The sequence below is a fragment of the Manis pentadactyla genome, chromosome 6 (assembly GCF_030020395.1).
Source record: "Manis pentadactyla isolate mManPen7 chromosome 6, mManPen7.hap1, whole genome shotgun sequence".
Lineage (NCBI taxonomy): Eukaryota > Metazoa > Chordata > Mammalia > Pholidota > Manidae > Manis > Manis pentadactyla.
The window spans coordinates 8,565,450-8,701,636 of record NC_080024.1 but is presented as its reverse complement, the minus strand read 5'-3'; the positions used below and the strand labels follow the sequence as shown (position 1 = coordinate 8,701,636).

The 136,187-nt window shown below is 44.2% G+C and overlaps 2 protein-coding genes and 2 pseudogenes across 14 annotated transcripts; 3 read left to right on the top strand and 1 right to left on the bottom strand.

The window, feature by feature from the left end:
• Positions 1–16,483: 16,483 nt before the first annotated feature.
• Positions 16,484–17,348, top strand: LOC118925496 (uncharacterized; annotated as a pseudogene).
• A 16,810-nt stretch (positions 17,349–34,158) lies between these two features.
• On the top strand, positions 34,159–35,126 carry LOC118925489 (Y-box-binding protein 1-like; annotated as a pseudogene).
• Positions 35,127–43,261: 8,135 nt separating this feature from the next.
• LOC118926162 (sp110 nuclear body protein) lies at positions 43,262–74,288 on the bottom strand. Of its 8 annotated transcripts, none has more exons than XM_057503452.1 (15): positions 74,174–74,288; positions 71,731–71,878; positions 69,535–69,703; positions 67,608–67,853; positions 67,211–67,282; positions 66,210–66,287; positions 64,242–64,309; positions 62,106–62,253; positions 60,671–60,724; positions 58,529–58,594; positions 56,819–56,965; positions 47,132–47,230; positions 46,523–46,665; positions 45,650–45,705; positions 43,264–44,337 (listed from the first exon to the last, which is right to left on the bottom strand). In XM_057503452.1, exons 2-15 carry the CDS (start codon positions 71,875–71,877, stop codon positions 44,292–44,294), a joined length of 1,539 nt encoding a protein of 512 aa, XP_057359435.1. In that variant the 5' UTR covers position 71,878; positions 74,174–74,288; the 3' UTR covers positions 43,264–44,291. The 8 variants fall into 8 exon arrangements, with proteins under 8 accessions (XP_057359434.1, XP_057359437.1, XP_057359438.1 ...); XM_057503453.1 differs by having other exon boundaries at positions 74,162–74,273; XM_057503451.1 differs by lacking the exon at positions 74,174–74,288 and having other exon boundaries at positions 43,262–44,337; positions 56,819–56,962; positions 71,731–71,895.
• Positions 74,266–127,596, top strand: SP140 (SP140 nuclear body protein). Of its 6 annotated transcripts, none has more exons than XM_036912712.2 (24): positions 74,266–74,386; positions 76,143–76,273; positions 77,523–77,670; positions 81,865–82,042; positions 83,085–83,253; positions 85,506–85,589; positions 87,318–87,467; positions 91,289–91,369; positions 92,483–92,566; positions 93,315–93,398; positions 101,434–101,520; positions 101,741–101,857; positions 102,654–102,710; positions 109,065–109,130; positions 110,924–111,004; positions 116,575–116,679; positions 118,504–118,646; positions 119,762–119,809; positions 122,301–122,342; positions 124,627–124,742; positions 125,426–125,534; positions 125,946–126,023; positions 126,234–126,377; positions 127,140–127,596. In XM_036912712.2, exons 3-24 carry the CDS (start codon positions 77,612–77,614, stop codon positions 127,245–127,247), a joined length of 2,190 nt encoding a protein of 729 aa, XP_036768607.2. In that variant the 5' UTR covers positions 74,266–74,386; positions 76,143–76,273; positions 77,523–77,611; the 3' UTR covers positions 127,248–127,596. The 6 variants fall into 6 exon arrangements, with proteins under 6 accessions (XP_036768607.2, XP_057359431.1, XP_057359429.1 ...); XM_057503448.1 differs by having other exon boundaries at positions 91,259–91,369; positions 101,744–101,857; XM_057503446.1 differs by having other exon boundaries at positions 91,259–91,369.
• The last annotated feature ends 8,591 nt before the right edge of the window (positions 127,597–136,187 follow it).

The window sequence follows — 136,187 nt, the reverse complement described above, 5'->3', positions numbered from 1 at the left end:
GGATTATACCTTACTCATCACTTGTGTAAGCCGTTTTGGAACTTTATGTAATTCAAATCTGGATCAAAATTAAAGGGAGAACTTCCAAAGGGAAGTAAAATTTGCCTAGGGAGGAGGAGGTATGGTGGGAAACAGCAGGAAGCTGATTTGCATGAAATCTACAGAGGGTGTTTCCCAGGCTATGGTGGTGGTTTTATTCCCTCTGCCTGGCACTTCTGTGGTTGGGTGGAGCTATTTTAGGGGACTGGCACTTGACAGGGATGCCAGATTTTCTGGGGCTGGGAGAGGCAGGCACATCCCTCTGCGGCTCTGCATCCCTCCAGGCTTTGTGGAGCCCCTGGAAGACCTGTGCTTGCGTGGGACTGGCAAGGGAGATCGGCTTTCCCAGCTAGGAAGAGCTGGAGAGAGATTTGTGTTGAAAGTAGCACGTTCTTCAGTATCCATATTTGAAATGAGTACAGTGAAAATAGACACTAATTTCTTTCTTTAGGGTTATTTTAATAGAGCCAATGAAAGCAAACCATGCGAGCTGACCTGAGCCAGACTTCTAATAATTGGCAGTCTTTTGAAAGGGACTTAATATCATTAGGATAAAGTGTGTGAACACGGGTAGCCACACTGATCTTTCAGCTCCTTTAAATTGCCAAGGACCTTCATGCCTAGGGCCCTGGCACTCACTACCTGTTTCTTCCAGCAGGAATTCTCTTCCTCCTCCTGAACCCATGCCCAAGATTTGCCAAATCTCAGCTGAAATGCCACCTGCACAGAGAGGTCCTGTGCTACAGACTGAATGTTTATGTCCCCAAGTCCATACATTGAAACCTATCCTCCAAATGGGAGCAGGAGGAAGGGACTCTGTGGTGATTAGTTTTTGGGGGCAGAGCCCTCATTGAATGGGATCGGTGCCCTTACAGAAGAGGCTTCAGAGATTCCCTGCCCCTTCTGCCATGTTAGGACACAGCAAGAAGATGGCCGTTGTGGACCAGGAAGCTGGCTGCCACCTGACACCAAATTTGCTGGAGACTTGACTTGGACTTCCCAGCCTCCAGAGCTGTCAGAAATAAATGTCTCTTGTTTATAAGCACCCCCAGCCTGTGGTATTTTGTGGCAGCAGCCCCAGTGGGTAACATCCTCCTCACCGTTCATTCTATGGTAGCTATCTAGTCCCTTGCTATGACTCCACCCCCTTTAAATGCTGTTTTTAGCAGTTATTTGATATACATCTTATGTATTTATTAGTGAGTTTATTATTTATCTTTCCCACTTTTCACATAAATTCTTTAAAACCTTTTCTGTGCTATCTTTGGATCCCCAAGTGCTTAAAATATTTCCTGGCACATACTGGCACTCAGTGAATATTTGTTGGAAGACAATGAAGGGGAGAAATAAAAGAAATGTTCTAGCAGTAGTTTAAATAGCTCCCAGAGTGTCATGGGAGCACAGAAGAGAGGACAGTTTCCAGCCTTATCACCTTGACACTTTACCAGGCAATTGCTTCCTGCAGCTGTTATATGGACTAGATTGACAAATGGCCCTTCTGCGCTCTGTGACGTGGTCTGAGAAAGCAACCTCCTGATGGAGCCTGAAGACACACCAGTCTTCCTGCAAAGGACACCTGTTGCCAGTTGACACCAGACCTCTTTTTTAATTTTTGCAGTGGTCTAAAACCCACCTCGGCTTTCCTGATCTCAGGCACAGGGGTATCCTTCACAGTTTCTCTGTGTGTTCATGGCCCCCAGTTTCCCTTGCCTACTGCCCCTTCCCTGCAGCTCAAAGACAGGTTAAGGATGATTGCCTCTCAGTAGTTAGGGCACGGGAATTTCTTATGCCTTCACATTGCACCTCCATCACAAGAATGCTGGCTAAATTCCTAAATCCTGGTTGCTTCTGGAACCTCCTATAGCCCAATTATGGAGCCCCATCTTAACCATCTTATCCACATTTGTCTCTAGGGTATTTGCTCTTGCTCTAGGAGACCAAGAGCCTGTTGTTTTTGATGAAATCCTGTAGGGAGCTCTGAAAAGGGACCCATAACACCCCATAACCATCAGAAGTCACTCCCCATTTTCTCCTTCCCACCTACATCCTGGCAACCACTAATCTTTTTTCTATCTTTATAGATTTGCCTATTCTGGACATTTCCTGTAAATTACTCATGGAATCAAACAATATGTGGCCTTTTGTTTCCTTCTTCTTTCACCCAGCATAATCTGTTCAAGACTCATACGTAATGTCGCTGAATCTAAATGTAGCTTCCTTTTTATGGTTGAATAATATTCCACTGTAGGGCTAGCCCCCATTTTATTTATTCATCAGTCGATGGACACTTGAGTAGTTTTCACTTTTTGGCTGTTATGCACAATGCTGCCAGGAATATGTACCTTGGAATGAAATTGCTGAGACATATGATAATTCTATGTTTAGCCTTTTGAAGAACCACCAAACCATTTTCCAAAGAAGTGACATCATTTTATGTTCCTACGAACAGGTTCTAACTTCTCCACATCATCTCTAGCCAGAGTTATTGTCTGTTGTTTTGATTCTAGCTCTCCTTGTGGGTATGAAGGGGTATTTCATTGTGGTTTTAATTTTTGTTTCCCTCATGACTTGTGATCCTGAGCGTCTTTTCATGTCTTCTCAGCCATGTGTATGACTTCTTTAGGGAAATATCTATTCAAACCCTGTGCCCTTTTAAAAACTGTGTTGTCTTTTTGTTGTTAGGTTGTAAGAGTTCAAAGAGCAGAAGTTTTAAATATTGAACAAAGTGTGCTTTCAATTTTCTGGTTTGAGCTTTTTATGTCCTGCATAAGCAAAATTTGCCTAACTTAAAGTTGCACATATTTTTTTCCGTGTTTTTTTCTAGAAGTTTTATAGTTGTTGGTTTTATATTCCGGTCTATGATCCACTCAAGTTGAATTTGTACATGATTCAATGTACAGGTCAAGGTTCATTATATATATAAGTGAAAGGGGCTGTTTTTAAAAAGTGTTTAACCACCTTGGATAATGTGAGTTATTGAGTCATAGCTACCTGGACTTAAAAAAATCAATATAAAAAAAGTTCATGATCCCCTCCCCCACCAAACTTCTACATTCCCATTCTTTGAATTAATTAAACATTAATTTTATTTCTCTTTTTTTGTGCTGGTGTGTGTGTGTGTGTGTGTGTGTCTGTGTATGTAAAATGGGCCATGCATTACTGTTTAAATTAGGATGCAGTTTTTATTCTGTAATGAAGTCCAAAGTTAACAGTGGCCACCGAAGAAGTTCACTTCTTGTTCACAGAACACTTCCCTTTCTGAAGAGCACAACCTGGAAGTTGCACACATCACAGCTGCTCCCATCGTGTTAGCCATAATTTAGTCACAAATCACACCTCACTGCAAGGGAGGTGAAGGAAAGGCACTGAGGGGGGGAGGACAACCCCCAGGCTACCTCTCAGGGGCTCAGAATCTCGGGCATCCCAGCATTGGTGTTGCTGCTCCTGCCAGATCATCCGTACTAGAGGAAGAGGCTGAACCTGGATCATCGTGAGTTCTCAGATCAGAGAATGACACAAAAAGATCAGAAGCAAGAAAGGGAAAGATCCATCCATTTAACTAAATTTACAACTTCAGAACAGTAAGAAATACCATATGCAGGTTAAAAGGCACATGGTGTAATGTGAAAATGATTTGCAACATATATTATAGGCAAATGCTTAATAATCTTGATATATTAGCAGCTCTTACAAATATGTAAGAAATAAACACGTGCTCAATTAAAAATGCATGAAGGATGTCAGTGGCATTTCAGAAAAAGACAAACACAGTAAGTAAATATATGAAGAATAAACACTATAAGCACTCTATATGTTTTTTTAAAAATGCATATTAAATAGCCATGGGATACCATTTATCATACAGAGACTTTATTTGTGTGGAAACTTTATAAGTGTTCAGTGTTCTGGGCTGAGAGGAGGGAGAGTATTTTGAGCATTCTCACGCTCTCTTAGTTGGAATGTAATGGAAACAAACTTTTGGGAGGACCATTTGGCAATATGACCCAAAAACCATGAAAAAGTACATCCTTTGACTCAGAAATGGTACATTAGAAATGTGTCCTAAGGAAACAAATGTGTTCTCCATTATTTAGGTGGCACAACACAGAATTGTTCATATAACATGGGAAAATTTGGAAACGATGTAAATGCCTCACAACAGGGGACTGGATAAGTCATTTAATGTCTGTCCATATAATGGGCTATTCTGAAGTGATTAATAGTTTTTTAAAAGTATATCTTAAAAAGGAAGGATGGTTATGATGTATTTTTTTTTTTTTGGTTACAATATATTTTTAAATAGGAAGTTATAAACAATATGTACAATATGGCCTCAATTTTATAAAAATATCTACATTAGTCATTTAGGATATATTCAGTTACAAGTAATAGAAAACTCAATTTAAACTGATTTCGACCAAAAAAATTTATTCGTTCATATTGCTAGAAACTCCAGAAGACAGATTTTGATGTTAGCTTAATTTAACAGCTCAGAAAGTTCTTTGAAAACCCCATTTCTTTTTATATCTCCTTTTGGCCTTTGAAAGCATCTGGTTTAGCTGGAAGCTGGTCTGTCTTGCGAAGGCAAGGTGGCCACCAGCAGCTTCCAGGGGTCCAAATGTTTTTTCGGCAGGAGCCCTGTGCTTCCTTCTGATTGGACAATCATGATGACGTGCCTTTCCTGGTGGCCAGAGGAATGCTTTGTATTGATTGCCTCAATTCTGGATTAGGTGCTGATCCCTAAAACAAACCCCTGGCCAGAGCATGGGATTATTATGGTCTAGTTTAGGCCAATCAGGATCTCTACTGGAGCTAGGCATGCGGTCAGTCCCAAGAAACTTCCATGATGTTCCACAGTGGCGTGCTGTGGGGTGGATGTTGAGAAGCTCATGTTAAGATCCAGTCTTCATCAGAGAAAAAAGGCTGGACGTGTGTACACCGAAGTACCTTTCTCTTCAGGTGGTGGAATTATGAGGAATTTTTATTTTCTTTTTATGCTTATCTATGTTTTTACACTTTTGACAACAAACATAACTTCAGAAAGAAATGAAGGGTATAAATATGAGCGAAAGCTGGTGTATAACACTCGCAATGTGATTAACAGCTTGAGAGATTTACAGCAGACTGTCGGCAAACAGGAAATATGACTTTTCAGGATGGTAGCAACTGTGCCTTGCAGAAGCGTCTAACTGTCTTTCTCTTACCTCTGTTATGAAACTGCAATCACTTCCACGGGCATAATCTGAGATTTTTGAAAGCTAGGCTGGCTTAAACCCAGCGGTCTCAACAGCTTGAATTTCCCCCTTATGTCATGGTGTCAAAGCTTTTTAGCTTTCCCTAGAGACATTTTCCCTTGTCACCTTTGAACACCATGAAGTGCGTTCCTTTCCAGAAGGGGTGCAAAGAGGATGAGTTTCCTTGAGGGGTCCCCTGTATGCAGAAGGGGAGGTGCAGGCCCACTTCCTCCTGGACAGGAAGTGCTAAGGATTCTTTTAGGTAATGGCTACTGCAGAGAGTCTCGAGCTTTCTCGGAAGTCCTGAAACTTTCTTACACTGTGAATCACACTGTGACCCTGGCAGCGGACCCCACGGGAGGGATCCCATGTCTGAAGGCTCAGGGTCTGGGAAAATGCGAAGTGGGGCATCTCTCTTGATTCACTTCTGTTCGATGCTGGGTAGTTCTTCCTAGGATTCGTGAAGAAACTCCAACTCCCTTCCACATACTTCCAGTCTTCTGGAAAGCAAACTCGTTTTTGCAATGGCAGAAAAGACCAATACTGGTTAGGCAAGGTAAGGGGTCCTCATGTCAGTCTGGGCGTCCCATTTGTCATTTGTATTTCTGTTTAAAACTGATTCACAGCTCTGCATTTTCAGAAACTTGATTTTATCTTGTCGCACCCTTCTGGAATTATTCCATTGTGATGATAGGCAATAAACTGGCATTTTAGTTTCATGATGAGAGCTATACTTATCAAAAGGATCAAACTTCTCCAGTTTGAGTGGTGAAGGCATCTGGTCTGACTGTGAAAATATACGTGGGAGAAGAAATGAGGCCAGAAAAGGTGGATATTGGATGGTCTTAAGGAACCATTCTATGTTTCTCTTAGTAATGTCATCCACCTCCTCACCTGAATATAGACTTCATTTGAGTAAGGACCTTGTTTGTCTTACATATTGTTTGTCTTGCATAATAATGTATAATGTATAATCCACAGAATTTAGAACAGGTGGAGGAACTTAGCCCATATGTGATAAATGAATGAGTGGGATGCTGACTAGCTGGCTGGATGAATCTTTACTCCTTTCTAGAGTCACCTTCCTATGAGAAGTTTTTCCTGACCCTTCTAGGAAGACTAGATAGGGCACAGGGCAGAGATGTGTAAGTCCCAGTGCCATGCACCCAGTGAATACACAGCTGTGTCACTCGGGTCTAGTGAGACTCACTCCAGTATTCAAAGACCCTTCCAATAGAACTATCAATTTCCTACCTTCTTTTTTACCACCAACTTGGCCACTTAAACCATCCATATCCATGGGCTCAGGTCCACACAAATTAACAGAGAATATGGAATCCTTGTATGCAGCAAAATGTACCAAAGAATCGGGCTCACACCACCTCTCTCTGATCGCTGCCAGTTTACCTAACTTGAGCATCTGCCTTGCTTTAGTCTCTCAGCCTGCCCTGATCTTAAAGGTGTGCTTGGCACTCGGTCTGTGTCTTGACTTCTTAAATTTCTGGTCTCAAAACATTGACTGTTATTTCTGGGTGACTCAGGACTGGGGGTTGCATGAGGCATTTGCTCTGTCAGAGTCATCAGAGTGGTGCACACAAACCTCCCCTGGACCTCAAGGAAATGTGACCTGGTCAGAAGGCAAGGACCCCACCACCTCCCAGGAGGCCTCCTGCACTTGTGTTGTCACCAGGATCCATCCTGTGGTGTTCTGCAGAGAATCCCTGTGATGACGGGTCATTTGTCCTCTGGTGGGAGGGCTTCTCCATGTGTCTGCTCTCAGCCATTTGGATCAAACCCCTAGGTTGGCAAGTATTTAGATCGAACCAACTGTACCCTTCACACATGTGTTTCCTTAGATTATTTCTTGACTGTTTCTCTTCTGTAGGCGTCATTTACAAGTCAGCCTCTATCAGATCCACCCTGGTTTCCTCCCCACAGTGCTGGCCTTTTTTGTGCAATCGTGGTTTTCCAGAGGACTCTTTTATTCCCTTCGTCTTCTTCAAACAAACACTAAACTTTGAGTGTCTCTGCTTTTTCCAGGAAGCTTCTCCTGCTGGCTCCATGTGTACACTGCCTGGGATACATCTCAGCATCTCAGCATTCTCCACAAGAATAAGCATTGAAACAGCCAGTTGTCCTGTAAATATGATTCAAAATTCCATGCCAGTTCTTAAATACAAACATAAATGCTCATGAAAATAACTAAGAACTTTAATAACTTGGTGTAAGTGGACCTTGCTACGGAAAACTGCAAGTCCATCCACATGGTAATAGAATTTGCTGTGACAAGTGGACTTATAGCCAGGCCAAAGGAACTTCACACATCTATAGGTTTCTGAAAACTGAGAGATATCAATTATACAATGATCAAGTAAAAGTTCAAGTTAATAATTAACCATGAGCTAAGTGAAAGTTCTCAGAGCAGGCAAAAGATAAGGCATTCCGTGGGTTTTCACTTTAATTATGAGATTTATTTAAAATCATAGTTTTCCTACCTACCACTTCAGCATTTTATTAAAAATAATAATAATAGAGAAATGTGGTATCCACATATAAATCAGGTTTAAAAATCAAATGAATATTCATATTTGAACTGACTGTGTATAGTTCATAATGCATTAACAAAACCGAAAGCTTCTGTGATGACTGCCCTTGCACTGTTCACCATGTAACTTATTCACTATGTAAGAATTTGTTCTCCATGTAAGAATTTGTTCGTTATGCATCAGAAGATTGGAGACTGACGAAAATTGGGCTTGGGGTGGATTAATGATTGTGCATTGAGTATTGACCCCCCTATACAGAGATTTGTTGTGGTTAACAACTATTTGATCAATAAATATGAGAGATGCCCTCACAATATATATATATATATATATATATATATATATATATATATATATATATATATATATATATATATATAAACACACTTCCAATTGTAAAATAAATAAGTAACCGGGATGTAATGTATAGCATAAGGAATATAGTCAAAATATTGTAACAACTTGGTATGGTGATACCTGGTACCTAGAAATATCATGTATATAAATGTTGAGTCGCTGTGTTGTACACCTGAAACTAATGTAATGTAATACTGTTGTCAACTACCCTTCAATAAAAAAAAAATAAATAAATAAAATAAAATAAAATAAAATAAAATAAAATCATAGTTTTCAAGTCTAGAGAGTCCACTTTGCATGATACGTATAATCAAGATATGTATTGTACAAAGCTATCTAATACAGATAGGAGAATTTGGCCAAGCAATGTTTATTACATGCAGATTTCAAAACTAAGGGAGGTCTTTTTCAGTGGTGAAACAAATCACAGCATATCAAAATGTTAATAAAAATAGCTGTAATTAAATTGTACCTTAGTTTGTGGAAATAGCATTAAACCTGACAGAAAGGTTACAATAACCCCCATTGCTGAGTCAGAGACAGTAAAACTAAAGAGCTTCATGGAATCTGCTGATTTCAGCTTATCCAAGACCATCCTGATAAAACATTTGGTTTATGGCTCAAGCGAGGTGTGGCTCAAGCTTCTGCCGAGAAAGAAAGGCTGTGTCTTGTTGCTCAGAATGGGGCAACTATCTTGCTGTGCAGTGAAAGAAAAGCTTTGTGGAGTAGAGTGTGAAGCAGAAGATCGCCTCCTAGCAAAACACAAAACTCACCATCTTGGCTACTGTCGTTTTATAAGCTTTAATAATGTTAAAGTCACACAAAGTAAATTAATTTTTAACTAGCTTAATAATTGCGATGATGCAATATTCAAATGGCTTCAGCCTATTTCGAAATTAAACGCTGCAAGATGAACTCACTAGGGGCAAACCAATAGACCTAAGACAAAAGACTAGATAGACAAAAAGACAAAATCCTCTCAGATTCTGGGAAATCGTACTGGCAATGAATCACACACTTAGCAATGTATAGATTGCTGTTTACTCTTGGTGGGTCACAGACATCACATCGGCTTTCGGCATCTGAAGAGACAGGGAGGAAGGGGGAAAGGCAATCCGTTTCCTGCCCGCCAGGTGACTGTCCGAAGGCTCTGGACTGGGCTCTCTCCAGGACATTAGAGATTTGGTGTGTGTTAGTTGCTGTGGCACCTCCAATTCTGATGGATGCTGGGGGCACACAGGTCGCTAGAAGTCACCAACTGATTGTGTGAATGTCCACCTGTTGAGCCTGTCACTGTGTTCCTTGGTTGGTGCCATGCCGATGCAGAAAGTTCCATTCAAGCAGAATTGAATGACTCTTGTCTCCAGTGTGCCATGATTTCATATAAATTCACTGAGTTTCTATTAAGGTTCATGCATGAACAATGTTTTTTTATTTTTATTTTTATTTTGGTATCATTAATCTACAATCACAGAAAGAACATTATGTTTACTAGGTTCCCCCCTTCACCAAGTCCCCCCCACATACCCCTTCACAGTCACTGTCCATCTGCATAGTAAGATGCTGTAAAATCACTACTTGTCTTCTCTGTGTTGCACAGCCCTCCCCATGCCCCACCCCGACACTATACATGCTAATTGTAATGCCCTCTTTCTTTTTTCCCGCCCTTATCCCTCCCCTCCTACCCATCCTCCCCAGTCCCTTTCCCTTTGGTAACTATTAGTCCATTCTTGGGTTCTGTGATTCTGCTGCTGTTTTGTTCCTTCAGTTTTCCTTTGTTCTTATACTCCACATATGAGTGAAATCATTTGGTGCTTGGCTTATTTCCCTGAGCATAATACCCTCTAGCTCCATCCATGTTGTTGCGAATGGTAGGATCTGTTTTTTTCTTATGGCTGCGTAATATTCCATTGTGTATATGTACCACATCTTCTTTATCCATTCATCTACTGATAGACATTTAGGTTGCTTCCATATCTTGGCTTGAACAATGGTTTTTGAACATATGACACTATCATAATAGGTACTGGACAATCTTTTTCTGAAATTCCAGAATGATCCCTCTGCCCGTTTCTAGTTGCAGATATATATGACAGTGAAGTATGTCATTTGACTGTGTCTTTGTTCACACAGATATCACTGTTACTGTAATAAGTCAGATAATACACTTGTCATTATCTAAATCATACAGTGAACAGAGCTTCATCGCCATTCTTAGGAGCTACCTTCTTTCCAATGTTTCCTTCTTGAATGTTTATGTTCCAGGTTTGGGGATTTGTTTCTCCCTGTCCTTGTCCATGGACAGCCTCGTATTTCAAAATCTCACGGTGTTCAGTAAAGATGCATATAAAAACCTTTTTTTTAAAGATGCGTTTTAAAAATTAAGTAGTTTAGAAAAGGCCAAGCTTCTATTAAAGCAAGGTGGTGGGCCCCCTAGAATAATGAATCCTATGCATACTTTTGTAGATTAAAATTTTGGTCAGAAAAATTGGGGGAAGGAAGCTGGAGAATTTCCCTTTCCATGTAGAAGAGACAAGTTAAAATGCAAAAGGTAACTGCCTGGGCGAGCACTCAGTAGAAAAATGTGTAATCTGTCTTCGGAAGTCACTGGATATACCTACAAAGGCTTTGTGATTTCACCCTGTTCTTTCTAGATGGTTGACAATCACAGCTGGTATTTAGTAAGTGCCCAGTCCTGATGTCCAGTGGCTCGCTCTCGGTAAACACTGGTGCAGCCCAGTAAACACTGGTTCCCTCCCTTCCTTCCTGCCGCTTGGAGGAGAATAGCAAGGGAGAGGGCCAAGCTTCACAGACGGGAGCGAGTTTTACATCCCAAAGGAGTAACGCTACAATCAGAGCGAAGGGGAAGACACATGTAAGGAGAAGGGGCCTGCTTATTGTTGGAGAAGAGGAGGTCAGATCACTTGGAGAACGTTTTAAGAGCCTTTCTGGATGTAGCCGCCTCTCACTGGCCTTCTGCCAGCAGACACTGAAGGCCTGAAAGCATTTCTCAAGTTTGCAGTCAGCTGAGTTCTTCCCGTTGGCGGTAAATCAGATACCGACTTCGGCAGACACGGCCCTACTGACTCGGGTGTCCACGAAGGAGAGGCCCTCCTCCCTCTCAGTGACTGAGATCTTTTCTTTTCCAGAAATGCCCTGGTGTAGGTTCTGGGGGGGAGCCTAACCTACAGGAAGCCATTCTCAATCACCTGGAAATGAGGTGGCGGCTGGCCGCTGCTTTTCCCGGCTGTATCTGTCCTCTCAGGCCGCCGTAACAAGATACTGCATACTGGGTGGCTTAAACAATAGACAATTTCCCACAGTCCTAGAGGTGGCAAGTCCAAGATCAAGGTTGTTTCCTCTGACGCCTGCCTCCCCGGCTTATATGCAGTCCTCTTCTGCCTGCCCCTTCACTTGGCCTTTTGTCTGTGGACACGTATCTCTGAGCTCTCTCTGCCCTCATCTCCCCTTATTACAAGGACACAGGGCAGCCGTCAGATTATTAGGCCTGATTTTAATTTAATTATCTCTTTAAAGATTCTGTCTGCAAATAGTCTCACTGTTACATTCTGAGCCGTTTTTATACACAGGCTGGCCATATCTGTTTGTGTGTTCAGTCTCTCACCGAGGGTAGCATCTCGTCCTCGGGGGCTTGTCCCCAGCTGGACTCACAGGACAAGATCTGCCACCCGGGAGCTTCACTGATCTTGCCACCCCCAGTCCCCACCCTTCCCACACAGCTGCCTCCTGCTGGATTTTTGCAGGGAATGGAGGTGGCTGGTTCTGATTTCGTCACGACAGCTGTGGATATGATGTAATATTTTGCTGAAGTCTTACCTCCAAGGCTTTGTTGCAAAGCTGAAGCCAAAGTAACATTTTGAGCTAGAAGGAAACAGGTATTTCCATTTTAGAGTTTCAGAAAAAGATAAAGGCTCTAAGAACTGTCCTCAAGTGGAGGTAATATGTATAAATGAAGGTTTATCTTATGGATTTGGTTGCCATGAGCTCTTGACATGCAAATATGCCTCTGAGAAGGAGCACGAAGCTGGAGACTGGGAGATTCTGGCTGCCTGATCCTGAGTGAATTACTGATCTCCCAAGGTCTCATAAGTAAATTAAAGGCAACAAAATGTGCTCTCAGTGATTTTGTAGATTTGCAACCTCCTGGAGATTTCACATGTACACAAAGTATTCTGAGCCCTGGCTGTGGTAGTGTCTTTGTCTCTGTTCTCAGAGCACCTGTCTAATAGCACGATGCAAGTAAGGGTGGGCATCTGGCCATCTCCTGTTGGCTCTTAACCTGTGGTAACCTGTGGCATATGCTGCTCCTATTTTAATCAAGCAAGTCTCCTTATTGCCTACAAAATGAGTTTTAACCCTTGCAGTGGTATCAAGACCCTCCAGATGTTGTCCTGGCTGCAGCCTCTCCTTAGCAATCCCTCACTCCACTGAAAAGGACCTGCTCCTTGTCCCCCAAACATATGGGTAATCCCCCCTTAGCTCCCGCCGTGTTCTGTCACCTGGAATCGTCATCTCTCCTCTCCGCACCCCACCTCACCTTGCCCCTGTTTCACTCTAGTTTTCATCCTTGAAAGGCTAGATTCGAGTTTCCCCTTCCCTCAGGACCTTTCCCTCAGTGCCCTAGTGATTCCTGCTGTTTCTGAACAAGTCCACTCCACCCCCTGCCCCACCCCCAGACACCCAGCTTTCTCATGCATTTGGTGACAAGTACATAGGGTCTTTTTAGTCATTATTGCCTAAATACATTGTATTGTGCATCTTCCACTGGACAAGAGGCTTCTGTCTGTCAGCACCTGTGTTTTACCACCGTATAACCTCACCACTTAGGACTGTGCATTGTATGTTTCAATGTGCAGTGAAGATTGGTTGAGTATAATGACAAAATGTGCCATGTTGATTAGTGCGTTAAACATATTAGGAAACTAAAGAAACTAGTCCTTGCCTGGTTTCAACAATAGATGGTTTCCCCGAAACCATTTGAGATCTGGAGGGAGAGGGGTTTGCTGGTTTAGCCTTTGTTATTGCTGCAGCTGCAGTAATTCAGCTTTTAAAATTTTATTCTAAAGGAAGCACAGTGACAGTCACTCACGCTCCGTGCAAAGTTTCAAGGCTTAGAGTGCAGCTAGGCTAAGCGCTGCTCAGTGCTGTTGGGAGGTACTGTCAGATGAATTAGGCATGCGTGTGGGGTGGGGGCTTCACACAGGTGCAGAGCAGGAATGAGGAATGCAGCTGAGACTCTCTACAGACAAGCCTGGGATCCTGGGCAGCATGGAGGGAACAAGACTGAATAATGGGACTATGGCCCATAGGCTAGACCAGACCTGGCAACAGTTGACATTGCTGGGAGGCCCAAGTAGATGGGGAGGCCATCCCTAATGTGGAGCCTGCCAGCAACTCCCCCAAGTCTGGGGCTCAGAGGTTGGGTTTCTGGTCCCAGGAGGGCACCTGGCCAGACAAGGCGAGCCCTGTTCTAGAGAGCCAGGGCTTCTATTCTAGCCTTGTCCACAGGGGATAGGATAAGGATGTTCTGGAAGAGGGGTGGGCAATCTTGTTCTCAAGAATAAGGTAAATGCCCAGCTACTGCAGGCCCGAGTTAGGAGCTAAACCCTGAGATTGTGAGTGAGGATGATTCCAGATAAAGAGAGAAAGGATGAGGAGCCTGGTGATGCTGTAGGGCCACAAGGAGAGGAACCAAGGGCCGGGGAGCAAAGTGACCAACATCCAGGGTCAGAGGTCAAGGCGCAGAGCCCAGGTCACGTGACTCCCTCCCCACCCACCCCCTGCCCTGACCAAGGGCAGAGCACTTGTTCTGACTTAACAAGGTTTCCATGCAGCCTTCACTGGGTCCCTCAGCTTCTATGGTGGGGTCCTGAGGATTGTCACAGGGTGAGCAATGGAGGAGGAGGCATTTAATGTGGGCAAATGTGCATTTTTCTGTTTATTGTGGAGGGGTTCTTGTGTAAGATTTTGATTGAAAGTCTGCAGCTAAAAGAAAACTTGGTGATGAGTTTGACAAAGAAAATGTCCAGGGCAATCTCCGTTCCTCGCTGGAGAAAACAAATGCCTGGACTTCAACAGCATGGCAATGGCCCCCAAACCCAGCAAACAGGGAGAAGTCTCCACAGAGTGACAACACAATATGCAGAGAAAAAAATTATGCCTTCAGCAAGGGGTTTCTTTTATGTATTTAAGGTATCATGGACATACACGCTTATGAAGATTTCACATGAAAAACATTGTGGTTACTACATTCACCCATATTATCAAGTCCCCCCCATACCCCACTGAAGTCACTGTCCATCAGTGTAATAAGATGCCACAGAGTCACTACTTGTCTTCTCTGTTTCGGTAAGGGGTTTCTCAAGGAACGATGGCATTTTCAGTTCTTGGGAAGTTGGAATAGTTGAATCCCCACTGTGATATGCCCTGTGGGAAATCAGTATAGTATATTGTGCCTCTTCAGGGTTCATTTTGTATACTTTGAATTCCAGGGGCCAGAATAAAGGAACAGGAAACCCATTTAAGCTAGCTCAAATCACAGAGGGTGTGTTTTATTTTTAGAGCCCAAGGCCAGAAAATGCAGAGCATCTCAGTGGGATCGGAAATTCAGGAACCCAGGTTGTGGTCTTGGTCCTGCAAGGGCTCTTGTCCTCTTAGGGGCCTTGTGCTGTGCCTCTGCTTCTCTCCTAATTCTCTCTGTGTCTTTCCTCAGCTCGCCTATGCTCCACCATGCCTGGCAGGCCAATTGCATGACATCACACTAGGACTTAATTCTCTGTGAGAATCCCTGGGTCAGATTTTTTTAAGCCCAGTCTACAGAATGATCTCCCCGTGAGTCAGATGTCTATTCCAGGTCTAATCAACTTGGATGGGAGATGCTGTAGATCATGAAGCAAGGCAGCAAGGCTGTAGTGGGGCTCATTACCTTGGATGGGGTGTAGTGGGGGGACAACAGTTGGCATCTCTACCATAGACTTTCACAGAGACAATGATACTATGATTTGGGGGTTCTCCAGGCTGCCACCCAGTGTGTCATTCATGCCTTGCACGCTTGAGAAGACTTTATGAGGCTCCTGTGCACGCTCTACCATTTCAGTGGTCACATTCCCTCAGCAATCCTAAGATCCCAGTACCTTCCTGCTTCCTAACAACAGAAATAATATTCCTACAAATGGGGTAGTCAGATGACACTGGCCAAAGAGGAACTCAGAAAATGCATTCACTGGGACTTTCATCTGACATAAACTTCCTTGTGGTTGAGAGAGTGGGTTCTGGCATTGTACTCCCAAATTCAAGCACTGGCCCCACTATGCAATATCCATATGACCTTGAGCAGGTCACTCAGCCTCTCTAAGTCTCAGCTTCCCCGTTTGTGAAAAGTCCATAATCAAACCAGTTGGTGGAAAATGAAGCATTCCCCGTGGTGAGTGAGGAAGATGCTCTGGGAATGGTTTTCATCCCTAGGAAGTACTGGGTACCTGTCGCTATTGCTAAGATCCCTCTCATATCTATGGGCCCAAATGAATTCCCATCTCTGCATCAGTGACTTCCCACACTCCTTAAGCTCTCGCCCTCATTTCTTCCCCAGACAGTTGTATGCACTAAGCGTTAACAAGTGCTTAGTGGCTGATCAATTGACTTTTATAGTGTTGTACTTTATGCTCTGAATTGAAAAAGTTTTCACAAACGAAGATAGAAAAGAACGCGTAAGGAGTAAAACCTTGATCTGATTCTGAGCAACTTCTAAGTATTGAGAGTACATGACTCAAACCCTCCTTCTAGGTGATTTGGGCACATGCCCCTCCCCAGAGATCAAGGGAAGACCCCAGATGATTTCTCCAGTTTCTTTCTTTGATCCATGTCAATATCAAAAATTGTCAACCTCTGGGCAAGAGAGGTGAAGGGGATCAAGAAGTATAAACTTTCAGTTGTAAAATAAGTCACAGGAATGAAAAGTACAGCACAGGGAACATAGTCAATAATATTGTGATAACTTTGTGTGGTGGCAGATGGTAACTATACTTATGGTGATGAGCATTTTGTAATGTATATAAATATCAGATCACTACATTGTACACTTGAAACTAACATAATAATATGTCAACTACACTTCAATAAAAAGTATAAATATGTAAGTAAAACTGTCATCCTCTATACCAAAAAGCATGCAGGCTGTTCCTTCACAGTGTATGCAAGATTAGGGAGCTAGAAACCCGCACAAGCTTTAACACAGATTCACTCTTCCCTGTGCTCTAATCCTGCAGGAACCAAGTGGCCCCGAGGATCATGAACTTGTCTTCTGAGCGCTGCAACATATCAGATAGGCTGAGGCTTAGAAGCAGCAGCGAAGGCCTCTGTGTACACGGTCACTTTCTCCTTTGCCACATTCATCACCATCATCATTGTCACAATAGTGTCACAGAATTAGAACTGAGGAGAGAGGTCCGAGACATCCTCCTCTGCCACTGTCTGCTGTGCATCTCCTCCTGCTGCGGCCTGGGGGTGGTTTTCCAAGGGATGCAGGCCCTGCTGGCCAGCAGCCCTGGGCTGATATGCCGGGTGGTGTTTGGGGCCCAGCTGAGTGTCGGAGAAGGGATCCTCTTCACTCTGGCCTTGATGGCTGTCCGCACTTACCTGGCCATCTGCTAGCCATTGAAATCACTGTCCTTTGTGAATTCAGTTAAACCTAGGATTCTGGTTGGGGCTTGGACAATCATTATATTATACTCAAGAATGTGTGCTTATTTCTTACAGAGGGCACTAACCCCACTCAGGTTGAAGTTTTAAAATCTGAACCCCTTTGCCCTGTGATCTTGAACAGCCTTCCTGCCAGGGCCATTGGTATGGTTTTCCTTTTCTTTCTTCCATCTATCATTTTTATAAGTTAATCTCTGATATACCAGGAAGGGAAATGAGCTGGCCATTTTAATAGGTCAAATATCAAAGCAAGGAAAACAGTCCTTATTCATTTAGTGCAGGTGGTTTACATGTTATACCAGCCCTGATATTCATAGGTTTAAGAAAGATGTGTGGAGTGTTTTTCTTTGCTTTAAATCTAGTGCTTTTTGGGGTCTTTGCATTTGCCCAGTGTTTTAAGCCTCTGATCTATGGGCTCCAAAATAGAGAGCTGCAAAGCAGATTATATGATTGAGTATTCTGTCAACTGTGGTGTGGGCGCATGATGAAGAGCAGCTTGACAGTTTAAGCCAAAACTCAGACATTTGAATTAATAACTCTAGTCCTAATAGACCATCAGCTAGGGTTGAAGATTTGTCTTTTACTCAACCTAAAATTGGTGCCTTGATTTGATTTTGAGAGCAAAATGGATGACTCAAGATTATTTGTCTGTTTTACAAACTTTGCTGCTGCATACACTGAATTGGCCTCAGTGAAATCATGTTATATCTTTAATTCTAAACCCAGGTCAGCATTTTTGGCAGCATGCCCTACTCTGCTTCGATTGTTAGGCTGCTTTTGAGAATGTACTTGTTTTTAAAAACAGAAATCGTGTTTGGTTAGTGTGGAGAGAAGTCTGTGAATTATGTCTCTTATGTGAATTAGGGATAGGCTTAGCTACACATAATAGCAAAACAGCAACAAAAAAACAGTGATTTTGAAAAGTTTGAGATTGACATTTTTCTTATGTAAAATAAATCTGGAGGTACATAATCCAGGCCTATATGGCAGCTCTGAGAAAACAGGTTAATTCTCTTCTAGTCTGCCATGACTAGTATACTACCTCATGACCCAAGATGGCTGTTAGTGCTCCTGTCATCACATTTATACTTCAGCCAGTAGGAAGGAGGAAGGGGCAAAGAGAGATCCGCACCCTCCTTCTAACAACAGTTTCTAGAAGTTACACAAAACACTTTTTAAAATATATAACTGGCCAAATTTTAGTCATATGGCTATGCCTGGTTTTAAGGGGGTATGGGAATAAATTTTAGCTGGGTTCAGTATCTCAGATAAAAATGAAGGTTCTTAATACTTAGAAAGGAAGGAAGAATGGACATCAGGAGGTAATCAGGGCCCATTTTCCTCTCAACCAAATAAAGTATAAAGAAGGACAATGGATGGATTATAATCATCACAAAAATGTACTCTACCTTTCAATATTATATAGAGTTAACTGGTCAGGATTTCAGAAAACTTTGTGTTATGTTAACAGTTCTCCAAGAGAATGGGTTCAAGAAGAATGATGAACTGGTTTAAACATGGGAATTCACTCACAATATAAATCTAAGCCAGTTTGAAGCAGCAGTACAAAATATTCTTTCACTGAAGTTTACATATGATATTTCTTTAAATGAAATGCCCATTTCTGAGTCAGTCAGGATTTAGTTCTAGAAACAGGAATCATCACTCTAGGTATTTCAAACAGGAAGGATTTAATGCAGTAATTAGATTTAGAGAGTGGAAATTAGGGTTGGAGGAGTGAAAATCAGGGGCCACCAATGACTGATGTCAACACAAACCACTACGGCTGTGGTCTGGAGTCAAACAGCTGCTCCAACCACTGTCTCTGCTGACTCATACCCCTTATATCTTTGTGACTTTGCAAAAGAAAGAGCAACAGGAAAATGGCCTCTAGCTCCTTCCATCTTCCAAATCTCACGGGATTGCCTCTAACTGGTGGAAGCTAACTGTCATCCAGACCCTAAGAATAAAGGAGTGTGGGAAATGTCATTCTTAGTTTCACAGACTTGGCAATACAGGAAGTTAGCCCAAAAGGAGGATGAAATGAGAATTGAATGAGCCAATCCATGGGATCCACCATGACAACATTTAGCTTTTCTTAAATCTATTTTTTTAAGAATTAAAGTATCATTGATACACAATCTTATATTGGTTTCAAATGTGCAACACAGTGGTTCAACAGTTACCCGCATTATTAAATCCTTACCCCCTCTAGTGTAGCTACTATCTATCAACATAGTGATGTTACACAATCACTGACTATTATCTCCATGCTGTACTACTGTCCCTGTGACAAACTTTCATTGTGATTGTGAATTATTGTGCCCCCTTATCCCCCTGCCCCTGCCTCCCCACTTGGTAACCACTAATCACTTCTCAGTGTCTATGAGTCTACAGCTGTTTTGTTCCTTCTATTTTGCTTTGTTTTCATATTCCACAAATAAATGAAATCATATGGTATTTGTCTTTCTCCGCCTGGCTTATTTCACTGAGCATAATACCCTCTAGATTCACCCTTGTTGTTGCAAATGGCAAGGTTTCTTTTCTTTTTATGGATGAATAGTATTCCATTGCATATAAGTACCACATCTTCTTTATCCATTCATCTACTGATGAACACTTAGGTTGCTTCCATATCTTGATGATTGCAAATAGTGCAGCAATAAACATAAGGGTGCACATATCTTTCAAATCAGGGATTTTGTTTTCTTCAGGTAAGTTCCTAGAAGTGGAATTACTGGATCAAATGGTATATCTATTTTTAGTTTTTTGAGGGACCTCCATACTACTTTCCACAGTGGTTGTACCAATTTGCATTCCCACCAACAGTGTAGGAGGGTTCTCATTTCTCCTCATCCTCGCCAACATTTGTTGTTGTGTCTTTGGAATAGTGGCCATTCTAACTGGTGTGAGGTGTTATCTCACTGTGGTTTTAATTTGCATTTCCCTGATGATTGGCAATGTGGAACATCTTTTCATGTGCCTGTTGGCCATTTGTACTTCATCTTTGCAGAAATGTCTGTTCAGGTCCCTTGCCCATTTTTTAATTGGGTTATTTGTTTTTTGGGGATTGAGGCCTATGAGTTGACAACATTTAGCTTTATTTATAGGTAGAAGCAACAATAACAACAAGAAAACAGGTACCATGTATCGAGCAATTATGCTCTTGACACTATGAAAGCCATTTTATATGCACTATGTCAAATCTCATGACAATTTTATCATGTAGGCATTACTATTCCTGATCTACAAATGAGAAAAAGCTAAGGCTAAGAAAGGCCTTGCAGGAGGTTCAAAGGTCAGGTTCAAATATGCCTCCCCTTAAGATTTGGCATATACACAACTTGACTCAGGGTGGCCATTTCATTACTGTTGAGAGCTGGACCAATTGCTTGGGAAATTTGGACCTCAGTTCTCCACTGACTTATGGAAAAGAGCCTCTTTTCACCCATTGCTCTGATTACAATTCACACCTTAGGCCTCCCATTGTTTTCAGATTCTAGTGGCTTCCATATCATGTCTAGCTTCCATTTTGGCTTCCAGTTCTTGTCTCCTTTCTATGTGTTCAGTCTGTCTTCCTTCTTCCTCCAACTCCAACTCTAAGATTTTAAAATACCACCTTCTCTTTTCCATTATGCAAGTATCTCTCTGGGACAGGTACCAGGGCTTGTTACCTTGGTCTCCCAGCACCCAACATAATGACGTAGATGGCGGGCATTCAATGAATGGATGATGAAATGGACTCATCAGTCAGTAAGCATGCCCTGTAACAAACTCCCTCCCCCACAAAACCAAGCTGTCTCTTTGTTTTTGTTGAAATATTAAGCAATCTGAGAGCCGAGAGTGGAAGAAAAACTAAAAAAATGTACCAAGCTTAACTCAATTATAAATCCTAGATCTCACATACACAATTTAATTTGTCCTTCAAATTTTAAAACTATTTTTTGATAGCAAAAGATAACTTCTACCTATAACATTGATTGAGTGTTAGAATGGTAGTTTTCAGCTTTCAAATGTGAATTATTATTTTAAAAATTAATTTATTTGAAATTGAGACTATGCAGTGCCAAATTCGGAAGTTAAAAATGATATTTAGTGAAAAGTCTTTTTTTTTTCTCCCCATTTTCCTAGGTCCCCATTCCCTTCTAAAACAGTCAAAAACTGTCATCAACTTCTTGTATTTTCTGTAAGAGATAACCTACAAAGGGCAAATTATTGAGAATTTCCCATTTATAAGATAATTTTAATTTTGAGATCATAGTCTTGAATTGAAAAGTTGTTTTAACTGGTATTTAGAGTGGTTGTTTATGTCATGAATGACATCAGTAATAATCTTTGTCATGATGTGAAAATCCTTTGCACCCCTTAGAGAACCTTAAACTTGGGCAAGATACAGAAGGAAAGGGAACAGAGGAAGTGGTGGCCAAAGTTACTTGCAATTAGTTGAGACTTCTTGTAAAATGTTCTTTTCCTTTATAGAAATGGTGCAATGATATTGAATTTAAAGTCAGAAAGGGTATAGGTTTGGGAGAGATATTCAGAGAAGACATACTTTACAAATAGCTCTATGAAAATAATTACTCAAGAAAAAATGTGAATTATCTCAGATTTCCCAAGTTCTGATGTTATTTTCATTTATTGTAACTGCAACCATATTATTACTGCATGAAACTATTTCTAGATTTTATGTAAATATGCTATATAAACACTTATCAGCTAAGAATGAGCTTGGGTAAAGTCCCTAAAAGCAAGAACAAAAAAGTGGTTCATAATAACCATGATAAGAAAATGTTGAATGAACCCAGGCCACTGTGTAGAAGAAAATCAAGACTGTAAAAGCATTTTGTTTTCCTTTGAGAAGGTCAAAGGCTAAGGCTAGAACTGCCTACTTGACAGCCAAGCAAAGATATATATGCAATGGAGAGAACTGTATATTTCCCCCCGGGTGGGGGTGGGGAAAGGGTGGCAGAGTGTTATTACAAACCACGAGGACTGGTGGGACAGACCTGGCCTTGGAGTTGTTGGGAAAGAGCCATCCAAAAAGACTGCTTGCCAAAGGAGAGAGACCCTCTGCAGGAAGAGGCTCAAAGTTGCCATTGGCTGCAGAGGATGATATGGGATGAGACGCACCTGGCAAGGATTGACTGAGGATCCTGCGGAGCACCAAAGAAGAAGAAGAGTCATCACTGAGATTCCGCCCCACCCAGAAGATGCAAGCACTGTATCTACCCTTGGTTAGAATGGTCTCTCCTGCCCCTTATAGCTCCTCCCAAACTCCACCTCTTCTAACCCTGGAGGAGTCACAGGCAGCCTGGGAGCACACAGGTAGCTGACTAGAAACCTTAATTCCATCTGCAACTTTAATTCCCCCCTAAAATGTAGCAAAACACATCCACAGGTTCCAGGGATTAGCGCATCATTATGGGGGCAAGGGGTGTCATTGCTACTTATGGCATTTGCTCAAATGAGATTGTACTTTGGAACTGAAAATGACCAAAGGACTTTTGATTATTCAAGAGTGACTAGGCAAAATGCAAGGCAAAACTGTAATGCAATAGCACCTCACACCTATTTGGGTGGCTACTATGAAAAACATGGAAAAGAATGGGTGTTGGCGGGATGTGGAGACACTGGGGCTCATGTGCAGTCTTGGTGAGATTCTAAAATGGTGCAGCTGCAGTAGAAAACAATATGAAGATTCCTCAAAAAATTAAAATACAAATACCATATGATTCAGCAATCCCACCTCTGTATATCTATCCAAAAAAATTGAAAGCAGGGTCTAGAAGAGAGATTTGCATACCCGTGTTCATAGCAGTATCATTCACAATAGCCAAGAGCTGGAAGCAACCCAAATGTCCATCAATAGATGAATGGATAAACAAAATGTGGTATATACGCCCATTGGAATATTATTCAGCTTTTAGAAAGAAGTCCTGTCACATGCTACAACATGGGTGAACCTTAAGGACATTAGTGCTGAGTGAAATAAGCCAGTCTCAAGAAGAAAAATACTGTCTGATTCCAACTATGTGAAGAATCTAAAGTAGTCAAATTCATAGCAACAGAAAGTAGGACGGTGGTTAGTGGGAGGGGCTGGTGCTGGGAGGAGGTGGGAATGGGAGCTGTCATTTAATTGGTACAGAGTTTCAGATGAAGTTTTTTTCAGGTGAAAAACTCTGGAGATCTACTGAACACTACTGAACTGTGCACTTAAAAAAGGTTCAGATGGTACATTTTATGTTATGTGTTTTTTAATTGCAATTTTTTAAAAGCATGGTAGACAAAAACTATGGGTTCTAAGATCTAACCCAAGTTTTCAAGGGATAAGGTTGAATCCACAAACAGGGTTTGAATGGCCCCTGGGGAAAAGAATCAGGTTGTTTCCTGCTGCTATCCTACCATATCCTGCCATTTCAATGTAACGGTTACAGCTAACTATAAACAAGGCCAGTATTCATTATCCAGAATTTGTTAAAGGCAAATTTTGAAGGAAATGTTATTTCTAGCTATGGCATATATAGGTATACCCATTGCCTAAAGCTGAGTATTATGCATATGCTCTGTGTGTATAAACTTATATTTATGTCTATATGCATTATACTGTTATAGGACCATTCTTGGCCAATTGAATCTGGCATATTTCAATGACTTAAGATCAGATTGGCCTTAGTTGTAATCATTATACCTATAGTTTATGTTGCATTAAACTTTTTTTAATTCAAAAAACTCTCAATTACTTGTGCCATAGACTGAATGTTTTTGTCTCCTCAAAATTCGTATGTTGAAGCCCAGTTCCCAGTGTGATGGTATTTGGCGGGAGTCCTTTGAGAGGTGGTTAGGTCTGAAGACAGAGGTTTTTATCTTTTTAAATTATTTAAAAGAAAACAAAAGAAAAAATAATATTTCATGACACATGAAAAGTTTATGAAATTCAAATTTCTATGTCCATAAAGATTTTTTAGGACACACCCACACCCATCCACTTAAGTATTCTTTATAGCTGCTTTTGTATTATAGCAGCAGACTTGAGTAGGTGCGTGGCCTGTAAAGCCAAAATCATTTACTGTCTGGCTCATTGCAGAAAAAGTTTGGCAACCGTAGCCTTGGAGACAATACCCTGGCAAAACATGAAATTTGATGACTTTGATTTGAAATGCTATTCAGAAAAACTGGACTTTGAATATATTTAAGGCACACCCTAACCAACTAATATTCTTGGCATACATCTTTTTTATGTGCCCATAAGTGATGTAGGATTTAAAAAAACCCATCTGTCTAAATAGGCTTAAAATCTGTTTGAATAAGTACACAGTGCAAGTCCTAAGAAAGAAGAAAGCATGTGGCATAGTTTAATTTGCAGCCCTTTTCTCCTTTCCTTACAACATATAGTGTCTTGGACTCAATAAAATATGGTCACGTAAAAGATAAAATGTGAAAGAAACAATTCTCTGGAAAAGCCTTTGAAAGGCTACTTATGATTAGCAGGCTTGCTGAGTCAGTAACTCTTTCTTGCACTTAGTCCACCCTGGCAAAATAAACTTAACACGGTGGGCTGTGACTTCTCTTAGTGGCTTAGATACCTACCAAGGCCTCCATGGAGAAGTTTTAAGTCTAGGGCGTTCTCTGGACTTCATTCAACTGTAGAGGGGCCCTGGCAGCAGGAATGCCCTGGGGAGGTGCTGTTGCTAATCTTGCTGAGAAGTGCTCCTCTCCACCCCAGGAAGGGTAGCTGCTGCCAAAGAGGTCTGGGATGAGTTCAATTTGTTCTGTGTTCTCTGTTGTCAGCACTTCTGAGGATGGCAGGTGATGTGTCCTCACTTTAGAGAATTCACCATTGCTTTCCGATAAAACACGGAAACAAATGCTCTAAGATGAAACAGGCTGAGCTCTTTTTTTTTAAATCCTCACCTACTCCTGCAGTGAAATACTAGTCTGGATGAGAGGAAAGAAAGCAGGCAGTTTGTTCTAAATCATTACACTGACTTGAAGGGAGAAGGGCTCTCGCTGCACCGCATGGCCTTCTTCTGGGTGTTACACCTTTAAACAGGCCTTCTACTACAAAGGTATTTGCAGAGAAAGTCTAGCAAATACCTCTGTTACCTTCAAAATTATAAATAACAAGAATTATTAATTTAGGGACCATATAGATAAGGTGGGACCAAAATGTGGGTCTGACTTTGGCTGGGGGTAGGGGTCAGACTACTAGATCATGTCAGGTTTATTGAGGCATACCTGACATGCAAAAGCATCCACCCCTTTTCGATGGAAGTTCGATGAGTCTTCAGAAGTATATAAAGCCCCACAACATCAATATAACCAAGACACAGAACAGTTCTATCACCCCAAAAAGTTCCCTTGGGCCCCTTGGCAATCAGTCCCATTCCCCCACCCCAGCTCCCAGCAACTACCAATCTGAGTTTAGTTCCTCTAGTCTTTCCTTGACATCATAGAAAGGAAATTACACCGTTACCAGCTGTTATAGTCTGAACTGCGTTCTTCCCAAATTCATATACCTAAGCCCTCACCCCCAGTACCTTAGCTATGACTGTATTTGGAGATGAGACCTTCAACTAGATTGAGGTCAAATGAGGTCAGATGGGTGGATCCTAATCCAATATGACTAGAAAGGTGTCCTTATAAGAAGCAGAGACATCAGGAATGCGCAAGAACAGGGGAGGCCATCTGAGGCCATGGTGAGAGGCAGCTGTCAGCAAACCAGGAAGAGAGCTCTCACCAGAAACCAGCCCTGCTGACACCTCGATCTTGGACTCCAGGCTCCAAAACTGTGAGAGTAAACTTATGATTGAAACGTTTAGTCTGTGGTGTCTTGTTGTGGCAGCCTGGCAGACTAACACACCAGCATTTGAGTCTGGCTTTTTTCTATAATGATCTTGGAATTCACCCATGGTGTTGCATGTATCAGTAATTCGTTATTCTTTAATGCCAAATAGTATTCCACTGCATAGATGTACCACCATTTGTTTACTAGTTTACCTGTTGATGGACATTTGGGTTATTTCCAGTTTTTGGCCATTACAAATAAAGTTGCCATGAGCATCCATATACCTAGAAGGGGGTTGCTGGATCAAATGATAAGCTTATGTTTAATTATAAAGACTACCAAACTGTTTTCCAATGTGGCTGTACCATTTCATATTCCCATCAGCCATGCATGTGATTTCTAATTGTTCTGTGTCCTTGTCTACTCTTGATACTGTCAGTCTTTTCCTTTTTAGCCTTGTTAATAGGTATGTAATGCTATCTCTTTGGGGCTTTAATTTGCATTTTCATGATAGCCAGTGATGTTTAGCATCTTTTTATGTACTTTCTTTGCCAATTGCATATTGTCTTGGATACGGGTCTTTTCAAATGTTCTGCCCACCCCACTTTTTAAAAAATAGGGTGTTTTGTGTTCTTAATTATTGAGTTGCAAGATTTCTTTATACATTCTGTATTCAAGTCCTTCGAGAGATACATGTTTGTAAATATTCCTTTCTGGTCTTGACTTGATTGTTGTTGTTTCTTCCCCTAGTAGTATCTTTCAAAGAACAGATTTTCATTCCGATGAAGTTTAATTTATTCTCTTTTTTTCCTTTAATGCCTCATATTTTTTATGTCCTGTCTAAGAAATCTTTGTCTAACCTATTATCTTTTTATTAGTTTAATGTGACTGCCATAACAAATTACCACAAATTGAGAGGCATAAGCCAGCACAACTTTATTATTATCTCACAGTTCCATGGGTCAGAAATGTGTGTTCTTTGACCGGTTTCTCTACTTTGGGCCTCACAAGGCCAAAATCAAGGTGTCGGTGGGCTGGATTCTTACTGAGAGGCTTGAGAAGAATCCATTTCCAAGATCATGCAGGTTGTCATCAGAATCTAGTTTCTTGAAGTTATAGAGCCAAGACCCCTATTTCCCTGCTGGTGTCAGCCAGGGCTGCCCTTGGCTCCTAGAGGGCTGTCTCTCTGGTGCTTGAATACGGATCCCACCCCTAGAGCCAGTAACAGTGCTTGGACTCCTCATGGCTGGAATCTCTAACTTCCCTTCTGCGGCAGCTGGAGAAATTGCCCTGTTGTAGGGGTCGTGTGATCAGATTAGGCCCACTCGGATGCTCCCCAAACTCTAAAGTCTGTAGTCTTAAGAACATCTGTGAAGTCCTTTTGCTGTGTAACTTCACCTATTCACAGGTTCTAGGGATCAGGGAGTGGACCTCTTTGGGAAACCATCCTGCTGACCACAGTCCCAGATATTTTCTCCCATGTTTCTTCAAGAAGCTTTATTGTTTTGCATGTTGCAGTCAGGTCGGTGAATTCCCGCATAAACATGAGAGTCGCAGGAGCTGAGCTTACTAAGTTTAAAGCCTCCTGTTCCTTTCTCAGAACCTGTGGGTGAGACAGGATGAGGCATCTGTCTCTAAGCCAATGGGCACTGAGGACCCGGCCACCCCTGGGATTCCGTCTGCAGGCATAAGACCTGGCGAGTCTCTCAGTGATAAAGTGTTTTGTGAGGCACCTGGGCTTGCGCTTCGGTCCTCCCCTGGGAGATTCTTTGCAGGGGCACCCTGGCTCCCCAGCAGTTGAATCCTGCCCTGCCCTACTCCTGTCACCACAGTGCTTTCTGGAAGCTGTGGGCTGTCGGTAGCTAGGGCTGGAGGGAATCCGGGTCCTTCCCCCCTGCAGGGCTTTCTGGCCCCGTCCTGTTCGGCGCCCACCTGTTAATGCAGGCAGGCCAGCAGGGGAGGGCCAGGCCCTGGAAGCAGATGAAATATGGCAGCTGCTGGCCCTGCCAGCAAAGGTGCTCTGCTTTCCAATGTGGGGGCAGAGACTCTCCCTTTAGGCAAACCCCGGTCAGGCTCCTCTCTGCTGTCTTCACCAGACCATGTGGACAGAAGTAACACAGGCCCGTCACAGTGGTGGCACCCCACATGGGAAAGGGGGCTATTGATCTATCAGAGTGGAGCAATGCTCTGGGAAGGGAGAGGCCCAGTTACAGGCAAGATGGACACAGGCAGAAGGGAGTTTGGTGGTAAAACCACTCACCACATGGGGGTTCGGCCTGGGTGCTCAGAGTGAGACCCCACTAATGAACAGGGGTCACAGGGAAGGAACATGCTTCTGGGGAAGCTCTGGCTACCGCAGGCCAGCTGGTCAGACTAACTGGGAGAAGAGAGTCATTCCACCCACTTGTTCATTCATTCATTCATTCAGCAAGTATTCACGAAGCACCTAGGAACCTGACGGGGTACACTGGCAAACAAAACAGACAAAAAAAGTTTGCCCTTATAGAACTAATGGTGACGAGACAGACAGCAAGCACAATAAGCAGATGACTGTGTGCAAGAACATGAAGGAGCGTGCAGGGACACAGGCGGCAGGTAAAAGGGAGTAGGGGAGACGGGTTGGGGATGGGGCAGGCTTCCTCGACAAGCTACAAGGAAGAACCTTCCAGACACAGAACACCACTGGTAGAAAGGCCTGAGCAGGAGGGACTGGCCTTCCAGGATCAGCCAGGAGCAGAGGACCCAGCAAGGGAGAGGAGAGAGGAGGTGAAGCAGATAGGGTCTGAGGGGCTCAACAGGCCCAGTCTGGCTGCTGGGCTGGGAACAGGCTCTGTGGGGAGGGGGGGCAGTGGGGAGGAGGCTGGGGTAATGTACAAGTGGGGAAAGCGGACAGGCTCCTGAAGAGCCCAGGCAGCAGTGGTTTTCCAGTGGAGCTGAGGACATGCGGCCAATCCTACATTCGCACCACTTACATGCAGATGTGGCAAATCACGGGCCAGCTGTTTGGAGGGCTGTGACTCTTGTCTGGAAGGCCACTGGGGCTGGACCTTGGGATGAGTCAGGAATTTCCACCCCGGGGAGCTGTGGGAGGAGGGTGTTGGGAAGTGAGGTAGGGATGACTGCCTTGCAGAGAATGTTGCTGAGAAAAATATCCCCCTCTTTAAAAAAGGTCCCCTGAAATGCAAACTACGTCAAGGAAGAAGGAGGCAGCCAGTCTCAGTCCCACTCACCTGCCTGCCTCGGCATATGGTCTCCCCTGGGCTGGGGCTGGGGTTACTGCTCTCTTTGGGGGATCCTCCTGCTCGACCTTGGCCACAGTGCAGGATTCTGCCAGCTTGATGGGAGTTCTGCTCTTCCCCAGGAGGGAGTATGAAGCACTGGGCTTCAGCTCCACAGGCCACTGACGGGCAGCTGGTGAGGGAGGACCTGGGGCAATGCGGGTCGAGGGCAGGGAACTCTCCCTTAGCTCAGGCGATGGCACTGACTTGGCTTTACTGACCGGCCCCTGTGTGCCAGGCACTTTACATACGTGGCTGGATCAAATGGTACTACATTCCTTCTGAGAACTGAGAATGATTGATTTGGGGCACCCTCCATTATCTGTCAATGTAAGGAAATGTTATACCCTCCAGAACGGAGAGGGCAGGTGTTCTCTTAGTAGAATAAAACCCAGTCATTTCTTAGTCTCAATAAGTGACTTCAGTGAAATAGACCATGTTAAATAGTTACATACAAGAAGGTGAGGTAGAGGGACTCTGCCCATTGAATAGAACCGTGACTCTTTCCAGGGGATCAGGAGGAGGTGTCAGAAGGAAGTTAATTCTTCAGAGCAAGGTGTGTTTTGATTTTGGATAGTTTATGACAGAAGCTGCAGCCTGGAGCCAACTCCCACCATGCCCAGATACTCTGTGCCACCTCCCCTGGGTATAGCCCTGCCTAAAGGTAAAGAGGGAGGGGGGTGTTTATACTAGGGGCAACCCTCCACCCCCAGCCCCAGCACTTCCTGTTTCCCCTCCTCACCTGGGCCCTAGATGGTGGGTGGTCCCAGTGCATCTTTCAAGGTGTACCTCCTTGGGGCCCCTGGCCCTCAGCCCCAGGCACCTCCTGTCTTGGCTTCGTGCTTCCCCCTGCGGCCCCTGCCGCAAAGCATGCCTACTTGGGAGCTGTCAATATTCTGGATTCCTTGTTTTTCACAACTACCTGTAGCCCAAATATAATGGGGTGCCTGGCAGCCATATCAGGGTGACTTCACATTTAAATATAATACCAGCCCAGTATGCAAAAGCCTCAAAGCAAATATAAACATCTCAAGTTTCTCAAGACTGATTCACAGCAAAGGCTCTTAGAGATCATCTCCTCTCATACATATACACACTGGAATATCACTCAGCCATCAAAAAGAATGGGAAGCTGCCATTTGCAACAGCATGGATGACCTAGAGGGTATTATGTTAGGCGAAATAAGCCAGACAGAGAAAGACAAATACCATGTGATTTCACTTATATGTGCAATCTGAAAAACAAAACAAACAAAACCAAAACAGACTTCCGAACACAGAGAACACACTGGTGGCTGCCATGAGGGAGGGGAGTGTGGGATGGGTAAAACAGGTGAAGAGGATAAAGAGGGACAAACTTCCAGTTATAAAATAAGTCAGCCACAGGGATGAGAGTACGTGGGGAATACAGTCAATAACGTCATACTAACTTTGTATGGTGACAGGTGGTAACTACACTTATCATGGTGAACATTTAGCAATATGTATAATCGTTGAATCACTATGCTGTACACCTGAAACCAATATTATATTGTATATCAACTATACTTCAGTTAAAAAAAAAAAAAGAGTCTCTGTTTGTGCATCTGTCTGAGCCCTGCTGACAGCTGCTCAGCACTGACTTCCTCCCTCCCCTCTGCCCGGCCCTGCTGCCTTCCCTCCTAGAGCCTCCTTCCACTTGCTCTCAACACCCTTCTCTTCCTGGCTTAGGCTTTTTTTCTGCAAATGGCTTCATTCTTTCCTTATTACTGTTTCTGAAAACTAGTATCCACATACAGGGGTGCAGAGCCTGAAGACTAGAACCTTAGTGTTACCAGTGTGAATATATAAGGACACTAATCCTATTTGGATAAGGCCTTACCTTTGGACCTCCTTTCATCTTTATACTTCCTTGCAAGCCTTGTCTCTACGTACTGTCACACTGGGCATTAGACTTTCAACATATGGATTCTGGGGGGACTCGGTTCAGGACAAAACACTCCTCCATTGGCACCAAATAAGAATGAAACATCAGAAACACAGATCAGGACAACTTAGTGAGTTGCAATAACTTTCTATTTTTGTCTTGAGAAAAGAGAAGTATTGTGATAAGAAAAGTTTATATCCTTTGAAGTATACTTAATATAATTAATAATGCAATAGCATTATTAAAAAGCTAAAAGTCATTAGGTTGACTATAGATTAGCAATTTTTTAAATTTAGGTATCACTGATAAACACTCTTATGAAGGTTTCACAAGAAAAACAATGTGGTTACTACATGCACCCATATTACCCAGTCCCCCCATACCCCATTGCAGTCACTGTCCATCAGTATAGTCAGATGTCACAGAGTCACTACTTGTCTTCTTTGTGCTACACTATCTTCCCCGTGACCTCCCCCACACCATGTGAACTAATCATAATACTGCTCAATCCCCTTCTCCCTCCCTCCCCACCCACCCTTCCCCACCCCTCCCCTTTGGTAACCGCTAGTCCCTTCTTGGAGTCTGTGAGTCTGCTGCAATTTTGTTCCTTCAGTTTTGTTTCATTGTTATACTCCACAAATGAGGGAAATCATTTGGTATTTGTCTTCCTCTGCCTGACTTATTTCACTAAGGATAATACCCTCTAGCTCCATCCATGTTGCTGCAAATGAGATGATTTGTTTCTTTCTTATGGCTGAATAGTTTTCCATTGTGTATATGTACCACCTCTTCTTTATCCATCCATCTACTGATGGACATTTAGGTTGCTTCCATATCTTGGCTATTGTAAATAGTGCTGCAATTAACACAGGGGTGCATATGTCTTTTCAAATCTGAAACTTGTTTTCTTTGGGTAAATTCCTAGGAGTGGAATTCCCCGGTCAAATGGTATTTCTATTTTTAGCTTTTTGAGGAACATCCATACTGCTTTCCACAATGGTTGAACTAGTTTACATCCCCCAGCAGTGTAGGAGGGTTCCCCTTTTTCCACATCCTCACCAGCATTTGTCGTTCCTAGTCTTTTGGATGTTGGCCATCCTAACTGGTGTGAGGTGATATCTCATTGTGGTTTTAATCTTCATTTCTCTGATAATTAGTGATGTGGAGCATCTTTTCATGTGCCTATTGGCCATCTGAATTTCTTCTTTGGAGAATTGTCTGTTCATATCCTCTGCCCATTTTTTAATTGGGTTATTTGCTTTTTGGGTGTTGAGGCATGTAAGCTCTTTATACATTTTGGATGTTAACCCCTCGTCGGATATGTTGTTTACAAATATATTCTCCCATACTGTAGGATGCCTTTTTATTCTGCTGATGGTGTCCTTTGTTGTACAGAAGCTTTTTACTTGATGTAGTCCCATTTGTTCATTTTGCTTCTGTTTCCCTTGCCCGAGGAGATGCGTTCAGGAAAAAGTTGCTCATATTTATATTCAAGAGATTTTTACCTAAGTTTTTCTAAGAGTTTTATGGTTTCATAACTTACATCCAGGTCTTTGATCCATTTTGAGTTCACTTTTGTGTGTGGGGTTAGACAATAATCCAGTTTCATTCTCTTGCATGTAGCTGTCCAGTTTTGCCAACGCCAGCTGTTGAAGAGGCTGTCGTTTCCCCATTGTCTATCCATGGCTGCTTTATCATATATTATGCTTGGGTTTATATCTGGGCTCTCTAGTCTGTTCCATTGGTCTATGGGTCTGTTGTTGTGCCAGTACCAAATTGTCTTCATTACTGTGGCTTTGTAGTAGAGCTTGAAGTCAGGGAGCATAATGCCCCCAGCTTTATTCTTCCTTCTCAGGATTGCTTTGGCTATACAAGGTCTTTTGTTGTTCCATATGAATTTTAGAACTATTTGCTCTAGTTCGTTGAAGAATGCCATTAGTATTTTGACAGGTTGCATTGAATCTGTAAATTGCTTTAGGCAGGATGGCCATTTTGACAATATTAATTCTTCCTATCCATGAGCATGGGATGTATTTCCATTTACTGGTATCTTTTTTAATTTCTCTCATGAGTTCCTTGTAGTTTTCAGGTATAGGTCTTTTACTTCCTTCATTAGGTTTATTCCTAGGTATTTTATTCTTTTTGATGCAATTGTGAATGGAACTGTTTTCCTGATTTCTCTTTCTGCTAGTTCATCATTAGTATATAGGAATGCAACAGATTTCTGTGTATTAATTTTGTATCCTGCAACTTTGCTGAATTCAGATATTAGATCTCGTAGTTTTGGAATGGATTCTTTAGGGTTTTATATGTACAATATCATGTCATCTGCAAACAGGGACAGTTTAACTTCTTCCTTGCCAATCTGGATGCCTTGTATTTCTTTGTGTTGTCTGATTGCTGTGGTGAGGACCTCCAGTACTATGTTAAATAACAGTGGAGAGAGTGGGCATCCTTGTCTTGTTCCCAATCTTAGAGGAAAAGCTTTCAGCTTCTCCCTGTTAAGTATGATGTTGGTTGTGGGCTTATCATATATGGCCTTTATTATGTTGAGGTACTCGCCCTCTATACCCATTTTATTGAGAGTTTTTATCATGAATGGATGTTGAATTTTGTCGAATGCTTTTTCAGCATCTATGGAGATGATCATGTGGTTTTTGTCCTTCTTTTTGTTGATGTGGTGGATGATGTTGATGGATTTTTAGATTAGCAATTGTTTTAAGTTGATGTATTTAAGTCTCATACTAAATGATCTAAGAGGAGGAAGGCTTTCCAGAACTTTCTTCTTCTTTTTTTAAATGATAAATAAGGAGGACAGAGAATAGATAGCCAGCATATGTATTATAGATGTTCTTGAATGTGAGCCCCCAACAAATGGATCAGAAAAATTTAATGGAGCTGATAAAGAACCAGGTATGTATATTGTTTGAAAGGGCTCTGTGTGCCAGGCAAGATCAATGAAGAGAATATGGCACTGGACTCGATCCTGTCAGAACTAACTAAATATATAACTACAGAGATAAAGGGGGATCTCTGATGTGTGTCCACACACTAACAAAGAAACAGATTTTCTGGCTGAAGTCAGATTTCAGTTGTACAACAAAATGTCTGAAGAGAGTGGAACAAAACTAAATAAATTTTGAAGGTGAGAAGCTGTAATAAATACATATTGTAGAGTTCGATCGGTAGCAGGAGCAGAGAGGGGACCACGGAGAGCCCGTGCAGACCCCTGATCCCGCCTCGTTACCATCATACCCGCAGCCGCAGCAGCCAGCCTGCCACCGTCACCGCAGCCATGGGCAGCCAGGCCGAGACCCAGTAGCTGCCTGCCACCCGGCCCTTGGCACTGCCCACGCCCAGCCTGGCACCATGGTGGCGGCACGGGGATTGGTGGCCAGGGCGGCCTCACACTGGGGGCACCTGCCAGCAGGGACAGGAAGGTCATCACAAGGAAGGTTTCCGGAAAGGTGAAATGGTTCAATATAGGAAACAGATGTAGTTTCATCAACAGGACTGACAGAGGAAGATGTATTCGTGGAGCGGACTGCTGTCAGGAAGAGAGACCCTAGGAAGTACCTTCCCGGTGTCGAGACGGAGACACTGGAGTCCAGTGATGTTGAAGGAGAAAAGGGTGCAGAGGGAGCAAACGTTACAGGCCCCAGGAGTTGCAGGGCAAGGCGGTAAACACACAGCAGAGTAAACATCACAGATGCTGTCCACGTCCAGGGCACCGCACGCAGTCTCCAGCACCACGACCAGAACGGTGGGAGTGGGGAAAGAACGAGGGATGGGAGAGTGCCCCCCAAGGCCGGGCCAGCAGCACGCACAGCTGCAGGTAAGGGGTCCATCTCACGATACTACGAGAGCCCACGGGCGTCGACCCCACTATCCCAACCCTCCTGGGCAGGAGAAGTGATGGAAGGTGCTGACACGCAGGGGGCAGGAGAGCTGGGTAGAGCAGCGAGACAGAGTATGTGTCGGGGTGACAGCCCACGACTCTGCGGGGGTCCTCGCCAAAGGCAGCCTAGAGAGGACGGCAATGATACGGATGAGGAAAATTAAGGAGATGAGACCCAAGATCGGCAGCCACCCCAGCGTCGGTACCGCAGCAACTTCAGTTACCGAGGCAGATGTCCAGGAAACCCTAAACGATGTGGTAGAGAGACAAAAACAGCTGATGCACCAGCTGAGAATTAGTCGGAGGCTGAGCAGGGCCGGCTGGGCCAATGCCGCCTTTACCGTCTCGCCCATCATCCCGTTTAGTCATCGGCGAGAGGAAGTGAGTATGAAATTCCAGCAATAAGAAGTGAACAAAAGACTGGAGCTGAAGACCTTAAGTGATTGCTTTTTGCCCACTGACCAGATACCCAGAACTGTTTACATGATCTGTGCAGCATGGGGTGTTAGTATTTTTACCTAAACATGTCTCCTTTTGGTAATGACAAATGTGGTTTTTCTTTAAAAAGCCTGGTCTTTCTCAATACACCTTTAAAAGGTTTTAAATTGTTTCCTATTTGGTCAAGTTGAGATTTCTAAGAACCTTGGTTTTAATTTGTAATAAAAGTTTACAGCTTGATTTTTTTCAAAAAAGTCAACAAATGGCAAGCACCCGTTAATAAAAATCTTAAATAATAATAATAAAAAAATAGCAAAATATGTTGTTAATTTATGAAAATAGAAGATATTCTGAGCTATGCAAAGACTCAGCTATGCAGACTTTCTCTCCCGTGGGAAAGAAGTGAAAAATGAAGCCAGGAGAAGTCATGGCAAGAAAAGACCAGAAGGGGCAACTCAGCCAGTGAAAACAAAAATACATTCATATTCTTCTCACGAACAGGGATTGTCATATAACACAAAATTTTAACGTTGGCTTTTTGTTATATGACATCTGACAGAGGAAATCATTCACATAATGTAGAAATAACAAAATAATGATACATAATGAACAAAATAAAAATCATTAATAGAGTAAAAGATAAAAAACTTGATAATGAACATGCAGATCACAAAACAGTGAATAGACGGGAATTGGGAGCTGAGAGGTGTGAGAAGTGACAAACACCTTGACTTAAATATCTGACACAGTAAAGATATTCTATTTTTGGCTCTGGCATTCAAAAAATAAGTTATGAATACATTTGGAAAACTGGTAGAAAATTAGAAGAATTGAAAAACTGTTATAATTCCCTCCAGAATAGAAGGTGACAATGAAGAAAACGTAGACAAAATACCGTGGAAGTGTTCAAAAGAAAAAGAATGAAGTAATATGACAGAAATAAGGCCACTGTAAGCAACAAAAGCAGTGGCTGATGGCTTAGCAGATGATTCAAAAAGCAAAAGAACATCTGAATAGTCTAATCACCATGAAGAAGCAAAGAATTCAGTCACTATTATGTCATCAAAGAACTGTAGGCAATAATGTAATTTTATGACTTGGTTAATTTAAAACATGGTAAACGATTCCAGTTTACATAAAAAGGTAGCAAGTTTTATGTTATTTTACGAAGCTAAAATAACCCTAAATCTGACTATGACAGGATATAAAAACTTATAGCTCATCTTCTGCATCCGTGGATGTTTTATTGCCCTTGTCTAGCTTGGATTAACACATAGTCTACAGGCACACACCTGATCATCTACATTTGCTCTCTTACAACACTAAACTATGTTTTCTACCTTTATCTTGCATCTACCTACCATTTCAGCATTTTATTAAAAATAATAATAATAAAGAGAGAAATGTGGTATCCACATATAAATCAAGTATAAAAATCAAACGAATATTCATATTTGACCTGATTGTTTATAGTTCATAATGCGTGATCAAAACCGAAGGTTTCTGTGATGACTGCCCTTGCACTGTTCACCATGTAAGAACTTATTCACTATGTAAGAATTTGTTCACCATGTAAGAACTTGTTTGTTATGCTTCAGAAGATTGGAGACTGACGAGAATTAGGCTTGGGGTGGATTAATGATTGTGCATTGAGCATTGACTCCCCTATAAAGAATTTTACTGTTGTTAACAACCATTTGATCAATAAATATGAGAGATGCCCTCTCAAAAACAAACAAACAAAAAAAAAACTTATAGCTCAATCTCATTTATAAATACAGATGCAAAATTCTGAAAAATACTGTCTGGAAGGGTATATTAAATGTATAACAGAAACAAAACAAATTCTGCACAAATTTAAAATTCAGCTTAGTTTCCTTTTCTTAGTGGTATGAGTGTGGGAATCCTGAAACTATTACGGTTGTAGTTTAGAGTTGAGCAAATGAGTAACTATTCTGTGGGAGAAAAGAAACACAGATATGACTGGAGGAAGACAGGAAAGAAGCCTGTGGTGTTGGGTGGGAATTACAGGCATGGAAGTGTAATATAAACATATATATGTGTACAAAGAAACAATAAAAGATGAAAGGAGTTATGGGGTAGCATGACATGTGAGGGTCTGGATTTAAGTCAAGAGGGTAGTCAGTAACATCTCAGATTCATTGGCAATCTAGCCACAACCAGGGTCACATCATCCAGATCCTGAAGGTACCTTAATCCTTCTAGAACAGGTCAGGGAGCCTGAAAGACGTTCTCAGTAGATCCACAAAAAAATTAGCACTTCTTTGAGGCTCTTTTCAAATTCAGCCTCTATATCCAGTCCCACCTGACCAAAGTCAGAAGTCTGAAAGAGAAAAAGCAGACAAACAGATGTGTAAAGACAAAGAATCAGGACCATCAAAACACTCACATTGTTTTTAGTGCTTCGCCAGCAGTCAGGCAGAATGGGTGAGATGCTCCTGTTCGATACTAAAATATCGAGCCTCTGCCTGGTTGTCAACTTGGACCCGACAGTTGGTCTAGACTGAAGAGCTGACTTTGATCCCTGCAAAGTTGGGGCTTTGTACAAAATAGATATAGATAAAGCATTTCTTGAAAGCCCACTCTTTGAGAGAAGGATGACCCTTCCCTTGTCCGAGGCTAAGACTGTGCCAGGCACTGAAGTTTCCCTGGTCAACTCTATCTTCCTCCAGCTCCACACATGAACACCAGACTATAATTTGTGGTTTGTGAACATGCCAACTTGTGGAGCAGGGGAGGGAAGCTGGGTGGAGATGAAAATCTTCCTTAGCTACCTCCCAAGAAATATCATACAAGTGATGGTCAGACTCAGAATAAATTTACAAATGTCTTGGATTGTGAGATAGCTTGATTAGTTGTCTCTCCCTACTAACAAAGGATGAAGCCAGCACCACGTGAGGGCAATGCTGGATGTTTGAATCCATTGGGAAATTTAGGAGTAGACAAGTCCAAGCACAAGCATCCCGGAAGTTTATTTCCTTATGTTTCATTCTTTTATTTCTCTATTTCTCTATTTCTGAGGCATGAAGAACAATGTAAGCATAAACTGCCTTTCCTCCCAGACTGAATAAGAAGGCAGGATGAAATGACCTTTTCTCGGTGGATCAGCCTGCCCTGCTGGGATCCGAGGATGGATATTTTTAAGGCATTGTTTGCAAAGATTCTTCCCTATCCTGCTCGACATCCTCTTCACTTACGGAATTTGGAGGAAGTTTCCTTCCATAATCCTTGTCTTTTTGAGCTCTCTCCAGGATGAGACTGGATACAATTCTTGCAAAGTTCTGCTGCCCCAGCAATTAGGGAAAAGTGGAAAGGACAGGAAAAGGGAGCAAGAAACGCATTTTACCTTGTAAAATGTTTTATGGTTGCAAAAGATCAGGCTCATGTCCCACACGAACCATGCTGCTGTGTACACTTTCTCAGTCAATCTTTCCTTGCCCAGGCCCAGCCACATGGCTTCCTTAAAGGGCTCACCGTGATCACGAATCTAGGGGCAAGGCCACGAAAGGGGCGATGTTAGCACAGCCATCTTCACTGGAATGGATCCAACTTCAACACAATACAAGCCTTTATTTCCAGGCTAATAATGAAAACAGCATCTGACATCTGTATGCCAGGCATTGTTCTAAGCACTACCACTTTATTAACATACGATCTGCAATATGAGATAGGTACTGTAGTTACCCCCACTTTTATAGATGAGGAAACCAAGGCACAGGGAGGTTAAGTAACTTACCCAAGACTTCACAGATAAAAAATGGTAGAGCTGAGACTTGAATCTACAGTTCAAGTCTGTGTCTGTGCTGTAAACCCTATGCTATCGGTAAGAGACATTCCCACCTAAGAAAAGGTGAAACTGATACACGGGAGGTGAAGCAACTCACCCAGTGTCCCAGAACTAGTATGCGGTGGGGTGGTGTTTGAACCTGGTGGTCCACTCTCGGCAAACAGCACCCACAGTACTCAGTCTACAAACTTCTATTCCAGGTTCATTCTACTCCACATTTCTACAGTGAGTTTTATATGACAGAGATGCCCAGAGGGTGAGAATCATAACATATGACATACATTATGTGGAGTCTCTGCAAAATAGGAGCTTTGTGGATGACAGTAGGAGGAACTCACATTTGTGTAAAAGGTGGAGAATGCTTTAAAGTGAAATGCATCTTGGAGAAAGTGAAGCCAGGCCTGCACCCTGACAGACATCCATAAACAGGAGCAGCCGAACACAGCCAGCCCTCCAGCCACATTTACCAAAGGGCCATGAGGTGGGTGGACTTCTGCTCGCGCTCTTCTCGGGCACTGAGTCACCATCCTCCCGAGCAAGACCCTGCAGGCTCCCAGGCTGCCTCCCCCAACGCTGTGCTGTTGGACTTCTCCACGTGATTGGAAAGGAGAAGGCCTGGGGCTCCCACCCAACTCATCAGCTGCTCCCCAGGCCTCATCGGCCTCGCCAGGACCTCAGCTTCCTCGTGGCACTGGGGGCCTCCCGAGGCCTCCCTCATCCTGCAGAAGGTGCAGCTCCACGGGCTCCTGGGAGGTTGGGTGTAAGTGAGCACAGGGAAGGGGCCCCGGAACAGCCACTGTCCTCCTTTCCAGGACCACCGAGGGGCACAGTGAGATGGGGAGGGGAAGAAGGGGACACCTCCCGGAGTCTGCAAGACCCCCTACCCCATGGGGCCCTGGCTGGTGACCCCCCCCCGAGGGTGCAGCAGGAGGGCCCATGGGTGGAGGGCGCTGTTGAGGTGAGTGGTGGGCTCTCCTCCCACCATCCCAGCTGCTGGGAGCCCAGGGCGCCCCACCCGCTGGAGTGTGGACAGTGGGCTTCAGCCAGAGCCAGGCCTCCGTCAGCCTGCTGGGACTGGGGTGAAATGCAAGAACCAGGCCGTGTTTCCTGCCTTTCCTGAATAAGCGCAGAACACAAGTAGCTGGCGTTTCCAGTCCCCAACCCCTCCTAGGGTAGGAGTTTGGGTTGCAAAACTAGGAAAGGACATCGCCCAGGGACAGTGGCAGCGTGGGGTCCACATGGCTCAGCCGTAACTCAGAGAGCCGGAGGCCACGGCTGGTACCACGCTGACTGCCGCCCGTTAGGATGCTCTAGGTCACCCCCAGCCAGAGGCTCACGGGTCCTGCTCTGCGTCTGGACGGGAGGCCTGGAGGCAGAGCCTGGGGGGTGGGTGCACGAGGCGGACTGCGCCTCACTAACCTCTCTGTCTTTGCAGGCTCTCGGGCAAGTGTCACAGGGAAGCAGTGGTCCCCCCAACGCCCCCCCACCCCGCAGCATACCTCACATTCCTTGGAGTTTTCCTGCTAGAAGGGGAAATAGGGGCACTGCTGGGACCAGGAGACCCGCCCAACGTGGCTGCCGTGGGCACGGGGCCACCCCGTCCTCGTGTGTTCCCAGGGGGATGCTGCCACCTGGCTGACTGCAGTGTTCCGGGAGAATGCTGCTGGGGGACGGGCTGGTCGCTCAGCCGCCCAAGAGCAGGTCACTGGAATGGTCAAGGCACCACTTAAACCACAGATTGTTGGAGCTGGAAGGGCCTGGAAGGTCATTTAAGCCCTGTCTGCATAACGTGTGTGAGGATCAGGAGCATCGGCATCACTGGGGGGTGGTAAGAAACATGACCTACTGAACCGAAATGTGCATTTTACAGGAGCCAAAGGGGTGGGGGTGGGGTGGGGTGGGGATTAAGTATGGGAAATTTGAGGGAACACAGCTTTGGGCAACTCCCTCCTTTTACAGGCCTGGAGAGACGAAATGCTTTTCTCTGCAGAGTCGAAGCACCTTGGTTGCTGAGCTAGACTGGCCCGCAGGCTGCCTGGGCTCATGGCATCTGTCCGCCCTGGGCAGGCCTGTGGGCAGATGCAGAGATAAGATCCTGGCTGTGGCTGATAAACAGAAAGACAGGTTCACAAGGACAGAGCCCTGATGTGGAGATGGGTCTTTCTGTGGGCCCAAGAACCCAGATGGGTCTTTCTCGTAGCCTTAAAATGTGAACCAGTAAATTCTACAAGCGATTTATGTGAAGAACACAGTTTTCACTGCTGGACAAAGACCACAGGCAAAGGCACCCAGTTCCACTCCCAGCCCCACAAGACAGTTTGGGGCTCCCAACGCCCAACGGGGCGTTTCCTCTGCACTCGAAGTAGGATCCAGGAAGCCCCGTCTGCAGCAGCCCAGCCACCTGCCCTGGAGAGAAATCCCACCACACCCTCGGCTGTCCGTAACGCCAGCACCAGGACCTCAGGGTGGGCAGAACAGAGGGATGCTAATGTTTTGACCATTCTCAAAACTAGCCACTCAGCCAGAATAAAAATTCCTCTTGACTGGGGGATGGTGTTCGTCTCTGTCTTAACCGGAGGCTTCCTGAGCAGGCCCCTCCACTCCCTGGGCTCCAGGGCTTCATACACAGGGCTCCCCACACCCTGCAGGTCAGGGGCTCTTTCTGGCCTTCATACCGTGAGCTTGTTAGTCTGCCTTTCCTTGTCCTTGGTGTTGACACTCAGTGGCCTTCGTTGTCCCCTGTCACCTGGCCTGCCCTAGTCCAGGGTGCAGATGCCAGACCTACCCACTCCTCCTAGCTGGGACCCTGCTTGGGTCCAGAGCCCCAAGCACCCCTGTAGTATAAGTCTTGACTTTTTTTTTTCTTTTTTGTAATACAAGCTCCTGAGTAAAGCTTCAGTTGCTCCAGCATCCACTTCAAAGTCGGCTATCTTGAGCAAACACGGTGCCAGCCGCACAGCCAGATAGAGCCAGGCGGCCTCCCACACTGAGGCCCGTTTGTTTTAGAGATCCTGGCTGATTTTGATAACTGACCACTTGGGCCACTTGTTTTTTCTCTTCCAGGGCTTTAAATGCCCACTGTTATGTTTTAAATTCGCCATTAAAGAGAGAGCCGGAGAAAGCTGAGGCCTTAATCCTAGACCCCAGCTCAAGTGGACCCCCAGGCCTGTGTGTGCTAGTTAGCTAGGCTCTCTCTACCTACCACCTCACTGTAGGGCCCAGGTGTGCTGTGACATTTCCAGTTCCTGTAAGTAATAAACTTTTATTTATTTCAAAGTTTCCTGATGGTTATTGCTGAAGGGCGTCTTGCAATTATAAAAAGAACCAAAGGGCTGGTCTAACCTCAGAGTCGGGTATTGGAGGCCGGCATAAACCCCCAGCTGCTGCCCTTAGAGAGGAACAGCTTCCAATACACGTGACATGCTGGAGAAGTGGCAGAGAAAGGCCACACAGCTCTGCCACCATGTTCTACAGTAACAAGGGTCCAACTCTGTTTCTGCTGGTGGCTTCAAGGCCTACCCCTCCCTCTTGCCAAATCCGGGCCAGTTGATGAGAAAGCTCATGTGCTCCCTCCCTTGGCCCAGTGAGAAGCCCCACCCAGACAAGCCGTGCCCCAGCCAGGGAGCCCTGGCACCCCTCCTAACCATCATGAAACTGCAGGCCACTCCCTTTCTTCCCTCCAGCCATGTTCAGACCAGCCTGGGTGCCTGCTCTGCTCTCCCAGAAAGCCTGTTTGTGGGTAACAAATATTTTCATACCCTCGGTGCATGTGCAGCATCATCAGTTTCAATATCTGAACCCAGTATTTGGTGGAGGGCTGATCCCACTGCCCTTCTGGCAACCACCAGACAAGCAGGGGGTCTAGGTGACCACCACGCCCGGGGGTCTTCCCTGCTTGTTTTATGACGGCTGCGCTCCCTGCTGGCTCAGGCTGTGAGCTGTGCTGCTGCAGTTACCACCAGGGGGTGCCCTTCAGTCCCTCCAAGTTAAAGAACAGGCCGAATTGGGTGGCTAAATGGAGAAACGACAGAGATAGTCGCTCCTGCTCTACATAGGTCTCATATGATGAATTTCAACCCTTGAAGGCCATGTTTTATTTATATTAGATTCTCTTAACTATTTTAACAGAGGGGAATGTCCTTGGGCACTATTTTGTAAAGCCAGTTTTAAGTGTCAGACCTAAAATTAGTTTTCCTCATTATTTGTTGGGTCAGAGCGTGCTTGTCCACTATGGGGCAAGTCCACTGTTGGGTCAGAGCGTGCTTGTCCACCATTTTAGGGCAATGGTGCTACGACCATGGGTCACTTAGGTAAGGCAACAGTTTGATGGTTAAGGTGAGGTACACCTGTTTGTCCTCTATTTTATTGGTAACTACCCTGACAGTGTAAAGGGTACCTTGTTAATTTTTGTGGGATACAATTACTCACAAAAGTCCCTATATTCAATATTATTGTAATTACTGATGCCATCCACTTAGCAACCAGTAAGTACTCTGCTGTCATGCATTTGGCTAGTATGTTCTGTTCAGTGCCCATTTCAACAGCATCTCAGCTGCAGCTTACTTTCACCTCTGCAGGCAACAGCCCCTTGGACCTGGCTACCGCGGGGTATTATCTCAACAGCTTTGCTATCACACACAACCTCGGCAGGCAAGATCTTAACTGCATCCAACTGTCCCCAAGAGCACAAGTTTGACACCCACCAATGACATTCTTCTCATGTGACGGACGTACTCATTCAGAATATACAGTTACTCACAAAGGAGCTCATAAAAAAAGATGGGCTGTCGCTGTATACATAATACAGTGCCGTCCCAGCTCAGCAAATTTCTGGGCATTATTTGGTGGGCTGCTCCATTCCTGACAGTCAAGAGACAATTATTGACTCTCTCAATACCCACAAACCTGCCCAACATCTTTGAGGCCTGTTGAGTTCTGGAGGTAACATGTTCCTCATTTACAGATTTTTGGTCTACCCATTTATGCTGTAACTTGCAAATTGGTCCACTTTAAATGGGGACCCCTCCAAAGAAAGGCTCTAGAATCTGTCAAAAATAAACAAACAAAACATCAAAAACCAAAATGCAGAAGCTGTCCTCAGTCCCACATGATACACCAGCAGAGCAGCCTCTTCTGGCTACACACCGGCCCCTTCTGGAGGAGGAGGCTCCCGCAGTGCCGGAGCCAGTGGCTGCCTGCCAGCTGCCCATTTTGCCTTAAGTCATGGGAGAAGCACACCACGGGGCAGCCGCAAAGCACGTTTGGAGTATCAGCGTCAGGTCTCTCACACAGACAGAGCCAGACAGCAAGGGAGACGCAAAGGTGCTGCGCTGGGCAATGAAGCAGAAGGGAAGGCCTGTGTTAGTCCGTTCGTTGTCAGATTCACACACTTTATTCTCATGATCTCCGTGCGGCTCCTGACAGGTGGGACCGAAAGGTCATGTCAGGTGTGCCCCTGGCTATCGTGTACAGACATGTGGCATTACGAGTAAGAAGGAACTTTAATATTGGGGCCATTAATTAATGATTTGGACTTTAAATATCTTTTCTTATGATTATAAAATAGTAAATGGTGGTTATAAACATTTCACCTGTATGTAAATGTAGAAATGGAAGGCAAACGTAATCCTATCCCAGGATAACTGATTCTTTCAGATATTTTTTTCACTTACAGACCTACATATTCATGTAAGCAGAATTGGGCTCTTTCCATACATATTACTACCAATTTAAATGTCCTGAAGCTTCCCAGACCTCAAAACCCTTGGGTGGTTTTCCATCGACTGAAGGATGAGTCTATACCTATGAATCCATGCATTTAAAAAAAAATCATTCTGTAGATGTATCCATTTATTTTATAATACTGGCAGACATTTGTATTCTTCCCTAGTGTTTTACTATTACTGGGAACATCCCGGTATAGATCAAGGGATTTTGAATCAGCATAGAAAAGATAGTTTATACAATAACTGGCATTGGGGGACCAGTGCCTTGTAAACTTAGACTGACTCCAGCCAAGGGTCAGGCCACGTGGGAGAGGGCAAGAGGGGAGAGGCACCATTGCCTCTGCTGGAGGGTCACGTCCGATGGGAAGCTCATGAATGGGGCTCATGTCTGGAGGGCAAATCTAGGCTGAGGAGGAGCAGCGGGGGCAGCCAAAGGGTGACTGCCACTGTCACCTGGAGGTGGGAAGCTCAGTCCAAGCACGTGACTCCATTCTGGTGCTACGGATAGCAAGCACGCTGAATGGAGGAATACTTGGTGTTCAGTCAAGGATGATTTTCTTGCCATTTCATGTACGGTTCTTGTCTGATCCGCCACATTTACTTTCCAAGCTAGAGAACTCTATTTCTGACATCTTTGTTTTGTAATCACCCAAATATCCAGGTCTTTTTTTCTCAAACACATGTACAACATCAGCTTTTGTCCTAACCTTTATTTTAAAGAGTTATTTGCTTCCCCATCTCAAATTTACTATGAAAATAATGGTGGCACGGACATGCGCAGTGTGTTAAAGCAGCCGTCCTGAAGATACAATGCCTGAATGTGAAGGTGACTCAGACGGGGAAACCCGAGGACTCGGTGAGCCTTTGGACGTGGAAAGTCTGGAACATGCTGACGGAAAACGTGGTAGAAATTCACCTGCTATTTACCTTTCTCTTGAGACTTTGTCTTGGAGGACATACCAAAATTCCTTCCTGAAAGAGAGAAGGGGGTCGATGAATGATATTATTCTGGAGGCTTCTCTTTCATAAATATCTTTTGTAAGTTCCCACTTCTTAGTGAATATCTGTACCTGGACACCCTACTGGGTTGCAGACCCAAGGTGTCTAAAAGAAAAATTAGCTTCCAGCTCCAATCAGTTCTTCTTCTGAACTTGATAAAATGATTTCACCCTGTTCTTCAAACCCAAGATCTGTTCGTTTTTTTCCCAGTCATTTCCCACTCACCCCTTGGCCTTTCTGTTTCTTCTTTTCTAGATAAAATCCTTATGATTTCACCCCAGTGATAATTTTTTTGAGTGTTATTGACAGGCTTTGCATTTGGTTCTGGGATCACAAAGAACAGGACCTTTGTGTGTTGCTCACAGGGGACAACAGTGCTCGGGATAGTGCGAGAGAGAGGCTGACCACGAGTGTTCTGGAAACACATCACTGGAGGCTGCAGAGGGAGCTGGGTCTTGAGATGTTCATTTGTGGAGGATTCAGGGAAGCTGTCATCAAGGTCCGTGTGTATCTGGTTTCCTTCCGGCCCACCCTACCCAGTGCCACTGGGCTAGCTCTTTAAGTCCGTCCTGACCTCAAACCCCTTTGCTTGCATTTCAAGGTCTCTACCAACAGTACCAATTTGTGTTCGTGACTTTATCACCCACAACTTCTTCTATGAATGTTGATCTCTTTCACAATCACGCTGTGGAACCCTAATGGGAATTTCTTCACATTTTGGTTATTGACATACCAGTCATCCTTCAAGGAATTAAATCTGTCACTAATCTGTCCTTTGTCATTACTATACCTTCAGCAGTTGTTTTAGGGTCTTCCCTCTGCAATGTATACTCTGCTTCCATTTTTTTGCACTTGCCCGTTTTCCTTCAATTTCAAATTCTTTTGGAGTGAACCAAACTCCCTTCTCATTCTGAATGCACTTCTCTGAAGAGCCTATAAGACAAAGACAGCTCCTTCCAGGATCGACTTCCATCCTCGTGAATTCACCCTAAACCTCCAAACCCCTGGCCGTGGTGTTCCTGAGAGACAGTCCTGAGAGACTCCCTGGGAGGTGTAGGTGGTAGAGGGAAGTCTGGAGTTCTCCTCTCCATTGAAGGAGGTCCTACAACCTGCCTAAGTGGAAGATGGAGTGGGAGAGAATTGGCATTTTATGTGACACCTCCATGTGGCAAGTACATGGCGATCTGTATCACATGGTCCACGGGTAATTGCCCTGTGGAGTGGAGTGGCCTGGCCCCAGGTGTACCGTGCATGACATGGGAAAGTCCGCAGGTCCTTCTTTTTCTGCAGCCTAGCTTGCAGGGTCCATTCCCTGAACAATTACACACAGGGCATTTTCCTCCTCTTTAGTGATTTCTTTATCTAGAGGGTCCAAAGAGCAGAAGATCAAGGAACTCACCTTTTTTCAATTTCTTCGTATATAAAATCCCTTTTGCCTCACCACAGGTCACAGGAAGCTTAGGAGCGTGAAAATCCACGGTTTCATCTTTGGGTTGTTCTGAAAGTAGAAGAGAACAGTTCAATGTGACGTAGTCTTCATTCTATCTCCCTGGTGAATTCTCCTTTCCACAGATTCTAATAACGATGTAAGTGGCATTGGGGAGCATTCTCTGGTTAACTTCCAGGAAGTCTTCCATTCTGAGTGGCAGATTAGATATGCGTGGAGAGCGGTTTCTCATAAACAAAACCAACACCACCAACACTGTGTCAAAATATTTCAGTGAAACATAGAGGACTTCTTTAATGAATGTGTCTTAATTCACAAGCTGCTGGGTCATCAACTAATATTCCTTTATTTCATAAACCTCCTGTTTATCTCTCTGGGCTCATGGAAGCTGCCTATCCTAAATATTTATTTGTGGTCACGTAGCTGGAGGAAAGTTCTTTGTGTAGGATCTTATTCCTAATTCAAACCAAGGTGAGGGTAAGTGAGGCAGTTAGCACTGCAGGAAGAGTGCTGGTCTTCATTTTTACTGTCTTCTTTTACTGTTCTCTTGGTTTTTTCTCTATGAGTAAAAGAAAACCTTGGAGAACTCTCTAGATGAATCTGCAAATTGCATGTGGACAGACCTTGTGACTCAGAACTCCTGAGTAGAAATTTGGGGTTCTGCTTGAGGAGAAGCGGTTGTAAAAGTGTTTTAAAATTATCAGTGATTCCTGTTCCCCCACCCTCCCAAACTCTCTGTGGGTGCATTCATTAAAGTTAGACTGCAGGAGCATTTCTTGGGAGCCAGGGCAAAGGGCTGTCCATAGTTCATGTTGAATTGTAGAGGGTGTTGCCTCTGGAATGAAGTTAGGAACGTCATGAAAAGAGTCCAGCTCTCTCCCTTGCTCCAGACATTTACTGAAAAAGCCAAAGGGAAAAGTATGAAAAAGCAAGAGCATTGTTGGAAAAGGAACAGAACAGCATCAATGGTGAAGAAACCATTAGTTACCTTGAAAGGATATGAACTAGACAGAGCCAGATGAGAAACGAGAAATTCACTGAGAAGGAAGGGGATGGCTGCCCCCAACACAAGCCCAAAGGATGCCCAGCCTCAGGGGAGCAGAGGCTGTAGCAAGGCTAGGGGGGAATGAGGGAAAGGAAAGAACTTTATTTCAGCAGCCAGCCAGTGTTCTTGCAGAGTGTCTGGCTCCAACACTTGTCCCCAGACTGCTCACTAAATATGGCCCAATGGCTGAGAGCGTGGCCTTGGGAACCAGACTGGCTGGGCTTATAATCTTGGCTCTGCAATTTCCTAGCAGGCTTACATAAGTGCATATTATTGTTATCTAAGTTGAGTGAGGGATTTGCTGCTGCAGGTTCCTAACTTGATGACAAGACAGAGGTAACTCTGGATACTATTGTGAACCCTGAGGGAGGTTAACACGACAGCAGGGATCTCGTATACTTCTCTGTCTCAGGGAACTGTCTTCTCAATTCCCTATAAGCACAGGTCCAGTGAACACAGATGTCCCAAAGTTCTTGGAAGCAGATGCAGAAGCAGTGGGTGGTTTTGGGAGCTCTGGGTAGCAAGCCGGAGTGCAGAGTTGTAGGCACAAGCAGCACCCCTCTTTTCCCTGGTGCAGGCAGCCCACCCAGTCAGAGGTACCCTGTGTCCTGAGTATTTTCTAAGCTGACACCCTGCATGTAAGGGAGGAAGACGGTTTTCTCATCTGTTTCCAATAATCCTCTGTTTGGCTCAGCCTCATGTGCTGATCTCAGTGAAGAGGCCTTCGAGGATGGAACCCTGGGGGGATGCCTGCCTGGAGCCCTCCCACATCTGTTACATCACCATTAGTAAGTATGTGCAAACCACTAGGAGTCTGCCATGAAAAGCAAGCAATTAACAAAGAGAGTTCATGAAAATGAAAAGCATGATGGAGGAAATGAAAAGCCGAAGGGAAACAAGGAAGAGCAAAGCAGAAAACCTAATTAGTGATCAGGAAGATCAACCCCAGGAATTCTTGTAGACCATGAGGAAAATGCACAAGGTGAGAATCACGCATGGAAAGATGATGCCTGGGAAAGATCCCAGAGCTCTATGATCTGGACAGGAAGGGCCTGTTCCACAGGGAGATGGAGTGGCTGGAGGCCAAGCAATAGTCTAGGGAATAGTAAAAGCAGCACACACGCATTAGTGCTGCTTGTTTTACAACAACCTGTAGGCAAGTGAAGCAATGAAGACGATGCCCATTTTCTAGTTGGGGGTCTCAGGCTCAGATACGGAGAGAGGATTCCAGGTGGCCACCGAGCTGTCTGAGTTGGAGCTGGCATCAGAATCCAGACGTGCCAGCTCCCCAGTCTAGTGCTCCTTCCATACCACAGGAATGCCTCAGAAAGAGTTTACAGCAGATGATCAATAACAGCACAGAGAAACCTGTGTCAAATCCCAAGTCACAGCCAAAGTGGAATGCTAAGGAGGCAGGAGACGCTGACACCAAGGGAGGACTGTCAGCAGTTGCCTGGAATCTTGGTGTTTCCTAAAAAGTGCAAGGGGAACTTTGTTTTTTCAGTGTAAAGAGCAAAGGACCTGGAATTAGAATACCTACATTGATTTTTGTCTCACCCAAGTCTTTTATGCTCTAATTCAATCTATAAAATGGGCTGAATAAGACTTATTTGAAATTCAAATGGCAAAATGTAAAGCAAAGTGCTTTGCCAATCGCAAAGAGATGTACACACTTCCATAGTTACCAGGGCCTCTGCAGATGGTGCGGGCCGTGCACTGAGCAAGGATTCGGCCTTTATGGTGGGCTCTGATGCACACCAGACCTAGGCAGTTTGTACACTTTCTACAACAACCTTCCAGCAGAGGGCAGCAAGGGCCTCCCTTGAGGAGTCAGCTCTGACCCATGTAAGGTATTGAGGAGGGGGCACTTTTCTAATGCACACAAGTGCCCTGTGTGAGTAAATGGAGGCCCTGATACTAGTATTCATACTTGATGAAGAATGAATAACATACTGATTTGACAGTTATGTAGTCACAAACTGATTGAGGCACAGAGAAGCCGGCCACAGGCAATGAGCAAGACCAACCTACTTACTGACCGCATTTGACTTTCACGCAGTGAGCAGGATGTACGCAGACGGTTAATTACAGGTGTGACAAGTGCCACAAAGAAGCACAGGTGGCATGTCATGCAGGTGGAGACCTACCCCACCTGCTGGAAAGCCCATGTTTAGTTCAAGGTAAGGCCTGAGGATGTGAAGCAAAGCAAAGGAGGAGGATGCAGGGCATTAGGTTTGGGAAGGGAGTGTGTGAGCAGGGGACACACTGAGGAGGCCCTGGGCAGGAGAGGGTGAAGCCTTCAGTGTGCAAGTGTCCTGTGCTTTAAGGAGTCAGGCAGGTGGTAACTCTTGGGACGGTGAGTAGGGACTGGATTATGGCTGTGGGTTATGTTCTTTTCTTCGACTTGGGTGCTGGGTTCATATGGGGTTTTCCTTTGTGTTAGTTTCCCGCACTAAACACTTATGGGGCATTCTCCTTTCTGTAAGCACGTTGCACCACTGCTCCTCAATGAGCTGGCTGCCCCGAGACAGGAGCCTGGCCGCAGCAGACGTCCACACACTGCTGTCTGCACTGAGGGGGTCTCGCTGTGAAAGCGGTGCGCTCAGCATCACAGTTGATTTACCAGCTCCTTATTTTTGCAGACCTGCAACAAACAGGCTTGTAGATGGCACCAGACTGTAGACCCCACAGTAGACCTTTTACGCTTCAATAACAAGTTAATGGGGGAAAGAGGCCAATGTGTCTCGGGCCCAAAGAGGGAAGGGAGAGTGACAAGAGGTTACGTTGAAGAAGTGTAACAAAAGTAGAAGAAAAACGAACCCAAGCAGAGATGGAGGAGGGGCTAGAGGAAGAGGAGGGAGAGGAGGACGGTGGCCCCAAGAGACCCCAGAGAGCAGAGGGACAGGAGTAAGCTGGGGCTGACCTCAGAGACCAAGCCCTCACCCCTGACTAGGAAGAGAAAACTAATTCCACTGGAAATGGGAACACGTTCAGGTTTGCTTGGGTAAGAGTTTTCCCCAATACTTAGAATGAAGTACAAGTTTATGGTAGACCTTTACTTACTGGTTGGATCATTCTCTCTTAATCATTTTTGGGTCTTTATATAGTTCTGTTTTGAGGAATCCCTCTGAGAGCAGAAGCTGTAGACTGGGCAAACAGCTCTCTACGTACGCTGTCATTGGGAGTCTGCCCCACGTGGTACCGTGTTAGAGCAGAGAAGAACGAAGGTGGGGGAGACCAGAGGGGGACAGTGGGTGGGAAAGAGGAGGAGGGGAGGGAGAAGGGGGCATTCAACAGCTGGCCAGGCGGCCTGGGAGCCTGAGGGTCAAGCCCTGCCCCTGGATTACCCTTTCGGGGAATACTTTTCTGATAACTTCTTGTCAAGCTTGAACAGACATCTTTTTTCCCTTTTACTTTCTAGAATGCAAAAAAAATTAGTAGTCATTTATAACTAGAAATATAGATAGACAACAGATAGTCGTTTCTTTCTCTTTCTCCCAGTTCAGAAAGACAAGATCGATGTGCTCCTGTCCCTCTGCACTCCAGAGCTTCTTGGAGCCACTGTCCTGCTCTCCCCCCTCTTCCTCTAGCCCCTCCTCCTTCTCTGCCTGGGTTCATTTTTCTTCTGTTTTTGTAACACTTCTTCAAAGAAAGAAAGGAAAATAATATAGCAGTGACCAAGGAAAAATAGCAAGGTCATGTTAATAGGAAGGCTAAAATTATTACAGAAGCTGCATTTTTACAAATTAATATCTATTGTAACATGTAATAGACACAACAATGTGTATATCTATTTAATACAAAATCTAGAACTAAACAAAGGATGTAGCCTTATAAATATTTCAATAAATATTAAATATATACTTCTTTTTAAGAAAGAACTACAGGGCATAAAGCAGTGGTTCTCAGGGCTGGGTGACTTTACCTCCAGGGGCAACTGGCAACATTGGGAAATCTTTCTGTTTGTTTGTCATGACTGGGAAGTGGCTGTTACTGGCATCTAATGGGCAGAGGCCAGAAAACAATTAATAAGATGAAAATAAGTGCATACCTATCAATAATACCTCAAATGTAAATGAACTAAATTCACCAATCAAAAGACATAAGGTGGCAGAATGGGCAAAGAAACAAGACTCATTTATATGCTGCCTACAAGAGACTCACTTCAGACCTAAAGACATATATAGACTGAAAGTGAAGGGATGGAAAAAGATATTTCATGCAAATAAAAAGGAGAAAAAAGCAGGAGTAACAGTACTTATATTAGACAAAATAGACTTCAAAACAAAGAAAGTAACAAGAGATAAAGGACATTAAATAAGGAGAAAGGAATCAATCCAACAAGAGAATATAACAATTGTAAATATCTATGCACCCAACATAGGAGCACTTAAATATGTAACACAAATACTAACAGAGCTAAAGATAGCAATACAATCATATTAGGGGACATTAACACACCGCTTACACCCATGGACAGATCATCTGGACAGAAAATAAATAAGGAAACAGAGGTACTAAACAACACATTAGATCAGATGGACTTAACATATATACAGAACATTCCACCCAAAACCAGGTTGCTCATTTTCCTCAAGTGTACGTGGAATGTTCTCCAGAAAAGATCACATACTAGGCCACAAAAAGAGCTTAAAAAATTCAGAAAGATTGAAATTGTACCAAGCATCTTTTCAGATCACAATGGTATGAAACAAGAAATCAATTACATTATGAAAACAAAGAAACCCAAGCACATGGAGGCTAAACAACATGTCTGTAAATAATCAATGGATCAATGAACAAATCAAAGGAAATCAGTCCATGGATACAAATGAAAATAAAAATACTGCAGTTTAAAATATATGGGATTCTGCAGAAGTGGTTCTAAAAGGGAAGTACATAACAATACAGGCCTACCTTAAGAAACAAGAACAACCCCAAATAAACAGTCTAAACTCACAACTAAGGAAACCAGAAAAACAAGAACATATGAAACCCAAACTTAGCGGAAGGGGCATAATAAAGATCAAAGCAGAAATTAATAAAATGGAGAAGAATAAAACAATAGAAAAAAAATCAATGAAACTGAGCTGGTTCTTGGAGAGGGTAAACAAAACAGACAGACCTCTAACCAGAATTATCACAAAAAAAGAGAGAAGACACAAATAAACAAAATGAAAACCATAAAAGAAAAGTTACAACTGACATCACAGAAATACAAAGAATTATTAGAGAATTCAATAAAAAATTATATGCCAATAAATTGGACAACCTAGAAGAAATGGAAAAATTCCTAGAAAAGTGCAATCTTCCAAAACCAACCCATGAAGAAACAGAAAATCAGAACAGATCAATTACCAGTAAAGAAATTGAATTTGTAATAAAAAAAACTCCCAACAAAGAAAAGTCAAGAACCAGATGGCTTCCCAGGTGAATTCTGTCAAACATTTAAAGAAGAGCTAAAATCCCTTCTTAAAATATTCCAAAAAATAGGAAAGGAGGGGATATTTCCAAACTTTTCTATGAGATGAGCATCACTCTAATACCAAAACCAGACAAAGACAATACAAATAAATAAAATTACAGACCGATATCCCTGATGAACATAGATGTAAAAATCCTCAACAAAATATTAGCAGCCTGAATTCAAAAACACATCAAGAGGACTATCCATTATGACCAAGTGGGATTTATTCCAGGGATGCAAGGATGGGACAATATTTGTAAATCAATCAATGGGATACATGACATTAACTAAAGCAAAGATAAAAACCATATGATCATCTCAGTAGATGCTGAAAAAGCATTTGCCAAAATTCAACATCCACTCATGATAAAAACTCTCAACAAAATGGGTATAGAGGGAACATACCTCAACATAATAAAGGCCATATATGACAAACCCACAGCTAATATCATATTCAATGGCAAAAAGCTGAAAGCTTTTCTTCTACATCAGGAACAAGACAAGGATGCTCCCTCTCACCACTTTTACTCTTTATAGTACTGGAAGTTCTGGCCACAGCAATCAGACATGATAAAGAGATGAAAGGCATCCAAATTGGTAAGGAAGAAATAAAACTCACCATTTGCAGATGACATGATACTGTACATAGAAAGACTCCCCCAAAAAACTATTAGAACTAAAAACTGAATTCAGCAAAGTTGCAGGATACAAAAATCAATATATAGAAATCTGTTATATTCTTATATACTAATAAGGAACTAGCAGAGAAAGAAAACAGGAAAACAATTCTACTTACAACTGCATCAAAAAGAATAAAATACCTAGGAATAAACCTAACCAAGGAGGTGAAAGGCCTGTACTCTGAAAACTGTAAGACACTCATGAAATTGAAGAAGATACAAATAAGTGGAAATCTATCCCATGCTCATAGATAGGAAGAATTAATGTCCATCCTGCTCAAAACAATTTATAGATTCAATGCAATCCCTATCAAAATACCAATGACATTTTTCAATGAACTAGAACAAATAATTCTAAAATTCATATGGAACCACAAATCACCCTGAACATCCAAAGCAATCTTGAGAAAGAAGAACAAAGCTGGGGGTATTATACTCCCTCACTTCAAGCTATACTGCAAAGTATTGTACTGGCACAAGAAACAGACCCAAAGATCTGTGTAACAGAATGGAGAGCCTAGATATAAACCTATGCACATACAGTCACTAAAATATGATAAAGAAGCTATGAATATACAGTGGGGAAAAGACAGTCTCTTCAATAAATGGTGTCAGGAAAACTGGATGGCTACATGCAAGAGAATGAAACTGGATTACTGTCTAACTCCACACATAAAAGTAAACTTGAAATGGATTAAAGACCTAAACATAAGACATGAAACCATAAAACTCTTAGAAGAAAACATAGGCAAAAATCTCTTGAACATAAGCATGAGCAATTTTTTTCTTGACATGTCTCCCCAAGCAAGGGAAACAACAGTAAAAATGAGCAAGTGGGACTACATCAACCTGAAAAGTTTCTTTACAGTATGGGAGTGCCATCAACAGACAGAAAGGCAGCTTAAGTATGAGAGAATAAATTCATCAATGATTTATCTGATAAGGGGTTAATTGCTTTGGTTATTCATCCAAAATATATAAAGGTCTTACATGCCTTAACACCAAAAACAAACAAACAAACTCCAAATGACCCAATAAAAACTGGGCAGAGGACCTGAACAGACATTTTTCCAAAGAAGAAATACAGATGGCCAAGAGGCACATGAAAAGATGCTCTACGTCGCTAATCATCAGGAAAATACAACCAAAACCATAGTGCAATATCACCTCACACCAGTCAGAATGGCCATTATCCAAAAGACAAGAAATAGCAAGTGTTGGCAAGGATGTGGAGAAAAGGGAACTCTCCTACACTGTTGGTAGGAATGTAAATTTGTGCACCCACTATAGAAAGCAGTACAGAGGTACCTCAAAACTCTAAAAATAGCAATACCACTTGACCCAGTAATTCCACTTCTAGGAATTTACCTGAAGAAAACAAAATCTTTGATTTGAAAAGATATATTCCTTCCTATATTTCTTGCTGCATTATTTAGAATAGCCAATATATGGAAGCAATGAAAGTGTCCACCAATAGATGAATGGATAAAGATGTGGTACACACACACAATGGAGTATTATTCAGCTATAAAAAAGAAATCCTGCCATTTGCAATAACATAGATGGATCTAGAGGGTATTATGCTCAGTGAAATAAGCAAGGTGGAGAAAGACAAATGCCATATGATTTCACTTACATGTGGAATCTAGAAACAAAATGAAGCAAAATGAACAAAACAGCAGCAGACGCACAGATACTGAGAGGTGACTGGTGGTTACCATGAGGGAGGTGTTGGGGTGAGTGGGTGGAGTGGGTGAGGGGGATAAAGTGACACAAAATCTCAATCATAACATAAGTTGGTCACTGGGATGGAAATGCAGCATGGAGAATATAGTCAGTGGTTCTGTAACATCTATGCTGACAGATAGTAGCTGCAATAGGTGGGGTAAGGATTTAATATGTGCAATTGTTGAATCACTGTGTTGTATACATGAAACCAATATAATATTGTATATCAACTATACTTCAATAAAAAAGAAATAAAAAATAAAAATTAACTGGCAAAAATTTGATCATGAGTATGTAATTTTAAATACACAGACTCACTAAGTTGCTTCACTTCCAGAAATAAGCCATAAGAAATACTAAGAAATATTCCTGAAAATGTGCTCACTTTGAGGATTGGTGCTATTTTCCCCACTGGGTCAACCTGACTTAGGGAGGAGCCCCTAGACTCAGTGGAGCAATGGTGACTCTATTAATAGAAATGTAAACAGTGGACCCTGAGAAGTGGTCATGCGAGTCCACGTGGCACAGCTGAGATGAACTGCATTCTGGGAACACACGACCAATCACAGACCAACAGATCCCTGCTTTGTCCTCACACTCTCTTGTCTGCGCGGCTCCCTCCTTCTGCCGTTTCCAGGCCACGCCACCTAACCCTGCACCTGCTCCGCGAGAGACCCTCCCACCCCGAGCAGGAGCGCCAGCTTCTGTCACAGCCTTACCCTCCGGTCCAGACGTCTGGGCACAGTCAGTCCTTGCTTTTTGGGCCCTGGTCATGACCTTTGAGTTCCTGGCTGAGTCGTCCTTCCTCTGAGTGGCCTGATCCACCCCTTGGAGCTTCTCTCGGATTCCGTGGCCAGGAGAGGCTGCTGCCGGGCCAAACAGTGACCCGTGAATAGTTTTCACTGGGGTCCCCAGTGGACTGCCTCCTGCCCCTCTTGGTGACCTCCCTTCTCATGACGTGACCCCAACCTTTCAGATCTCTGTAGTCCTATACCTCACTTTTATCCCTTTATTTCTCTGTAATTACTCCTCCCCTTTCCTTTGTGCATCTTTCTCTCTCCCCCAAGCTCACATACCTCTGCCCTCTCTCCCCCCCACCTCCTCCTGTCGCCTGCTAACTACACGTGTGCTGGTGAGAGTGGAGGTTCCACAAGGGCGGGGGGTTTGTCTGTTTCGCTCACTGCAGAGTTCCCAGGACCCAGGGCGCGTGCCTAGCACATACCTCGCATTCAATTCATTTCTGTTGAGTGACTATTTAACAGGAAGTGTATTCTTGAGAATATAAGAATCATATATTTTTATCTTAATAAATCATCATTAATAAATCGTCCCAGGGTTCCCTAATTATTACACCAATATGTCTCTGGGGGAAGGGCAGATGCTGGCTGGAACTGAGAAGCCACCACTCAGTCGACACTTTTCTCCAGACCTTACTGAAACTCTGGAAACGCAGAGCTTGTTGGGAGCTAAAGGAGATTTCTGAGTGGAAAAAAATTACCTTCTTGTGCCAACATAAAAGCGTGGAGGCCTGAATGTCAAGCTTTCCTCAGAGTCATTGGTAGAGAAAACTCAGCATATGGCAAAAAGCACATTTCCTCCAATCTAGGGAGGCCATGAGGCTGGGAATCAGGTGGAAGGCAGCAAGCAAGGAAATCTCAGTCCCCTCCCAGGGCAAACCCCTGGGGCGAGGGGTGTTGGGAATGAGCAGAGAGAGTGGGGAATGGCCCAGGCAGCGACGCACTTTCCTGATGGACATCGGGGGCTGAGGGGAGATATCCACAGCCCTACCCCAGTGCCCATGCCTGCTTAAGGGCAGGGAGCCAGGGATCCCCACCTGGGGGCACACCTGGAGTTAAAGAGAAAGGAAGAAGAGAGGAAAGGGGAGAGGCAGGAAGGACAGGATGCCGGGGAGGAGAACTGGGTGATGAGGACCTAGAGGGATAAAGCAGAGGAGGCAGAAAAATGCAGGTGCGTACATATTACTGCCTGTAATACAAATAACCAATTTTTGTGCCTGGAGTAGAAGCAGGATAAGCAGGCATGAGTGGATTCAGGTGGTTCTGAATGCTACTGACTCCAAATCTGACTCCAGGCTGGGACCGGGAGTCTGAATCCTGCGGCCCATTTAGGTTTGCTCTGTCTGTTTTCCCAGGCTCGGACCCTGGACGGGACACCGTCCCAATTTCAGAGTCGTCTGATGTCTTTGCCCACATCCGCCCTTTCCCTTCCCGGTGCTAAGAGAGAAGCGTTTGGAGCCAACGTGGGGGCTGGGTTCTTGCTTGTGGCCAGGAGGCCTTTGACGGGCAGCCTGGGGGCGGGCTGCGCTCCAGCGGGCTCGGGGTGGGGGGGCGCCCTGCGGCTGGAGAGGAGCACCTGCTGTGCGTCCCCGAGGAGCACGGAGGGAGTGAGATTTCATTCTTCTTGCTCACCTCTCGGGAGCCTTTCTTTCTGTTTTCCTTTTGAAGTTGACCTGCTGTTTTTTTCTCTCCTCTTTTCTAAAATAGAAAAAAAGTCATCTCTTATGGATAGAAATATTGATCGACAAGCTTGAGATGTCAGTACTTTACATATAAATTATTAATGCAAAAAAAGATCTCCATTTTACTTGGATATGAAAGGACTGAATAAAGAAGTAATGGAAATATACCAAATTATTAGCATTTAAAATATGCCACTTTTTCAAATTAATAACCAGCATCTTCCAAGACTAGAAGAAAACATAGCGGGAGCCTGTTAAAAGCCAAAGATATAAATGATTGTCATAGTCAAAACTTAAGGCCAGGTATCGAAAACGTAAAAGCTGAGCAGATTTGACTGTTTAGAATTTTTAGAATTTCCTTACTTCAACATACATCCCCACAATATTGAACCAAAAACAAAGTGAAAAACTGCAAAATATGTAAAATATAGAGGGTTAATATCCTTAATAGATAAAACAACAGATGAATAGCACATTAGGAAAATGGGCAAAGAACCTGCTTAAAAAGGAAATATAAATAACAAGTTTATTTTAAAATTGTTTTTATAGCATGACTAATAACAAAAGGATGGACTGTTTGGTTTTAAGGATACCCAAACCTTTAAGAAGTTTGATCATATCTAGTGTTGATGAGGTTGTCAGAAATGAGTACCCATATATCATTAAAGGCAATGTAAACAGTCACATTTTCTGCAGAACAATTTGGTGACATATATAAAATTTTAAATATACAGACTCTAACCAAGTAAGCTCATGTTTAGAAATCAATTCTGAAGAAATTACCAGACACATGTGTAAAGGTACAAACACATGTAAACATGATTTCTATTTTTATATAAAAACTGGATATAGCCCAACTCTCAGTCATATAGATGATAGTTTAAACCAATTGTTAATCATATAATAATGTGCTATGTACCTTAGACAGGAGAATAGGTAACATTGAAAAGGAGATACATATGTTAAATACACAGTGAAAAAACTTAAAAAAATAAACTATATAGTATGAACTTCTATATATATACACAAAGATAAATGTATGCATATTTTTGAAGTATATAAATAAGTTGGGGGAAGCAGGTTAAATAGGGGTTTAGCTTCCTGATTAATAACTTCCTGTACTGTTTGCAGATTTTATTAGGGACATTAGACAGGCCAGGCCAGGATAGAGTAGGCTGCTGTCCAAATAAACTCAAATCTTGGGTTTCTTGGTGACTTAACGGTGTATTTCCTGCTCACACAGAGTCCTCTGCAGGACTTGGGGTCACCCGAGCAGCTGTCCTCTGTATGGTAGTGCTGATATCCAAGCTGCCTTGGCCTTTCAGCACTTCCCTCTTTCACACACTTCCACACATAGGTGTAGAGAGTGTGGAGAGCTTGCACAGTGGCTCTTACGGGTTTTGACTCAGAAGTGGCACCCTTGCACTAGCTCATTGGCCAGACCTGGTATCATAGTCCTGTCTCCTGCAGGGGGCTGGGAAATGCAGAGTTCCAAGTGTCTGGTCTCCCCTTTTCCTTAGTAATCAGACTCCTGAGCTAGATACTTGTCCTTCTAGAATAAAGACTACAGGTGTAGCCAGGAAACTAGTCCTGGTGATAAAATGGTAACAGAATGTCTAAATGCAGCCTTCAGGTGGTGGCCTTCAATGGAAGACGTGTGCCCCTCCTTACGTTGCCTCTTCCCTTTGGTAGGAATGCAGACTTGCTGGTTGGTCCCCAGCGGAGGGGGTGTGGAATGCTGAGGATGGTGGAGCAAAGATGAGAATGACCTTGGCGTTCTATGGTGCATGATGCCAGTCCTTGAAAACCTACCTCCATACAGGATGGAGAAATAATCTCTACTATATCAGCCACTATTTTGGGGGAAAGGGGCAGTATGCTGTCATACACACAGCAAGCTAATCCTAATAGCTACAGCATATTGCCTTTATAGTATGGAAAATAGTCTATGTTGAAAAAGCATTAACTCACTGTTTGAAAAGCACACATCTTTTTTGTCTAAAATGTCTTATGTGGCCTGGAAAGACATAACAATCAAGAGAGTAGCATCAAATCCACCCTAACAGAGACCAAATAGGTTCTTTACACTTACGCTTTTCCCCAGGAGATTGTCCCAAAGACAGCTTATTTCCATTATCCATGGGATCTAGAAAGTAATGAGGAAGAAAGTAATTTTTAAATAAACAAGCTTTATACTTTGTGACCACACTCATTTCAGACAATATTGAGTCGGCAAAGCCTTGACAATATTATTTCTGTCCCTTTGTTTCTAATGGGGAATGAAGGTTCCTGAAGAGAATTCTAGGGGACCACCATCTTATATCCAGGGGATCTTGGAAAAACCTATTGATCCTAACATGTTTCAGCGTCCTCATCTGTAAAGTTTGAAAACCTTCTCCAAAGGTTGTTGTGAAAATCAAATGAAATTATCCACAAGAAAATTGTAAATATTACTGTATAAGTCAGTGCGATGTAGGAGAAACTGTTAAAAATGATCATTCATATTTTAAGGTCGTACGGTTAACTCATTCTTTCTGACAATAATTAGATAGATACTTGTCCTTGGAGAGACACATTCATTTTGAGGGAATTCTGTAAATTTGTGACACAATCACAATATTGTCAACAGAGGGATGTTCAGACTTGTTTCTCTTCCAGGGACGGTGTTGGCCGCGTGCATGACAGTTGGGGTGCTGAGGAGGCAGTTAGTATCACCGTTTTACCAGCACATGCCCACAACAGTCCGTTGCTTGTGCTGTCAGTCACACTATTACATTTGTGTCAATGATGAGCTGTTCTTCTCCCAGTTTTCCCAGAAAGGTCAAAGGAGAAACATGGAAATTGGGATCTTAGGAAAAATTTGACCCATGATATGAATACTTTTAATAGACCACCATGAATCCATGAATACATTTTGACAGGCATACTAAGCAGTGGTGATGTGCCCCAGGGCTGAAAAAATCAGTTCTTGGGGGAAAAATCTTATTCATTTTACGTATAAAGTAGATGATAGATGATTGATTGATAGATGATAGATTGATATTTATTCCCCACCCAAAGATATCTATATCTATCTATTTAGCATCTGTCTAGTACATCAATGGATATATAATATATTTGTGATATTAAAATATCAGGGGGCATGTGATTAGGAAAAAAACACCTGAAAGGGTTCCCGAAGGCAGCAATGATGGAAAAAAATAATAACATTGAGAAACACTGGGGTAGAGTATAACAGCTCTGAATTTGGGCTCCTGATGACTGCCTGCTGAGACGCGCAGTCCCTCACCTTTGCTGTGCATGGTTTTCGGTGGTGCGCTAGACTTGTAAACACAGCCATTTCTTCACAAAACCTCCTCAGATGCAACGGATCTTTGTTCCCTCCCTGGCCTTCTTGTCACGCCTCATTGCTTTTCTCTGCGCGGCTCCCTCCTGCTGTCACCGGGCCACGCCACCTAACCCTGCACCTGCTCCGCGAGAGACCCTCCCACCCCGAGCAGGAGCGCCAGCTTCTGTCACAGCCTTACCCTCCGGTCCAGACGTCTGGGCACAGTCAGTCCGTGCCTTTTGGGCCCTGCTCGTGACCTTTGAGTCCCTGGCAGAGTCGTCCTTCCTCTGAGTGGCCTGATCCACTGCTTGGAGCTCCTCTTGGATTCCGTGGCCAGGAGAGGCTGCCGCCGGGCCAAACAGTGATCCGTGAATAGTTTTCACTGGGGTCCCCAGTGGACTGCCCCCTACCCCTCTTGGTGACCTCCCTTCTCAGACCCCCTGCCCCCACACTTTGAGGAGATCTGTACTCTTGTGCCTCATTTTTCTCCTGCTATGTCTCTGTGATTATTTATATTTTTTCCTATTTCACCTTTCTTTCTCCTGCCAGAGTCACCATCTGCTCTCATCCTCTACAACCTGCTAAAATCAAACATAAATTTGGGGGCATCCCAGAGCAGTGGGATTTATTTCCTGGATCCTGTCTGAGTCACACCTGCTGCCAGGAGGTGGCCACATAAAGTAAAAATGGCCAGGTGGTCGTTTTGGTAGAAAAGGTGTCTTATACAATACTTCTCCTGCTTTCCCAGAGCTTCCATGTAGCCCAGGAGAGATTCAATGGCCCCTAGGTGCCTCTAGGAGAGAAAGTGCATGGTGTCAAAGAATAGGGGGCCAGGTACCTGTGCTGGAGGGGAGGCTGGGAACAGGAGGATTTGCAATGCCAGGGGGTGGAGTTGGGGGTGGTTTAGGTTAGAGTTCTCTTCTCCCACGGCTTGGGATACTTTCATTTTTGCCAATGACTCTTGTATTTCTATCTCAGGACCAGATTTTTTATTATGTGCCAAATTGCCATATTGTGGAGAAACATGCTTCTATATTGTGGAAAAATAAACTTCCTTGATTTCTCAGTGCTTCTGTAAAAAGCCCTAGCCTACTGAGAAATGGAAATGTATACGGTATAAAGATAAGGAATGCTTGCGTTTGTTTGCCTGGAAACATTTTACTTTTAACATGCCGTGAGGATGAGATCTGTAGCTAATTCATTGCCGCCCCATCCGAAAAGATAATAAACTTCTCATCGCCAGAGATTGTCAAGTGGTTAGAGTTGGGGCTAGATTCTTGGGTTAGGCCCAAAGTCCCAAGAATACCAGAACACACTCTCCCTAGGCATTTACATGTCGACAGAGAAGAAGCTCAGAGCGTGGAGACATCTTTAGTAAAAGCTGGAGGCACCTGGGGTTTCTCTGCCTCTTGAAAGAGGCATTTAAATTCCAAAAGATTAGGGTGAGGACCCAGTATCTTTTCAATTTTATCTCAAAGCAGCATTTTTTTTTTCTCCTTTCAGGAGGGGAGGAAGATGGTTTTCCTTGTCTTGTGCATAAACAGAAAATCCACCATTCTTTGTCCCTTCTCTATGGGATCACCTACTGCTCAGAAAGATTGTCAGCTCTCTTCTCCTGGCCTGTGGGTCTGCACGTGGGGGGTAGACGCTGTAGTGATACTCCAGCTGTTGAGCTGGTTGTGAATATCACTAAGGAATTCTCTTTGCTGACCCAGGTGTTTTGTGTTTCTGTGGTCATCATACACATCGAGAATATGGCCGTGCAAGTGGGGTTCCATCTCGGGCCCTTCCCGGCAAAGCACACAGCCGGCAGACCTGCATAGGTGGCTAGCACAAGTCTGGTAATAGACAGGTCAAAACCCCAATTCTCAAGTTTTCCCACGAATATATTTGCATCCTCTCTTACAATGTGCACCACCATTCACCCAGCCATTCAAGGCAGAAATTGAAGAGCAAGCCTTGATTTCTCTGGCATCTCCAGCTTCCAATTTTTCAAGCTCTGTCAACTCTTCCAACGACCTGACCTTGAACTGGACTTCTCTCAGTCTAAGATATTATTAGCTTTTGTGGCATCTGTTCCCATCCCGGCTCGATTCCCCCCACCCGACCACCACCAAATGATTGCCCTGCTTCTATTTTTTCTGATTTCCAATTCATTCTTTACACGGCACCAAAATTTTTCTTGTCAAATTTAAAATCGGATCGTGCTTCTTCACTGATTAGATGTCTCCTGTGGCTCCTCCTTCCATGTGGAATAAAGGTCACCTTCTCATCCTTTGAGCTACAAGCATGAGCTGCCTCCAGCCTCCAGCCTGTCTTGTTCTCTCATCTTACCTCTTGGGAGTCTTTTCTTCTTGTATCTCTTTTTTGGAGTTGCCCAGATATTTCTTTTTCTTTTCTTTCCTAAAAAGAAAAGACAGTTACTTAAAAATTTTTTTCTTCCTTAAAAAGAAAAGATACAGTTGTCTTTTATAGCGTAGATCTGCAAACATAGATCTGCAAACCTTCTATGTCAACACTTTTTAGCTCTCACTTTTAGTCTTCAAACCGTAGTGCCATTGGTGACCTTAGGTGATGTTACTTCATGGAATAAGAATGGGGTGGCAGGGGTGGGGGCGGTGGGAGGAAGAATTCTAAAGTGACAGAGGAGGGGGAGTTGTGAACAAGTGGAGAAAATGAGTTAGGTGATGCATTTCTAGAAATTTGGTTGTGAAATGGAGGGGAGCACTACGGCGGCAGCTGCAACGAGACGAGGATCAGGAGAAAGTCCCTTTTGTGAGCTGTGGGAGGCTCAGGCGTCGGCGGAATGCAGATCCTTGCAAGGGAGCTGCTGAATTCTCTGGAGAGAGTCAGGGTCCTGGGTACAGTAAGGTGAGATGGAAAGATAGCCTTGGGGAGGAGGAGAGAACCGGAGAGGAGGGGTACAGGTGCAGTTAGAGTTTGCAGGCCCGTGGCAGGAAGTGGGGGGATGCCCATCTGATGCCTTCTATGAAGTGGAAGGAAAAGTCATCTGTTGAGCCAAAAGGAGGTGGAGAGGGGTCACAGTTTGAACAAAAAACGCTCAAGGTTTGAAAGGATCCTTGGAGGAAGTGGAATTATCATGCAATATGGAGGGACCATTTGCACAGACATGGTGAAGACGCAGTGGGTGCACCCTTCCCCACTGTGTGACTCTCCCCAGCATTGGCTGCTTTGAGACGCTGTGCAGGGGGCAGATCATAGGTCCCTTCAAGGCCTGCCAGAGAGGTCTAGGAAAACGCAGAGAGGCAAGACAGAATAATATCAGCAGTAAGTTACTGAAGCAATGGATCTTGGGCTCTAAGCTGATATGAATGGCCATAAAGAAAGGCAGACGATGGATTAGAAAGGGGGAGAACCATGGACCCCCTCATCCAAATGAGGCTGACAGACAGCTACAGAGGGAACAAACTGTAATGAAGAAATTAGGGAGGGATATTTTTGAATCAATTTTTAAAGGCTGGGCTGAGGAGGAGAGATTAGAGGTTGAACAATAGCCATAGAAGGAGCAAATTCAAGGATTAGGTGTCCAAAAAAGGAATTCTGAAATTAATAATTGGCAAGTTGAGCCAGGTTTGAATGATGAAGGGGCCTGTGAATTGCGTTTGGGAATGGGAAGCCAAGCAGTGGTGGAGGAAAAGGTCACTGGAAATGAGCCGATGAGGATTTGAGAGGTCAGGGTACTGGATGGGCCTGTTGTTATCCACATGTACCCTGGAGGTGTCCAGGATGATGGCAGGATTTAACATGACAGGAAAACTCTTCAGTCAGCCCTTAAGGTCTACAGGAAGCAGAGGAGAGATCAGTGGGCCATAGTGGTGGAGAGGGAGTGGGTGTGTGTCTTGAATGGTTAAGCCTCAGAGCAGAGGTCGGGGGAGCAAGGGGCTGGCTGGGGGCAGTGGGTAGCAAGGGGTGGATATCAAACCCTTCTGCCGCCATGAGGTGAGGTACAACAGCAAAGGCGAACATGCAGCCTTATCTTAAGAGGAAGTATCGTCCCCTTGGGGAACCGACTTTCAGTTAAAGAGGAAGGTGCAACTAACCCTGGCAGGAAGCTGCAGATAGGGGAGCCGTGATGATTTCAGAGGACGCAGTGCCAGTGGGTGCCCATTTCAATGACCCTAAATGCTTTCTGGTTTCCCTGTAATTTTCATGAAGGTCTTAAAGGAAGATGCAGGGAAAACAAACTACAATCACGCAGTGGTGCTTGTGAAAAGATACAATCGGAAAAACAGCAGCTCCAAGTTCACCCTCCTGACACATGCAGGAGAAAGGCAGTCCCTACCTTTCTTGTTGGGAGGTACACTGGGCACCTCCTGGGGCTCTGTTGGGTCATTTCGTTCAGGAGAATCATCTCTCACCGCTGGCAAAGGAAATAGAATCCATTTCAGAGCTCAGAATGGGCTGAAGAGAAGGTGTGGAGGGAGGCCAATGGGAGACTCGGGATGGTACGCAGCGCAGGGGGCACAGGGTCGGGTCTGCTGCCTGCAGGTTCCCTGGCTCTGCCTTGATTTGGTCAGCTTGTGGTTCTAAGTACCTGTGCGGCCATCACACGGAGCCAGCACGAGATGGAGCGGGAGAGCGCATAATCATTTCCTTTCAATTAGCTACTTACTAATGTAATAATGCTACTTATAATTATTTTTTAAAACCTTCCATTGTTATTGGCTTTGTGAGCATGTTGACTTTACTTGGATGGCATGTACACAGAGGAATGAGAGAAACATTTGGACCAAGTAGGGCCTTTTTCTTCTCAGTGCTGGGGAGCTCTGAATCCACAGTGCCCAGTGATATTCTAGTGATTTAAGGTGATCGAAGTCCTTTCTAATGAAGGTGGGGGGGTGGGGGGAGGTGTGTAAGTGACACAATCTAAGAAGCTAAATCAGCTCCAGCAGACTTTTAAACATTTTATCATCTTTTCTAATAATTTCATTAGCATGACTCTTAGAATCCAAACCATATAAAAATGAATGCGGTTGAAACCAAAAGGCCCCGTAATCAGAGGGTGAGCAGTAGGGTAAGGGCCATGGACGTGTGTGTGGCATGAGTTACTTGTGCATTCAGGACACTGTGCTGTGACCAGCCTGCTGGACAGCATCAAAGTGGCTATGGTGGTGTCCCTGACAAGTGGTCCTGTGCCAGGTCAGTGCATCCGGCCTGTGTCTTGCTCTTGTCATAAACACCCCTTTTCCCAGGGCTCCTGACACAAGCCTCTGGGTGGACAGGTGCGTATTCTTCTCTCAGAGCCACCTGGAGCTCAACTGAGTCAGCCCCCAGACAGATTACCTTGCACACTGGTGATGGGACTGCCAGGCATCTCTTGAGAGTCTTCTTCATTCATTTCGGATGTTAAGTTGTCTTTGGTCATTAAAGAGAGGAAGAAAAATCATTACAGGTCACAGGGATGAAGTGTCAGGGAGGAGAGGGAATGGTCAAAACACCAGGGGCTGACGGAGTATCAAGGCTCAAGGGTAAAGGGTTGGGCTGTTTTGGGGTGGCAAGTAGGTACTCTGGGCTCTAGGCCTTCCCCAGGCCCCTGACAGTGCCCAAGTTCTTCTTGGAAAGGACAATGTGTGGTAGTAGGTGCGTGGGAAGGACCAGATCAACAAACAAATGGGACCCCAGGGTTCTGGACATGGCCACAGGCCCTCCAGGCTGGTGGTGGGCAGGGTCTGTTTCTCACCTGGAACCATCTTTTCTTCCTGGGTGACTCTGGCAGGGCCAGAAGGAGGAGGTGGCTCAGCCAGGATCTCAGCGCTGTGTCCCGTGGGTGCTCCGGGCTTATTGGCCTGGAGCGGGTGGCTCACTGCAGGGTGCTGGGGTGGGGGTGGCAGCGCCAGGGTCTGGAGGCAGCTCTCTTCTGCTGGGTGGGCTGGGGCTTCCCGGAGGCTCGGCGTGGTTCTGTTCTGTCTTCCGTAGGAAGTAACAACTGGGATTGGTGAAGGAGCACACATCAACACCCTGGGGACTCAGAATTATTTGGGGAAGGGTTATTTTTATACCTGTCTTCTGAAAAGACAGGGACACGGAGGCCCTCACTCTCCCCCTGGTACATGGGACCGATGCATGGTCATCACAGTGCTGTCCCTCTGTGGCCCCTTTCTGTTTTAGGTATTTGGGCATTTAGTGAATACCTGCATCTAGCCTCTGATCTAATACCTAAGTGGTTTCATGTATAAAGCTGAGTTTGGCTTTGTACCCAGGGATTTAATTTTCTTTAGTTTTTCTTTAATTTTAGTTTCAGAATTTAGACAATCATGCACAATCCTACACTTTTAATATATACCCTGTTTTAATAAATAAATGTCACACCTCCCTGTCACAAATAAAATACAAATCCCTTCACATGGTATATTAAGAGCTTTATGTGCTGGTTCTGCTCATTTCTGCAAACTCAGCTTCTCTGCCTCCTTGCCTTGCACCCTGTGATCTGGCCACACCAAACTTCCTTCCACCCCCAACACCCAGGCCCTTGGCTTTCCACGTGCTGGTTCCCTGCTTAGCGAGGGCCGGGTTTCTCCATCTTTTATTTCAGAAGTAAAGTTGTCTCAGCCAGTGACCAGCAAAAGGAAAGTAAGGGCAGAATTCAGAGAAGGGCCTAGAATAAAACCACAGGATTGTCTGAGAACAGATGAAGAGCTGTCAACAGCAGTGACTCCGCTAGGAAATGTCACAGGGCAGCATCACCCGCTGGTTTTTGCCTCGCAGTTAGTTCTCAAAGAAGTGAACCATGTGCTTTCGCCAAAGTGTTTCCTCAAACCTAAAGTTTACTGTCTGCTTCTCTCACCTGGCTTCTTGCTCCCCAGCTCTGTCACTGCTCTTTTTTTCTACTCGGCTCTTTCTCAGTGCGCTTCGTGCTCTGCCTTCTTTCTTACACCCTGTTTCTGTCTCTGTGTCTGCAGTTCTCCTCCCTTCCTCTTCCGTTACCTATCTTCTCTCCTCCAGTTTTACATTTACACTCTGCCTTCCAGCTATCCTTGTGTGGAACAGTGATTAAAATTTCAGGCCCAGCATTAGGAGACCCAAGTAGGACTCTGAGCTCTGCTCCTAACAGACAAGCAACTTTGGGAAAGTTATACTGAGCTTTAATTTCTTTATATGTCAAGTCATTATTCCCCTAGGGGTAATAATGATTTCACAAGATTGTTTTAAAGATGGTATGAGATAACCATACGAAGTACTTGGGATAATACCTGGTAAGCAGTAAGCACTCAAAAAAACAAAAAAGAAATACTTAGTTATCAATTCCTAGCCATCTTCCTCCCTCTCTGGCTCTTCCTGTCCTTCTGCCAGAATGAGTTGCTGCAACTTCGCATTTCTGTCACCTTATGCATTCTGCAGAGACTGTCCAGTGTGCTAAATTGTTCCATTTTCCCCAAATTCACAGAACAGGTAAGACAGAAGAGTTTGTGTCCTCTAGAAATTCGTCTTCAAGAACCGGGGCCCAGGGCTGCTCTTCCTGCCGCACCCGTGAGGCAGTATGGTCCATATCTTCCCAAAGAGGGCAATTAAAGGGCATATTCCACAGGGCTGAAAACCAACCCAAACTTTCAGCATAGCAACTGCTCTCATGCTTCTATAACCCGGAAGCTATTCAAGAAGCCTCATACCGTTTCTGAAGCTCTTGAGAATCGTCATCAGGTCAGGGTATTCATGCAGGTTAATTCGGCTGAACATCATCTCCAGAAGTGAAAGGTTAAACGTATTCTCCAGTTTGGTGAGAATGTTGTACACCACTCTGGATACAGGGACCATATGTCCACAGGCTTCCAAAGATTCCTTAAAGGGAGTGAAGGCTTATTATAAATGATTGTAAAATGGCAGTGTGGTTTCTCACACACTTGTCATTTTCTAAATTGCAAGAAAGCTATTTCGTTGTTTTAAGATGGAATTTAACACAAAACGAATAGTCAACTTCTCTAATGCAGAGAAGTCACATGTTTAGTTTGGGAACATCACATATATTTGGGTGGTTAGTCCTAAGAATAAATAATTGAGCCTTCTTGAAAATAAGTCTGTTTTGTGAACTTTGTTTTAGGTACATTTGAGGGAAGAGAGAAATCATAAGGAAGGAAAGTGGAGTCGAAGGCTGCTACTGGGTAATTAATTCTCCAAGGCTCTGAACAAGACTCTTCAGCAATGGACCCAACGGTTGGTTACAAGTGGCCATTCTGTTGACGGCTTGTTAGCTTCTGCTCTCTCTTTTTCTCTCCCTTGGACTTGAGGTGGCCCAACTGGGTTCCTGCCATAGGGAAGTCCCCCAGAGAACGCCTCTGGATGAGAGGGTGGCCAAAAGGAGAAGCACAGCAGGAGTGTAAAACACTCATTGAGCGCCTGGTAGGCTAGTCCTTGGGGTCATAGCAGTGGATAAGATCAACGTGGTGTAGCCCACACTGGTTGGGGGGCACAGCCAGGTGGAGGAGATTGGCATTGTTAGAAATGGCATAAAACTAAATGTGATTGATTTCCAGAGGAATCAACATTTAAACAAAAGGGTACTGACAAGCAGCCTACGTGTCAGAACCTGTACCAGGGCGTCACTCTGGCTGGGAGGGAGAGAGAGATTAAGAAAGAACGGGCTGTGCATCACTTCAAAAAAATGCAGAAAAAGTTTTAAACCAGCCAATAAAATTAAGTCAAATGTAAAAAAAGCCTGCGATAGATTTAACTTGCTTAGGTGACGTCCGGGAGAGAATGTGAACCCTGTAGTACTCAGCCAATGAGGAACCAAGGGTGGGACTCACATGCTAAGACATAAATTACTTGTGACGACCCCAAGTGCACCTGCTCCCCAGACACTCGATCTTGCACAACGGCCATGAAAGCCTCGCCCCGCCTTCCTCTTTGACTCCGTGTCCACTTACTACGTTTGTACCAGTGAGCGCGTTTCTCACAGGCATTCAACAATGAAGTCACAAAAAATAAATTTTCAGTTACTACTGAGAGAAAGGTTAAGAAGGAAAAGCCTAGTTTTCTATGAGGGAGGATAACGAGGGGCCCTTAATTAGACGAGGAGGTGGAAACCTGCGTGGGGAGTGACATCGGGGCTGTGGTCTGAAGAGCTGGGGCCAACCGGGACGAGCCTGGGCGATCATTTACACTGCTGGCACCTCCCTGGGGCTCAGGAAACGCTCGAAAACCCCAAAATTATATGAAAGGAGTGCCACTTTTTTGTCCACACAGCCATATCTCCCAGTGCCTGCCTGGCTTCACACCAGAATGGACTGTGAGTGATAAGCTTAGGATTCAGGATCCGCCCTTAGTGGGCTGAGTGGTGGCTTCCCATCTCCCACGGATAAAAGCCATCTGAAACCTGTGAGTGTGACCTTATTTGGAAAAAGGGTCTTTGCAGATGTAATTAAGTTAAGGAGCTTGAGATGAGATCAATCACAGTGACAAGGGTCCTTACAAGGGGAGATAAAGGGAGGACAGAGAAAGGAAGAGGCGAGGCAGGGATGCAAACAGCGCCTGAAGTGATGTTTCTACAAGCCGAGCAAACACCGAGGGCTGCAGGCACCACCGGCGGGCAGGAGCGCCCGGGAGCAGATCTCCCTCAGGGCCTCGGGAAGGAGCCAGCCTTGCCCGAACCTTGATTCTGAACTGCTTTCCAGAACTGTGAGGGAATACATTTCCAGTGTTTTAAGCCACCTGGGTTGAGGCCATTTGTTGCAGCTGCCCCTCTTTCCCTGATAACGACGTTTTGGGCTGGGCCTTCCAAACTCTAGAACCCCTAGGGTGGTGTGAGACCGCAGTGACTGACCCTTTGGGTGGGTGGCTGCCGTGGGAAAGCAGCTGACGCGACCTACCCTGTACATCCTCTCCGTGATGAAGGAGTTGTCTCGGAGGGTTTCAAAGAAGGGAAATGGCTTGTATATGGCGTAGGCGATCTCCAGCTTCTGGTGTATGAAGTGCTGGAGAAGTGTCTCCTCTATGGCCCTGGTCACAGTGAACATCCTACGGAAGAGGCATGAAAAGAAAAGAGAAGCAAAGACTCAGAAATTTGGGGAGCTGCTCTTTGCATTCAATGGACATCCTGGCCCCAAAGGCATCCCTTAGCATCTGCCTCAAACTCATGGATATAGGAAGGAACGACAACACCCAGCAGCAATGAAGGCTGAAAGTCACCAACAAGAGGATGCTGAAATCCCGAAGGGGTTGCTGGTAAACATAGGCAGATATCAAAAATAGCTAGTATTTCTGGAGCGCTTCCTGTGTGCCAGGGTTTGTTACAAGGTTTTCACATGCAGTGACTTATTTGATCTTCACAAACCCTTGCAGAATGGTTACTTTGACTGCACCCATTTATATTGTCGAGGACTCTGGGACAGAGAGGTGTAAAAACATACCCTAAGTTGCACAACTTGGAAGTGGTTGAGGGGAACGTATTCTGACTTTCTGGCTCCAGGCTTACTGCCCTAAGTAGTATGGTCTACGGCAATATTGAACTGAGTTAAACTAGATTGCCCAGACTGCAGTTTTAGGCAGACATTGGCACTACTCGCTGTAAAGGGGGCCACCCAAAAATGTGTAGTAAGATGGAACCCTGATGATATTTAGAAACTTTTATAAACCACCTACAATCTTCAACACACAGATAGGCCAGACATAAGGAAAGACATAAAGGAAGGAAAAGACATATTTAATACAGACAACTTAACTGATTTATTTTATGCATCAATTTCATCTCTCTGAACAGGCATATGCCTTTTCTATACCCATGCAACATTTATAAAAATTGACCACTGATAAGCCATAAGAAAATATCACTAAGTTAAAAAAGGCAGAAATTGTACAGATGACATTCTTGACAAATTGTCAAGAATAGGGGAGTACTAACAAAACACTCAATCACACAGAGATTTTTTTTAAAACAAAACAAACACAGATCCCATTTTTCCAACTTTATTTTGTGTCAAAGAGAAAATTGAATCACAATTTAAGACTGTTTCTAATGATTTAATCTCAGTTGCAGATCGAACACCTTTGTCTCTTTCTCTCTTCATTCCCAAATCCTTTAAATTTGACAGAAAAAATAAATTGTAAGGAAACATTAATCCACAATAGTACTGGAAAACAAGAAAAGATGCCATGGAGGGGTCTACAAGCATGAAGAAATCCTGAAAGATAGACAACAGATGGCAGAAAAATTAGCATCCACAACTTGGGCAGGGGAAGGATATCACAAAGATCAGCACAGAGCCAGAGAAAGCCAGAATGGACACATGCTAAGAAGAGGAACGGGTTGCATTTAAGATGATTAATTACAGAACAGCATTCAGAACAGAACATCTACAAGGTTTCTCATTTCTTCATCTGTTTTGATTCCCAAGGATGAATGTAAGGCACAGAGAGGTGAAGTAACTAGCCCAAGATATTAAGGGGCAAAACAGAGCTTGTCTAACTAAAGCCCCATTTCTCATGAGTGTGCACTACCCTGTTGCCTATGCGAGTGTTTAGATCATCTTTATGCAAAAGGAGTCTTAAAATGAATAAGCAAAAGACAAACATCCATGTAGGAAGAAAAGCAAAAATATAAACAGGCAATTAAGTCAAATGTGCAATAAATATATAAAAAGCATGGTAACTCACTAGCAGTCAGAACTGTGCAAACAGGTTTACCTGTTAAGATGGACTAGGATAGGAAATAATAGCAGTAATAGCAGATGCTTCCGGTGGAAATGTAAACATGTCTAAACATTCTGGAGGCTAATTTAGTAGTCAGTGTCAATTGCCCTAAAATCTGTATTCCCCTGAGAAAATTCTGTTTCTCAGAATGTATTTCCAGGAAATAATCATGAATATGCTTAAAGAAAACATATAAAAAGTTCATAAGACACTAGAGAGGACATTGAATGTACTCTCCTTTTTTTCCACGAGTTTCCTAACTATCTCTAGTCACTTGCACAGTGGATGATGACTGCGCTGCCCGTTTGGGATAGAGTGCAGGAGCCCAGAGCATGCATGCAGAGGAAACTCTTTGTTCTGTTCACAACAGACTGGAATTTAGGGAGAAAGAGTTGAGCTGTGTGTCTGCTTCCCCACTATGCCCATCCCCCCTTTTAATAGTCTTCTATTAAATCCCACACACCTTCTCTACCTTTTTGTAAAACACCATTTGATGAAAAGGGAGCCTCATAGTTTAAATAGTTGAGTTCTACCTGCAGCTGCTGCCAGGATATTAACTATAAAAGCCCAATTGCCAAAATTGAAGAATAAAATCACCAAGACAGACCCCACCTGGATGCTGACCTTGCCTCTTGCTCCTGCCCCTCTCCAGGTCCAGGAACTGGGCCAGGGTCACTCTTGGAGAGCTGAGAAAAACGCGTGTGCCTGTGGGTGAAACAGGAAGTCTGTGCTTTGCCACGCAGGGAGGGCCAGGCTTCAGAGGAAAGAAAAGTGAAAGTATTTGAGCTGGTCGAGCAGGAAGCTGAAGGCAGGGTCGCAGCTCCGGATACTTGTGAGGTACCCAGGGCTTTGGGGGGCGGGGGGGGAGCTGCCTGTCGGGACCAGCCTGAGGAAGGGTGTACAGAGGGAAGGAGGCATGGGGGTCCAGCCTCAGGGAGCCCGGGAACTTGGAATCCCACCATCTGTTTGCTTTCCTATCCTTCTCTGTTTCCCCATGCCTTGTCCTCTCCTTCTGTACTTTCTGGGGGCATGAACACGTTCCCAAACTGAGTTGGGGCAATGGGGATAGTTATATAACTAGATAAATTTACCAGAAATAAACTTCCACAAACCAAAAAAAAACAAAGGGAGGTGAGGCAATTCAGAATGCCTATCATTTGTCAGTATAAAATTATTACCTAAGAGAATTGGAATAAAAGGGAACCTGAATACAACTGGAATCACGCAGAGGTAGACAGACCTCTAGGCAGGAGAGTGGCTGGGAGCCAGGCAGGGGGCTGGGGACCGAGACAGTGGAAGTCGGGTCTCAGGCAGAGCCAGGGCCCTGAAAACCCTTGAGAACAGCCACTCCAGGGCTGCCTCCTTCACACACCCTTTTAAAGATTCCTAACATACATTGGCATGGAGTGTCTGTGAGAAATCCTATAATATAGAAATCTGTTTACTTTTATTTAAATCAAATGTATTTAGTAATTATACATTTGTAAAATTATAAAGAAAGTGTATTCTCAAATGTATTTGCTTCATGGGTTCTCCAACCAGGATGTCCCTAAAGCCCTCAGAAAAAAAAGATGGGACATTCGGTTCTAGGCTCTAAGAAGCCTAGAAGTCAAGGCTAACCAGCACAAGCGAGAGCCCTTCCATGCTTCCCGTGCAGGCCCAGCCCAACATAGCCCACCCGAGCGTATAGCAGAGTGACAGGCAAGGCCCAGCAGGTGTCCACAGGAGGGATGACAGAGGCATAGACGCTGCAGCAAGTCAACAGCAACGGAGGGAGTACAGGGAACAACGTGGTGCTGACAGCGGTGCTCAGCACTCGGGGACATGCAACTCTGGGCAATAGAGGGGATACTGGTGGTAAAAGGCATCCCCACTATTTGTACAACTGACATACTTCATTCACCTGGAACTCTCCACTTAACCTGAAAAATCCTCCATGGACATCCTTGGAGTCTGGATACAACAGTCTCCTCCCTGGACCCCTGCCCAGAGGTATAAGCAAATGCAAAGAAAAGAAGAAAGCAGGAGGAGAACATAATGTCAGATCTGACAAACATCACTAACTAGAAAAATAATGTGAATAAGGATAAAAGATGCTTCTATCTAAGCGCCACACGCTCGAGGATGTGATGTACCAATTGGAACGCCTCAGCTGTTATTTCATACTCAAGCCACATATGCACTGAGGGTTTACGAAAATCATGTATCATTCTTTTTTAGCTCAACTTTATTTATTTGTTTATGGAGGTATATATTTTATTTATTTATTGAGGTATAAAATGCATCCATCTTAAGTGTACATTTTGATGTGTACTTTTAACGAATGTACATCACAACCACAATTAAGATGTTGACCATTTCCAGCACTCCAGAAAGTTCCCTCGTGCCTTTTGCAGAGAGTCTGCTCCCTGACTCCAGCATCAGGCCACCACTGATCTGCTTTCTATTGCTGCAGGTTTGTCTTGCGTGTACTGAAGTTTTACATAAACGGAAACATGCAGTGTGTACTTGTGGATGTATGGCTTCCTTTGCTTCTCATGGTGCTTTTGAAATTCATCCCTGTTGTTGGTGGTAATAATTTATTCCTCTTTAGCAGGTGTTCTGGTCACCTCTTGCTCCTCCTGTCTGATCAGCATGATGTCACCAACAAATCTATCCATGTGATGTCCTATGTGATATCCAGGTGATCCAGATCTCTTTGGACTACATTACAACAAAGGACAGGTGAGTTAATAGAACCCTGAGACAAAACTGTAAATGAATATTCTTATCTGTCATGTTTCTGATCCTCCTTTCTAATTAGAATGGAAAGAACACATTTGCTAAACCAATGGCCACACACCACACACCTGAGATCCGGGGAACACCTGCGTTAGGGATCCTATTTTCTTATCCTGGTCCTCCAGCCTTCCTATAAATTCTGTGAGCTGCCCGACAGACTTCTGAGAAATTTATTTTTGGCCTGAGTATAGCTAGTTTGTACCCCAAAAGCTCAACTGATTAAAAAGTTGGTATCAGAGAGTGAATTGTAGGCAATGAATTTTCAGAGAAACGTTATCAACGTGGGACTGGTTATTTGACCTAACTGGACCTAACAGCAGTGACCACCCCATCAGCTTTCAAAGATGGGAGTTTGGTAGACCTTGGCAAACTGGAGCAAGACAGCAGATTAACTTAGGGCCCTGCCACCATTGTGGCCAGGACTCTACGATTCACTCCCCAGTTGCTAGTGTCAGATCTTAGTACACTTAGCAAAATGGAGAAATCTTTCAAGTAGAAAGAAAGCAATGATTTACCTTCAGAGATCGCTGGCTAGACCTAAATCTGGGTGGCAGAGCAGAGCAAGGAAGTAGGCCAGAATCTTCTTACCCAGGGGTCATATGGAAGAAAAAGAGGACAACGGTACCCCTGGGGAACCAGAGGCCATCTGATGGTCATAGATGGTCTTGGTCCAGGATCTCTTATCCCAGAGAGATTGATTCTCTGGTGAATGTAGGCAAAACAAGACAATGGGAAGTTGAAGCAAAAATTCCAGCTTATTGTTATCTGAGCTAATGCGTGGTGTTGCAATTTCAGGCCTTCTTGTAAACTTGACAGGAACAACCCTAAAGTCCCAGTCTAACCACTTGTCAGCTGAGAAACACCAAAGACCTCAAGAAAAGTCTGCCATTCCCTTTTCCATTTCACAGCCACCTGGACAAGGGAAAGGGACAAACACATCACTTGCTCCCATTATACCCTGTGCTACCTTACCTGAAAACAATTTTGATCCATTTGGGTTGAATGGAATTTTCTGCCCTCTTTCCTCTGTGTGAGCAAGTGGCCGGTCTGCTGTGGATGCCTGAGCTGGCTCTGCTCCTCTTCCCTGGGGCTGACGCCCCCAGAGCCTTAGAGATCAGTGGGTGCAGGGAGCGAGGGTGTTGGTGCAACCAAGTCACACTGCTCAGCATTTCACTTTTCCTTTACACTCCAGGTGCCACACCTGTTGGCAGACATTCTCTTCAGAGCTCTGGGAAGGCACAGAGAGAGTGAGTCCAGGCAAGCCTGACCCAAGACTGGCTCATGGCCCAGCAGGGCCGGGAGGAGAAGGTGGCAGGGGTAGGCAGCGATGTCAATGCCAGGTTAGTGCCATGCCTCCTCTCCTGTCTGTCTCTTGCAAGGTCCACATCTACATTTGTGATTTCTATCTAACTCACCTCATTCTGCAGGTATGCAATAGTACAAGATTACACGTGGGTGCATAATGAGGAAATCAGATTTTAAGACTGCAGTGGATCAGCCATTGTGGAAATTTAGGCCACCCTGACTCACATCTTATTTCCTTGCAATTGCCACGAAGTTGGGCTGGCGCTCCTGCAACTTCCTGATCTTGCTGAGGCCTCGCTCCAGGGCCAGATGATGTTGCCTGCCCTCCAAACCCTCTCATTTCCACTATGCGTCCCTGATGATCCCTACCCCAAAGACAACTCTGGCTAGAAAATGTCTTGTTAGGAAAATTAGCATCCAAACCAGATGGCTGTCTGTTGTCATACTTTCTCCAGTCTCTGGGTAGTGGAGGACTAGCTTTGCTCAGAGCTCGTCTGTGGGGACTGGAGCCCTAGAGTCGGGGCCCCCTGAGTGTTTGATAGGGGAAGTGAAAGTAGACAAATGCCAAGAGGTTGGGAGTGAGCTCTTGCTTTTTCTGTTCCCACTAGAGATGGAAATTGTCTTTTAAAAATACAAAGCAAACATATCTATACATTCTTGTTAAAATTTAAAGCAGTGTTTGGAACCACCTCTAACCTGGCCTCTGGGCTGGGGTTATTTCTGACCCTGGCTGGGCCCCCAAGAAGGCATCAGCATTTCTACCAGCAATGGCAGCACAGCCAGGCGGGTCCTCAGTGCCCAGCACTGCGGCTCCAGGACGGGCAGAGCGTGCCCCCCGTAGTTGCTGCTTCGCCTGCTCCAGAGCGAGTGGAGCTCCAAGAGCGGTTCGCATCTCTCAAGGAATGTTCCCATCTTTTGTTAAATTTGTAGATGAAGAGTTGCCCACGGTATTATTCCTTCATTATCCTTTTAATGTCTCTGGGATTAATAGGGATGACATCTCCTTCATATCTGATATTAGGAAATTCCTGTCTTCGCTCTTTTTCAATTTGTTAGCTTGGCTAGAAGGTTATCAATCTTTTTTTCTTTTTAATCAGTTTTTGGTTTTATTGAGTTCCTCTAATGTTTCCTGTTTTAATTTCATTGACATCTATTCTAATTTTTATGGTTTTTCTTCTGCCTTCATCAGGCTTAAATTTCTTTTTTCTCTAGTTTTCTCAGGCAGAAGCTTATTAATTTACATGTTTCTTCTCTTCCAGTATATTCATTTAATGCTATACATTTCCCTGTAAGCATTACTTTTGCTGCACCCCATACTTTTGACAAGCTGTATTTTCATTTTCCTTTAGTTCTAAATATTAAAAAATTTCTCTTGAGATATCTTTGACACTTGACATCTGTACTTTAATCTCCAAGTATTTGGGAATTGTCCAGCTATCTGTCTGTTATTTCTACTTTAATTCAACTGTAGTCTGAGAACAGTTCTTTCATGATTTCTATCCTTTTAAATTTGTTAGGTTATGTTTTATAGCCCACCATATGGTTTATTTTGATAAATATTCCAAATGTATTTTATTGTTGTTGAGTGGAATAGTCTATAAATTTCAATTAGATCAAATTGATTGATGATATTGTTCAGGTCAACTATATTCTTGCTGGTTTTCTGCCCACTTGATCTATCGATGACTAAAAGAGGGGTAAGACATCTCCATCAACAGTAGTGGATGTGGTGATTTCTCTTTGTACTCCTACCAATTTTTGTGCCCTGTACTTTGATGCTACTCTGTTAGTACACAGTAAGGATTGCTGTGTCTTCTTGGAGAAATTGACCCCTTTATCATTATTTATGCCTCTTTAACCCTGACAATTTTTTGTTCTGAAGTCTGCTTTGTCTGAAATTAATATAGCTACTTGCAGCTTTCCTTAGACTAATGTTGGCAGGGTATATCTTTCTCCACCTTTTTAACCTATCTGTGTTTTTATATTTAAAATGACTTTCTTATAGACATCACAGAGTGACTGTTTTTTTTTCTTATACTCTGTTGATCTCTTTTAATTGATGTATTTAGACCATTCACATTTAAAGTGATTATTCATGTACTTGGATTAATATCTTCCACATTTGTAACTGTCTTCTATTCATTGCACTTGTCTTTGTTCCTACTTTTTCTTCCCTTATTTTTCTGCCTGTTTTGGTTTTAACTGAGCATTTCACAATACCGTCTTCTCTTCTGCTAGCATATAGAGCATACTTTTAATATGTTTTTAGTGGTTTCCCTAGAGGTTGCAATATATATTTACAACTGGCCATATCTGCTTTATTATTTTACTTTACTTCATTCCAATTTATTGTTTTTTCACCTCACTTAATGGTATTTTTTTTCATTTCCACTGTTAATTACAGTATACTGCTTCACGGGTGATGTGTGCATCTTATAACAGAATGTCCTCCCTCCTGCCCTTACTAACAGTGCTGTCAATCATCTCATTTATCCATATACTATAATCATGAGGTTTCTATTATTAATTTGAATAGCTGTATCTCTTAGATAAATTTAGAATAGAAAAAAAATTATTGTACCTTCATTTATTTGTTCTTTGATACTCATCTTTATGTAGATCTGAGTTTCTGACCCATATCACTTCCTTCTTCTGAAAAACTTCTTTTTGACATTTTTTGCAGGAGAAGTCTTCTGGCAATGAATTGCCTCAGGTTTTGTTTGTTAGAAAAAAATGTTTATTTCTCCATTACTTTGAAGGTTAATTTCAAAGGATCTAAAAGTCTAGATTGGAGGGTTTTTCCTTCATACTTTTAATTATTTCTTTCCACTTTCTTTACTTGTAGTTTCTGATGAGAAATGTGACATAATTTTTATCCTTGTCCCTCCATAGATAAGGTCCCCACCTGCCCTTCCCTGTCCCCTACCCCACCTGGCTTCTTTCAGCATTTTGTCTTTGTCTTTGGTTTTCTGCAGGTTGAATATGAAATGATGTAGATTATTTGGTGTTTGCTGAGGTTCCTGAATCTGTGGTTTGTTGTTGGTTATTAATTTTAGAAAAGTCTTGGCCATTATTGCTTCAAATATTTCCTCTGTTCTCTTTTCTCATTCTTTTTCTTCTGGTATTCCACTTACACGTCTATTTGAGATCATTCTGGCATTTTTGGATATTATGTTCTGTTTTGTTTTTCTGATTTTATTCTCTTTTCATTTTAATTGAATAGTTTCTATTGATATATCTGCAACTCACTGATTCTTTCCTCAGCCACGCCCAGTCTACTGCTGAGCCTATCAAAGGCATTCTTCATTGTAGTTGTAGTGTTTTTGATCTCTGGCATTTCCTTTTTCATTATTTTATTTGAGTGTCCATTCTTCTGCTTACTTAGCCTTCTGTTCTTGCACGTTCTCTGCCTTTTCCATCAGCCCTCTAACATATTTCACTGTCATATTTATTTTAAATTCCTGTCTGATAATTTGAAACCCTGTCATGTCTAAATCTGATTTAGATGACAGCTTTGTCTCTTCAGACTGTGTTTTTTCCTTATCTTTTGGCATGCCTGGTTTAACTCTGGGGGGAAAATAAGTTCCCAGCCTGGTGCAAATTACCTTTGAAGCCAAAATCAGTCAAAGGAAGAAATAAAGTGGGAGAAACCTGTTTATTGTGCACAAGCAGTGGCCCACTTCTGCTCGCCTGTGTCTCTGGTGACGCGGCTGTAAAAAGGAAACCCACCAAACCTCTCTGGTCCAGCCCCCCACTCTTATAATCACCTACTGATAAGTAGATGAACTCATTCTCTCCACCCCTTGGAAACACCTATTGATTTGGAGATGCATTAAGGCCAGGCAAGAAATTCTGGCAATATTGCAATTTTATCCACACTTGTAATTTTTTGGAAAGCCAGATGTGATGTATCAAGCACTTGGAACTGAGGTAATAAGCATTTACTTTTCTGAGTACTTTTCCTAGTGGGTTCAGGTGGGTCTTTTTCAGTAGTTTTGATTAGCACAGGGTGAACTCTTTCACTCTTATGTACAAGACTTTCTTAAGCTCAGTGTCTTCTACTGCATCCTTGATTATTCTCTAAGTAAAGAAATTCCATTAATTCTGCTCTTTCCATAAGAACACTACAGGTATTTGCTCCCCATTGACTATCTTTCATGTCTAAAATCTGGCCACTGTAAGCCTCTTGGAAATTCAGTGTCTATTTTCATATTGTGTCTATTTCTCAGGATGTTCACAGGGGACCAGAACCCAGAGGACCAGACCCCAGAGGAGCAGTTTTTCTATGAGTTCATTTTCAGCCTGTTTAAAGAAAACAAGGTGGAGATTGCAAGTGCAATAACAAAGCCATTTCCCCTCCTCATGGGCCTCCGAGACCGTGGCTTCATCCCTGAGAAGATGTATGAAGTAAGTGGGGAGGACTTTCTTAATGATAACCAGCCCCACACCATATTATGCCAAACTGTAGGATGCCCCGACCAGGCTAAAGGGCCTCCTATGAGTGGGACCTTTACCATCCTGTAAGTTAGGATGTGATAGGAGAAGCAATGTCATGAGACTACATTCCTTCTGTGGTACATGTTGGTGGAGGGGTATGGTGGTGATGTGACAGGATTGGAAATGGGGATGCCGTATAAGTAGCATCTTAGGCATATTTATACAATATAATAACAATAACTAAAATAAAAGTAAATAAGTGAGCCAGGCAGCATTTCACTACAAATCTCTCATTTTATACACTTTGAACCTCCGATTGTTGTTCAGTTTATAATTGAACCTGAGACTGGAAACTCACAGGGAAGCCGTGCCATATTGGGATAAATATAGAAGCAAATGCTTGCTGCTCTCTCTCCAAATTGTTTCTTGTTCATTACATATTTCTGGAGCCCTGGAATGCAGTAAAGGTTAGTGAAGGGACTTCCCGGGGATACTGAGGACAAGCCTTCTCTGTGTCTCTGTGAACTTTCTTTGCCTGTTGGCCAGGTTCAGCAGAGGGAGGAGAACGGTCACTTGGTCTCCTGGAGCTCTGCAGGCCAGGTCAATCCTTAGACGAGGGCAGTGGGTATGGCCCAGTCAACAAAATGGCCTGTCATTGCCAGTGAAGGCCACTCCTGAAGCATCCCGACCAGGTTCTTAAAACCCTTGCACAACGTTCAACTTTGGACATACATTTATTCTTCAGAATTGCTCTCTCAAATATATATCAGTATGAGAAATGCTCATAAAATAAGAGTCTGTTTTCATGATGGTGGATATTTAAGAAGTCATCCAAATGGATGTAAACTTCTGACATTTCACAGGAAAACAAATGGTCTGTTTATGATCTGAATCTTCTATATCCTATCAATCCATAGCTACATAATTCCCCATTCAATTTTTTTCTTTTTAAAACTTTTATCCCTGTGCCTAATTGATTTTATAACTGTACGTTCCATTTCATGTTTTTAAGCATTTTCAAGAAGCCTGTAGAAATCTGGTTCCAGTGGACAGAGTGATGTACAATGTTCTCAGTGAACTGGAGAAGACATTTGACAAGACAGTTTTGGATGTGCTGTTCAGCAAGGTTAACCTGAGTGCCTATCCTGATTTATTTGATATTTACAGAAGCTTCCAAAAGAGTAATTATAGCTTTCAATGACTTTCGGGGATACAAGTCCATTTCATTCACTGATTCATTCATTTACTGTTCATCAAAATTTGACGATTATTTTATTGAGTGACTACCATGTGACAGGCACAGAGAGAATACAATAGTGAAGAAAACACGTGACCTGTGTCCTCACGGAGTTTACACATAATGGGGGTGAGAGATGTTAGCCAGCTAAATTCACAAACGATGGCCTAGCCGGAAATGTAGGATTTGAGTGTCTACTTTTTAAAGGGGAAGGCATGAAGGATGCCCTTTGATGGGAAAGGAGGAAGCCTTCTCTGATGCTTGCAGACACGTTGAAAGATGAAAAGATTTTCTTTGCATTAGAATAGTTACCGTTCAGGGTCATCCCATGCCAACTTATTTCTCCAAACAAAGAGTGGAGAAGTCAGACATTTGCTCAGCACGTACCCACGCAATGGGGAGGGGCAGCATGCGGAAGGTTACAATGCATGACAGGAGCCCCGGGCTTGCGGAATGGTGCGGCTGAGAGAGAGAGTGTGGGAGGGAATGTTTGGAAGCTAATTCTGGAAAGGGAAGTTGGAGAGGCTTTTCTGAGGGTCTGACAGCCTTTGGCAAGGAATTTGAAGTTTATTATCTGGGAAATAAAGAAACAATAAAGGATTTTTAAGCAAAGAAAAAAAGAACGAAGTCAGTATAAAGAATGGGAGGTGCTGATTTGTAAACATCATATCTTGATTAAAATAAGAGCCATCTCATTTCCACATTATGATATATCCAAGTCAGAAAAAGGAATAAAAGAAATCAAATACCTAGTCGCAAACTGCAAGTCAGGGTTACATTCGGGACCAGGACGTCCCTAGGCCCCGGTAGGAAGGGCAGGGCAGTTACCTTTACTACCCACATTGCAGGGGCACCGGTCTTGCCCGCAGGCTGCGGGGATCTCCTTCCTGGGCCCCAACGCCCACATCACACGCGTTAGTTCCCATGGTCCCCTGTACTGGGGTGACTCACACCTGAGGCTCGTGGCCACTTGGGGTTGCCCACCTGCCTCTGAAGGGGGTCACTGCTGGACTCCCAGACCCTCCTATTCACGGGACTGCACGTCAGTGGCCCAAAGCCCAGAAGCTGGCAGGAGGGTGGCACCCAGGTGTGGAGAAGGCCCCCTGCCATCGGTGGGGTCACCCTTATGTTCTCTGGACTCTGACCCACTCGGCATTTACCCACCATGCCTTCTTCCTCCAGAGTTGCCTGGACATGAAATCAATGTGTCCTGGGGACGGCAAAGCATCTGTCATTGCAAGAGGTCCTTCCTACCTTCTCCCCTGCCCTCAGCCCTGACCCTTCAGCGGGTCTTGCCCCCGGGAGGCAGCCTCCCCTCAGCTGTCCTTCTGGGCCAGGATCTTTATTTCTTGGGTGGTATTTTTTCATGTCTCGTGAATCTTCTTTTCCCCTGTTTGCTGAATAACCTTGAAATGCAGCTTTGAAGCGGGTGCCCTGGGCTGGCTTTCTGCTCGGATTGTCACCTCCTCCGGAGTTGCTGGTGCAGCTTTGATAGGCACTTCCTGTTTGTGCCCCTGAGAAAGCGTCTTTCTTTGTCTCCTTTCTCTCTCTCCACACATCCTACCCCAGGGAAGTTCTGGCTCTTTCACTGTAATGTCTCTTGGTAACGAGATCATCTTTCCTGACCTAAGATCCCCCTCCCTCCCTCCCTCCTTCCTTCCTTCCTCCCTTCCTCCCTTCTTCCCTCCCTTTCTCTCTCTCTCTCTCTTCCTTTCCTCCTTTCAAAATCTCCATCCCTGAAAGATGTTGGGGTTTTTCCCTTTTTTTTATATAGGTCTATTTCTCTATAAACATACCTTTCTTCTGAAGAAGCCTCTCAGCTGCTTCCGTATTCCTAGTTGCATGTAAAATTTACAAAATCACATTCCACATATTTTATTTATTTATTTATTTATTTACATCTTCATTTTAAATTGGCTTTCATTGTTCGCTGATAATTTTGAAGGGGGATATCCACAATTCACAATTTTCCCACGATCTATCCTTTTTTAAACTTTGAGAAGTGCATCTCTGTGTGGAACAGCTGTAGGATTCTGGAATAACACCAGGTCACAGGCCATGTGAGACCCCCTGAGGCTCAGGGTTCCCTGAGGGCTGGAAGGTTCCCCTTGACCTACTGGAGTTAAGGAGGTGCCTGGGTGTATAATCGTGAAATGTGGCTGAGTTCTCTAATTGCCTTTTCTTTCCTCTTTTCAGTGATTCATGACAATTTCTATTACCAAGCCATTGAGGAAGGAGAGACAAAGGGGAAGCTTAACTTCCAATCAAGTCACCAACTAGGTAATTATGACTTGATAGAAACTTGTTTTCTCATCTTCTAAGAGGAAGGGAGACCAGAGATCAGGACCAGGCTCCTGACTGGACAGTGTGCCCTTGGGAAGGGGTGCAGAAGGAGTCAGGGTAGCCAGGGAAGATGAGCGTTGTATAGGTTCCCAATTAACCAACCAGATGTGGAATTCAAGATTTCCAGGTATTACTGACAACTAACAGGAAGGAGCCTGAACCCAGGAGAGATCTCACTGCGACCATGAGGCAGAACTAAGGGGGAGAACTGATGGCAGTGATCTTGAGTCAGGAGCTCAGTGGATCTGGGGAGGAGGAAGGGTCTGGCCCCATGTATCAAGTCCAAAGAGGGAGCCTTGGTGCTTAAAAGAAGGAACTATGGGAAATACTATTCATAGTAAGAGCAAAGAAAGGAAGAGAATGAGTAGTAATTGTGTGTAGAAGAGAATGTGAAAGGAGGGGAGCCATGTAGGAAAGAAAGAGGAGAAAGGAAGGGAGTAAAGGGGAGAAGAGAGTGAGTGGCAGAGAGAACCCCCAGCTCTGGGGCCGCCGGGCCTGCGGGCAGCCCTCACGCGGATCACCTTGTTGAATGCTCACCCGTAAGCCATGTACTTTTGCAACCAATAGCCACTAGCTTTTCAATCAGCCTTTCATTCATATTATTACCAATAATTAATCATTAAATTATAACTCATAAGACACTGATGCTGAAAATTACAAATTCACACTGTTACCTTAACCCAGATATCCCTTTACAAGTAGCCTCTTACTTAATCCTCGTAACAATCCTATCATAAGGGTTTTGTTCTTCCCATTTTTTCAGGAGAAGCAACTAGGCATGAGGCTAGTTGGTAACCTGTGCAAGGTCACACACGGGAATTAGCCTGTCCAGGACTCAGACCCTCTCATCCATACCAGTTAGAGCAAAGATTCTGAGGCATCCCTGCCAGGCTTTGAATCTTGACTCTACCACTCACTTAACTGGGAAAGTGACTTAATTTTTGTGTTTCAGTTTCCTCATCTATAAATCTATACCTATATCTATAGTAAGGTCATTGTGAGATTAGATGATTTAATTTATGTGGAATATATTATTATTTGTGGCACAAAGTAATTGTTATGTGTTTACCTCTGTTGTTGTACTGTGTATCTGACTCTAACAACTAGATGTTTAATCTAGTTAACATGTTTAATCTAGTTAGATCTAGATGACTTAAATTTCAAGATTTTTCTCCTCAGACACCCACTGAAGAGAAAATTATTTCCCCGACTAGAGTAGCAATGACTGAAACAGCCTTTTTCTTGAAAACAAGAAAAGGTCTCTATCCTTAAGCCAAATGTCTATAGTAAATTTATTTATTCATTAAATGTTGATTTTTTCCCTTGGAAATGACCAATATAAGAAAAACCTTAAGAATATAATTAGCCATGTATCTTTCAATTTGGATTTGTATTTTTTAAATGTATTATTACATTTATGTAAAATTTGGATCAATCTTAATGATCATACTTAATCTTTTGAATAAAGGCAAATTGCTGGAAGTATAAAATGACCACTAAAAAGTACAAAGTACATCAAAAATACATATAGAGATTCATCCACTGCTGAGGTGGTGGGAATGAGAATGGGTGGGAGGAGGATTAGTGATGGCTACTGGGAAAGAGAAAGAGGCTCGTCATGAAGGGAGGAAGGAGCAATTCCTCACCAGTCCTGCTGTGATTCAGGTGGCAGCCGGCCTCGAGCTAGAATGCCAGAGCTTCTCAGTGACGGATGGCAGACAAGTCTGAGGGACGGACATTCATCTCGTAACCCAAAAGGTGCAACAGGAAATGAAGAAATGACAAAGGAATGTGCCCAAGAATCTGAACAAGCAGGTAAGTTTGGCTGACAGGCCGACATGTGCCCAGATGGCTGACTCTGAGGGACAAGCACCCACAGGGAGGGGCAAGGGCTGTGTCCCGTGCTCATAGTTCAGAAAGGAGGCCCCAAGGAGCCGAGGAGTAGATCAGAGCCTGAGGCAAAGAGAATTTTATTTACCAAGAAAGGGTGTCTGGTTTCTATTTCAGAGGGGAGAGGGAAACAAACAGAGACAGAGAGGGTAGAACACTGCAAAGGCCTAGGTATAGAAAGAGCTGACAAAGCTAATCTAGAGAGGCAAAAGGGATAGATAGAGCTAGTAGGCCTCACTGGGAAGAAAGAGGCAGAAACGGGCACCAGGAGTGGCCAAGGAGAGAGAAGCCCTCAGAATCGAGGAGGCACAAGTACTTCCTAGGATAGAAGCAGCACTGGGAGCAGAACTAGAAGAAGAAATGCAAGATACGAAGAAAGTAGAATGAGTGGTAAAAAGACTGAAGAAGAGGCAGAGCAAACATGGGAAAAATAAACCTCCACTCCTACTTCACACCATTTATAAAAACGATTTCAAGTTGGATCACAAATCTAAAAGGTAAGGCTAAAACTATAAAGCTTCTAGAAGAAAACAGGAGTGTGTCTTTGCAAGCTTAGGGCAGGCAAAAGTTTGCTATATAGGACACAAAAGGCATGAATTATAGAAGAAAAACTTGGTAAATTAGACTTCATCAAAATTAAGAACTTCTGTTTATCCAAAGACACCCTTGAGAAAAGGAAAAAGCAAGTCATAGACTGGGAGAAAATATTTGCAATATACATATCTGACAAAAAAATTGTACCCAGAATATATAAAGAACTCCTGTGAACAAATAATATAAAGACACACCATCCATTCAAAAAATGGACAAAAGACTTGAACTGACACTCTACTGAAGAAGATACAAAATGGCCAATAAGAACATAAACAAAGTGTATAATATCACAATCATCAGGGAATATAAATTTAAAACCACAATGAGCCAGCATTAGAATTGTTAAAATTAAAAAGACTGACAACATTCAATGTAGGTGAGAATGTGAGCGATTAGAACTCTCTCATATATATTGCTGGTAGGAAAGGAAAGGGTATGACCAGTATGGAAAACTATTTGGAAGTCTCTTATAAAAGTTAAATTTAACCTATGACTCAGCCATTCTACTCCTAGGTATTTACTCATGAGAAATAAAAATGTGTGTTCACACAAAGATTTGTACAAGGATGCTTATAGTAGCTTTATTTCTAATAGCTAAAATCTGGAACCAGCCCAAATGCCCATCAACAGGGGCGTATAGAAACAGACTATGATATATTTATAGAATGGAGTATTTTCAGCAATAAAAATTGAATGAGCTACTGGTATATGTAACAACACAGATGAGCCCCCCAAACATTACATTGAACAAAAGAAGCCATTTGTAAGAGTACATGCTGTGTGGGCTTCTTTATGTGAGCATCAATACAGACAAGTATAGTACCAGAAAGGAAGGAATTATTAACAGTGATAGAAATCAAAACAGTGGCTGCTTATAGGGGGTGGAAACCGACTTGAAATCAGCACAAGAGAACTTTCTGGCCATCATGGAAATGTTCCAAATCTTGACTGTGATGTTGGTTACACAGCTTTTTCACACATAAAATATGAATGTCTCAGTGAAAAAGAGGTAAGCACGGCTCCGTTGGGCCTCAAGTAGGATTTTTGGAGCTTCAGTATCAGATTTCAGCTTGAGCACACAGAGGTCTCTTTTCTGGTCACTGAGTTATATCATTTTCTTGTCACCCTCTTCAGCGTCCAGTGAACACTCACATCTCCCAGTGAATGATGAAAAAGGGCTAAAAGATAGACTAGGATTATTGCCATGGACAGGTACTATCCTGGATGGACAAGTTAACTATCATTTAACTTACCAATTGTGTATTAAATCTTTGTTTTCTTGTCTTCATGGAGGCAAAGCCTACATTTTGTCTCCAGTCCTAGGCCTCTGCTGGCCCCTACATCTACCTGCCACTAACTGCCCACAGATGTGAGAAACAACGAGAAAAGGAATCTGAGCTCCTAATTTATAGGGTATTATTGATGGAGAATATAAATGAGAAAATGGAAAAGGTAGACAGGGGTTAATATATGACAAATTACATGGATGGATCCAGTCTTCCAAAAGGAACATAAAACCCTGCCCCTCCAGGTTGGGATGGGGGATAATTTACAATTAATTTCACAGAGGAACTTGGAAATAATATGTCCTGTTGGTTTCCCATGGGAGACCTTCATTACTAAGTTGGCCAGTTGGAGGCCCCTGATACAGCAGTCAAAGTCCAAGAGAAGAGTTTTGGTGATGATGAGAGAGAGGATGAAATCACATAGAGAGACAAACATTGAAATAGTGGCAGACAGAAGATCAAGGTAAAGTGGGAGAAACAGAGATGGAAAGGAAGGAAGTGTAAGACTCAGCACAGAAGAGAGAAACTGAAAAATCTTTCAAGGATTAGAAGTAATAGTTGAGAGAAAATAGATAGCAAGAGAAAGGTGGAGAGGAAAATAAATACTAAGAATGGGGAAATTGGGGGAGAGCTACACATATGAAGAGAAAGGGTTCAAGGAGAATGGATGGAAAGTAAACTGAGAGTGAAGAGGGGAAAAGGGGAGAGGAACAGATTGGGACATTATAGGCTTGAGGAAAGAGCACTGGATAAAAGCCTTTGGGACACGAGTTGAAAGCATTAGCTGTGAGTTCTCAGATTAAACTGTCCCTAATTATCAAAGTGGCACCCGCCAAATGTCAGATCGCCATAGACCTCTCATTGAATATTCCAGTGATTTCTGAGACTAAATCTCTACCCCAGACTATCTTCAGAGTACACTTATCCATGGACCTGCAGACCATGGGTCTGGTATTTACACTTTAATTCTTTTAAGAGCCTTAAACTTGGAACTTCCAGAATGGAAAGCAGCATCCTCATTGTTCAAGCTAGACTTAACCCCTCTTCGGCACTCCTTCTCTCAGGGACGGATCGCTATTGCTCCATGGGTTTTCGAGTTGGAAACCTACAGGTCATTTGTGAATCCTCTTGCCCTCAAATACATGCCTGATACTCATTCACCATGTCGTGTCTCCTTCAGAAGCTCGAGAAAGTTTCTCATAATGGTGTCCAAGGTTTCCCATAACAAGCCACCTGCCGGTTGCCCCAGCCTCTTCACCTGCCTCCTACACATATTACTTCAAGGCAGAATAAACTTTCTTCCCTAACAATTCTAATTATTAAATCTCCCTTTCATATCTGAGCCGTTCATATGCCTTATTCAGAACTGTCGCCATCTTACACTGCCCTCCACTTACCCTTCTCCCTCTGGTTAAATCCTATTTAAAACACTGTGTCAGGGAGGCCTTCCTGTAGAGAAAACTAGACAAGAACAACTGAGAGACAAAGGATAGGAGAGAAAGAGCAGTAACATGAACACAAGAGAAAATAGAGCAGAGAAGAAACACACCAAGAGAAAGAGAACCTCCAAGATACACCAGCAGAAAGAAGCAGAGGCAGAGGTGGGTAAAGTTTGCAGATCACACAGAAGCAGGAAGAGGTGGAAAGAGAAGAAGGTGTAAGAAAATAAAGATTTTCTCATGATGGCTGAATGATTCTCAGCCTTCCCTAAAGCTACTGAAACAAAGTTAACCTTCAGGCCAGATTGTTGTAGGGAGTGGGGACTTCCATTTTCTCAGGCCTTCTTGGTTTTCTTATTGTGTTTTTGCTGTGATTCATCCTTGTTCTTAAATTGAGGTATCCGTGGGATTTCATTCCCGTCTGCAGAAGGCAGCAAAGCCTGTGAGGAGACCAATGATGGAGAAGAGCTCCAGGAAGCTGTGAGCTCCCCACCAACATGTGGGCCAGGTAAGGAAGGGTTCACCAGCCGTGCCAGCATCAGGCAGCTGAGCACAAAGCTGGTGGACTGCAGACTCCATGGTCAAAAGATCCAGTGTGTCCTGGAATCGGTAAGTCACGTAAATGTTCCTATGTGTATATTCTAGTAGGAACATGCTGAAGAAAGGTGATGTCTTTCATACCTGTTAATAGCAAAGACTTGGGTTTATACTACCCACCCTTCAGCTTCTTTAGAGAAGAAAATCTAAGTATTATTCTGTTTGTTTATAATATTACTACTTTGTGCCTATCTTCAGAAAAGAAAACAAAAGAAGCTTGGTCCTTCAGATCAACAGCTCTTGAATCAAAACGATAATTTTTGGCAAACGTTTTGCTTTGTATTATTGTGTTTTTTTCAAAGAATTTTGGAAAACAAGATGTCATTTTGTCTCCACAAATTTGGTCCTTCAGACAAATTTTTGCTTATTCCTATTTTATAGATAAAGAAATAGAAGCACTAATGTGTATAAAGGTCTTTTACCAAGTCAAAGTAGTTAAGTGAGTGGAGGGACCAGCATCCTCAGTGACTCACTGTGGTGGTGGATGTGTGGGGCTGGCATGGGGGCGGTGCAGCCCAGGCCCTGCTCACTGTGGAGGCCCCAGGAGGAGCCGGTACCCAGGGCTCAGGACTCCGTGAAATATATCCAACAGATACATTTCATTTGCTCAGGTGAGAGCAGAGAAAAGCAGAAAGAGATGGTAGGATGGGAGCTTGCCATGGTGGATGCAAAGATCTAGAAAGAAAAACCAAGCCACAAGTAGGGAGACTGGTGAAGAGCACTGAAGAAGGGGAAGACAGAGAGGGAAGCCCAGGGTCTGAGGGTGCCCCGCGCTGTGGCAAAGAAGCAAGAATGGGTGATGACAGGGAAATGCAGAGGAGGAAGAAGGTGTCTGGGGGTGGTGACAGGAGGGAAAAGAGGCCGAACAGCGTCCTGGTGGGTCTTAGGTGAGGTCCTTGGGGCAACTGTCTCTCTTCCCCGTGGGGAAGCTCGCCTGAGCCCTGAATACCAGAATCTAGTGGGGGCACCCTGACACATGCCCACGCCACCGTGCCTGGTTGGTCATTTCTGTGTTCCTCCTCAGTTTCCCGTGCACACCAAGCTCTCCCAGGGACTGATGGAGGCAATCCTGAAAAGACACCCAGGCTGCAACCGGGTGGCAGGGGAGGTAATTATGAGTTAAATAACCCATCACCTCCTGAAGTTTGTTCGCCTCTCTGCACAAGGAGCACTTCCCTTCCTTCCTCCAAACACAAATGCTTTCACTCAGCCTCTGGCCATGTCCCTCAGGTGTGTGGGAGGCAAGGGGAAAAGGAGGGCTGTGCGCCCCGGTGGGCGTGGGGCCCTGTGCAGAGAATTAAGGGCCCAGAAAAATTAAAACATAGACTGGGGGCACCAAATGGAGTTATCTGAGTCAGCCTGATTTTATCCAAGTGTATAGGGAATTGAATTCCACCAGGTTGGGATTTGGGAAGAGAGAAAGCATTTAAAACTTGTTTCCCAGGAGTTGCGTGGGATGAATGAAATATTGTGTATGGGCCAGACAAATAAGAAGTGAGTTAAAAAAAAAAACAAATAGGAAGTAATGGGACAAAGAGGTACAGAACGTCACAGAGGAATAAAAAGACAGAAATGTGAGGGAGTGTCAGGGAGAGCAAGTCATAGTCGAAGAGGTCCGTAGCTTCACGGTCCAGATACAGACCGGAAAGGGGGAAGCGGAGAACGCGAGGGGGAAGGGGTCTATCAAGGTGCCAGAAGGGACCGCAGAGCCGGGATGGTGCCAACATCCTTTTCTCCCCAAAGAGTAGTTCTGCTGCCTTCAGCACCAGGGCTCTGAAGCGTCTGGACACTGACCACAGCCAGGGAGAGCCCTGGTCCCTGGCATGCTCTGCCATGTTCCTGTTTCTCTTCCTCAGTGTCCTGTGGACTTAAAGCTCTACAAACAGATGAAAAAGGAGAATCGGAAGAAATGCCCAAGTTACGACCTCACAATAAAAGAGGTAATTGGGATTAAATGACCTACTTTCTAATTAAAACTTAATTTTCCTGTCAACATAGAGAAGCACCTATTCCTTCATCTCCTTTTCTGTTCCCTTTCCACCCATCCATCCACCCATCCATCCATCCATCCATCCATTCATTCATCCACCCATCCATCCACACTCACCTACACACACAGACAGACATGCCCAGTTTCTGGGCACTCTCCTTGGGGGACACAGGCACTGAGGGAAGGGTGAGCTCAGACTGGTTGGGGTTTCCTGGGTACAGAACATGGGCAAAGAGAGGGAGGGTGAAAATATAGATGGAGTCATTAAATGAAGAAAGCCCAGATTGATCGCCAACCTTTCCTTAATAAACACGGAACCCAAATCTAGCCAGTTTGGAATGTGTTACCAGGGAGGGGAGAGAATTTTCAACCTACTTTCCTGGAGATTGTTCCGGGAGCAGGGGTGGGGTGCATATAATTGCAAGACAGAAAACTCGTGTGAAAGGCTCTTGAATGGACCTCACCAGGGGAAGGATCTCTGCTCACTTGTCAGTGGCAAAAGGCAAGGACTTTGATGATAGGGGAGAAGGACAAAATACACAGAAAAGCTGAAATTTTTAGATCTGAATTTTAGGTTGAAAAATTAGAAACAGAAAGTTAAGCACTAGAGAGGACAGAGAGAAGCAGGAAATTGAGCCCTGGAGAAGAAAAGAGCTGAGCTCAATAAGCAAACAAGATGCAGGATGAGAAAGGTGGAGCACATGATAATAAAAGGGAAATGCAGAGGCAAGAAATGCTAAGGAATAGAAAGGGGGGAGAGGCACAAAGGTGATAAATATAGAAGAAAACGAGGGACAGTGCGGGACAAGTCAGGAGAGAGTACGCACCGTGTACAAGGGAGAGAGAAGATGGTTGGGGCATTGTAGGAACTGAGAGAAGAGTCGCTGGACAGAAACAGCTTCTGGTACTAGGGGTAGAATAGATTAGTGAGGAGTTCCCAGAGTATGGGGCCACTTATCAGAGTGGCACCTGTAATATACCCAGAGGCAGGGGCCTACCCCAGGTGCTCTCATCTGCTCCCGTCTACAACTTAAGGATCCCGAAACACGCATGTCTGGCCCAGACTTGTCTTTTAAGCTCATTCCTCTGAGCACCTCAATACACCTGTGCAGGGATCTGAAAGACATTTCCATTTGGGCATTTGCAGGAACCTCAACACTTTGACGACTGCACATGCCATCTCTCCTGGTGTTCAGCCTCTTTTCCTGGGGTTCCCAATCTCAGTGATAAAAAAATGAGAAATGATATACAGGGGCAAACAAATACCAACACAGATCATGTGGAAGGAAGCACAAAAGAAGCTATGTAGAGAAAGAGTTATATCAAAATAATTTAAAAATTGATGCAGAGTAAAAACGACTAGATAAGGAAGAGAGGAGAGAAGTCAGGATCCTGTAACACTGAAGTAAGTGCACTAGACAGGAGCATCTTTGAGCAAAAAGAGTCTGTCTCAGTAGTGAGGTTTCAAAGTTCCCCCAGAGAAGAGACAGGAACCACCCTCTCCCAGGCAGTCTGAGTGATTCTCAGGTGACAGGGTGAGTGACAAGGGCGAGTGCTAGGCAGACCCGTCTTCCAAGGGCATCCGTATGTACCTGAAGCCATTTATCCCAGGACCATCTCCTTGTGGATGTCTTTCAAGAGCTGACACTTCCAAAATGAAAGCCAACATCTTCCATGAAACTAGAAACTCCTCCTTCTCCAGAGTTTGCGCCCTCAGTAAAGGGAACATGAATGTTCCATTTTGCTCCCATCTGACCCATCAGCATGATTGTTATCTGCCAGATGCAGATCAGATCACATTATTTTTCCACATACACCTGGTGCCTTTTGTGGCCTTAGGATGAAATCAGTTATCTTCCTGCGGCTCCCTGTGCCTGACATTCACCACGGGGCCCCAGCCTATTTCTTCTGCCTCATCTGTAATGATAGTGTAGACATTTTCAGTGATTGCAATGTGCTGATCTTTCTTTTATAGGCGGGCCTTTGGACAACTTTCCTCTGTTTGGTGACGTTGCCGTGGCCCACTCTGATCCTTATCCCATCCCCTGATCAGGTTATATTATACTGTTTCAGAGATGCCTCTCCTGACACCCGTATGAGAAAGGGAGAGAGGACACAAGTGGGGGAATCGTGGGGAAGGGCAATACAGGGGGATGTCGGGGCACAAGAGAAAAAGAGACAGCAGCAGAGACAGAAACACATCCACACAAAGAGACGCACCTGGAGACATTGGCTGTGGGCAACAAGGGCAGAGGCAGAAATAATGTGCAGAAGTAATGGGGAAGGAGAAGGAGCAGAGAGCGAATCAGGTGTGGGGGGGGGTCGGGGGGAGGGAGTTCTCAGCTTCTGGTGATGGTGACAGAGGAGCGACTCAACCCTATAGCCAGGGAAACCCGAAGGGCAGCGGGATGGTCTGGGACAGGACAGCCCATCTCGGAGATCCCGGAGCTGCCTTGGCGTCCCCGCTTGTCTCAGGGTGGGTTTTCCTGCTCTGGTCTGTGCTGGTCATACACTGGACCCTCTAAGGCATCTCACTGTATTCAGCAGAAGGCAGCAGAACCTGCTTAGATTGTGCGATAGGGGAGAGGCCGAGGAAGCCTTGCGCCCCCACCGGAAAGTGGATCAGGTAAAAGAGAAAGAGATTTTCTGGGCTGCAGGGTGTCCGGACGGACAGAGTCTACTGATGGATTTTACTCTGAGCATACTCCACAATGAAAGTGCCAGTTAATTCTCAAATACCATTCTTCATATTTACCTTGGCCCTTTGGGAAAATTATTAAGAGGTTGTATTGTTTCATTGTAGGTATTCGTATATTCAGTTGTAGACAGAATCACACATAGGGGAAGAATACAAAAATTTGGTTAACTTTAGTGGATCTCTTAGTATATTCTGTCTGCTATGTATTGTTATCTCCCCCAAATATTTATATCACCTCTTTCAGCACAGGAACATAATCTTGTTATCTTGCATTGCCTACAGGGAGTACATTTGTCAGTTAAGGTGGCACAGCATACTTTAGAGCATTATCAGTTTTTTCTTTGCTTGAAATGTTTTGAACTTTTGATCTTACTTGAACAACTTGGTTTCAAATGTCTGAGTCTCTTCGGAGATTTGGTTTTTTTCCTATTCTGTGGCAACTCTCAGTTAGGTTTAAGCTGATTCTTATGGTTAGGTTGAGTCTGGGTCTTTGTATGAGCAGTTGGTAGCACCCTGTCCCAAATGCTTCTTAATAGACATCAGACTATTATTTCTTTAGGCTATTTATCCTTGATTAAAATTATTTTAGGAGCATAACTGTAAGTAAAGTCATTATTTGTCTCAACATGACATATTTTAAAATTCTTCCAACTGGCTACACTAGAAATATTTTGGAAGAACTGAATTATACAGTTAGGGTGGTGATCACCCCAATGAAGTCAGTCTAGGAACATTGTTAATAGTTGCAAAGAGAACATTATGCAGAAGTCAGAGGTCTCAAACATTAAACTAGTAAACAGAAAAGCTGAAGATATAAGGATAAAGGATGAAAGTGCAAAGGAGAATATGATGATTGGTGTGACAATCCAGGCATCAGGAAACCCTTATTCTGATGATCTTGAGTGGAAGCAGGCTACTTTATGCAATTGTCTGCATGTTCTTAGGATCTTTGGGTGGTAAAAAGACATTAAATAACTCACTTGATATATATTTTTTATACAGATACCAGAAAAGATTTAGAAACCTATTTGTTTCCATAGCATTGAGAAGTTATGACCTACTTCAAAAGCATATTGCCCTTCTTTTTTAGCAATTTGACATGTCTTAGGGAAGACCCTATGTTCAGTTACTTGAGACAATTTTGTTTACAAGGGAATGGATTCTACAAGGGAGTCTAGAATAGGCGTTGTACAACCAGCCTGATATTTTAATTCAATTTAATTTTGTTTTATAATAGGAAAGCTATTTCAGAGAAGTTCAACACCCCCATTGTCTTCAATACCCAGTTAATTCTATGTATCTTAATTGTCTTTTAGTAATTGGTTTTGGGTAATTTTGGATACTTGTAACATTTGTTATATAACATTTGTCTTTAGCCAGTAGATCATGGCTGAGAAAATAACCTGTTGCTTTACAAAATTAGTCTTTCCTTAGAAGTTTTGTTATAAGTAGACATTTTGTTTTTCCAGCTCAGTGAGTAGATTAACAACTATCCAGATCTATAGAGTATAAGAGGAGGTGACCTATATATTGGACCAGAGAGGATGCACAAATGAACTTTATATCCCTCAGGTCTTAAAGTTAAAGACTTGGGAGGGGATGTTTGTATTCGTTTTTCATTGCTGCCTAACAACACCAATTTATTACCTTATAGTTCTTCGGGTTAGAAGTCTGGATGAGCTCAACACAGGTCACTGCTTAGGGTCTCAGAAGGTTGAAATCAAGTCAGCCAGACTGCCTTTTATCTGAGGCTCAGGGAAAACTCATCCAAGTTGTCAGAGGAGTCCAGTTCATGTGGTTGTAGGACTGAGGTCCCAGTTTTGTTGCTGATGGCTGGCCAGGGATTGTTCTCAGCTCCTAGAGGCCACTCAACATTCCTTGACATGCGGCCTCCTGCAACTGCAATCCAGCAATAGCATGTGGGGTCCTTCTCAATCTCCTTTGAATCTCTGGCATTCTCTTTTGATACCAGCTGGAGAAAACTCTCTGCCTTTAAAGGGCTCATATAATTAGATTGGGCCTACCAGGATAATTTACTTTTCTTTTTGTTAATGTTCACAAAATTCTTTCTTTCTTTTCAGTTTTATAGAGATATAATTGACAGACAACACTGTATCAATTAAAGGTGTACAGTATACTAGCTTGATACATATATTGTGGAATGATCACCACAGTAAGTTTAACATCTGCCATCTCACATAGACACACACACATAAAAAAAGAAAAAAAATGCTTTTCCCTTGTGATGAGAACTGTCAGGATTTCTCTCTAAGCAACTTTCAAATATACCATACAGCAGTGTTAACTACAGTCATCATGTTGTACATTATATCCCAGTACTTATCTATCTTATATAACTGGAAGTTTATACCTTTTGATTACCTTCACCCAATTCCCCCACCCCTACCCCTCCACCTCCCACCTCTGGTAACTACAAATCTGGTCTCTTTTTCTGAGTTTGGTCTTTTTCTTTAAGATTCCACATCTAAGTGGGACCATATGGTATTTCTTTTTCTGTGTGACTTATTTCACTTAACATAATGCTCTCAAGGTTCATCCATCTTGTCACAAATGGCAGGATTTCCTTCTTTTCTGTGTTGTTGAATCATGTTGTCATCTGTCTCCATATATTGCTTGATCTCTGTTTTTATTTGGTCATTGATCCATTGGTTATTTAGAAGCATGTTGTTAAGCCTCCATGTGTTTGTGGGTTTTTCATTTTCTTCTTGTAATTTATTTCTAGTTTCATACCTTTGTGATCTGAGAAGCTAGTTGGTACAATTTCAATCTTTTTTAATTTACTGGGGCTCTTTTCGTGGTCTAGTATATGATCTATTCTTGTCCATGTGCACTTGAGAAGAATGTGTATCCTGTTGCCTTTGGATGGAGTGTTCTGTAGATGTCCGTTAGGTCCATCTGTTCTAATACTTCGCTCAGTGCCTCTGTGTCCTTACTTATTTTCTGTCTGGTTGATCTGTCCTTTGGAGTGAGTGGTGTGTTGAAGTCTCCTAGAATGAATGCGTTGCATTCTATTTCCCCCTTTAATTCTTTTCGTATTTATTTCACATATGTAGGTGATCCTGTGGTGGGTGCATAGATATTTATAATAGTTAAATCCTCTTGTTGGACTGACCCCTTTATCATTATGTAATGTCCTTCTTTGCCTCTTGTTACCTTCTTTGTTTTGAAGTCTATTTTGTCTGATACAAGTACTGCAGCTCTTGCTTTTTTCTCCGTTAGTTGGATGAAATATCTTTTTCCATCCCTTTTCTTTCAGTCTGTGCATGTCTTTGGGTTTGAAGTGAGTCTCTTGCAGGCAGCATATAGACTGGTCTTGTTTTTTTATCCATTCAGAGACTCTGTCTTTTGATTGGTGCATTCAGACCATTTTTAGAGTGATTATCAATAGGTATACACTTATTGCCATTGCAGGCTTTAAATTCGTGGTTACCAAAGGTTCAAGGGTAATTCCCTTACTATCTAACAGTCTAATTTAACTCACTTCATGTGGTATTACAAGCACAACCTAAAGGTTCCTTTTTTTTTCTTCATTTTTCTTCCTCCTCCATTCTTTGTATGTTATGAATCATATTCTGTACTCTTTGTCTATCCCTTGGGTGACATCTATTTAGTCTTAGGTATACTTCCATCTATAGGAGTCCCTCCAAAATGCACTGTAGAGGTGGTTTGTGGGAGGTAAATTCTCTCAACTTTTTATCTGAAAATTGCTTAATCCCTCCTTCAAATTTAAATGATAACCTTCCCCGGTAGAGAATCCTTGGTTCAAGGCCCTTCTGCTTCATTGCATTACATATATCTTGCCACTCCCTTCTGGCCTGTAAGGTTTCTGCTGAGAAGTCTGATGATAGCCTGGTGGGTTTTCCTTTGTATGTAATCTTTTTTCTCTCTCTAGCTGCTTTTTAAAGTCTGTCTTTATCCTTGATCTTTGCCATTTTTATTATTATATGTCTTGATGTTGTCTTCCTCCTTGTGTTTGGAGATCTGTGCACCTCCATGACTTGAGAGACTCTCTCCTTCCCCAGATTGGGGAAGTTTTCAGCAATTACCTCCTCAATGACACTTTTTACCCCTTCTCCTCTCTCTTCTTCTTCTGGTACCCCAGGCAACCTTGTCCAGCTCTCCCCTCCCCCGCGCAGCGAGCTCCGTGCAAACCCCGCCCCTTCCGCAGCCCTCCCGCCCCTAGGAAGCCTCTCCGACCGCCTGCCCTTCGCCTGCCCCTCCTCTGACACAGAGCGTGGGTGTGGATCCTCCTCCTCCACAAACGGCCCTGAATCTGTCTCCCAGGCCCTCCGCCTGTCTGAGCTCCCCAACGTCCAGAGTAGGAAACAGAGTAGGAAACGTCTTACCGGAAACAACCACACAGTGTAGGTTTCCGGTCCGGAAGCGGAGCTCCAGGGCTCGGTGTTCAGCAGTCCCAGGCCTCCACCCCCTCCCCCGCTCCGTTTCTCTTCCTTTGGCCCGTGAGCTGGGGTGGGGGAAGGGCCTGGGTCCCGGTGGATCGAGGCTTTCGTTCGTTGCCTGCGTCGCGAGGTCGGCTCTGATCCTGAGGTCTGTGTGCAGTCCGGTGCAGCCTTCTTTCCCGTTGCTGTTTTAGGGTTAATTGTATCAATTAACTACATTTTCATACTATTTGTGGTTTTGGGAGGAGTTCTCCGTCTCACCTCTCACACCGCCATCTTGAATGTTGGGTTTTTTGTTTTTGTTTTTTTAAGAAAAGTAAGTGTTCTTTAGATAATGGTCTGAAAATAACAAGTTACTGGTTGAGACTTGGGAACTCTTTGTCTTTTTTCTGTCTTTTATAGTAGTATCAACTGCACTGTTTACTTTTGACATGTCAAAAGTTCCCCCATTGAAACCCAGCCGTTTTTAGTGAAATTTTGCCATTTATTAAGATAAGTGCAAAAGTTAAAATCATACTGGGAGTACAGAGGAAGAAGTCATTGGCCAACTGGATGAGTTTAAAACTGGTTTTAGTAGTTGCTCTTTAAAATTTTCAAAGAACAGTTGTTTCCTGAGAGGGTAAGATCGTTTTATTTAATTCTTGGGACTACAGTAGAAAAGTAAAAGTAGGGACAGCAGAATGAGGTGCAAAAGTTGAGAAAAGCATGGCTTTGTCTGATCTCAGGTGTGATTGGTGTAGGTGTATTTTTTCCCCAGAAAGCAATTCATTTTAACTCAGAATATCAGTGTGTAGCACAGGCCCCGGGGACTCTTCCCTAGTCCCTGTCTCAGGTTCATGGACAATGAATTTCTTGTTTCTCTTTAGCATCTAGAAAACTAGAAGCTCTCCAGATGAAGAAAAAACGAAAATCAGTAAAGCTTACTTCTGGCCTACTACTCTATGATGAGCAAGGTAATTATAACTTAAAAAATAATAAAAACAGAAACTGAGTTCTGATAAAGAGAAAAAGACAAGGGAAAAAAGAAGGGAGACTTAAAGAAAAAGCCAGAAATAGGGAAGATCAATGGAATATTTCAGAGGAAAAACTAGAAAAAGGGAAATCAACAAGGGCACAGAAAAGAGGGTCACCAGGGCCAAAGAAAAGTCTTCCTAAATCACTGTTTTGGTCCAGCAGCAGAGCTCTCAGCACGTGGAAATGAGAAGTGTACCTGCGTTATGTGCTCCCCAAGAGCTGTGCCAGGAAGTCCAGAACCAAGGGCTGGAAGTAGCCAAGCACATGACATGATGGGTAAGGAGGGATGTGGGGTGGGGGTGGCTTCACAGGCACCATGGACCCAGGCAGGATGGTGCTGGGTGGTCTGGCTCATCCAGTTCCTGTTCTCTGCATTTACTTGACTTGACCCTTTGGGAATAGTAGGGGAGGCAACAGATCCTTATAAAGTCGTGTTCAACAGGATGGGCTCTGTTGATTATATATGGGTGATGTAGTAGAAATACACTCTTAAAGATGGCAGTATCTTATTTACTACATGTATATTAACAAATAAAGCCTTGTATTTATAGTGATTTCCATCCTTGTCACACTCAATCTTCTGGAGAACCCAAGAAAGCCAAGTATACTTCTTCTAGTAGACAATAGTGTCATTTTGTCACAACCTTAGAAAGCTCTCAAAAGACAACCAGTCCTGCCACTGAATTGTGAGGAGGAAAGACTTCAGATCAACTATTCTTAAAGTAGCATGTAATTTGATTGATGTCCTTTAGCATGTCACTGGTTGATATAATGATTTTTCTATTAACTTTTTTATTTAATCCTCACAAAAAATCTTATAAACTTGGACAAATCTCTCTTTTGTAGACTAAAGTACAAAGGTATTTAAGAATGTTTTTCAAAATCCCATTGAGAAATAACAGGCCCATCCTGAATTCCTTCTCAATCAGTAGGTTTTTTGTTCCTGTAGAAGGAAGAGAGAAACAATAATCCAAGCATCTGCAAATTTCAGCTTTCTGCAGTATGAATCATCCTAAAATTTGTAAATTTTGTTTATTGATTTGTTTCATTACCATTACCTGTTACTTTCTAGATACTGTGGATCTTGGAAACAACTCTACTCTGGGAAAACTCAAAAAGAGGAAAAGAAGTAAGAGTGCATTACTTGCTTTTGATATTAAAAATTAGTTTTTTAATGCCAGGCTTTCATCATTATTATTATTTACAATAATAAGTGATAATAATATGATGGCCCCTCAAAGACATCCATATCCTAACCTCTGGAGCCTGTAATCTGTTATCTTACATGGCAAAAGGGATTTCACAGATCTAAGCTAGGGGCCTTAAAGGGGAGATTATCCTGGATTACCTGCATGCACCCAGTGTAATAAAAAGGGCCTAAAGAGGCAGAGAATTGTTCATGGCTGTGAGGAGAGGAGACAGTGACTTGAAAGACAGTCCCAGAGTTACCATATTCCTGGGTTTGAAGATAGAGGAAAGGAACAAGGAATATTTGTGACCTTGGGAAGCAGGAAAAGTCAAGGAAATAGATTCTACTGCACAGTCTCCAGAACTAATAAAACCCTATTGAAATATGATTTTAGCCCAGAGAAACCTCCATCAGACTTCTAACAAACATAACTATAAGACAATAAATTTGCATTGTTTCAAGCCACTGAATTTGTGGTCATTTGTTATGGCAGTCATAGAAGTGTAATACAGATTTGGGTTATTGGAAGTAGGCTGCAGCTATAACATATTCCTAAAAATGTGGAAATGGCTTTGGAATTGGGCAATGGGCAGAGGAAAATTGGGCACTGGGAAGAATTTTAAGTGGAATGATAGAAAATGTCTAGATTGCCTTGAACTGTTTGTTGGTAGAAATACAGGGCTAAAGACTCTGTTAGTGAGGACTTAGATTGAAGAACATGGTAGAGAAAACTTATATTGTCTTTAAAAAATATATAAATCATCATAGAAGGACTGTTAGAAATAGAGGCGTCAAAGATGTCACTGGTGAGAGCTCTGAAGGAAAGAAGGAATGTGGTTTTGGAGACTAGAAAAAAGGGTATCATTGTTAGATAGTGGCAGAAAGTTCAGTGAAATTCTGTCCTGCGGATATGTGGAAAGAGAACTTTCTGCCTATGTAGCTAAGGAGATGTCCAGACAAAGTGATAAAAGTGCTGATGGTTTCATTTTGCTGTTTATAGTGAAATGTGAAAGGAAAGAGATAAACTGAGGGAAGAAATGCTAAACAGAAGGGATCAGGACTGAATTTAGAAAATTCCTGGCCTATCCAGGTCACAAGAGATGCTAAAACTAGGAGATTCACTGTCAGGAAGTGTGCTCTCTAGTGACAACCAAGAGCATGGTTGTATAGGTTTTTGCTAATGCCTCAGAAGTAGTGAAAGGTCAGAGTATTCAGTCACATAAAAACTTCTTTGAAGAGATTAGGTTTGTGACTCATAGATTCCCCTCAACCATCTCAGCAAAAATAAAAAATAGATATGTGATAATATAGGAAAGATCTGTGGAGGAGCCATGTGTCTAATGGAGAAAATCCCCATGACATACCTGGGAGATCTATAAAGTCTTTGAGAATTTTCTACCAACAGAAGCAGAGACATCCTTGTCTTAATCCTTGGAACCTTGTGTTCTGTTACCTCACATGGCAGAAGAGACTTTGAGAGTGTGGTTAAATTAAGGACCTAGAGATGGGGAGGTTATCCTGGATTAGCTGGGTGGCCCCAGTCAACTCACATGGGTCCCTAAAGTTAGAGAACCTTTGCTACTGTAGAGAGAGGGGTATGTGACTGTGCAAAAATTATCAAAGAGATGCGATGCTGCCAGTTCTGAAGGCAGGGGCCAATAAGCCAAGAAATGTGGGTGGCTTTCAGAAGCAGGAAAAGATAAAGAAATGGATTGTCCCCTATAGCCTCCAGAAATGAATGAAGCCTTGTAGACACCTTGATTTTAGCCCAGTGAGACTTGTGTCAGATTTCTAATCTTCAGAACTGTAACATAATTAATTTGTGTTGTTTTAAGCCACAAAGTGTATGCTAATTTATTACAGCAGCAATAGAGGACTAATATCCTTCATAAAACAAACAAAAAAAGGAATATTTCACTTTTATATGGTTAGATTGCATCTTTTAAAACAGCAATTTATATATTTTTTAAATGCTCACATCTTTATGCTGTTGCTTTTTTATTTTAAAATATGTGTTCTTTGTAAATTTTGATGTATATCTTTCCAGATTTTCTCTATGTGTGTATTAACATATTTAGAATTATATCATAAATCTAAATAATCCTATTCATACTGTTAACTTTCCCTTATTTTAAATCGGTATGTCATGCACAAGACATCATAAACATTGAACATTTTTGACAACCTAACTGTAAAAAGTTTCATTTTGTTCCTATTTAATTTGCATTGCTTTTATTTTTGTTGTGCTTGAGCACTTTTCATTTGTTATTGGTCATTCTACGAGTGCCTGGTATATATGCCTTGCCAGTGTTGCTATCTCATTGGTTTTTCTTTTTTAATCATGTTGAACAAACATAGGAATATTAATATACAAATATATTAAATTTTGCCTGTTAATTTGGGTACAGTTGAGGTTTTTACGAGGAGAATGAACTATACATTTATTCAAATCAACGTTAATGTTCTTCAGCAAGTTTCAGTTTTTTTCTGTAGATCTTGCACATTTTTTACTTTCGTAGTCAGTTTTATTGCGATAGAATTTCATACATAGTGTTTATCACTGCTGTTAAGGCATGAGTGGATAAGTTTTAACAAATGTGTACAGTCATGAAATACCATCACGATAATCACATAGACCATTTCCATTACTCCAAAAGTCAACTTGTATCTCTTTTCCCACCCTGTGGCTCTTGACAACAGCTGATCTGTTTTTATCAGTATAGTTTTATCTTTTTTAGAATATCATATAAATGAATTCATATAATATATAGTTTTTTAAATGTCTGGACACTTTTTCATTTATCATAATGCTGTTGAGACACGTCCATGTAGGTGTGTGCTTCAGTAGTTAGTCCATTTTTATTGCTAAGAAATATTCCTTTATATGGATGTACCACAGATTGTATATCTACCATAAATTTCTGTAGCTTTAAACGATTTAATTTTTCTTAGGTAAATACTAGGGAGTTACATACTTGGTCACATGAACAAAAGTACATGTTCAACATTTTAAGGAGCTACCAAAGTATTTTTCTAAGTGGTTGTATCCTTTTACATTCCTACCAGCAATATATGGAAGTTCCCATTACTCCACATACTCACCAATTGCTAATCTATTGTTAATCATCCATTAGTACTGCTAATCTTAATTTTAGCAATTTTCGTGGGTACATACTAGTATTTCATCATAGTTTTAATTTGCATTTCCTTAATGAGCAATGGTGCTGAGCATACTTTCATGTACTTATTTACCATCCATGATCTCATTTGATGAAGTATCTATTGAAGTCTTTTGCCCAAATTTAATTTGGTTGTCTGTTTTTCAGTTGTAAAAGCTATTTATATATTCTGGATACAAGTCATATAGTTTTGTAACTTGGTTATAAGTCATATAGTTTGTCGCTTCCCTTTCATTTCTCAGCAGTGTCAAAGAGCAAAATTTATTTTGAAGTCTAACAGGTTTTTTTCTTTTATAATCAGTGATCTTTCAGTCCTATTTAGGAAATCTTTACTCAGTATCTTCTATTTTTATCAAGTTTTATTGCTTTAGTTCTTATATTTAGATCTGTGGTCCAGTTTGAGTTAATTTTTGCATATAGTGTGAGATAATTATTTGTTTGCTTATGGATATCCAATTGTTCCAGCACCATTTTTGCATTGAATTAATTAATTAGTTACTTTAACAACCTTGTTGACAGTCAGTTTCCCATGTGTGTTTGAGTGTATTTCTGGACTTTCTTCTCTCTTCTATTTATCTATATGGCTATCTTTCTGCCAAATCTATTCCATCTTGAGTACCACAGCTTTATAATAAGTGCTGAAATCTGATAGTGTGAGACCACCAATTTTGTTTTTCTTTTTCAAAATTGTTTTTGGCTATTTTAGGCCCTGAACTTTGAAGCTTCTTTCAGTTCAGCTGCTTTCAAGATGCTGCTATTGTCCAAAGTGCCTACCGAGCTCCAGCCATATGTGCATGTTCTAGGCCACCAGCAAGGAAAAGGGTGAAGAGCAAAAGATATCTTCACCAGAGAACTGTCTCTTTTGTGAGAAGTTTTCTTTGAGTTCCTTTCCTCCCACAACAATATCCTCCTTTCATCTTGCTGATCATATCTTAAATTGGTGACCACCACACTATAAGGGAGGTTATAAACTATGGTATTTTGTCTGGACACACTGACATTTCCAATAGTGCAAATATTCTGTTAATTAATTAGGAATGGAAGCTGAATATCAGCAACACAATCTGAAGAATTGACTTCATCAATTCTTCAAAGTTTGTTTAAAGTTCCTTTATATCCAATTGTATGGTCAACATTTGTAAATATTCTGTGCCACTTAAAAATTGTCTACAGTGAACTATTTGTTGGGATCTGGCTTCTTTCCATATACGTCTTCTTAATCAAGCACAACTTTGTTGTTTAAATTTTCTAAATCTTGTAAACTAGGCTGTATTGGTTCCATCAGGTGTGTGTAGAGATGGTTTCCATTCTCCCACATGATTGTGTATTTGCCGTTTCCTCCTTATTCTTGGAACATTTTACTCAGAAGTTTCCGAGACAAGTGAGGCAAAGGCATTTTCATGATATAACCAGAGTTCTGAACCCCCGAGGCCCCCTGAAGCTGTGTCCTCCAGGGCTGGTAGGGGAAAAAACAAGTGAGGCCACATCTCCAGGAATAGTCAGCACAGAATCCTCCGTTTTCAGAATTGGTCTGCATAACACCATTAATCTCTCACCACTTTTGTCCTGATCATGTTTCCTTCCTGGGAACAGCTGCCTTCAGTGACCAAAGAGCCTTACAGTGGTGTGTGGACAGGAGGGGATGGGGGCTGTAGTCAGATAGCCAGTGTGTTGGGAGTCGTTTGCCAAAAAAGACACACCATTATCAGACCGCAAATGGTTCCAGCAGCCAGACTCAGGACACCCATGAGCTTCTAGGGTCACGGGTGTGACCAGAGCCAGCTGGTCTGTAAGATGAGGTGTGGATGGTGTCGAGGCACCACACACAGACCCACAACGGGCTTGAGGCCTGATCAGGGTGCCAGGAGCCATCAGAGGCAAAGCCCCCTGTGATGCGGTTCTCCCCAATGTGGGCAAGCAAGGAAGCTTCTAGCAGGGGTCTCAGTCCTGGCACACAGCCAGAGCCCCTGCATCAGAATCATGGTGTCACAAGCCTCCATCAGCACACCCTGGGCACCTACTCAGGCATTTCCATGAGGTGCCCAGACAGGTCAGTCAGCACCACAGTTCATTTCCATAATCACGGCCCTGGACATAGGTGTCTTTACTCTGCCAGGTGTCAGACCAAGCATCTAGGCCATGTGCAGAAGCCCAGTCACCTGACTTTGGCCAGCCAGAGGAGTGGCCGGAGTCGGCTTTGAGGCTGAGCAGCCGCAGCAGTGGCCAGTGGCCATTGGCTGTCCGCTTAGCAGACAACAGCCAATGGGCACTTGGCACCAGCCCAGCAAGGTGGATAGAAAGCCGAGGGGCCAAAGGGGCAAAGTCCCCACATTCCTGAATATTCCATTTCTATTTGAAGAGCAAGGCTTCTTCAGCCCTTCCTGCCTCATAAGCCCTGGACTCTGAGGTGATGCATCTCAAAATGGACATCTCAGGTGGGAGAATCACAAGGCTTCCCTCCATAGGCTAGGTCTTCACTTTTGGCAGTAAATATCTAGTAGCTGACTGTTAGATTCACAGTAATAGTCATCTCTATTTATTCAGCACTAATGGTCTTCTTGCATTCACGTTTTCATGTCATTCACAAGGAAGCAAAAACACAACATAAAAATCCACTGTAGCTTTTTAAAGACCTCCAGGAATTTGAGTTGCTGGATTAAATACAAGTGAGAGGATTTGTGTTACAGTGCAAGTACAGAGATTATTTGATGAAAACTCTCCACATCCAAGTTGGGAATGCCTCCTGGCCCGCAGCAAAGCATATTAGCCACATTATTCAGCTGTAAAGAGTACCCCTCCTCATTGCACATTTGAATTTACACAAAAACACTCGAAAAGGGAATGTATTGATGTACAACCACAATAATTGTCATTTAGTCTAAGGCAACAGCAGGAATTTATATTCTAATTTTTTTAACTTTCAAAAGAATTCACATCTTATAGTCTGCCAAGTCCATGCCAAGTAAACTCTTAACTCTGTAATCAACCTCACCCTGCCACACTGGTAGTTAAGAATTTTGCTCTGTTCTTATGGACCAAAGTCTGAAAAAAAATACTTGAAAACTACTGACATATATGGCTTTGAATGATTAACTATATTCTCCTTTGTTTGAAGGAAAAAAGAAATGTCATTCCTGGTCAAGAAATAAAAGAAAATGGCAGAAAAACATACATGAAAAAGGTGAGCAGGCAAACTGAAAAATCACACTGGGCCATTTGAGTTTAATAAGGTGCTGCTTATCATGTCCTTGCAGGCGGGCAGGCTCCCGAGGCCCTGGTGGTCTCCTAGCTACTGTGTCAGCTGGGATACAGGCTCAGTCACTGCGGCAAAGAGGCCCCCAAATACAGTGGCTCCAACAAAATGGTTTATATCTCATGCATGTAATTATCCAGAGCTAAATGATCCAGGACTAATAGGGAGAGGCTTCCCTCCATGTGTGACTTCTTTTCCCGGTCAAGAAATTTTTATTAATTTGGTAATATGTTCCAAAGAAGGCTAAATGAAGAAAGCAGACTGTATGTGTGCGTGTGCAAGTGTGCATGTATATATATATTTTTTAAATTTATATGAACATATTTATTTAAATAGGTTTTTATATATCTATAAATCCTTACTTATACATATTTATCTACTTACATATAGCAGGAGACATATAGATATATAGAGAAATCAATGGCAGTTCATTTGTAAAAATATAAGCAGTGGTTATATTTGGCCATTGGAATATAGGTAATGCTTACACTCATTTGTTTTTTAAATGTGTGTGTATATTCAAAATATGAAACATTCAACTTTTGTAATGAAAAAGTATTTTTAAATAGTAACATACTAAAAGAGAAAAACCTAGGAGGTTCTTTTGAACAAGTTAATTGTAGCTATCTCCAGATGGAGATGTTTCATACAGTTTTTATTTTCTAGATTTCTGTATTCTAATCAGACCCCTCAAAACTTGTTTATTTTAATACTGGCTTAAACAACTTCCTCCTAGACAATGAGAGCCTAACCTCATTTTCCACATGATTGCCAGTTGATCTATATAAGATTCTATGACTGAATTAGTAGATCTATATAAGATTTTAGAGTCCAATTAAAAATGATTAATTTTCACTAATCTATGTCTTGTGTGTTTATCAGTTTACATGGCTACCTTGTTGGTGAACATGCACAATTTTGTTTGGAAAGAAAAAAGCATTTGTATCCATTTTAAGAATGGTTATCTTCATAATATCAAATATTTGGATTTGATCAGTGTAACATTTTCACTTAGGTTTCTGTATATGTAGGTAGATAAATTCTAAGCCACTTCTTTCTGTGAGAAACACACTCACTGGTCCAAATTCAATAGGCGGACACGGAGACAAAGAGAACAGCAGAGTGAGGCTTTAATGATGGTCTTGCAAGATCTGGTGTCTGGTGGGCAGGCACACCCGGGGAGTTTGGCACCAATAATTTATCTCCTAGTGCGCGAGTCCCTCCCCTGGTTCCTCATTGGCTGAGTACTACAGGGTTCGCATTCTTTCCCGGACGTCGCCTAAGCCAGTTATATCCTTCCTTTACATTTGTCTTATTCTTATTGGTAGGTTTAAAAAACTCAAACAGGTACAGCCAGGCCCTTATCAATTCCCCCACCCCCACTCCCAGCCTGAGCAGCTTCCCCCACGTGGCCCTTTGTTAATACCTTACTGTTAAAACGTTTAAACATCCTAGTGGGAATAAATCACATTTAGGTTTTATACTCTTTCCTAACATTTCCAAAGTAAATGAAATCTTATATGTGATTTAGAAGTTTTCCTTCCTAAAAATATAGAATATTCTGGACACCTGCTTGAGACCCTTTACTGTTAATTTCCTTTCTTGCCTGAGTGTGTAGTGAAAGGGGGTTTGGAACTGAACCCAGTATTCCGTCACTTGCTTGTGGTCACATGTCAGCTGCTGTCTTGCCCCACTCTGTGTTTTCCCCTGCCTGTCCCCAGACAAGCGCAGAGCCACTGGCCCACTGGTCTCGAGTGGAAAGAAGGTGAAAACACATCTACAAGAACTTGTCAAGATCAAGGGTAAGACAAAGTTTGTGTCATTCCACTTTGCCCTGTGGGTCAATACAAATTTTGCTAAGGTTTTGAGGAACAGAAATCGTCCTTAATTTTTTACTAGTCAAGTGTAGCAGTCAATTTGAGAGCCGTGAAATCAAGAAAGCAAATCCATTTGGAGCCAGGTTTGAAAATTGTTTGCGTTTACATCATAATTCTTCTCTGCCTGGGACCTAACATTTTCTTCTTCTGAGTTTTCTTTGCTTTTCATAGAAGTTCCTTTAGGTTTACATCATTGATTTATTAAAATGGTTGGACTTGGTAAATTGTAAACAGAAAGCAAGTTCATTCTCTCAGTGCCCTTTCAAATCTCCCTTCTAGATGAGCTTTTCCTATCTTGGGCAGGTTGCCAGGCAGCTGCGTCTGGGAGGTCTCTCGGCACCAGGAGAAACCTCAACCTGGACGCGGGAGGGTTCTTGTCTCTGAATGAGGAAGAATTCTCGAGCAGGTTTGAAGAGGGTAGGTAAGGAAGGAATTCATTAGAGCGAGAGTAGAAATGAATGGCAGCGGCCTCGCAGGCAGCTGAGAGCAGGAAAATGCAGAGGGCAACTGGAGCGAAAGTTTGCTAAACATTTTCTTGGTATAAGGCAGATTCCCTGGCCATCTCTTAAGGCAGGGGTCACTTGGCATTCCATGTCTGCTTGGATCTGCACTGCGTGGGGATTAGCTCCTACTACCTTGGGATTTGGGGAGCCGTGGAGCACGGGATGGAGTGAGATGATATTCTGAGGACTTCCCAAAGAGGAGGGGGTGTTCAGGGAGGCTCCTGCAGCTGCAGTTCCACAAGGGTCACCCAAGCGACATGAACTTGCAGGCCCAAATCTGAGCTCTGAGCAGCCCCTCCCTACTTATCAGGGGTAAAATGGAGCCTTGGAAATATAATTAAATCGCGAGATGATGAAATGCAGTAAATCGAGCAGTGAGAAAGCTTTATTTAAAGGTATGCACTTAAAGAGAGAAAATGTGCGGTGTCCTCAGAAAGGAAGTGTGCTAAAATACTGGAGTTTCTGTCTTTTAAGCATTTTTCAAAGGGCCAGGGGGTCTAGACTTGTAAAGTGGTCTCAAAATGCTTATCACTGGTGACAGACATTAAGTCTCTTCTATTATCAGTCCTCCAGGTAATTCTGCAAAATTAACCCAAGAAATTGGTCGGTTCCTCTCCAGGATAGCAACTTCCTTCTGGGAACATATCAACCACTTGCCCTGTCCCCAAAGTGGATTGAGTTATTGTCTGTTTGCTAAAGAATATGTCAGGAATTTTACTTCCTAACTTCCTGGTTTTTAAAATGGAATCTTAGCTTTAAGATGGAATCCTTCCTATTCTTACTCTACTGTTTATATCTCAACATTTTTCATCATAGGCAGAAAAAGTTAACTAGAATGCTTGTCCCAGGTCCCTGCCCTATGTCAGACAGGCTCTATAGCTTTTCTGTTCTCTTGCTGCAGGAGTAAGAGAGAGACTCTTTTCAGTAGCTGAGAGTCCTTTCTGGCCTCATATTAATGCTTCAACAGTTTCTCTAATTCAAAGCACTGCCCCTCCTTCAGCCTGGGCAGGCCTTGGTCTGGGGCACCTGCTGTGGGTTGGTAACACAGTCAGGTTATTTTCCTTCTCTCTTGGCTTTACCTCTACTCAAGGGCTGCAGGTTTGGGCCCACCCAGGATTGGGGAGGCGGAAGGGAGGGAGGGAGGAGAGAGGAATGGAAGTGTCTTACCCGCAGGGCAGAGCTGTGAGGTGACATTGGAAATGGAGGGTACACAATCACTAGCTCTTTCCTCTGTGAAACTCTTTCATCAACTCAAGGTGAGGGAAGAGGTGGGGGCAGGCACCAAAGCTTGATTTCTTTCCACAGAAACATAGCTTATTTTCTACCACCTGTATGTAGGGGAGGGCTAGGGCCAGAACAAGCTGTTCCACCAATACTTTGTCTTATTGCGTAGGAGGTTTGGTGCTTTGCCTTGGGACAGGGGATGCCTGGAACTAGGCCAACCAACCCGACCTTGTTTGGCTGGGACTTTCTCAGTTTTGCCACTGAAAGTCCTGCGTCCTGGGTACCCATTAGTCCCAGGCAGACTGGAACAGTTGGCCACCCTCCTTGGCACTTAGTGACTTGTTCCTAACTGTTGGGATTTTTACTAAAATTTTTGAGAGAGCAAGAAGGAATTTAAAATTCTGTCATAGTTACTTCTAGAGGTTAATTAATACTAACCTTTGCAATTTTTAAAAAACAATCTTAAATTATATTCTGACTGCCATAGTATGTATTAGGGCTTGTGTTGGGGTTTCAATGTTATTACATAGATATTACAATTTGGAGATGCAAAAACAGTTAAATCCTACCTTGCTTAGCCTCTATCTTTACAGTAAAACACAATAATGCTATATTATGAATGAGCTGGTTTTAAGCTCCAAATCTCCTCATACCAAATGCTCCACAGGTTAGAAGGGACCTCAGTGTATTTCCTTTTTCTCCCTAAAAATATTAGGTCTAAGAGTTTTGAAGAAAGGTAAATCCAACATACCCACTACTCCCTGGAAAGATGTAACCAGAGAGAGACAGAGCAAGAAAAGAGCTCCGTACTTGCTGTACTGTCCAAGGTTCTGATCAGAGCTTTGGTGCCGAGCCTGACTGGAATGGAGCTGAGACAAGAATAAGATGTCTGGGTCTCTTAGTGGGCTGTGAACACGGCCATTCAGAAAAGGAGGGAGGGGTAAGAGAGAGCCAGGGGTACCCTGAGCCCCTCACCCGCTTGGTATCTCGGATGCAGAGGAAGTGAGGAGAGCCCCTCAGAGAGCCGTACCTGGGCGGATGACCTTTACTGCCTGGTGATTCCACCTTCGGAAGGAAGGCAGCGAGAGGAAGCAAAAAAGATTGATCTGCCTCTTCAAGAGCCATGTTTCCACTTTTTAGTTCTCCTTAGCCCACGGCTATTAATATCCATGTCTTCAACTTCCTTACAAGTTCCTTTCAAGTTTATCAATCTCTGTAGAACATTGTTGGAGCTCTATTATCTTGGTTAAACAATACCATGGGGGCAATTGCAAGGATGTGACTTGTTTGATCTTATGATAAATTCTAATTATCAATATTTGTCCTATCAAATTGACCGAGCCCCATGGAAGAATATCAAAATAGGGCCATTTGGGTCTTGAAGAGGTGAAAACCCTCTCAGCTACTGTTTAGTCTGAAGATCAGAAAGTGGGATTATTTTACCAGGCAATAGGTCCATTTGGGGTTTGACTGAAGGAATGATCCTTTTTACTTTGCTGGTCTAATATGCTAATAATCTACCTAGAGTTAGAGCACTCAGCATGGAGTAGTGTGGAATAAATTTCTTCATGTCTACATAACCCCACTCTCCACTACCAGACAGTGGTCACTGGGCGGCGGCATTGAGCACAGAAAGAAGGAACGAATTTGCCCACCTGCCTTAGAAAAGAAACCACATTTGAATGATAGTAAACATTGAGATGCATATCCACAGCCAATTAACTTGCAAATGGAAGAACATTCTCTGTTGCAACCTCTCCCAGGTCAATCTCAATACTAAGGTTTCCAATTTTGGAAATTAAGATTTGGAGCGCTCAATTCTATCCATTCCTTTTGCTTAGCCTTCTTCTGGTCAGTTTCTTAGGTTCTGGTATTGTTCTCCAAAACCAGGTAAACAAAACCCTTGGTCACATTTACTATCACTTTCTGCACAAATGCACAAATAACTTCAATCAAGGTGATGTATATAACATGTGTCTCACCTGTGAAGCCCATCAGAAGGTTTCCCTTAATTCATAGAACTTCTATGTACTCCTATTTTCCACAAAAAGAAACCTGGAATGCCTTCACTTAATTTTGTAGCTTTGTCTGTTTCCTGTAAATATTTTAGTTTCTGTAAGGGGAGTAATCATCACCTTGATCTTATATATATTTTGGGGGAAGACTGAATAAATTATTAGACATACTACTGGCATCTATTAAGCACGTAAAGGGCTGTTTGAGTGAAATACTAGTGTCAAATATTTGTTTTACTAATGTGGGGCTATGAAAAATAAGATATAGGATTTTTATATCTTAAGTTTTAAATCTAAAGTTTAAGATTAGCCATCTAATTCTTTGTAGCTTAAAGACTAGAGACTGTAGACTTTAGGGAAGTCACATTTAAATGGAAATTTACTATAAAATGGAAAAGCACTAATATACACAATGCAACTGCATGTCTGTGACTATGATTACATTTTTCTATTTTCTTAGGGAAAATGAGAGGCAAATCTAGAGTCTACTTGGCTCATGGTGACTGAGCCCCATGGAAGAAAGTCCAGTCAAGAGGTTTAGAAGAAAAGGGGAATATACTTTCAATAATTAAATTAGTTTCTTGTCCTTTACTCTATGCTCTATTTCCCTAATTGCTTTATGTAGCTTTACTAACAGTTGAGAAATGCGTATGTTTGGGCCATTTTCAAGACGTGTCAGAGAAAAAAAGAAGATAATCTCACAAATCAGAAATTTGGTGACACATCTAATCTAGACCCTATGGGTCCAGGGGCCACTGCACTGATACTGTCTCCATGGAACTTACAACTTTCAAGTTGGAAATAGTCTGTTGTCATATAAAGGGTATATAACCCATAAATTATTTAGCTGACCTTTCCCCTTGCAGCACAGAGAATCATAGGTGACACACTAGAAGGGGCCCAGAGACATGATCAGAGGTGTGTGTCTTTCTCTTCTTTTGACTCTATGGGCTTGTGCCCTTCCCTTGACCACTTTTGCCTCAGTTTCCTCATCTGTAAGGCATGACAGTGCATTAGGCCAATGATCTGTCTCAGTCTGTACATTTCTAATAGTTCACCTGTCTCAAAACTGGAGTGGGCAGCTCCCCCCTCCCATCGTGGCTCTAAGTTGGCTGAAAGGGCCCCAGCAGATATGCATCCTCCCCGAGCTCGTTCATTTGAAACCTTTCACGGCTACTTCTCTGGAACCAGGTCTCCAGCTGTTCTCCCCCAGTGCAATTTGCAGATTATTCTAGATCTTCCTGAGCTCCTCTTTCAGCTATGGAGAAAGCTGATGTGAGGGCGAAATGAAGCAAAGCAGAGAACACACGTAGAAGGCAGACACCCTCTTCATTAAGTTACCCTATTGTTCATTAGCCTCTCTGCTCACTCAGAGTTCAAATAGGAGAGATAAGTAACAGTCTCATACCTGGTCATCAGCTCCCTAACTTGAGTGGAGAGCTCCCTTCAGAACATGACAGCAGCTGTTGGTTTCATTGCCATGTAAGAATCAGTGGTGCTGACTAGATTGGGAGTCAAGACAGTTTTATTGAAGCCTGATTTCTCTGTAAAAGTATCTTGTTTTGCATGGGATTTGAGGGGTAAGATAGAGATAGGCAGCCTGCAGTTGCATATCAAAAATGCCACTTGGAAGAAAGACTTTGCCTCTAGAGATTTGTGGAATAAAATTTCCTGAGAACCTCTATATCTGTATGTGGGCAGGGGTGCATGTGCAATACAAAATGAGACGGAATCAAGAAATCTTCTCTTTCAGAGTCAAGAAAGCACAGATATAAAAGTATGAATTTTCGCTCTCAAATACTTCCTGTGACCTGTGGTGAGATAAAGGGGATGTTACATAAGAAGAAATTGAAACAAGGTAGGTTTCAGAGTAATTTGCAACATGAACCACCCATGTGAATTAACTAACATGGTTCAAGTAATTGGGGCCACACTTTGGCTTGAGAGAAGGAGGGTGGGATCCCTAAGATGGTATTTTCACACTTGAAGAAAGCATACGTATTAGGGGCTCACTCCCACACGGCAGTATCCATGGGGATGCCCAGAGAACCAAAGAGAAGTGAATCAGAAATCCGTTCTTCCTCCTGGGTGACCATCACTAGGACAGAGTGCTTGATGTAGCGGCATAACAATCACAGAATCTCACATTGGGAAACCTGAGTCGGTCTCAGCTGTCCCCAGAGTGACTGACTGATTATCCGCATCAAGAATGGGACATTTCTGAGCCTGATACTTCTCATCTAAAAAAGGGATAATAATTAAAACCTTCCTCGTGGTATAGCTGTGAGGAATTAATTTACATAATTGATGTAAAATATTTAGACAGCTTAACTGATATATAATTCATACACCATACAATTCACCACTCGGAGTATACAATTCAGCATTGAGTTTTGCTTGCGTATTTGTAGGCCATCACCACAGTGTAATCTTAGAACATGATTGTCCATCCCACACTAAAGGAAACTCCGTGTCTGTTAGCAGTCAAATGCCCATTCCCACCATGCCCACTGCCCAGCCCCAAACAACCACTAATCTATTTTCTGCTCTATAAATTGGCCTATTCTAGGTATTTCATATAAATGGAATCATATAACATGTGCCCATTTGTGACCGGCTCTTTCACTTAGCATGATGTTTTCAAGGTTCATCCATGTAATAGGGTGTCTTAGTACTTCAGTCTTTTTTATTGCCAAATAATATATTCCATGGTATGGATATACCATTTTTTGTTTATCCATTCATCAGGTTGGTTGTTTCCACTCTTTGGCTAATATGAATAATATCTTGAACATTTATACACAAGTTTCTGTGTGAACATATTTTCAGTATTTTGGGATATATACCCAGGAGTGGAATTACTGGTTCATACGGTAATTCTATATTTAAATTATTGAGGAAATACCAAAATGTTTTCCACAGTGGCTGCACTATTTCATATTTCCACCTACAGTATATGAGGGCTCTAATTTTTCTGCCTCCTTGCCTACACTTGTTATTTTCTGACTTATTTATTATGGCCATCCTTGTGGGTGTGAAGTGGTATCTCATTGCAGTTTTGTTTTGCATTTCCCTAATGACCAATGATGCTTGCTGCATTATTATCTTTTATATAACTTAAATTTCCCACTGGATGACATTCCACAATTATTTTTAATATCAGTGATCCATGATTTCGGGGATGGGAAAATCTCTGCTCAATAATGCCATTCAACGGGATTAAAAATGTTGTAATAAAGGGCACAGGTGCTGCCAGGATGCCATTCTGAGCCAAAGGGCCCCCACCTGACATCTCAGTCCCAGCTTGAAGTTCTGCCTCCATGATGCCCCAAGGGCCATTGAAAACTCCGTTAGGGGTCCCCAGCAAATTGAGATCCTCTCCCCCTCCCCTTGCTTTTCCTTTGTAGATGGTTTTGAAATACTTTAAGAGGTTGATTTTGATGGCACTTATCACTTTTTTGTTGCAAAAAGGTTAAAGAAATGGTACCACAAAGAGGTAAATGTCCTTTGAGGGGACTTGCAGGCTAGGTTTGGGGGATGTGAAGTCTGAAAGGGGAGCTAGACTTCCCTACTCTGGATCTTGAGCCAAAATTGGGTGGCTTCAGATCCCATGTGGTGGGAGCCCAGGGTCTGAGCTGTGAGGAAAAAGAGGGCTCAGGGCCAACTTCCTCCGGTCTTACAGGAATCTTGGTGAAGTGCATACAGAGTGAGGAGGGAAGATGGTTCACCCCCAGGGAATTTGAAATCAGAGGAGGCTATGCAAGATCTAAGAACTGGAAGATAAGTGTGCGCTGTGCTGGGAGGCCCCTACGATGGCTAATAGAGGTATTCCTGGGATGGGGCAGACGTGACTTCCCTTGTTGTACCCTAAGAATAGGTCACTGTTTCCTCACCAAACATTGCTGCGTGTTAGCTGCTGCCCTGATGGCCCTGAGTTTATGCTTTCACTAGGGAGATGTAATCTCCAACAGTGCAGCACCTCAGTGATGTAGAAGGGGCTCTGTCAGGATGGATGCCAGAGCTGGGAGGAGGGAAAGGTCCTTCCGACTTGGGTGCATACAGACACTCTGTGCCCTGAAAAGAGTCAAGCAAGTGGGAGGAAGACGTCCGAAGAAGGAAGGGTGTGAAAACCAGAACCCGACTAACGTAGTTCTGTGGGTCGAGGTGGGCGGGTCATGTGTGATAAAACATAACCCATCAATTGGGGTTTTGTATGGAGGGATTTAATGCCAGACTAAGAAGTTTAAACTTATAGGCAATACAGAATCAGTGAGGTCTTCTGTGGTCTGAAACAACATATTTAAAACAGCATTTTAGACAGCTATGGGGCCTTGAGACAACTGGGGTCTTTCAGCCCAAGAAACCATGCTCAACCTGCAGTGCTCAGCCTTATGTCATCCGCCTCTGAGCATGCTGCATGGCCTGGCCCTGCTCATCCCTTCCCTGTTCCTTGAGCTCACTATGGAGGCCCATCTTAAACTGTCTTATACTTCTCCTTCCATGAAGTCTTTTTCTCTCTAGAGCCTTGCAGGTTTGTCCATCTCTGCATGTCCAAGATTGTCCAGAGTGTCTGACACCCAGCAGGCATGGGACAAGTGTGTGTTGACTGAATACCCCTGACATACGGACTCAAGCTTGAGGGGCATTGGTGGGAATGGAAGGGAAGGGAGAGGTGTTGAAGAGAGCATGAAGAGAACCTTGGAACTTAGGGGAAAGGTACAAGAGAAAGGGAAAGGTTCTCAAGATGATTTTCCACCTAGCATGGATCAAATTCTAGAAGAAGTACAGGTGAGGAGAGGGAGATGGTTTCTCATTTAGATGCCTTAGCTTTGCTGACAGTGGGACATTCAGGAAGAAATATGTGGGAGGAGATTGGAAATGCCAGACTCACAAAACAGAAACACAGGCTAACCATATACTTGGATCTTTTTATCTTTCAGAAAAGATTTCTAAAAAGTCCTCCAAGAAAATATTACAGGAAAAAAAAGGTGATTATTATATAACTTTCTAAAAGTTCTCATCACAATGAATTTTACATATACAGCAGGTTGTTTTATGGTTTCTCAATGGGTAATTATAATTAAGCTTCCTCCAGACCCTCATCCCAGGTATTGGGGTTTTTTTTTACTTTTGCCCCCACAATTGTTACTTTGAATATTATTTTGTGTATAAAGTAAAGTCTTTGAATAGTAAACCATTTGAGACAAATTAAAAGAAGCCATCAAAACAGACCTCCTGGGTTGTGCTTTGGTTATAGGTGCCAAGTGTTACAGGGGTGTCAAAAATATAAAAGTAAACAAGATTATGAAATACATGAAAACATTTCATAATAAGGTGAGAGCGTCACCTTCAGCTCAAACCCGGATTTTTGTCATCAGTCTTACTCTGTTCTAACTCCAATGAAATCTGATAAAGCAGAAGTTTGTTCACAGTCGTCCAGATGATCTTGGTCTCTTTGGACAGTATGAAGCCACACTATCTATTTCATGAGATAGGCAACAAAAACATATTTCTTTTCTGATGCTTTATATCCCCTTCCATTTTCCAATTAAATATATACACAGACTTACAGAATTCTTTGTCAGAGGGAAATCACTGGCTCTTCATAAGGTTGGTGCTACTGGGGAGAAGACTCCCCATATCATGCGGGAGAGGCGGACCTGGACACTTGCTCACTCTGATGCCAACCCTTCAGCTCCACCAGAGGGGCTGCGCAAACCTCCCTTCTATCTGAAAAAGTGATTTCTCCCTCCATGAAGGAAGTTTATGGAGGCAGTAAAGGTTAGGTGCAGTGTGGATTTGGGACAAGGTGATGGCTTTTCCAAGGCTGGGTATGACTGAGAGCTTGAGAAGGAGGCAAGACGTGCTATTCTTATGCACTTCAGGTAGAAATGGCCATTTCATAGACATTCACAGACTCCTAAGACAGGTCACACACAGCTGGCCAACGGGACTTCATCTTCCCCTGGGAATGTGAGGTCCAGGCCTTTACGTTCTCTGATGTTCCAGATCATCTGAACTCTCAGTCATTGGGCTCTATCAGCCACTGGATTTCTGAAAGGGAAACTGTTACTTGACCTATTCAGTGAGTATGTTAAAGACCAGCATGCCTACCGTTCCCCAGGTGTCAAGAGTTACTCAGTCAGATCACCCGAGTGAGGAGCTTCCTCACAGGATCACCCCTTAGCCGTGGGTGCAGCTCTTCCCAGCAGCAACAAGCTGCCGTCGTCTCTGTATTTTGTGTCTCCACATCAGCAAGGGCAGGAGCTCCTCAGAATGGCAGATCTCAGGATCCATCACTACCTCTGTGGGTCCTCTGTGCCTCTCAGAGCATGTCTTGCTGATGGAGCCTTCAGCTTCTGGAAACTTCAGTGTCATTCTTGGCACCACATGACAGCTTCCTGGCTCCTGACTAAGGCCACTCATACCTTCTGGTGACAGCTACTGTTTGTGAAATAATACACTTCTCCAGAACAATCATTTGTTATATGCTAATATTTGCTTAAGAGATAGCAAGTAATCCCTTAGCCTAAGAGAAACATCACTCGTTTATCCTCTCATTCAACACGTAATTACTGAGTGTGTCCTAAATGCCAAATGGCCAGTCAAGAAGATTGAAACACTGTTCCTGACCTCAAGGACTGTTTCAACCTCATTGTCTAACCTGAAAGAATAGCTAGTGGGGAGGGGTGCAGGGATCTGGGGCCTCCCCAAAAGGTGGACAATGACATGGCCACCTCTCAGGTCACTGTCCGAGGGATCATACTTGTCTGTGACCACTCTGCCCTGGGCTGGAGAGAAAAGCTGAGGCTGCCTGTGTCCAAGAAGGAAAGGAGGCCAGCTCGCACTACCACTGGATGTGCAAAAGCAACATAACTCTAGTGGATGGTATCAGTTACCTCCGAAAAGTCAGCCAGCTGACATTGTGGGATTCGGATGGAGGGCAGAGGAGGGTGAGCTTCTGGAAAGAGAGCTGCAGGACGGGGGGGGCCTTGGGCCCATCTGATCTGTGGGGATGTGCCCTAAGCAAGCTCCAGAAGGCGGGAGAGTTCTCCTCTGGGACACTTGCGTGGGTCCAGGGCTCTGGGCCCTGTGGTCACCGGGGGCTGTGGGTATTCAGTCCTCAGCCTGGTGCTCTCACTGCAGCTCCTCCGTGCGGGATGACGCTTTCTAATATAGAGAAAAATGCCTGAGGCAGGGCTCTGCAGGGAAGGAGAGCCAGCCGGGTGTCTCAGCGTGTGGAAGCCAGGGCCTGATTCCTTGCACGTATTCACCAAGGCCCACCCTGGGTCAGGAAGCCCGGGAATGGAGCTTGCACTAGGCCATGGTACTTTGGTACTTTTTATTCTCCAAGTAGACATATCGGTCCATAAAAACAGGTATGAAATAATAGGTGGGCTATGGCTTGCATCCCTCAACAGAACTGAAGGAGGCAAACATCATATTCAATTTTGTCACTCAATCTTTCTCTTTCTACAGAGCATACTGGATTCTCCCAACAACACCTTAGTTGACCCTTATGTAAGTACTAACTCCGCCTGTAAGCCTTGAATAACCCAGGCCTTTTCCTTCGGCGCATTATGTCTGTCACTGCTGTGTTTCCCTGAAGCACGCTCGCTCTCACTTGGAGCAAGTCGCTGTGTGTGGTGTGCAAACGACAGCAGACACATTGCCCAGGGATGGCTCTGGGGCTGGGTGTCTCTCCATGAAGGCATCCTTCGCATGTGCACAGGGAAACCTTCCCGTTTCTTCATTTCCCCTCAAAAGTGAGAATGTGTATCTCTAGACCTGGGGCTTGAGTGGCAATAGCCAGGGCTGGCCTGCACATGAGGGGGAAGAGGCACATCCGAGAGGGTGGCAGCAGGTTAAAGAATGCGATAGGGAAGAAAAGGAACATCCAAAACATCCACCCCAGGTGCAGGCAGAGCCAAGACGGTCTTAAGCAAAGCCAGAGGGAAGAGGCCAGGCCCAGCTGGCAAGTGCGAGGTGTGGACCCTGTCCTGAGTCCTGCAGAGAAATGCATGCAGGGCAAATGGGTCCTTTACAGAGGATCTGTATCCAGTCTCAGTGGAGCCATCAGGATGCTGAGCTGATTAGGACTGAGACCGTCACCACAGAGCAAATCAGGTGCATTTTTACTCAAACTGGCATCCTAGCGCTGCCTGTTTTAAGGTCTGCCAAAATTATGGGTGACTCCAATCTCTAAGCAAAATCATGCTTTGATGCCTTTCATTGCAACAAGATGGGTATTTTAAGCAGAGTCACCTTTGCACAACTCCAGGGGGCAACACTGACAGAAGATATCATGCAGTAATACTGATAACATGGCATCCAACAGAGGAGGGAGAGGCAGATAGTTCTACAGACACTTTACCTCTAAAGCAATCCTCCAACAAGATTCAGATCATATCCACACTGATTTTGATCCTCTGCCAGTTGAAGGAGTAGCCATATAAACAGCGCTGGATTCCAGCATTTGCTGGCTTGAGGTGGATGCTTACCAGAGAGCCGCACCTCACAGCCCACAGCTAAGCGTCCGTGGGGAGGAGAAGGCAACTGTTCTAGCAAGAGTACCCTCACCTCTGTTCATAACCATTCCCGGGACAGACATGATAGGCCAATTCAACACTGACTTAAAATACCCCCACGCCTGAACAACTGGACTTTGCTCAGGCTAAATCTTAGCTTAGGGTGCACACTGGAATCACCTGAAGACATTTGAAAAGTAGCATTGTCTGGATCTCACCCTAGAGGAAATTCTGATTTGATCAGCCTAGGCTATGACTTGGGCATTAGGATTGTTTAAAAGTCCCCAGATGATTCTGATACACAAATTATCCATTCCATAAATTAAAGAAGTGTAACAAAGGTTGTGCCCCCACCCAGTCCAACTGATCAGAATCTCTGGCAATGGGACCAGGACGTTAGTATTTTATATATTATGTATCCCCAGGTGATTCTAATATGCATCTTAGCTAAGTAAGAAACCAAGAGCCAAAGAGGTAAATCTGAGAAAGGCATAGGGATGGGAGATTCTCACACCTTGGTTACATTTATTTCCTTGCCCTTCTTGGAGAGGGGTCATCACTTTCCGGAGATTGATGATAGTAATCTGAGTGTCTGCACTGATGAGAGAAAAATGACCCTAGGGCTCCATTGCCTGCGCCTCGGTTCCCAGGAAGGGATGTCCCTGAGGATCCCCAAGAACATTGACTAGAAGCACTTGGCAAGACGTCCCCGGGCGCTAGCCCTTCCTCCTACACGGCCATTCTTAAAAACAGAAGCAGCAGCCAGAGTCCCAACTCAGCCAACACAAGTATTTTCACCCAGAAACCCAGAACAAGACTCAAAGTAGTTAATTAGTATCTTTTCATCTTTTTTTTACCTTCCACACTAAAGTTTATTCTCTCATTAAATTCTCAATCTCACCCCTCCATGAATCTGTTTATTCACTGCAAGAGAGGCAAATGCTTCTAACGAGGGAGTTTGTTTTATCTGCAAGGTAATACAATTATCCAGATTCCTATAAAATCATCCTCGTGTTTTATTGCTTGTCTTTCCATGTTAGATTCTCTGGTTTTATAGGGAAAGTTTTTCTGGTCTGATGCACAGGCCCCTCCTACTGACATCACTGCAAACCATGATTTCTTCTTCTGAAATCTCCACTCCGTGCTGTCCCTCGACAGCTCAGCGAGGAAGCATAAAGTGTCCATACAGGCTCAGGCAAAGGCAGGGGGTTCTAGATTCCCGCAGAGGTGGCCGCCTCAGGGCTCCGCAAGGATGTGGGCAATGTTTTACCTTCTAGCTGGGAAACTCCGATGAGTGTGAGATGTGCCGGGATGGAGGAAAGCTGTTCTGCTGTGACACGTGTTCAAGATCCTTTCATGAGGAATGCCACATCCCAGTGGTGGAAAGCGAGAGGTTTGTGAGCTGCAGCCCCCCACCCCCTTAGGGGCCCTTCCTTCTGCCATGCACACTCCCCTGCAGAGTTCCTGCCTGCATGGAGACCCAGGAAGAGCAGGGTCATAGGTACGGGGTCTAGCGGTATGACCCAGGGAGCTGCTGAAAGACGCAGGCAGCAGGAATGTAATGATGTTCTTTGCTCTCCTCTGGGATGCAGAGGCCAGCCACTGGGTCCTTTGCCTACTTACTGCTACTGTCCGTTCCTAGACGTTTTCTGGCGTGGACTCCTGTTCACAAGGGGGAAAAGGCCAGCTGTTTGTGTTCTGCGCTTATTCAGGAAAGGCAGGAAACGTGGCCTGGCTCTTGCCTTTCACCCCAGTCCCAGCAGACTGACGGAGGCCTGGGTGAAGCCCACTTTCCACATTCCAGGCATGATGGGTGGGCCCCCCAGGCTCCTGGCAGCTCAGATGGGGGAGAGCCCGCCCCTCAGCTTGACACCGTCTTCAGCCAAGGGCCCTCCTGCTGCACCCTCGGGGGGAGGTCACCAGCCAGGGCCCCATGGGGTGGGGGGTCTTGCAGACTCCGGGAGGTGTCCCCTTCTTCCCCTCCCCATCTCACTGTGCCCCTCGGTGGTCCCAGAAAGGAGGACAGTGGCTGTTCCGGGGCCCCTGCCCTGTGCTCACTTACACCCAACCTCCCAGGAGCCCGTGGAGCTGCACCTTCTGCAGGATGAGGGAGGCCTCGGGAGGCCCCCAGTGCCACGAGGAAGCTGAGGTCCTGGCGAGGCCGATGAGGCCTGGGGAGCAGCTGGTGAGTTGGGTGGGAGCCCCAGGCCTCTGCTTTCCACTCCCGTGGAGAAGTCAAACAGCACAGCGTTGGGGGAGGCAGCCTGGGAGCCTGCAGGGTCTCGCTCGGGAGGATGGTGACTCAGTGCCCGAGAAGAGCGCGAGCAGAAGTCCACCCACCCCGCGGCCCTTTGGCAAATGCGGCTGGAGGGCTGGCTGTGTTTGGCTGCTCCTGTTTAGCCATCCCTCGATCATGCGGAAATCACACCAGAACTCAACTGCAGAAAAAATAACTCAGCCATTCCATGTCTGTTTCCAAGAGCCATGCATGTTTGTGGAAACTTCTGGAAGATGGGTGTGAGCCATCCCCCTTCTGGGCATGCCTAAGGGCACTGTTTTCAGACAGCTCTTCATTCACAGTCTCCTTCTTTTGCAGAAATGTGAGTTCCTCCTCCTGAAGGTCTATTACCATTCAGAGAGCTCCTTTTTTGCGAAGATTCCATATTATTATTATGTAAGTAACGACACCCATTCACGATTGCAGGCCACCTTGCTCTTCCTGACCCTCACACGGGTACTGGTGGGAGCTGTGATCTGAATCCCAAGGGAGGGGGGGCACCAGCTGCCTTTTTCTTCACCTTGGGTTTCTGCTGGTCTTTAGAGGAATGCGGGAGGGCAGATGTTGAACTCTGCCAGCAATAGAAGCTGATTTTTTTTTTCACAGATGAAAGAGACCTCTCAAAACCTCAAGGAACCCATGTGGTTGGATAAAATCAAGAAGAAGCTAAACAAGCAGGGTTACCCCCAGGTGGAGGGGTTTATACAGGACATGCGCCTCATCTTTCAGAACCACAGGGCGTCTTACAAGGTAAGGGGTTAGTGCTGCTTCCCTTTCTTTGCTGAGAAAGAGCAGGGTTGTAGGCACGGGGTCGAGTACTGTGACCCAGGCTCTGCCCTCATTCTCTGGTGCCTGGGACATTTTACAGTTTCCCCGTACATTGAGTGACTTTTCCAGTTGCGGACTCAAGCCCGCCACGGCAGAGTAACAGTGAGTCACGAGGTGTCCCTGCAACCAGAAGCCAGCAGCTGCAGAGCTCATGTCCCTCCTCAAAGGTGACAGCTGCCACAGAGAACAGTAGGGTCCTGAAAACGATTGCGTCTGAAAGTCATATTGTGTTTCTTACGTCTCCCCAAATACACTCACCGAAACCTCTCAGAAACCCTAGACTTCAGATTCCTTTGCATATGAAGGGACTGTACAGTTAACAGGGGTCACCAGAGGGGAGCCGCAGGGACAGAGGGAAAGGAAGGTCACTACTGTACTGAGACGCTCTGTGCTATTTGATCGTTACAGGGCCTCAGTTACTTTTCTGACTCCCACTTAAATAAACAACCCAAACCAAGTAAGAGTCCTCAAGTGGGATAATGATTTCCCATTTCTGTCTAGTTACTAAGAAATAATCGTGTACTTGGGAAACAGAAATGACTCAGCTGCACGAGTTTTTAAACTTAACCTGGTTAATGCAACAGGTTTTCAAGACCAGGAGTCCTGACTGTCCCCGACTGCAAAGTGTCCGATGGAACTGATAACAAGGATCATGATTTTTGTCTTTTTTTTCTTTTTTTTCAGTACAATGACTTTGGCCTAATGGGAATTCGACTGGAGACAGAATTTGAGAAGAATTTCAAGGAAGTGTTTGCTATTCAGGAAATAAATGAGAATAGTTCCCTGGAGTAGTGAATGCTGTTGGCACCCTGGAAAAATTCCCTTTTGGGGCAGAATTCTCATCCTGTGGCTGCAAGGGTTGGCTGTGGGTACATCCCCCCCCACCACACACACACACCAAGTATTGTCTTGGGCCATATGGAGCCACCCTCACCACACCTGTTTGACCTGGGGTCTGGCCCCAGCCCCAGGAGGAGCCGACCCTGTGGTGGGTTCCTGCCGCTGTGCTGTCCACGGGATCAGCCTGCAGCTGGTCTCTAGCTGTGACTGTGTCTCGCTTAGCTTTTCCCCCCATGCCATACTGCTTCCATCCTAACACTTTCTCTGGAAGAAACTTTCATAATAAATCACTTTCTCAAGAGACTTTATCTCAGGCTCTGCTTCTAGGGAACCCCACTTCAGATAGGGGTCCTAAGGGAGGGGTTCTGGGGTTGGATCACTAGCTAGCCAGGTGGGGACAAGCAGAGGCTGATAGTTCCTAGGGGCGTAATAGTGCCATTGCCAAGACTTCACCTGCAGGAAACCGGGTGAGGTACAGGTGTGGCAGCCGCCGTGATCGTCTCGTATTTACAAAGGTTGGAAGAATGACTGTTAAGAACTGTGGACTGGGTTGGCTGTTGCTGAGTGCCACTAATACATTGAAAGGAGTAAATGACAGGCTTAAACCTCCTAGTCACCACCTAAAGCAAAGGGACCCTCACACCTGCAGCTGGAAGGCAGACAGCAAAGAAGGCCTGGCGCACATCATTTTAAAAATGGCAGAACTTGCAGGAAAGACTGAATTCTAAGCTCAGGAAGGTCCCTAACGTCAGGGCACAGATAAAGGAGTGAAGCCCTGAAACTCAGAATCAAATGAGGTAGATGCACATGGGAACTCTGAACCCCAGATCCCCCCGACCCACCGGGCCTGCCACAGAGAACACCTGCCTGGCTAGAAGACAGGCCCCCTTCCCAGCCCTGCTTGAATGAAGCCTATGAGAAGTCCTCTCGGCATGACCAGCTGGGGACAGCATGGTGGGCTGGCTCGCTGCAGAGGTTTCTCCTCCAGTGGGGCTGCAGGACTGGCCGACATGCACAGGCAGTGCCAGGAGGTTGTGTCTGGGAGTGGATGTGGGAGGAAGAAAGGGAAATGCGAAACTGGAAAAGAGAGAACTGTTGATACTGGGCACCCTCCCCTGCCCCCGAGTTTCATGGTTCTAATACACTCCTGGGTGGTGGCCAGAGGCTCACTGCAAGCCACGGTGCCCATTAGATGGAAGCAGAGATGCCAGGCCTGCTGAGGCAGGCTGTGAAGGAGGGGAGTCCAAAACCGGAGGGAAGTAGACATGGCCCTTCTCCCTGCACCTGGAAAACCCACCTTCCACCTGACAGTTTCTCAGGAGGCCCCAGGGCCACTAACTTAATAAGGTGATAAGACCACACTGCCCAGGGACACCAGTGTCCCTGTGAGGCTCGGTGGGGCTGCCCTCTGCAAGTGGGAATAATGTGGGAATGTTTTGGAGAATTGGATTCCCTAGTAGCAATGGAAATGATAGGATTTTAGGTCAACAAAAGCAGGTGGCAGCATTTAGCTGTTGGAGCAACACACCTAATTTCTGTAATGCCACAGCAAGGTTAGAATGACAGCCATGGGGCCCGGCCCATAGACGTCTATGGAGAGTGCTAATAGGACATGTGTTCCTATAGGCAAGAGAGATGGGCAGCCAACCACCATGTTGCTTCATATTATATCATCAAAAGAGATTAAAAATAAATGATCAGATGGCTGAATTCATGTACCCCAGTGAAAAATGATCCCTTGCCCAATTTCCAAAGTTGAGCCAATTCTTGGATCCAGAACCCGCTGATGGAAAGGAGGGCAGGTATCAGAAGCAAGGACTCTGTGTGTGACATATGGGATCCAGTCAAGTTGACCCATAAAATTAACCATCACGATGACGGTATGTTAGTTGGACCCCATGAGCAAGAACTATTGAGTGTTCTGAAATTTGAGTCACATGCACTCCTGATGGTGGGAGATAAGCCCAACAAAAATTCAGAGACATGCCGTAACGGTACAATTTTAGGGATCCAATGGTCTAGAACATACCAGGGTGTCTGCTCCAAAGCTCCAAGTGTTACGTCTTGCATCTCCTACCATCAGGCAGTTCAGTGCCTGGTAGGCTTCTCCAGGAAAGGAGAATAACTGTGCTTGACAAGATGATGAAAATGATTCTGGGCTTAGTAATGTGTGTCGGGGGGTAGGGGAGGGGAGACGGTCACACAATCTTAACAAAAAAACGTGTTCTCATCAATGTTTCCACTTACTAGCATATAATGGGCACTGTTACATGTCAGTGAATATTGTCCTGTGTCATCCCTCTTATAGCTTCTATTTTCATCAAGCCTTGATTGCAGTTGGCACTTGCTGATTATTTTTGGGGTCGTGAACAATGCTGATCTGTACTGAGAGCGGCAGAGCCCAGAGCTTAGCACTGAAGAGCTGTAAAGCTGGCCCATGGCACCGGGGACCCAGCTCCTCACTGCTGGCAGCGTGTCCGTGGGCAAATCACTTACTCTCCCAGACACTGTTTCCTCTGAAAAACGGAGAGAGTTCTATTATATAGCTTACTGGATCATTGTGAGGATTAATGAGCTAATATTTGTTACGCACTTAGAAAGCGCCTGATCCTGAAAACAGTTTCTTAATTTACTCAAACTAAGAAAATCCACGCAAAAACATCCTTGTACCAGTTAGGACTCTTCGCCAGTGAGACCAACTTTATCCAGGTTAGACAAGAAGAGACTCTTTAATGAGATGCACAGAAGCTCACAGAAAAGGCAGGAAGGCCGGAGAGGCAAACTGTGCCAGAAACAGAGCTCAAAGCAGCGCGGCTCCAGGACCCGAGCGCCAGGGATGCCGGCCATCTGGTTGAGTTGCTGCTGAGGAGCGAAAGTGATCCAACCGTTTTTTCACTCCTTAGCAAACTTCTCTTGAGAATCCAACTCCCCAAAGAGAGGAGTTACCCAGCGGGGCTGGGTTGCTCATGGGTCAGCGTCTTGCTCAACAGTCCCTCTTGCCCTGCGCAGAACGGGGAGAAGTTGGAGAGGTCATTTAGTGCATCAGGAAAGAAGGAAGGAGGCTGGACAGCCAGGGAAAACACATCAGAACCCATCTGGGGGACCCCTGGTAGTGGGCCCCTATGTCCACAGAAGGATGGAGCCGTCCCAGGCCAGTCAGGGGGGTCGCAGAGCCAGGGGGCTGCCGTCCTGGAACTGAATGGAGCGACTTGATTGTATTCTTGCCGCCCTGGGCTGTGGAGATAAGGCACTAAGTCTGTCACCGCTGTCAATCCTGTTTGCCCGGACTCCGCTGCTGTGACGCCCATGAGCCCAGCTGTGGTCTTACCTGGTGGCGGGGGGTGTCTGTATCCCTGGGACCTGCAGGAGGTCCTGCTGCTCCTGAGATCCTGGGGTGCTTGGTAGCAACCCCTCAGCCTGAGCCTCCCAGGGCAGCTCCTCTGGGCGTCAGCCCACAACCCTGCTCTGCTGCGCTGCAGAGAAGGGCCTTCCACCCGGGAACTGGGGACAGGGACCGCCAGCTCTCTCTGTGTAAGTTGGGTGGGGAGACATCCGGGGAGGTTTCAGAGGCCCCAGACCAGAGCTCAGGAACTGAACTGTCGAGCTGTTTCCTATTAGCCAAACTCACTCACACCCACACGGTTGGGTCCTCTTTCTTTGCTAGTTATGTGCACAGGAAGTAGAGCAGGAAGGAGGCGGAGGGAAGGCTTGCTCAAAATCCCTGGGAAAGAGATGACTGTGTAAATGAGCCCTTGAAACAAAAACCAGATTCGGTAACGATTGCTCCATCTCCTTTAACAAAGAAAAAAATTTTCTCAGCAAAAATTTACAGGTCACACCTGCACAATAGCCCATGTCTCTTCTGCTAGCATAATAACTGTAGGTAGGTATTTTGTTTATGAAAGGATTCCACTCCACGCAGGTGTGTGTTTCTGCTGCCTTGAGCACAGAAACACAAGTGTGCGCGGTTCTGGCTGTGTCTCCCCTAACGATGGAGCTCTTTCTGTTCTGTGCGCGTGGCAGCATCTCCCTTCCTTGATGGTTAGGGGGCTCAGGGATGCTGGGACCACAGGCGTCCCCAGAAATAGGGCTGGGCCTGGTTGCAGGCACGGCTGGTCTGCTGCTTAGGAGTGAGGACTGAGAGTTTCCCTTCAGATACACAGGAGTGAGCCCTGAACCACTGGCCTCTGGTGGGAAACAGCTAGAAACTCTGGGAAGCATTCAAAAAACAACTGCTTGAGGCTTCTGGAAGGTGAACAAAGCAGGCCGGCTTCACAGGAAGCAGCCAATGTGAGCTGCTTATTATCACCTGGCTCTGAGAGCAGCCAGGCTTGCCCGGGGTGGTCGAAGCGTTGGTAGAAAGCCCCCTTACCGGCAGAACCAGGGAAGAAGCCCAAGGCAACCAGGTCTAGGGACCAAGAGGGACGTCCTAGAAAGGAGAAAGTCTTGAGAGGGGCCCCAAATTCTGTGTATAAATCCTCCCCAAGTCTCTGGCTGGTGCCTGGGACTAAGTGAAGTCAGTCTGAAGGGAGGCGTGAAGGGTGCCCAGTGCAGAGGGGCCATGGTGTGAAGTGTAACCCAGCCGTGTGAATGACCTGCCAAGACAGCCAGTCCTGCTCGGATTCTAGCGAGAGTCGTCAGGTCGTTGCATATTCAGTAGGTCCAGACCCAGGCTGGGCTCAGGGGTTCTGCAAAACAATGTAATTAATCAGCTCTTGTCAGACCTTCAGCTCACACCCTACTCAGATCCTCTGGGCTGAAAGTTTTCTTCTGAAACTACTCGTTCCTACATTCCATCAAATCTAGGACTTTTGCCTCCTGAAATCTTCGTTCATCTTTACCTGAACCCCACAGTGTGTGGGACAGAAAGAGTCTACACTGGTTCACACAAAGCTGCATTCCAGATTCCTTCAGTCGTAACCTCACGGATATCCTAGCTGGAAACCAGGGTGTGGAGTGTTCAGGGAAGGGGCGTTTCCATGCTGAGGCATTTGTCTTACATGGTTACATGTATTCTGCCCGGCTTGCTGGGGAGGCAGGTAGGACCACATTCTGTCCACACCACCTCCGTGAGTTCAGTCACAGGTGCCTGTGGCTGGATGGGGAGGAAGATGAAAGGCCCCAGCCTTGATGTCTCAGGAGCACAAGGTTCAGCTGTGTAATGATGTGGCCCCAGCTCCTGCCTTGCCTGATGTCTGTGACCCCTCCTGGGGGGGCTCTGCAAACCCTGACTGAGCCTGTGGCAGATGCACTCAGTCTTAGAAACTGTTGCAAAATCTGCGTCTCTGCATGTGGCCTGGGGCTGGTGGCTTGTCTTTACTTTGTGCTTATTCGGGAAATGCAAGAGAGCCCCTGGGTCCCTACAGTGCAGCACTGTCTGGTGGCAGGTGGTAAATCCAGGCACAGTCTGCGCACATGCCCCAGTGAATGAGGACAGTTTCCAATATTTGGCTCTGGCAGCCACAGCTCAAGGCAACCATTACTGTCATTACCGCTCAGCCCAGACTCCAGGCTGTTGAACATATGCGAGCTCCTCACTCACATGGCTCCACACTCAGTAGGCTGAAAGCCCCCTTAGAATTATCCATGGGAGGGAGTGCATAGGCCACACATGGCAGGCATGGAGGGCAGGGGTCTCCTTCTCTATGGAGCGGAGGGTGTCAGTGACTAGACTAAGCCCGCTGGCCATTCTCGATGGTTAGTAGCTATAGAAATGGCATCTGACCTCCAGGAACTTTCTCTCTCTTCCCTTTATGCCCCAAGGTAATGGTTCAGAGTCAAATGAGACAAGTGACTTTTCAACTTCAGCGCTGTTGTCTTGAAAAAACAGCACAACTACGCTGGTTGCGGTTGTGTCCATGAAGCCATTGTGCCAGAAATCCCTGGAGGCCACCTGCTCCTGAAAGGCGGTGCAGTTTGCAGCCTCCCTGCTCCTGATGAGCCTCCTCCCAAGTGAAATGTGATGCCCAGCAGGACCTGGTGGGGCTCTAGGGCCACCTCATGCCTGGTCAGACCGTGTGGTCCTTCTATGCTGGTGTGCTGGGACCCCGCAGGGTGCCAACCTGCCTCATGGGCATATAGCATTTGCACACGTGAGAAACATGTGCACCGGGCAGGAGGAAACAGGACCTGGCCCTAGGAGAGACCCCAGTAGATGTTATTTGAGCTTTTCCTGGTGAGAGCTGTTACAGCTGACAAGCTAAGAGGACCCACCTCCTCCTTCATGCAGGACTTCCGCAGTCCTGCGTTTCAATGCCAAGGCGTTCTGGCCCCACTGTCTCCCTAACCACAACAGTATCTAGCAAGAGCTCCTGTGGGTAAGGTAAGCTCCAGCGCCTCCCTGAAGGTCACCTCCTGACAATGGTCAACAGGTATGCATTGGCCTTGCTGGAAATGCACTTGGGGTGCCAAGCCCTCCGTGCATCCCTCTGGGTGCGCATCCCTCTGTATCCCTCTGTGCAATTTCATCGATCCTTTTTCCCCAGTGGAGCCTGCTTACGATGTCCCGCCTCCTTCTCACAACCACCGAGTCTTTGTGAAGCTACACTTTCCATTCCTACGGTTTCTGCTGTCCAGCAATCCTGCCCTGGATCCAGCCAAAAGAAGCCACGGCCACAGTGTGGACTCCCTGTGTGTGCTGGGTGGAGGTCGTCTGGATGAGTCATGTGCATGCCTCCCCCCACCACACATGCATCACCTGGCTGTCCTGAGATCTGGGGCAGCCTCGGTGCTCATGACTAGGAATGAATGGACGCATGGAGGGATCTGCAGAAATACCAGCAGCAAGGCAACTGCAAAGGCTTCCCTTTCCATTCAGGTGCCTCCTTTCTGGTCCCTCCTGCTCCCTGTGGTGCCAGCCCAGCTGACAGGCTGGAGCTCCCTGGGAGACCCCAGGCCCAGGCAACTCCCCAGAAACATCCCCTCCCCCTTCCTGAGGGCCGGGCTGAGCCCTGAAGCCTTACTGCGTTCCTGGTGGGGTAGCCTGGTCCCAGACCCACCAGTGACCGCACCGAGAGCCACCAGCACTCACTCCTGCAACATGGAGACTGTACCAGGGACCCCCAGATATTGAACGCGGTGAACACCATAAAATGTCAGTCAAGCAGTTGGGCATTTAAGTCAGTAATAGCTGGGTGAAGGTAAGACACTTGGGTTTCCATCCGTTTGGAGGCAGAGAGCCCTGGGGGTGGAGGAGGGTGAAGACAGCCCCGGGGAGGGGGAGGGGTGGGAGGAAGGTGGGAGGGGAGGAGGCATGGGGGCGTTTAGGAGAGTAGGTAGGGGGAACTGTCTGAGGTCTCCATGAAATGCACAACTTATTTGAAGCCTCACATCTTCCCTTAAGAATCCATTCTATGCCCTCCATGCTTGCAGCCTGTTTAATAATTTTAATTGCTTTAAAGTAGGCACCGCTGAGTAGAGTGGACATGCCTGGGAAGAACTCAGGGTGACTCCGCAGCGGCTGAGGGTGAAGAGGGGCAGGTTGGAGCAGCTCTGTCTCCAGGAAGGCGCCGAGGCATGTCACTCGGGGCTCCTGCGCAGTGAAGCCCTCTGGGAAGAGGAGGGACGGGCCAGCTTCAGGACGTCCTTCGCAACTTAAGCAACACTTGCCTGTCCAGGCTATGCTCTTGTTTGTGTGCTCATGAACTGCCAGATGTCCACATTACCTCAGAACCCAATCCTTCCCTTGATTCACCTTTATTCAGATGGAAATGATGGCGCTTCTACTACGAATTTGAAGGGCGTAGTTGCAATATTGAGGGATTTTCGGTTTCAGTTTCTCCGAACAGGCAACAAAATCCAGTCTAAGGAGACTGTAATACCACACATGACCACTAGAGGGGAGTTCAGCCCTTCTGAAGGTGGCCCAGGGGGCCTTGGGTGCTCCCACTGGTCCCCTTCTCTTCCTCACACCCCAGAACACTCACCCCTTCCTCCCTTCCTCCCTTCCTCCCTTCCTCCCCTACCCAGGTGGCTCTTTCTGCCCCACCCTTCCAAGGATGCACTCCCTTCCCTGTAGAAATAATCATTCCTCCCCAGCAGTCCCTCTGGCTTACAGACTTGGCAGCCCCAAGAGTCCACAGTTCTACCCCCTCTCCACCCAGTGCCTGAGGTTCTGCTGAGTGGGAGGGGGCTCCAGCTCACCCAGTCCCTCAGAGCTGAAATATTTGCCCCCTAAATGCTCTCGGGGGCATCACGACCATGCATTTGCAAAGGGTGTGACTTCCTGCCGCTACTCATCTGAGTACAGGTAGACCAGAACCTCAGGAGAGACATAAACCCATATGCTGACCCCAATTTAGAGTGTTGGTGGGACCCCAAAAGTGCATCCCTTTCCCTCACCTGAGTTCCAAACCAAAAGACAACTAGGCAAAACCTTGAGACAAGTCATTAACTTTTGTCTTCCTGATGAAAGCTGGATCGGGGTGTTGGCTCAGGATGTGGCAAAAAAGAGATCCCTGACACTGAACCCCAGAACTGGGCTTATCCACACAGCTTCAGGCTACTCCTGGCAACCACCCCCTTTCAGCCCCAGAGGCCCCTGGGCCCCTATCCTGTGCACTTGACCTTGGAGAAGCTGACAGAGGCCTGTCCTGTCCAGCAGGATGAGCCCTGGGAGACAGACCCAACAAGGAGCAGACGCACCCCTTCCATTGAACCCCCAGTCAGAGTGTCCCCCCAGAAGGGAGGGAGGGTGGGGGCGCAGCTGAGCCCACTGATGGGTATGCTGCCCCCGGAAGGGGCCACTGGAGCAAGGCCTGAGTGCTCCTAGCTGGTCCATTTCTGCACCCATGAGGTGCCACGGCTCGCTCCCGCCCTTGAGTTCTCAGGCCTGGACAGAAGCTGCTCCTGGGGACACTCAGGAAGCCGGTCCCTGTGGTGGGCCCTCTGCCC

Coding starts and splice junctions, on each gene's coding strand:
- LOC118926162 (XM_057503452.1), bottom strand. CDS start 71,877: ATGTTCACTGTGACCAGGGCCATAGAGGAGACACTTCTCCAGCACTTC. Junction 62,254..64,241: donor AGAAGAAAAGACTCCCAAGA/GGTAAGATGAGA, acceptor TTTGGCCCGGCG/GCAGCCTCTCCTGGCCACGG. Junction 45,706..46,522: donor CCCTAAAACAACTGCTGAAG/GTATAGTAATGA, acceptor TCTCTCTTTCAG/GAAGGAATTTTGGTATGTCC.
- SP140 (XM_057503446.1), top strand. CDS start 77,612: ATGGCCCAGCAGGGCCGGGAGGAGAAGGTGGCAGGGGTAGGCAGCGAT. Junction 82,043..83,084: donor TCCCTGAGAAGATGTATGAA/GTAAGTGGGGAG, acceptor CATGTTTTTAAG/CATTTTCAAGAAGCCTGTAG. Junction 109,131..110,923: donor GAAAAACATACATGAAAAAG/GTGAGCAGGCAA, acceptor GCCTGTCCCCAG/ACAAGCGCAGAGCCACTGGC.